The 144179-nt window shown below is 45.1% G+C and overlaps 2 protein-coding genes across 7 annotated transcripts in view; one reads left to right on the top strand and one right to left on the bottom strand.

Annotated features, from left to right (window-relative positions):
• Positions 1-29877, bottom strand: part of GRM5 (glutamate metabotropic receptor 5) — a 229363-nt gene extending 199486 nt beyond the window's left edge. For all 4 annotated transcript variants that reach the window (XM_044442027.1, XM_044442023.1, XM_044442025.1 and 1 more), the window contains exon 1: positions 29205-29877. In XM_044442027.1, coding sequence (XP_044297962.1) covers positions 29205-29877 — 673 coding nt within the window. The remainder of the gene's footprint in view (positions 1-29204) is intronic.
• A 52025-nt stretch (positions 29878-81902) lies between these two features.
• Positions 81903-138934, top strand: TYR (tyrosinase). Of its 3 annotated transcripts, XM_044442368.1 has the most exons (6): positions 81903-82721; positions 90990-91206; positions 115614-115761; positions 129528-129709; positions 134226-134228; positions 138720-138934. In XM_044442368.1, the coding sequence occupies exons 1-6, from the start codon at positions 81903-81905 to the stop codon at positions 138932-138934; spliced, it is 1584 nt and encodes a 527-aa protein (XP_044298303.1). The 3 variants fall into 3 exon arrangements, with proteins under 3 accessions (XP_044298303.1, XP_044298304.1, XP_044298305.1); XM_044442369.1 differs by lacking the exon at positions 134226-134228; XM_044442370.1 differs by lacking the exon at positions 134226-134228 and having other exon boundaries at positions 129528-129723; positions 138734-138934.
• The last annotated feature ends 5245 nt before the right edge of the window (positions 138935-144179 follow it).

Raw genomic sequence — 144179 nt, 5'->3', positions numbered from 1 at the left:
CCCTGATTTTATGGGAACTGAGAATCCTTTGGGCTTTCCATGTAAAGGATGGGAGCTTCCCATGCAAATGATTGGGATTTTCAAAAGAGATAGTGATCTGTAATCCTTTGCATTCCTAAGAGCTGGAACTAGAAACCTGGAACCCTCAACCTCTGCTGTTTTGATTGCATTTTGCATGAAATAGTAAAATTTCACATGGTGCACATTAAAAATCTAACACCAATATTTATTTATTTGCTTTCTTGCTTATTTTCTATACCATCCAACAACTGAAGCTCTCTGGGCAGTTCACAACAGCACATTTAAAATACAAAATAAAACATACAGTATTAAACTTATTCAAATATTATAACAAATGTACAATGTGTAAATGAAAAACAAATTTACACCATCATAAAAATATCTTGAAGAAAAACTTAAGACTTGTTTCATGACTAGCAGGCCCCAGACAAATTAATAAATGGGCAAGAAAACATAAGTAGCAAAGTCTTCCAGGAAGAAGAGGCTATTTTGCATTGTCCCTCCTGTTTCATCTGAATGGAGCATCTTCACTCTTCTGCTGCTGCCCCTCCCAGCCACCATGAAATGATTTGTGATGGAGGCTTTTGGAAGCCACAAGTGTGGCCTCGGATGACCACACAGAAGTCACAGAGGGGAGATTCTAGCAGGCAAGGAGGGGAGAGAAGAGGATCCTTCATAAGTGTAGAATAACTCTCTAGAAATGTTACTATGGTGTATCAAGAAAGCAGTGCCATGACATCACCCTTACAAGCCAAGGGAAACGTGTGTGAAGAGGTATTTTCAAGAGCCGTTCAAAGTGGGAGAGCATTCTAAAGGGCAGGTGGCACCTCTGAGAAAGCCAACCTTTGCACCATCACCTGAAAGCATTCCACTGGTTGCAGAATGGCTGCTCAGGTCCCCTGAGACGAGGACATGGTTTGACTGCATATACTCTGGGGAAGGTAGTCAGCGATTTATCCTGCCTCTGAGCTGTTAGGGCTCTGTAAGTCAGCAACACATTTTGGATACAGCTTGGTAGGTGATAATATTTCTTTAAAGTATTGCTATTTTGCTCTTCTGTCAAAATGTCTCTTTCAATGCACTCAGTAAAGTGAGACTGTCCTGTCTGAAAGTTTACAAAGACAGGGAAGGGAAGGGATGGGAGGGACGGGATGGGGAAAATAAGTAGACTTTCAGCAGGGTGGGCAGAATGTCTGTCCTTCCTGTCATCTCTCTTTCTGTATAGCTTGCAGAATGGGGTTCTGGTTCTTTAATGCATTTAATTTTTAAAAAATCTGACTGCTTACTTATGAGGATGGTAAACCCTTCCCCAGCTCACATGTCCCAAGAAATTGGGCAAGAGTGTCCTCTGAGCACCAACAAATGCCTAACAGCATTCATAGGAAGGATGGGTGAGAAACTGCTTTGGTAAGCACTTTAATGTGAGCATACCTAATTTTGAATCTTTGGAACAATATGTTTCTCCTTCAAAATGTGCATTTCTCTGAAGTATGTGATGCTTGCCAATTGTTTACCATTATATATTAATCAAAAATGCATGCAAAAATGCATGCACAAGAGAGAACCAGTGTGGCATGGTGGTTAGAGTGTTGGACTGGGATGCAGGAGTCTGGGGTTCTAGTCCCCATTTGGCCATGAATCTCTCCTGCTGATTTTGGACCAGTCCCTGACTCTTAGCCTAAACTACCTGACAGGGTTGTTGTGGAAATAATATGGAGATAATCTCCATAATAATATGGGGAGGAGGGGAGATGAGGAAAACTGCTCTGACGTTTTTGCTGGCTGGAAAAAAGTGGGATAGAAATATAATAAAATAATGGATGGATGGATGGATGGATGGATGGATGGATAGATAGATAGATAGATAGGGAGAAACATTGAGGAAAAATGTGTTCATATTTTCATGCAAAATTTTAAGATCCCAAGATAAAATCTCTACTGGGGACTAATATTGCAAAAATTATTTGTTTGCTTGGGAGTTAGAGTTGCATTTTATATTTATTTATATAATAGATATTTTATATTTATTCATATTCTCTTTCACAGGGCTAATCATGGATGAAAGTATTCTAAGTTCCCATTTCCTGCATATGAACTACACACATCGCCCAGGCCTCCTTCTGGGCCTGGCTGCCAGCCATCCACCCCAGTCGGTAGCTTACTCCTCTCAGCATCCTCTTCATTGGAATGCCCTGTGCAAGCACTCCCAGGAAGCGCCCTTGACTGCATGGATGGCCCTTCAGCCAGAAAGCACTTGCTGGAATGCTTCTGCAGATGAAACACTGCCTGTGAAGACAGGCTGTGCTCACTTTGAGCATGCAACCAGGTTTTGCAAAGTAGTGAGAGCCTTAGAACGGCTCATGGTATGATTATAGCAGTGTGGCTGTCATGAGAGAGAGAACTACAGCCCAGCAGATACAGAATTGTAATGTGACTGTGCGAAGCATGACACATAGTCCTTGCAGGACGTTTATGGAGTGGTAATTAATCTTGATTGGAATTGCATCATTTGTTGGATAGTCATGCTAGCTTGGTAAATGCTGTGAGCATAGCAGATTCAACTTAGGAACTGCCAGCATCAGTATATTGTGATGTCAAACACTGAGAGCCCATGTGGCATACTGGTTAGGACTGCTGGACTGGGACACAGGAGATCTGAGCTCTAGTCCCCACTCAGCCATGGAGCCAACTGGATGAATTTGGGCCACTGACAGACTCTCAGCCCAACCTACCTCACAGGGTTGTTGTGAGGATAAGACTGAGAGGAGGAGGAGGAGAGTTATGTTAGCTGCCTTGAGTTCCCTGAAATGAAAAAGTGGGATATAAATATCACACACTCACAGTTTGTGAGTCTTCTGCCTAGGATTGCAACATAAACCAGCAGTCTGCAGTCATCAACTTTTCAGGCAAAGGTGGTAGGGGGGTTTTTTCCTTTTGTTTTGCTTTTGCTTTTTACCATACTATGTGGGGACTAATTTATAGCTCAGTTCCAAGACATATTGCAGCTTTAATTTGGTCCTTGTAAATTTCACCCTGACTCCTTAGTGGAAAGGGTCGGAAGATGGCTGTGCATCCATGTCTCAAGAAAGGACACATAAATCTTTGCTTTTATGTGCCACTGCAGATCGCTTTGTAGTCATCCACCATGGGTTTGAATTGTAAAGAAGTAATTTACATAATAGACTTCTAATTCTCTAGAGATTAAGCCAGTGAGGCTTAAAAATGACAAGCGTTCCTGCAGAGAGGCAGCAAAGAGTGGGCAGCGATCAGCAACCAGATTTCCATCTGGTTCCTCCTCTTTGCTCCCAAGGCTGTGTCCTCATTCCCTGCAGCATTTCTAACAGAATAAATTAGTGCATTGTGGCAACTCCTCTCTCAGAAGACTAAACCAAGAGTCATCCGAAGAATTGGATTGGCAGGAGATGCAGGACAACACGCGCCATTAATTTCTTGAATCAAGTATTCCATGTGGAATTGACTTCTTGATTTCCCTGCCATGAGATGTGACAATGGGGACTAGTTAGCCATGGCATCTCCGCTCTCCAGGTGCTGGTAGATGGGCGCTGCTGGCAGAAAGTGACAGCTCGGAGGGAGAGTGTCAGGCCCGGGACGTGGGCAGTGGTGGAAACGCCGGGACCAGGGTGCAGGTGCAGGCTAGAGGCTTTGCATGTGGTTCAGAGGAACAGAGGCAAAAGGTGAGTCTACCAGCAGTCTGATGTCAGAAACCAGCAAGGTAGCAGAGTCCAGACAGAGGCACAGGCCTAGAACAGGCCGAGCGTCAGATACTGGGAAGACAGGCATGTCATGGGCAGGGCAAGATCAGGACAGATAGGGTGCAGGTCCCCGGCAGGGGTTGGTTAGGCTGGAGGCAAGGGTGAAGGGAGGAATGAGCTGGAGCTGGGCAGGGGCAGGCAGGCAGGCAGGAGCAGAGGCTCACTTCAAGGCACGGCATGGCACGGCATGGCCTGGCCTGGCACGGCATGGCCTGGCACGGCACAGCATGGCGAGCCGAGCTGCGCCGCACCTGAAAGCAACAGCACAGAGTGGCCACCATGACAGTTTGTGTTGCTGTGGTGAAAAGGAGCAACTCTGGGTGCTGTTATGGTGCTTTCTGTTGAGAATGGAGGAGACAGTTACTCCTGGTGAACTTTCCAAGGAAAGGGTGTCATTGACTCATCAGATGAGGAGGGTGAAGATTGACACATGCGGCTGTGGGAATCAAGGGGGCAAAGGAGGCTGAACCTGTCTCAAGGCTGCCACTCTCAAACAGACCATGGGAACACACAGGGCTTGGAAGAGGAAGGGTGGGGAAAAGGAGAGATGGAAGGCAAGCCCATGTCCTGCCCGTTCCCTGACCCCATGATGCAGCATCAGGATAGAAGAGTTAGGGGGCCTGCATTGATCTTGATGGCTGGCCCTTCTAAAGACGGACCCGCCCAGAGGGGTGGAGCACAGCATGAATGAAAAGCAGGTGTTTGTAAATAGCTTCTACTTTGGGGTCAATCAGCCACTGGCAGGAAAAGTTTGTGGCTAAAGCTTGCTGGCATTTGGGATATTTGCAGCTCCATATGTCCCATGGGCATATGGCCTTCCAGTGCAGCTCTGAAGTGGAATTTGGCCATCCCACTGGAAGAGGTTCCACCCTCCTGTCTTAAACCATCTTCCCCTGGAATGTCCACTGGAAGCTTCAGCTTGATCCTATCTGATTCCATGTTGATGATTTTTTTAATGGAGATGGGTAGATTGCCTCGATTCTGGAGAAGACTACAGGATCCAGTGAACACTCCCACAGGGCCAGACCAGGGTTCTGCCCTTGACTCTAACATGATGGCTCCTACCTGTGAGGGTCTCCACTCAGACTCTCCCCCCCCCATAATATTTAGTGATCAATACAGAAACAATTAGCAGTCATTTTTAGGCAGATGCAGATTCAATTTTTCAGAAGGCAAATTGCTCTGAGAGGATCTGAAATTCTATAATTCTTCTATTATTCTTCACACAGAAGAGAATGCCATTTTGCAACATTTTCTCCACCATTTCTTAGTGGTGGTTTCTATTTCCCCCCAGAATTTCCTGTACTGATGCTCAGGCAGGAGCATTGTGGAAGATACAAAATGGCTCCCAGCTTGCTCACATAGCTACTATTGCTGGCGTCACTTTGTTGTTGTTAGTTGAGAAGTCATGTCCGACCCATTGCGACCGCATGAACAATACTCCTCCAGGCCTTCCTGTCCTCCACCATCCCCCAGAGTTCACCTAAGCTCACGCCAACTGCTTCAGTGACCCCATCTAGCCATCTCATCCTCTGCCGTCCCCTTCTTCTTTTGCCATCTATTGTTCCCAGCATCAGACTCTTCTCCAGGGAGTCCTTCCTCCTCATTAGGTGGCCAAAGTATTTGAGTTTCATCTTCAGCATCTGGCCTTCTAAAGAGCAGTCAGGGTTGATCTTCTCTAGGACTGACCGGTTTGATCGCCTTGCGGTCCAAGGGACTCGCTGGAGTCTCCTCCAGCTCCACTATTCAAAGGCCTCAATCCTTCAGTGCTCAGCCTTCCTTATGGTCCAGCTTTCACTTACTGGGACAGTAAAACATACATCCATGCATGCACGCACATTCGTGCATACACACAAACATTTCTTTAAAAAGAAACCTTTTGAGTGGTCACTAATCAAACAGTTTATAAAAGCCTTAAATAAATGCTTGCATGGCTCCTGTTAGGTTTTAACTTTAGAAACGGCTGAATCTGAGCTTTAGAAACTATTGGCGAATTTGGCTTCACTCTGAAGGAATTTGTTGAAACAGTTTTCCCAATATCTTTTCCTACAAATAGGGTGGAGAATTTCAACCAGCCATTTATGCACAGTTGTGTTATAAGCTGCCTGAAGGACATTTTGCTTGTTACCATCTGTCCATTAAGGGGTAAGGTTTTAACACATTTCCAAGCAAAATAATGCTTGTGAAATAGAAACCTTCTTTATGCAAACTTCTCAGTGCAATATTGTGGTCAGCACATTGGACTACGCTTCAGAGACCAGAATTCACATTCCAGTAGAGCCATGTAACTCAGACCATTCCCTTCCTCTCAGCTTAACATGAACAACAAATAACAACCTTCAGAAGACTTCTAGTTTTGATGGACAGTTAGTATTTTATCAGGGTTGGCCATGCAGAACCCATAAAAACATACATTTTTAGAACCCCAAGCATTCTCCTTCCTCAAGGTACTTTCAAATGTATCCCGGCTTAATACAAAGCCCCCCAAATAAGCACCTGTCTGTGGTAAGAAAAGAAATATGCCTGAAACCCAAAATGTTAGCAAAGTATCACCAACTACCATGGAGAAACTTCACTAAAAGCTAAGGTATTTTGGGTTGTTTTTCTAATTATATAGCAAATCTGTCCTGGGTAACTGCTGTCTAGTGATACCCTACTGTTGGGAATACAAGGCTGGACTAAATGGTCGCTGGAGAAGATCCAGCACAGCTCCTCTTGTATTCGTATCTTCTTACAACAGTTTCATTAGAACAGAAGACATCTTAGACACCAACTTATGTCATGAGGACTGGGTACATAAAGAGCCCCAAGTGGCAAAATCAACAGATATTTAGGACACTTGTGTTTCAAGTGCATTTCGGTTTCCAGAAAGGAAACAGTAAGTGGTAGGAGGTTGGAAACGTTGCATCTGTAGCCATTCATTGTATTCCTGATAGTGGAGCAGAGCCTTGGGGAGAGATGGGTTTGCATGAGAGAGAATAACTAGATCCTCACAAATTGTTGTGCATGCAACATGTTGCAGAAATAAACCAAATGGCCCAATAATAATTCAAAATAGAATTTGCTCGTGTTCCTGAATGGATTACAATGCCAAATTGCTCAATCTGTGCTTTTGAGCAGAGGATAACAGAACAGGGCATACCAGCCTGTTTCTGTTAGGGAAGAGGTCAAGTTCAGCAGAAGCTCAGCACAATATCCAATCTGTATTGCTAACTGGGAACAATTGGCTCTTCTGAATGCATTGTGCACCAATGGAATGAAATACCAATTTAAGAACCATGAAGAGCCTTATCAGGGTCAAAATTGCATGTTTGCTTGTATCTGTAAGTGTACCAAATATCCAGTGTCAGCATTCAAGAAGGTTGGCATCTAGATGAGAAGATTTGCTTGTACCAATGTGAATGTTCGCATTTGCAGTGTGAAAAAGTAGTTCTTGGAGTGCAGACTTGAGCAACTTCAAAAGTTATGGAACGGCCTTCCTTAGCCAATGGCTATGCTTTTTGCTTTCATGTACAGAAGGGGAAACGCAGCCACTAAAATAGGCTGGGCAATATGAGTCCAAATCCTTCTTCAAGTAAGCAGTTCAGGTTTCTGGAGGGGGCAATCTGTCCCATCCCTGGAGAAGAAGATGAGAAGAGAGAGAGAGAGAGAGAGAGAAATGGACAGGGAGATGAGAGAAGAGAAAGAGGAAATGTGGTGACAAATGGGGAATCAAAAAAGGCTAGGAAAAAAAAAAAGAGAAGAGACAAGGAGGGATAGAGAAAGGGGGCAAGAAAAATGGAATAAAGGTAATGGAGGACTCTACTCATTTCTGCCCAACTCTGAGTTTGGATGTAGCCCTGACATATTATCCCTAAAGGAAGGCAGCTCTTGATGGGCAATCCAAGCCAAGCCAAGCCAAACCAAGCCAGGCCAAAGGTTCTTGAGCTCTGTGCTAAAAGGAAGAACTCATATTGGTGAATGTTCTAGAACATTAACATGAGGCAATGGCTGAGTTGTAATGCAATATAGGGGCCTTCATTTGGCAGGTTGAATGGTTCAGAGTGAAATAAATCAAGGTAATTAATTTACTGTTAGTCCTTGGAAGCATCGAAGGAATCCAAATCACTGAGGGCAATCAACATGGCCATAAAACACAGCGAGTTGGCAAGGCAGCCTTACAAAAATAGGAAACTAACATTGATTGGAGGAATTGCACAGGTTAGAGAGATCTTTCAGCCTGAGAGAGTAAAGATAATGCATTCCAGAAGGAGGTCAGTCTGGAAATAAAATTAGCACAATGCCATATGATTTCCTTGTTTGTGTCCTTCATACTTCCATGTATTTATGAGCATATTTAAAACAAATGCATCACTTAAAAATGACACTACAGAAAAGCTAGTGGCTCTGCCTCTCTTCTAAGTAGATCTAGGTAAGAGATACAATCATATTGATCTTTGATGAAGTTCCATATTTCTCTGGGGGTCGCCCAAATAACCTACAACAAGGAATTTCTTTTCAGCACATGAAAATGAATTTCCAAGGGAACATCAAAAGATATGAAAAAGCCCCTGCCTGATGTCTGCACTGAAGTCAATCTGTTTATCAGATGATTCTCTCTATTTCTGATGTCAATGCTGTGGGCACCATTACTTAGGTAGCCATCTGGCATGACCCACAAGAGAGATGTCACCAGGCCTGAGGGAATTCCAAGGTTTGCAAACGTACACTAACATTTAGGGAATATATGCTAAGACGTGAGCACCTCCACAGCAGTTAATGAGGATTGGGGGTGCTCAGCTGATGCGAAACCAGGAAGGGCAGAGATTGGAATGGTGTTTCTTGAAAAGTCTGTGTCCCCTCCCAGCCATTCCTCTGCATCACACGGAAGATGGACTCTGTTGTTCATGTTCTACCAACCTCCAGGTTGGAGTATTATAATGCACTATTTGTGGGCCTGCCCTGAAGACCATTCAAAAACTGGGGCTCCTACAGAATGTAGTTGCTAGATAACTGACTGAGATGGGACATTATGAGTATATGATGCTTGTTTTGTGACAACTACAGTGGCCCCCAGTGCATTTCTGGTCCAGTTCAAATGGCTGGTTTGGACCGTTAAAACCCTTTACAGCTGATGACATGTGGGGTCACCAGCTCTCATATCCCATACACAAGCATCTTCAGGAAAGGGCATCCTGTGGCGTCCCTCTAACCATCTGAGGTCAAGTATGCGGCTGTCAGACAGAGGTCCTTCCAGTTCCTGCTAGCCCAGCTATGGGATGTCCTGCCAGAGTTGCTCACTTGGCAGCTACCAAATCATCCTTTCAGCATCAAGCCAAGAACTTTATGGTTTCCCAGGCTCTAGAGCATGGCTCCTCAAACTAAGGTCCATGGGCCAGATCCAGCCCACCATGCCCTTTTAACCAGCCTGCCCCACAGGTTTTGCACTCACTGGGTGTGTGCACAGCTTGCTCGCGAGGAGGTCATTTTGGAAACGCTTGCAGAAAATGATCTCCACATGAGCGAGTTGGTGCCTCACCGTGCGCGTGCCCGGAGGCAGCTGGCTCATGGGGAGGTTGTTTTGGACTCACTCGGAGAAAACGATCTCCTCGCAAGCAAGCCGGCACCTTGCCCCCCCACACCCCCCTGCCCCCACACCAGCCTGCTCCCCCCCACCGGCACCGCCTTGGCGGCCCGTGGCCACCACTGGCACCTGTCAACTGGCCCCCCATTCAAAAAGTTTGAGGACCCCTGCTCTAGAGCTACAATTTTAATCCTGCCCGTTATTTTATGCTGCTTTTATTCTTCCTCCTCCTCTTCACTTCCTCTGCCTCTTTCATCTTCATCCTCCTGCTGGAGGTGACATTTGATTTCTCTGCCAGAGCTCAGTGGTTCTGCTTTGCAAACCAATCCAGAATATTCTGGCGAGAGGCTGAGCCTTGGGAAAGCATCACCCTTTCAGGTAAATAATCAGAAAGTGCATCAGCTTGACATTGTAGCAAGCCGTTCACCCCGCTGAGAAACAAGAGCTGCAACTCATCATGTCTCCCCCGTCCTTTGAACTGCACAAGAGGAAGATAATGAAGTACCAATGAATAATTCAACAGCCTGGCCTGTGAGAACATGGTGGTTTTTACGTTCAGACACCAACAGCGGAAAGGGACATCAAGCAGTCTGTATGCCGGAAAGAGCATTTCTGGAATGCCAATTGGAAGAGCCTTGCGCAAATTCTGCAACACAATTCTGGTGTGGTGGTGGAGATGGCGAGGCTCCAGAAGAGACATGACGGCAAGTTATGGGCTATCCTTGGCAAAGAAAAATCTTCATTCGGTTTAGGAGACGGTTCATCAAATCTTTCTTGATCTCAAATGCTACACAACTGTAGGGAGAAAAGCCCAGGTGACACTCTAGAAGTAGCTTTGACAGGCTTTCTGCCTGCCTCAGTAAACAGAGTACAACCTTTAATAGGACATCACAGTGAACAAGAAGCAGAAATAAAACTCTACAAGAGGATCTTTCCTTGGAATAAAAACATGTTTGCAACTTTTTGGTACTCTCTGGCCACAGTATTACAATTCTTTAACAAAACAAAGACCTAAGAACAGAAGAAAAGCCCTGCTGGATCAGACCCAAGCTCCATCTAGTCTAGCATTCTGCAGACACAGTGGCCACCCAGCTGCCCACAGGATCCCTCCAGCAGGATGGGCGCAAGACTTTCTCCTGCCCAGCTCCTCAGCAACTGGTGCATGCAGACATGCCACTTCTGGTAAAGGAGGTTGAGAACTTCTTTAATAACTTTTCACTCTATCACCCCTCTGATCTTACAAAAGCCTATTTTATTAAATATAGAAGATGACTCATAAATGAACTTCCAGCCTCATTTTTAAATTTTCTTACATATCATCATGGATGGTAGCCCTTGACCTGCAGCATCACAGCCAGGTGGTTAACTAGGATTTACTGAAATGATGAACAGGCAACATCAGTGCTCAGAGATCTTTACTGGCTCCCAGCTTGCTCAGCTCCACCACAGTCCTGCCATTTCTCAGATGTCACAGGATAACAGTCAGACGTATCCTCCATCTCAGCGTTTTTGCTGGTAGACAAAGTATCTGTGCTTTGGATCCAGGTATAGGACAACATCTCAGGCCCTGGCACCAAATTTGCCCTCCACCCCAAGATTCTGCTGAGAACCAATCCCCTTTTTCCTTTGGCCCCATCTCCAACTGTGTGTGGGCATGAAAGCTGGACAGTGTTGAAAACTGAGAGGAAGAAAATGGATGCCTTCAAACAACGGTTGTTAAGGGTTAGGGCTTTGCAAATACCCTGACCAACAGAAAGATGTGCAAGGGTCCGAGATCAAATCAAGACAAAACTTTCCCCAGAGACAAATATGATGAAACTGAAGCTGCCTTACTTGGGCACATCATAAGATGTCAGGGCTCCCTGGAGAAGACAACCATGTGACTGAAAGTCAGAGGAGGGGGGGAGGGGGGAGGAGGAAGAAGAAGGAGAAGGAAGAAGAAAAAGGAGAAGGAAGAAGAAAAAGGAGAAGGAAGAAGAAGAAGGGAGGAGGAGGAGGAAAGAAGAGGAGGAGAAGGAGCAAATATTTATCTGGCCAGGGTGACTTCTTTTATATTGTTATTTATTTTATATTGTTAGTTTTATATTGTTATTTTTGTATTATATTGTATGTTGTGAGCCGCCCTGAGGCTTCGGCGAAGGGGGCGGCATAGACATGTTTTAATAAATAAATAAATAAATATGAGATGGACTGACTCCATAAAGGAAGCCACTGTGTGGAGTTTGCAGCTGCTGAGCTGGGCTGTGGAGGAGAGGCCTTTTTGTAGCACTTCCATTCATAGGGTCACCATATGGTGGAAATGACTTGATGACACATAACATCAACACCCATTTCCTTTTCCTGGATGACCAGAAAATGCCAGAATTTGTGCAAGTTCTCCCACTGAAAAAGGCTGAAATCCCTCCTGAAAATGCTTGAAAAGGCAGTAAGATAAAAATGTGCTATTAGGTTTAGCATTCTGGCCTCATGCCATTGTCTGTTGGTCCCCACCCCAACTGGAATTCAGCCCTCAGGATGAAAGGGCAAAGGAAGGAGATTAACATCTCTCCTGTTTGGATGCTGAGTGAAGGATTCTCATGGATTTTGGGATGGACTGGCAAACTAGAGTTGAACATCAGCTTGCTACATGGCATCATTTTTTTTTTTTTTTTTGCATGCATCAGGTCTACCTGGCTGTTGACACTCTGCCAAATGGAAAATCTGAAAATCTGCTGGGGATACCGGAGACGCTTTGGAGTGCAAAGTCCTTAGTGTTTCCTTAATTAGGTAGCTTCTGCAGCAAATCTTGTTAAGAGACAAACTTCTCTTCCCAGGGAGAGTTGACAGTAAACACCTAAGTGGCTAATTCTGGTATCAAGAAAAGAGAGAGAGAGGAAAACTCACAAGCAGTGGATTCTCTCATTCATTATGAAGATTTTGTAAAACCTGTGGCTTTGCCTTCATCGCTACACCAAACCCTTAGGGGGCCGTTAAGTGGCCTCCATACTTAACCCATTGCAAAGAAGTGTTCTGTGATTGGCAAGCAAGATGTCTTTTTGTCCAAATTCATAGATATCAATCTGTTTGAAGGGTTCCCAGAGGGTTCCAGTCTATCTGAAGGCAACCTGGGCTCAAATATTGTCTGGTCCATAACTAATTTAGTGGAAAAGGCCACGAAAAGCTAAGGCAGGGGTCTTGAAGTGGTCCATTAATAGTCTCCAAAGGCCACTGGGCCAGGTACATCTGTCACCTGGCTGCACTCTCCAGGTGCATGTTGAGATATGATGCATTTCTATTTGAATGGCTATGACGGTTTCTAAATTGCCATCTTGCATATAAAATGGTATATGCCAAGATCATTCAACATTCGTGTCTCCTTTGGTGTTTTTGTGTATGTGCATGTGTGTGTGTGTTGCCACCCCATTGTCAAAATACCTCTTGTTTGGGCATTATTGTGAAACCAAGCAAACAGCTTCCAGTTGAAAAGGTCATTTTAATGCTTTCCAGAAAAGAGTAAAATGTAATAATGATCAGGGATATTGTTATTACTTTGCATGAATACTTACTTTTCCTCTTCTTATGAGGAACTCAAGGCATCTTACACATCTTTTCCATTCCAGTTTATTCTCACAACAGCCCTGTGAGGTAGGTTAGGCAGAGACTGAGTGCATGGCCTCAAGTCACCCAGAGAGCTTCCAATGGGTAAACTGAACCTGGATTCCCAGAGTCCCAGTCCAACACTCTAACCACCAAACCACATTGGCGCTGGTTGTGCAACAAGGGAAAACTCAAACTGTTCAGCCTGAAACAGTTCCAGCCCAATAGCCACAGGCAGGCTGGGTTGTGGGAGGCAGGTAGTCAGCTTACACAAAATACAGTAGACTCCCAACTATCCGGCCCAATGTGGCGGAAGGACAGGCTGGATAGGCCGGAGTTCTGTAACTGCTCACTTCCTACCCCACCCATACCATTAAAAACACCCCTTTTACACCAAAACCCGCTCTTATTCATATTTTCTGACAGTACAGGCCAGTACTTCATAAATGTTTGTTATGTACTGCACTGTATGTTTTAAAAATTTATTACAGAAAAAGGAAGTTCAAGGAAAAAATATTGTACACATTTTAAGATAAATTTTATAATGTCTAACTTAATTGCAGGAAACATAAAATCATGTACACTGTACAGTATGAATACATACACTTTTAAAATAAATGAAACATTAATGTAAAACGTAGGCTTAATCCTCACAAAAATTATTTAAACTTATTTTACTGTTCATTGATAGCTATTCTTTAACTAGGCCGGATAGTACAGAGTCCAGATAGTCGTGAGCCGGATAGTCAAGAGTCTACTGTGGTCTGAAATATTTTCATAAATCTAGAGCTCAGCCCAACAATTGGAATAAATAGCATCAATTTGCATCTTGAATTTTCTGGAAGTTAATTTCTCAGTTGGTGCAGAATTCAAATCTCTGTTCTGCAAATTGTGTGAATTTACTCTGTTTGCACAAATATATGTGAATTCTGAATAGCTGCACAAATTGCTGAGTGGAAGTCTGAATTTTGCCTAGATTTCCACAGCTTAAGAAGCTTGTGACCATTAGGCACTATTCTACAAGTTAAAGGCTCAGCTCACAGGAAAGCGAGTCCACACCAGTGCAATGTTGACAGGACAGAATCCATGGGCCGGAGTCAAGGAAAAATAGTCAGATTTCAGCCCTCTGTTGGATTCCTCACACATCCCTAACAATAGTGGCTGTGAAATAACACTGACATTCCTGTGCCTTGCCCATGAAGCAAATATTGAAGTAATATCTACAGTCCCATTAAGACCTTTTTATTTCTACAATATTTTAATAACTTTTAATATCGGCTTATAGGTTTTAATTTGCAGCCAGCATGAATCTGAATTTTATTTGTATTATGTTTTGTTTTATTTTATTTTATGTAAGCCGTCCCGAGGCTATGCGATGGGACAGCATACAAATACTCTAAATAAAAATAAATAAATAAATAAATAAATTATGGATCGGGTCTCTCTTCCTCTCATATAATATGGAATCTGGTAAAAGGAAAATGCCAGTTACATGCAGCAACACACAATGTTTCCAGCATATTTTAAGGGCTTCATTCTCAACAAGTTTCAAAAGAAATAAGTACCAAGGTTCCAGGCCTGCAAGCTGGGCAGGGAAAACTGTGAGATGTAAGACTTTTTTTCCATTACTTAGGAGCACTATATTTTTAACCACATTTTAAAAACACTGATTTGAATTCTGGTTTCATTTTTGTAGGGACTGGGCAATTGCTTAAAATGGAGGTGCTAAAAATGTATGCACACAGTCTGCACATGTTTAATTTTGTGTGTTGAGATTCTTTTAATCCCTTTCTGCTTATTCATATGGTAACAGGCTTATTATCTTTGTATCTGGTATCTGCAGGAAAAGATTAATCCAGCCCTGCATTATTTGACGCTGGAGGAGAGATGTGGTACCCCTTTGCTTTCCCTGTGGTAATGAGTTTTGTCCTGGAGAAGAGAAAGTGGCAGGGAAGGGGGCAAATTTTCTTTCTGCTGCCATCAATCCCCTCCCTCATTACTTGAAATGTGGAGGGACTTGCAAACCTGGACAAACCCAGCAGTGTTTTGATATCATTTCTTCTGAGTAGTTACAATCCCCTCCCGCAATTCTTTTCTTTGCAAAACACGCGAACAAAAACAGCAAAGCCCAGGACTGTCTCATACCAAGAAGTACAGTCAAGGTGGAGCTAGTAAACTTATTCCAAGTGAATTCACTATTTCCTCAGAAAATAACATATTCATCCATGTGCTCTCAGAGGAGAGCTCTCCTTGGTGTGAGCTTTTGCTCCGTGGGTGTGGCTCCTTGCACATCCGGAATATCAAGTCGTGAGTTTTACCTGGGCACCTGATGTCACACATCACCCCCTGGTGGCATGCCCCTTCCTGAGAAGCTGCTTTCTCACGGCCCGCTGGCGTGATGACACTCCATGGTGCCTCGTCACCACTGTCATCCTTTCATCCTTTAAGTAGGGCATTGCAGACTACTTTACTCCACCACACTCCAAATTTCACAATCATTAGCAAATTCATAAAGCATCAATCCAGGGCTGCTACAAAGCTGAGCATTGCACACTAACAAACTTTAATTGAGCCAACTAATTACAAAATTTTGGCAACAGCACCAGGTTATCGTTCTTCTTTTTAAACCTAATCCTTGGGAAAGAATAGCTATTGTATTCTGTTGCTCATAACAATAGTTCTGCAGTGTTTGCAGCTGATGAGGTGCAGATTGGGGATGTGTGAAGAAACTGAGAGAGGTTGGAAATCCATTGGATTTTCATAATTCATGCCCCTTCCCTGGCTGTTTTGTACAGGAAATTCACACCAAACTAGATATTTACACTTTTTGAACCAAAGCAAAAAGTGCAGTTTGCACAAAAGGTGCTAGAACTATGCAGTTTTCCTCTACCAGTTTTCACAAAAAGCATGACTAAGACATATTTGTTGCAAAGGCTTGTTGCAAAGGGGGCGGCATAAAAATGCTTTAAATAAAATAAATAAAATAAAATATTTCCTTGGTATTTTTAACTATGTGACAACTGTTGACTATCTGAGAAATGAGAGTCCACAGAAAAAGCTCCCACTAGCCCTGTTTCCACTTCTCAGAGTCAAAGAAGGCAAGAGGGCTGTAGAACTCAAATTAGCCAGACATCCCCTGCATATCTGTACATGTGGTGGGGATTATGGCGTATCGCCTTTCCAAAATTCCATATCTTGTGCTGTGAATCTAGAATTATATGCATAAGTTTGTTGCAATAATAAATTATATAATGACAATGGAAAGTAAATACATGAAAGATTCAGGTAAATTAGAAAGGGTGCAGAGGAGAGCAACAACAATGATCCAGGGTTTGGAAGCACTGCCCTGAGAAGACAGACTTGGAGAATTGGGCATGTTTAGCCTTGAGAAGAGAAGACTGAGAGGAGACATGAAGGAAACTCAAGATCTCTTTTTTGCTGATGCCAGAGCATAGGACAAAGAATACTCAAGTCAAGTTGCGACAACCCAGATTCAGGCTAGATATCAGGAAAATTTTCTTCACTGTCAGAGCAATATGACAGTGGAACCAGCTGCCTGGAGAGGTGGTGGGCTCTCCCACACTGGAGACATTCAAGAAGAAATTGGGCAGCCACCTGAGTGGGATGGTGTAACTTGGTGTCCTGCTGCAGAAGTCGGTTGGACCCGATGGCCTTCATGGCCTCTTTCAACTCTGCTATTCTTTCTATGATTAAGTGGGATGGGAGATGACTTTCCTCAATCTGAGGCCCCTTGGATAGTTTCAGCCAGAACCCCCATCATCTTCAGTTAATGTGGTCATTGGCTGAGGATGATGGAAACTGCAATTTCACCTCTGGGAGGGCACCATAACATGGAAACTTGGCCAGTGCTTTTGCTTCTGTTGTTTCTCCCTTCCTTTTTGTTGCAAACCTTTCGGAGAACTTCTGCTATGGGGCAACATAGAAAATAATGACAATAATAACAAGAACAGCAACAACAATATCAATAACAATTATCCTCTAGTCTCTCTCTTTCTCCATTTATTTCCCCCATATTCAAGTTTAGATAGCAAGCTCCTTGTGGTAAGGACTTTCTCTGCCTCTCTCTCTCTCCCCCCACCACACCCCATCCTTCCCTGCTTTCTTTCTCTCTCACACATTATTCCTTTCTTATGCTCATAAGCACATTGCTGTGGCTTTTGAACTATCATGGCACGAATCCAGCAGTGTCCTGGGTGAGCAGAAATGTTCCGATTCCTGCCCCCTGTCCATCTCAGCTACAACCACCTTGCCAGACAAGAGCACTGCTCAATACGGTCCCCACAACCATTAAGAGTGGATTTTAGCCAGGCTCAAGGAACTCTGGCAGGCGGAAAGAGGCAAGAAAGCCAGTTTCATGAGTGGTCATCCAAGATGAAGAAGCCCGATGTTGCTCCTGTCTCCAGTGAAGTGATTCTAAATGCTTATGTCAAGCGCTCTTTTAAAAAAAATTGCCAATGAGTATTTTTGGCAACTCCACAGCAATCTTGAATGCCGAACTTGATATAAATAGCCCCAAAGGGTCTAAGGTACAGTAGGAACTGGAGTCCTGCAATCTTCATTATGCATCTTACATTGTTTTTATTCTTTTCCAATCTGTCTTTTAACCCTAAAAGGGAAGAATACCCAAATATTTCCTTTATAAATCTTTATGGATTATCTATATCCACATCTATATCTATGGAAGTGCTTAGGAAAAAGAAAACCTTCCACTGCCAAGATTCATTTCCACTTTCTTTCTTTTCCCTTCTTTGTCTTTCTGGGCTTGTATATGGTCCAGAGATCTATTTTTCAATCAATAGTTCTGAAATATTTGTTCTAATTGTATTCAGCATCTTATAGTTTTTAACTCCCTTCCCCCTAGAGAACTCTTCATTAATGAGAAATATAGTATGGTATGAATGCATACACAAATAAAGAGGACATCATGTGCATAAACCTGAAGCATAAACCCAGTGACCACCTTCTGGATTTCCTCTTCTTGGACTTTCATTCATGAAATAGGCTTTCCTGCCTCTTTTCTCCTGCTGTAGCCCTCTGAGCCTCATGCAAATTCTCTCTCAAAGTCTGGAGGACCCCCACTAGAACAGCTAGCACCTGGGATGGAGAGTCTGCAAACATCAGGGGTATTTCTGCTCACATGGCACCACTGGATCCCTGCCATGGTAGTTCAAGGGCATGTGGAGATCAGGATAAGGAAGAAGGCAGGCATCTTTCACTGATGTTGGGGACATAGGAATCTACTATATATGGAGTCGGACTCATGTCTATCCCAAGGGAGAGGCCTTGGAGCCAACCAATAGCACATCAGATCCCTCTAGCAGGATTGGAGCACAATGGTGCCCTCCTGCCCATGTTCCCCAGCAATTGGCATACTGTGGCATAGCCATGGAGAGTCCACATTGCATGAATGTGTCTAATCCCCTTTTGAAGTCAGCCAGGTTGATGGTCATCTTGTGCAGAGTGAAAAAGTCCTTCCTTTTCCACTCTCTTGATTCTTCCACCATTCAGCTTCCGTAAAGGCCCCATTGGGATGTGGGTTTGTAGGAGAGGTAGAAAAAAAATCTCCTTATGCACTTTCTTTACACCATGCGACACTCTATACATCTCTATCATGAGCAATGCCCATTAAGCACTGCAATATTTTTGGATGAAGTCCACTTCAGTCCTATCAAGTGCTCTTTTTCTCTCCCTGTTCTTCTTTCAGTTTCATCCCTTACTGAAAAGCTTTGCTGTGGTAAACAAGCAGTTTATGAAGAAGGAGACTTCCAACTGAACAAATGCCAGGCTGCACATTTGTCACCTGCACAATTTCCTGCCTGAACCAAGGTCAGCAAAGGCCAATGGAGGGATAATTGCTCTGGCGCCCTCCCAAGTAGAGATCCTGGACATCTCCCTCCCTCCCTCCCTCCCCCCCCCCCCCCCACTTGCTGCTTTCCTTCTGCCACTAAAGTTTCTGTAAGAACTGAGCAAATGGAAGTAGCTAGGAACAATGCCTTTAATCAGGTAGTCACTGGGATCTGCATCAGGAGGGAGAGAAAGGCATAGCTCCAGGCAAGGCAAGGCAAGGCAAGGCAAGGCAAGGCAAGGCAAGGCAAGGCAAGGCAAGGCAAGGCAAGGCAAGGCAAGGCAAGGCAAGGCAGAGAGAGGGGCTGAGAAAGGAAGGTGGTCTCTCCATTAGACTGTACGAACAGAGAAGTATTGGACTATCTACAGGATCAGACTCAAGGTCCATCTTGTCCAGCATCCTCCTTCACACAGTAGGCAACCAGATTTTTCAGGCAAGCCCACATCCATGGGCTTGCAGATGTGTAGAGATGGGAAGGATTCAGCTCCTTGCTCCTCCTCTAGAAGACCCACACCTTGTTCAGATGTAGGTATCCTCGGCTAATGTGAGCTTCTCTGAAGAGTGTTGACTGTGGGGTGATAAATACATAAATAAATAATATCTGGGAAATATGTGCTACAGCTGCTGATGCTGCTACCGTGTTGGAGACGCATGACAAGATTGGCCTAATTTCCTCTTTCTCCCTCCCTCCCTCCCTCCCTTCTACTGGCTGGTTCCTCAGTAGGGATATATGAGCATTTCAGTTCACTTTGGACCAGAAGTAACTCACTGGACACCTTCTGGAATTTAATATAAACCTGAGTGCAAACCACAGGCCAGGTCAATTCTGTGAAACTTTGTGAAATGCCATTTACCATACCAAAATAATAAAAAAAGAAAAAAAAAGAAAAAAGGCCTCCATGTGAACACCGTCCATGGAAGAGTGTACTTACAACCCATGAGTACATTCCAACACTATGTATGGAAATGGGTGCACATTTTCATGCAAAAAAGAAAAATAAAACTAAAAAACCCAGATCACAATTTGAAATGGACAAAATGAGTGGCAAGATGGAATTTGGAGAACTTTGCTGAACTCGGGTTTTGCGGATTCACACATCTGTCCCTCCACAGGATCCAAAGAGCTATTGAACCGTCTAGTTGCCCACTGCCCTCATTGTACTCAAGGCCCCTGGTGGAGGTGAGGGTACATCTCAAGGGGATGCCAATGGGTGGGAAAGTGGAATGGGATCCATCAAAAGGCTGATCATGGCATGACTCCAAACAATGAGCGATGCTTTCTGCTCTCTCAGTTTTAACTTGGATTCCCCAAGGACACATGCAAAGAAGATATCAGTTTGAAGGATTATTGATTAAACAGATGAACTCCAATCTTCTGTAATATCAGTATTTGTTTGGAAAGAAGCATATCCACTACTGCCAAGCATCTTGCTGAAAGATGTACCCTGTCAAGCATTCACTTTGACTCACTGCTGTTCAGCACGGTTTTCTCTGAAACTGCATTTGCATTGTCCATGATTCCTTTTTTTCCAGGGTCTTCCTTTTCTCCTTTTTCTTTTGTGCCCTCACATTCCTTGCCTTCAATAGCCCACACTGTTCAATTAATCTAATTGGCTGTGATGGCCCACACTATTTGGAGTTTTAAGTTTCTGTGAAATTCTCACATTGGTGGTCGCATTGCAGGATCATTGTTAGAACCACGTGGCTCAGCCATTCAACCTCAGGAAAGGGAAGAAGAAATAATAGAAAATGGAAGGAAGAAAAATAATACTGGGCAAAACTGGGAATGTATTCGTAATAGGTGCCCAAAATGTCTAAAAATAGTTTCAATACAGTATTGAAACAAGAAAATTAATATTATTGGCAATGTAATAATATTCTATCACCATCAGTACTGGTGCAGGATTGCTTGTCTTTCTTTCTGGTGAATCAAACACTCTGGAAGGACCAATACTGAGGGTAGGTGTTATTTATTGCCTTTGGTACATTGATACCTGTTTTGTTTTGGAGAGATGTCTTTGAAGAAATGGCTTGCTCTTTCAGAAGGTATTTGGTGTGGTTCTTAGCAACTACCTTCAAGGATGCTTGAGGAAATCAGTATTTGTGAACAGTGATATGAGCTTAGCTCATCCTAAAGTGCATTGGAACATACTGCTCAAAATCCATACATCTCTGAACATTGCTAGCAGTGTAGTTCTTGGCAGTTTCAGTTTGTAAGTACAAAGACGCATGTTTTGCAAGGACATACATTTTGGTGGCCATCCTATGGTCCTTGATGATATCTGCCCCCATAAGGCATCCCATCACATGCACCTAAGCCAGCCCCACCATTGGAGCTCTAAGGCCTGTAACAACAAGAGGTGGGCATGCAGATTGCAGATTGGTAACCAGCTTTGGATCATGTACCCCCAGTGGACCAGTGCATGAAAATCCATCCTCTCTGGAGCTGGCCCAAGTTTTTCCTTCCAGCTGCCCCCCTGTGCTTTCTGCCTTGGCAGGTGGAACCTAACAAACCCTTGGCTTTGGTACTTCCTGCACCTTGGCTTTTCTTTCCCCTGTCTCAATAACTAATTAATTAACTACTAATTAATTAATTGACGGCATTTCAGAAAAGCACCAGTGGCGAGCAGGACTAAAACAATGGGGCTACAGGCAAATAGGGCAAAGCTTGGAAATGAGTGGATTTGCAAAACCGGAGCTTGGCAAAGTTTCCAGATTCCATCTAAAAGCTCAGCTGTCAACCATATGAGACAGCAAGCTTGCTTTTTGTCTTGCTTTCAATGAAAATCCATGTCCACATCAAATATAGGCATCAAGTGGGCACTTCTTTGAAAGTATGCATTCTTCTTCCATTGCTTAAAGCATTTTTGTATTTATTTTTCAAAAGCACATTGACTAATGTGCATTTTTCAAAGATGCATCTGCTGTTGGATGCATTTCTTTGTTCCACAAATCACATTTCCAGCTCTGAAATACACCATCTTCAGCCACAGATGGTGTGCAAGCCCATGTATGGTCGGGAATGTATGAACCAGACAAATGCTTGTTCTAAATGAACTGGAACACATTTCTTATAATCCTCAGGCCAAAGAATGTCAAATATTGCAAATTTTAGCTTCAGGTTCTAGCTAGCAGCAGCTAAACCTTGGGAGGGGCATTCCCATCATTAAAATTGCAAGTAAAATGCACAACTTCCAAAACGACTAGTGGTTGAGGGGAAACAGCTGGGATAAAGGAGTAGGAAACCCACCTAGGGAATTCTGAAGTGGTGGATGGGAAAGCTAAGATGGTGACATTTGCCCTTGGGACCTGCGGCTCAGAACCTACACCCGATAGAATTGTCCTGCTTAAAATGTGTAAGCTGAGAGCAAATATGTGAAGGTAAAGAGGGCAGACCAACTGAGAAGCATCAGATGCTCCAGACGACTGGCTGTTAAGTAGGCAGATCTGCCTCGAACAGTTTGGGCATTTCTTCCTTTTATGAAGGAGGACAGATATTCAGCTTGGAATCAGCTTTGGGTCACTGGGCCAGTGATCCCTAGTGGCCAGGGTTCTGACTTTGTTTGTTCCTTCTATTATTGATCTCTGCAATACATCTGTTGTTCAAAGCCAGCCTGGTTGTTCAGCATTTGCATAGTCAAGGCTTTTGGTTACAACGGCATTGCCTGGGTCTGCTAAGAGGGCATGGAGCAGTCTCATCCATACAATTAAAATATATTTTTTAATGTTGGTTATGACCTATATGGCTTGGGACCTGGATATCTAAAGGAACACTTGCATCCATATATGCCCTCCTGCCCCTTGAGATCAGCAACAGATGCCCTTCTCCGGGAACCCTCTGTGAATGATATTAGGAGGGTGAGTACCCAGAGGAGGGCTTTCTCTGTGGTGGCGCCCCATCTATGGAATGCGCTCCCCAGAGAGGTCCGCCTGGTGCCGTTGTTATTTGTTTTTCGGCGTCAGGCTAAGACCTTTTTATTTAAAACTTATTTTAATTGTTAAATTATTTGTATTTATAGGATTTTACATTTTTAGCTGAGATGCACCGGGGGGTTTTAAATATTTTTTATTGTTATATTGTTATTATTTATGTATTTATGTATTTATGTATTTATGTATTTTGTTTCTGTTGTGAGCCGCACCGAGGCTTTGTTGTGATGGGGGCGGCATAAAAATGTTTTAAATAAATAAAAAAAATAATTTTAAGAAGTACTTCTTTGGCATTCTAGCCTTTCTGCTTTAGTTGCTTTTAATCTGTTTCTGTATTTTAAACCTTTACATTGCTGCTAGGATTTATTTGGTGCTTTTATACGACACCATAGTTTTAATTAAAAAAAACTTTTATTATTATATATAAAAGAAACTGGGCAGCCATCTGAGTGGGACGGTGTAACATGGTGTCCTGCAACAGCAGGGAGTTGGACTTGATGGCCTCATGGCCTCTTCCAACTCTACTATTCTGTGATTCTATATATGTTATATATCTGTTGACAAAGTGAGTATGTGTTGGATTTTCTCTCACGCTGTCCCTCCCTCCTCCCTATTTTAATCTACACAAACATACAATGCTACTTGCCATTCCAAGAATGATCTCTCTCTCTCTCTCTCTCTCTCTCTCTCTCTCTCTCTCTCTCTCTCTCTCTCTCTCTCTCTCTCTTACTTTCTTTCTGTACAAGGTATAAACCACTTTTCAGCTATTGTTTCCCAAGTATTGGACAATACAGTTAAACCAAAATAACACACACACACACACACACACACAGTGTGTAAAAGTACTAGGCTGGATCCAGAGAAAGTGACTCATGCTTTAATTCATGGAAAGCAATGATGGGCAGTCATGGCTTGGGTCCAGTACAGAGATCTCAAACATTCCATGGAGTCCAACCACCTTTGACCTGGACTTATGACAATACAGAATAAGGAGATCCTGAGATGGCTGAATGAACTGCATTGTTCCAGACTGTACTGAGAAATCATACCTTTGACTGCTTCCCACTCACCTATGCAAAACTGAAAATAAACATTCTGCACAATCAGAAATCTAACACAGTAAGCAATGGATTGAGGTAAATTTAAAGTCAGCATCCCTAGTTCTTGTTAGATTTTATTTCCTTCTAGGAGGTTTTGAACTTGGGAAACTAGCTCTCTCTCTCTCTCTTTCTTTCTCCCTCGCACCTACCATGACACTGTCCAATTTACCATCACAGCACGATACATTCCAGCTGACCATCACACATTCCACCATCTCCTTCTGTTGCACGTACCCAGAGCTTCACTGGCTTGGAAATCAGCAACAGCAAGCAAACTGTGGTTGTTCTGCAGCCATGCTGGGAGATGGGGATGGGGAATTGACAGAGAAAGCTATGCTACATGTGGGACCATATTTGCACGAGGAGTCGTGAGAGGATCTTGACTCTCTGGGAAGCAGAAAGCATTCTCTGAGATGTTCAAATGCTGGATTTGGTCTAACTTGTGTAGATCGCAAACAGCAAAAGTCTGCTCTGCACACATCATTGTTCTTCAGCGAGTCCATTAGAAACTTAATTTTCTTTGATGAGAGAGAAGGCAATCAGAGCATGTCACCCAGGATAAGGGAGTGAGCTGATTAAACATTTTATTGCTAGAAGGCATGGGGCTGATCAGGCTGCTGCAACACCACCAGTTTCTTTCATTGCTGGTTGCTTTTGTGATTTTTAATGTCTACTTTTTGTATCGATTTTAGATGCTTTAGCGAGGGAATGAACCAGTTTAAGCGTTCTTTGGCTGAGAATGAATGTGTGAGGATAAACGAAGGAACACTGAATAAAACCAAAAAGCAGAAAACACTACGAGGTTCTGATACCTTTAACATTTGGGTACTTATCCAGGATTAACTTGTCCCATTCATTTCCATGGACTGTAAGCACAACTCATTTTAATTGATTGGATTTGGGCCAACGAGGAAAAGAGCTTCACTGCACAAGGCTTTTATTGTGCGCTTCTGTTCCGTCAATCACAGAAGTTTGCATGGGAATGTATTTATTATATTTATACCCCACCATGTTTCTTTTAAGAAGCTCAAAGCAGCTTTCATAATTCTCCTCCTCCTCTCAATCTTATCCTCACAATGACAGGAAGGGGCCATGAAGCCCATCAGGTCCAACCCCCTGCTGTTGCAGGACACCACATTACACCATCCCACTCAGGTGGCTGTCCAGTTTCTCCTTGAATGTCTCCAGTGTGGGAGAGCCCACCACCTCTCTGGGCAGCTGGTTCCACTGTCATATTGCTCTGACAGTTAGGAAGCTTTTCCTGATGTCCAGCATGAATCTGGCTTGCCACAACTTGAACTGATTATTCCATGTTCTACACTCTGGCATCAGCAAGAAGAGACCTTGCCCTTCCCCTTTGTGACAGCCTTTGAGGTACTTCTAGAGGGACACCATGTCCCCCCTCACTCTCCTCTTTTCAAGGCTCAAGGCTCTTGACCTGGTACAACTGATTAAATGGGGAGGATGCTATCAATAGCTACTAGCCTTGCAGACTAAGTGTGATTTCCCTTAGCAGAGGTGGCCTGCCTGCGTGCACCAGCTGCCAAGGAGCTTGGGCAGATGGAGGTCTTGCACCCATCCTGTGTGAAGGATCCTATGGGCAGCTGGTCTACCACCAGGTGTACTAAATGGACCATTGGTCTGATCCAGCATGGCTCTTCTTATATTCTTATGTTCCTTACCAGAAGAAGGAAACAAGGGTGTAAATGTAATCTTAGCAGAAGAAGCAGAAGAATGCCAGGCATCTCCAAATAAAGCTAGGAAAGATGATGACCTGAGAGGCTGGGAATTACTGCCTTCAGGAAAGATATTCCAACCAAGAGGCAAAATGGTTGCCAGATTCAGGAAAAGGCAGCTTTATATTTATTTACAATGTTTTTACTCATTCCCACCATTGTTGAGTCTAAAAAGATCGAAAAGGTGTCTAAGAAGCTTTAAAAATCCATACTAACAGAGCTGAGCCAGGAGGTCTCAGGACACTTTTTCCCAAGAAAATGTTTGAGGGGTTTCTTTCTCTTGTCCTAAGAAAACCAGGGCACCTGGCAGAATTTTCTGCAAAGAGTCTCCAACTTCCCTTGGTGATAGCTGGCAGTCCTACGCTCCACACACACACACACACACACATCCTGGGATGGCACACAGCCCCAGGCATTGTGGACTGTGCTAAAGAGATGCCAGGATGCCCCTTTCAGGAGCAGCAGTAGCACCCCTGAACTCCCTCAAAAGGAAACTTTGGAATAAGCAAGTTCCGGTGAGCCCTGCCTGGAGAAAGTACCAGGAAATATTTTTCCCCTGCAGAGAAATAATCCAGTGTTGGGGCAGGAAGGACAAATGCATTTCTCTGCCAACATAACACAGTGAAGAATCCTCTGAAGTCATTTCCACATGACTCTACATGACCATGTAAACATAAATATAACATTTATGGAAGGGGGCATTTAAAATACAACATTGTTCTTAAAATACCCTACACAGGCAAGCCATATAACCATCCCTTTATTTTATGGTTTAGAGTTTTACTTTAAATTGTTGATTTGTTTTGGTGCTTGCCTTCTTCCCTCTCACTTTTCCCTTCCCAGTGAGATCAACCCTGCTTTTCTGTTTTCTGAGTTGCTCTGCGGTTTTTCCCTTAACTGTTTTCAGGGAACAAGGGTCCTAAAGTGGGACCAGGGCTGGGCAACCTGGATTGGGTCAGCATCTTGCTCACTGCAGGAACCAGTTCCCATGATCCCGCATTCCTATATGAACCCAAGTCCCCTGGTTTCTGCCCTTAGAGGAGTGCTGCTAGCGAAAGTGGACTTTTGACCCTTCATGAAGGGACACCATTTCAAACACATGAAACAAAGAGTAAAGCACAAGAGGAAGTGATCAATTATTGCATTCGGTGGAAGGAAATAACCAATGGGTGAGCAACCCAGGAAAGCTCTTCTCTGGGAAATGTTCTTGGAAAAAGCACTGCCATTGTCTAGCATCTCAAGAGCAATAGTGTGGACTTAGGCTGGGCTTAGAAGATAGGTCTACAAGCTTGGGGCTAAGTCTAAAAGTTTTTGTTCCAGTTTCCTGTGGGACCTGGACTGGGTCCTCCAAGAAAATCCTAGGCTATGAGTTCATTCATGCATCCGACAAAAAGATTTATCCCATTCCATATTCTATTACCTATTGATGGGATCTGGACCCATGAACCCCATCTGGAGCAGAAGTCAAGCCTCCCAGAAGGAAACCCATCACTCTTGTTGTGCTCAAAGTTCTCATATCACACATTGGCAGTCTTCTTTCATCCTACTTTGTGCTTCTGAGCCCTCCCTGTTACTGCCCCAATGTTTTTTCCTATATTCTGTAAACTGCCAGTGATGTAATATATATTCCAGTTGCCCTGAGCATTAGATACATTTAGCTAATTAGCTAGACATTTTCAAAATGTCATCTAAAGGACTTCTGGGTTAAGCACTTTATTTAAGAGGGAAGTGATGTGGAAAACATTCTTCATAACAGCACAAAGCCAGACACGTGTCCTGCTTCCAAGAGGGAGGACGCCAATGGCAGCAGCGAGTCATGGCAACTCCCACTCCCCAAGGGAATGTCTTACCGTGAAAGGCATGGGTCCACGGGGGCAAATGGCTCGCACTGGATGACTGGTGCAGGCATGGAGAGATGCCAGGTTTCTAGTGATCCATGCGATCAGATGAAAGGGAAGGAAGCCATTAATGCAGAAGATTTCCTTTCCTGTCCTGGAAATGCTTTGTTTGCATTCATGCATGCATTGAATAAAACAAATCATCTTGGGGTCCCTGATTTGTGCAAATGGGACACACACACAAAGAGATCATTTGGAGGGGGGGTCTTTAAATGTGCACAGAGGGGATTGTAGGGGGATCATGTTTTATTGTGGTCTTGTGCAAGTTGCATTTGTAGACATTTGTTGTTTCGTTGAGCCCAGCAGATCCAAATTCCTTCCGTGTCAAAGAACTGGTCAATTTTATCATCCAGTAGGGTAGTTCCCAAGCAAAAAGAGTCCCAAATGAACAGGCAAGCTGGTGAACAGCCACTATATTAGTATACCAAATAATTCTGAAGAGTAAGAATAGCTCCTCGATCCTGTTTGAACACATTGCGATGCCATTTGTGCAACTTGCCAACAACATTTTAAAAAATCTGTTTCCTGGATCAAGTCACTACAGATCTACCTGATGTTGGTGCAGAAAATCACACCTGCCTAGTCAAACTGGTAAAATCCATCACGATTTCACCTTGGAATGAAATTCTCATGCTTTTCTACCTGAGTGGGGATTCAGGCTGAATTAAGACTGGCTCCAGAATTATTGGAGCTATTTTTGGAGTCCACTTGCAGGAACTCTGGGAAGAACTACAATTCCCATAGTCCCTGGCCTAGTTTTAGCCAGGCTGATACATCTCTGCCTGGGGTAAAATTACTGGAATGTGGATTCCTAAGAGAATATGATAATACAATGGGAAAATAGGTAATAGAATGCCACCACATGCCAATAAAAGAAGAAACTGATTTGTATTCTCATGCAAAGTTCACTTGACCACCTAGAATCATAAGAACAGTTGCTAAACAGAGGAAATGGGGAATGGAAAAATATGCCCATGGAGGGTGGTCATAAAACATTGTTACACCCTTGTTATTGTTACATAAAACACACCCTCAAGTAAACAGTGTCAAAGGCAAGACATATAGATTGCAGTGGTAATGGTCCCTATAGGATCCATAAGTCATTAAGCTATGTAAAATTGAAACACAAAGGACTATATTGATTTTTAAATCAGCAATCATAGAAAGAACCCTAGTGACAAAGAGTTAGAAGGCTTCCCTGCAACCCAATATATATGATCAACACGTCTTAACTGATCATTGGTCTCATCAAATAAATATATTGCATGAAATACCAGAAGCAAAGATCACAATCAATTAATGATTTGGTGACCTCAACCCTAACATATGGAATATTGTGAAAATTATGATGGATTGGTTCAACTTAATTGTATAAACATGATTTGAATTCCAATTCCATATGTCTTTCCTGAAAAATAGATCCCATCAATTTAATTTACTCCTGAGTAAATTCTACTCCTGCCTAGATATGAAGCCTTTTTTAAGCAATTACTCTAAGCAGAATATTATCTTCTGTGTTACATTTCTTGCAATGATATGCACTATTCTGATATGTTCGTATAAGTTCTTGTTGCTCCTAAGAATAATAACAATATTGCTGCTACTACTATTATTATAGTACGTAGACAAAAAAATCAGTGCTACATAATATTAAGTAAACTTAGTAAATATGCATACAGTAACCTGGACCATCCCTTTACCACATGAGAATGTCATAGTTCGATAAAACAAAGCTCCTTACCTTCTGTATGTACTGCAGACACATAGGTCCAGTTGTACCTCTTCACAATGTCCACCATCGCTCGAGCCTGCTGAGCATCAGAGGGTACCACTCTCATGAAGTATTTGAACAGGGTTTTGTCACTTAAGTCCATGCTTGTGGCTGAGTAGGCTATCTGAGGTATGTTGAAAAGTTGCAACAAGTTTTGGACCTGGATTGCCACAGAGCTGGACCCAGGCCCAATGACTCCAACAATGGGCTTCTTGCCATGGAAGGAAGAAGAAGATCCATCCACACACTTCATCAATCCTTCTTCCTCTTCTGCTGAGATGAGAGAATCCCTTATGAACTCGATGCTTTGCTCGAGAGCTACCGCCGAATGCCAACACGAGTCCCTTATCTCACAGCCCAGTGTTATGTTGGGCAACAGCGTTTGGTTCTGGTTAATCCTGTCTAGTGTATGGAGCATGGCCTCCACTCTCTGGATCCCATATTGCTCTCTCACCTCTCCACATTTCCTCTCATGGACCTTGTCGACCGTTGGCTGATGATGGACCGAGAACAAAGCCCCAATGATAATGTCGCCGGGCATATGGGCCACCACCCTCCTCTCGTTGGACTGTGCAGAAACCAAAAGACCAAAGTTCCCACAGACATCTTCCTTCAATAACAAGATAACAATCAGAAGGAGCATTTTAGGAAACAGTTTAAGCCAGTGTGGGAAACATGATGGGACGACCAGATGAGAGGGGTGTTAAAAAGCAGCAGGCAGGTCTTTCAGAGGAATTGAAGCATGGGTGTTTGGGAACATTTTCTACAGAATTTCCGACTTCCTTTCTCCATTCAGAAAGAAGGATTTCATTGTAGTCTTCACAGCTTTCAAGAGAAAGATGATAAAAATGTTGTTGGTTTCTTTTTAGATATACGTATTTAGTATATTTATATGCCTAAGAACCTAAAGCAGCCATCATCCTCATCTTCATCATCAATTATTGCATTGCATTTATCTTTCACCCCTTTCCCCTTTTGTGAGGAACACAAGCTTCCCCAGCTTTGTTTTATCCTCACAATAACAGTGAGGCAGGTTAGGCTGAGAGTGAGTGACTGACCAGAAGTCACCATTGAACTGCATGGCTGAATGGGGCCTGGAACCCAGGTGTCTCAGGTCTCCGGACCATCACTCTAACCACACTCCTACAGTTTCAAGAATGGCAGGGATGAGCAGATCCGTCTTATCAGATCTGTTTTGTTGCTTACTAGAACTTCAACTGGATCCGCCAACCAAAACCAGGTATTAAAGGCAGTCACTGTGCCTCTGAGCACATTCTGAGCTTAGAGATTTGTTATCTGTATTGGAACAGAATTTTCACACAAAAGTGCACTATTAACTATCCCATGCTCTCCTAATTTCAGCAGCCTAATTTAGATAGAAGAGCTCATTTTGAGGTTGCTATCATTAAACAAATGACAGTCAAGAATCCTTGCTGATATACTTCAAATTACCCAGAAATCTACCAGAAAGTCCCAGTTTTGGCTTATCCCAAATTTACAGTCACCACCAATATTTTGGCAAAAACAATTAGAAGTGAATGTGGAAAACATCTGGAGAATGTTGAAATAGCCCCCAAAATGTCAAGAGGACTAGTGATTTATTAGTTTATTTTTTAGAAGAGCTCTGTACATCCTAGAATCTGTTAATAGATTTCAATCAGGGTGGACTTCTTTGACTTTATATAAAAAATTCACAAATAAAAGGGATCTATGTTAAATGACGTTCCTAAAAGTGCAAACAACCCCCCTGCCCCCCAAAAAACACCTCCGAGTAAAATATAAAACACAATAAAACCACCTGCAAGACAAAACAGCCTCAGGAAATTGTCTCCATCACTTGATGGTCTTGAAAAACTTTGAAGACTTCTTGAAAAGCTGGCTTGGGCAGACCCTTTCTGAAATGTAAAGCCATTGCTGAAAAAGACTGACTTTTGGCCAACAACCTTCTGAGACTTCCACATGGAAGGGACATACAGCCTTTCACAGCTTGGGTCCCTTCATAGATTTCTCCATGCTGTCTGGGGCTGATGGGAGTTGTAGTCCCCATACAGAAGGCTGACCTTGAACAGCATGGATTATTATGAGATCTTTACAGGGATGCATAAGAGATGCTAAGTTTCCTTTTCTGTACAGTTCTGCTATTACAGATTTTCAAAGTTGCACCTGCTAATGGGGTGGCCACATGCCATGCTTTACAAGCATAGTTCTCTATTTAAAGGTTGGCAGAGGACAGTTTTCTATGTGAAAGACCAAGTTTCAAAGGGAGAGTGACAGCCTTACAGTTGTCCATCCACAGCTTGGACTGTCAAGTGCATGTGGATGGTCAGAACTTTCCTCACTATGGCCTTCATTACTCTGTTGATTGAAGAGGAGTAATGAATTGTGGTGCTGGAGAAGATCCAGCGAGTCCCTTGGCCAGCAAGGAGATCAGACCAGTCAGTCCTAGAGGAGATCAGCCCTGACTGCTCTTTAGAAGGCCAGATCCTGAAGATGAAGCTCAAATACTTTGGCCACCTAATGAGGAGGAAGGACTCCCTGGAGGAGAGCCTGATGCTGGGAACAATAGATGGCAAAAGAAGAAGGGGACGGCAGAGAATGAGGTGGCTAGATGGAGTCACTGAAGCAGTCGGCGTGAGCTTAGGGGAACTCTGGGGGATGGTGGAGGACAGGAAGTCCTGGAGAAATGTTGTCCATGGGACATGGGACATGTTGTCCATGTCTCGATGGGTCGGATGGGACTTCGTGACTAACAACAACAACAACCACGATGACGATTTCTAACTTTGCATCTCTACACATGCATACTAGATGGACCTCTTCTTTGGCAATGCTTAAGTAGTCACCCTAATCATTACAGGATGACTTCAGTGATCCGTTCAAGGTCCTAAGATCGCTACTCACACAAGTACAGCTACTTTAAATTGGCAAGGCTGTGCCTATTACAAAAGCTCCTTGCAGATCGCAGTTCTTTGGAAGATTCAATCCTTCTAGCCATGCCTTGCAAAGAAGCCCTGCCATTCAGGTTAGTGAAGCTTTGTTTAATTACAAGGCAGTCTGTTTTCTTCTATTGTGGTGCTTAACTGCTTTTTGTATGCCTCTAAAGCCGATGCAATATCCCCTGCAAAATTCCTATGCATTTAAAGTGTTTTCCCTAAATTAATATGCTTCAGTACTGCCGTATAACTGAACAACATTTTCTCTTCCTACACGTTTTCCAAGGGGATGCCTCCTCCTTTTGTTTCAGTTGAGAATCTCATTACCATGATTATCCTAGAAGTGAACCTAGTAGGACTGTCACTGCATTTTTAAAGCTGAGAGCACGGGAGGCTGGTGCCACCGATGCTCCAGGTTTCAGGCCGAACGGTAGAGCAGTGTTCCATGTTTCTGACATCCACCCCCTCTTGCAAAACAGATTCAGTAGCATGGATGGTGCCTGTAAAATCCAGTGTCAAAAGGAATCTCTAGGAAGAAGAAGAAGGGAAAGACCAAATGTAAGATAGATGGATTGCATAAAGGAAGCCACAGTGCCGCGATTATAAGCGCTGAGCAGGGCTGTCAAGAAGAGGACATCTTGCAGAGCATTCATTCACGGGGTCACCATCACTCGGAGATGACAGCACATAGCAACAAAAAACCACCCTGCTCAGATTGGATCCCTCAGCCTCTGCCGACCAAGATCATATCCCTGAAATCATGATAGCTAGTTAATCCATGTGCACCAGCCATGGACTGCAACAAAAGATGGCAACCCACTTGCATTAAACCAAGAACAGTTTGTGGGTGGGGGCAGAGACCTAGACACATTTGGGTGAGCTGGGACCAACACGGGATGAGCTTGGTTTTTGCCAGCCTTCTTGAAGGACTTATACTTGAGGAGCTGCTATCACCCCACTAATAATGAGCCCAGTGAATTTATGGCTGTAGCCATCGTCCCTGTTGCATCTGTATTCATGTTTCTCTGGGCATTGCTTTTCTTTAAGGAGATCCTTGTGCTGTGTTGGCCGTCCTGCACTCTGGGGCAGACTTCCCCAGCCCGCCAAGGGGCAGTTTTATTTGCAGTTGTTTTCCTAATGGCCTTTGCTCTGGAAGTTGCCCCTTTTCCTCCTCTTCCTCCTGTCAGGGTCCAAAATCCCCTAAAGCTGTAAAGTCCATAGATATTCCAACCGAAGGGAATGGAGAAAAGTCTTGGAAGAGGAGGAGGACATTTTAAGGTTGGTTGGCTTTGTTCTATCTGTCTAGTGAACTGAGGTCCGTTCCTAGTGGAATCCTCCCTACTTTCCAAAAAAATGTTGAGGGTCCTCAGTTCTTCCCATGAAGTGATTGATGGGTGGCTTAATTTAGTGGGGTGAGGGAGACCACCCAAGGGAGATCCTCCAAAGGGTTACAGTAAGGTGCATTAGCCTTGCTTTGTCCTGTGCTGTAGACATGTCCTCATATACTGTTCATGCATAGCAGAAAACACTCAGTGCCTCTGAGTAGCTGGGGAAACCTGTATTCCAAGTTGACACTATTTTTATAGAGTGACACACACACACACACACACACCTCAAAGAGAGTCCCTCGCTGGTGGTGGCAAGGCTGCTGCAGCCCCTGCCGAGGCTTTACGAGGAAGCTGTCCAGATAGACGCAGTTTCCCTTCTGGCACCATGTGGTCTGCCAATTCCCCACGCAAGCGGCTTCCTTGATGCGAGAGGCTGCATCACGGACTGATCCTCAGAAGGAAGTCTGTATAAATGTCTGGGGCATTTTGTGGGGGCAATTCCAGAACTGTTCTGCCCTCTCTGTGCACAATAACATTTGCAGTTCTGTTTCCGTGGGGGAGGAATGGTGATGGGATCCTCCATTTAAACGTATCAGGCCCAAGCACTGGCAGCACCAAGAAGGACTTTCAAAGCACCTTCATTTAATTGTTTTGCAAGTCAGAAGGGGCCTCCCGGGCCATCTAGTCTGACCTCCACCTCCAGCCAGCTCTGCTCACGACATGCCCACCATGTGCATGTCCAGCCTATCCTTGAACACCCTCATTGATGGGGCCTCAACCACCTCCCGTAGAAGCCCATTCCATTCCTTTGGGGTCCTAACTGTCAGGAGCCAGCTGTGCTAGGGCACATTTCAAGGTCAGGGAGATCCAGATTCTCCCACTGGGAGGCCGGAACCTGGAAAATGGGACCTCCTGATATCAAGAAGGGAAAAGGCTGAACATGTGGGGAGAAGCTTATCTCAAGGCTGCCTTCCCCACACGTTCAGGTAGGCTCTGTGAATAGCCAGAACCTACAACTGCTGGGAGGGGGCATGGGATAGGAGGGCCAGGAGTATAGAAACATAGAAACAGAGTGAGTCAGAAGGGGTCTCCCAGGCCATCTAGTCTGACCTCCAGCACCAGCTGGCTCCGCTCACGACATGCCCACCATGTGGACGTCCAGCCTATCCTTGAACACCTGCACCGATGGGGCCTCAACGACCTCTCGTGGAAGCCCATTCCACACCCTTGGGGTCCTGACTGTCAGGAAGTGCTTCCTGGCATCCAAATGGAACCTTGGTTCCCTGAGCTTTGTTCCATTGGAGCGTGTCCTGCCTTCCTCTGGATGGGAGAACAGGTCTCTACCCACCTCCATGTGACATCCCCTCACATACCTGTATGTCTCCAAAATATCCCCTCTGAGTCTCCTCTTCTCCAGGCTGAAGAGACCCAGTTCCCTCAGTCTCGCCTCATACGGCATCCCCTGCAAACCGGCCACCAACCTTGTGGCCCTACGCTGCACTGACACCAACCTGGCTATATCCTTACTGTAATGAGGGGCCCAAAACTGAACACAATACTCCAGTTGCGGGCACACCAGAGTTGTGTAGAGTGGTAGTAATACCTCTTTTGATCTAGAAGCCACACTTCTGGTTATGCAACCAAGGGTGGCATTTGCCCTCTTGACCACCGCATCACACTGCTGACTCGTGTTTAGCCTGCAGTCAACCAGCACCCCGAGGTCCCTTTCACAAGTGCTGCTCTCCAGCCACTTGTCACCTAACCTGTACTTATGACAGCTATTCCTATGCCCCAAGTGCAAGACCTTGCACTTATCCACATTGAACGCCATCCTCTTGTCTCCTGCCCACTTCCATAGTCTGTTCAGATCCTTTTGGATCTGGAGTACCTGCTCCTCAGTTGTGGCCACTGCTCCAGTTTTAGTGTCATCTGCGAATTTGATCAGCAGACTGTTCACCCCTTCTTCCATGTCATTAATGAAAAGATTAAACAGGATCGGCCCCAGGACAGAGCCCTGGGGGACCCCGCTTGTCACTGGCCACCATCCTGATGATTCTCCGCTAATGGTTACCTTCTGCTTTCCATCAGTCAAACATGCCTTAATCCACCGGACAGTGCTCTGGTGTATCCCAAAACTCCTCAGTTTCTCCACCAGGATATCATGGGGCACTTCGTCAAAGGCCTTGCTGAAATCCAGGTATACCACGTCCACTGCATCCCCTCCATCTAGCCATCGCGAAACCTTGTCATAGAATTCCACAAGGTTTGTCTGGCAGGACCTGTTTTTGCGGAAGCCGTGTTGTGTGGCTGTCAGCCTCCCTTCCCTATCTAGCATCACTAGATCTCTCTCTATTATGAGCCTTTCCATTGTTTTTCCTACAAAGGATGTAAGGCTAACCGGTCTATAATTCCCCATGTCCTTTCTACTACCCTTTTTGAAAATTGGGACCACTGATGCCACCCTCCAGTCCTCTGAAACTTCACCCTTCTCCACTTGGTCTCAAAAATGGAGGCCAGCGGGTGTGAGAGAACTCCTGCCAACTCTCTAAGTACTCTCGAGTGTAACCCGTCAGGGCCTGGCCTGTTATGTCCAATGCCCTGAGGAGCTCCTCAACTTCAAGGGGGGTGACTCTAATATGTGCCCCTAAGTCCCCAGCCTCATCTAATCTCCTATACGGATATCCCCCGTCCTGCTTTGGGGAGAACACAGAGGCAAAATAGTCATTTAGCCTCTGTGCCTGTTCCCTCATATCAGTCACTGGATCTCCTTCCTCCTTATTTAGTGGTCCACCACTTGTCTCCCCTTCCTTTTCCTATTTACATGCAGAAAGAAGCCCTTTTTGTTGCTCTTGATATTCTTGGCAAGTCTCAGCTCGTAATCAGCCTTAGCCCTGCGAAGAATCCTTCTGCAATGGGCCTCCTCCTCCCAGTATACCCTTTTGTCTATTTCCCCCAGTACCCATTTCCTACGGAGGTTCCTCTTTTGTCTAATCCCTCTAACCACCTCCTTTCGCATCCATGGCAGCACTCTCCTCCGCCTCCCCACCTTACTGACTAGAGGTATCGTCAAGGCTTGCACCTCCAAAACCTCCCTTTTGAGTACTATCCACCCCTCCTCAACTCGCTTACCTTCCAGTAACCTGTCCCAGGAGACTTTCCCCAGTCTGGCCTTCAGCTGGCCAAAGTTGGCCCTCTTGAAGTCCCAGCTTCTAGTGCTTGACCTGCTGCACGTCCCCAGTCCCCTGATCTCAAAGCAAAGGATGGAGTGATCACTTGCATCCAGAGCTCCCCTAATCTGTACTTCATCTATCAGCTCCTCCCTATTGGTCAAGACCAAGTCAAGGATGTTTCCCCCCCTCATCGCCTGTCGGACCTTCTGTGTGAAAAACCCTCCCTCTATAGCTTCTAGGAAGCGACGTGACCTATGCCAAGCTTGATTCCCAGATGTGGAATTGGGAAGAAGGGCAAGCATACTAGAGAGGTGGTGGGCAGAGAAGAAGCTTTCCCACCTCTGAAAGGGCCATCCAAGGAGGAAGGGGCCCAGGAGTACACAAAAGGAGGATTCTCAGGAATATTTGCTAAATTGGGTTCAAGCCACTCTGTGCATGCTCAGAGACTCATTCTGTGGTGATTATGCTTACTGGATGTACTTTAGAGAACACAGAGTTTTGCAAAGGAATGGTCTGTTGCTTTGAACATATGAAGGGGGGAACGTTGCTCCCAACAGCAATGGCAGTGTCTTACTGCATTTTGTCAAGGAATATAACTCTAGGTCCCCATATTCTGGGCTCAAACTAACACAGTTAATGACAAGAACCAAGAACTTTATGGCATTTAAAGAACAAAGGCATTTATTATGACATAAACTTAAATAATCCCTTCAAATAGCATATATTATTGTAAGAGCGCCCACTAGTGACACCACCCTATTAAAGCCTTTCTACCTTTCCATCCACCTTTATAACCCTCAAAGCTGGACATTACTCATACCTAAATTCATTAAGGTAACCTTTTCTTTTTTTAAGGTGAGAGATATATTTTCACATAAGGCAAAGATTCATTTTGGAAGTCTAATAACTTCTCAATGACAAGGAAAGGCAGCAGTGTTGGCTAGAAGAAAACCTCCAAAATCCATACAGTGTAAACACTTTATTAAGCCAATTCAAAGATCACAAGAAAATGTGCCAGTTTGTGAGATCACCAGAGATCAGAGGGAAATGGGTGCTGGCAGCTAATTGTATCTTATAGGCAGGATGAGGTATCTGCAAAAATATAAGGGGGGTTTCTAGGTGCCCTATGCCAGGTGATCGGATTGCTTTAGGTCTCAGTGCTCCTGGGGCCACTGGGAACCAGAAAGTAGCAGACCATTGCTGATCCTATCATTTTGAAATGAGGCTGTCGACGTGAAAATTTCTCCATCCTAAGTGAACCAAATGGATCCTATTAACCATCCTCTTAACTATTGCGTGAATAGCTGGATTGTAAATTTTCATAACTGGAGGTTTAACAGCTGACGGCTACTTGCTTGTTCCCAGTCATCTTAGCAGAAGAAATCTGGAGAATTTTGAACTTGCACACCTCTTTGTGATCTTTGAGACGGCCTTACAAGTGTATTACTCTTATGGATTTTAGAACTGCAAACTGAAACACTTGTAGAATAGCTCTGGTGTCTGAGGTCTGCAGTACGCTTCTCACAGATTCATGCAGCCTTGATATAAGGGACATAAGAACAAAATCCATATGATATGCTCTGTGCGCATGTTTGTTGGGGGACAGAGTACATTTATTTATATAATTATTTAACATCATTTTAGGCCGCCTTTAAGGATGGATCCCTCCTGGACATTAGTACAAAACAATCAAACAAGGCTTTGGGCAGCTCTGAATGCAACGTCGCATCTTAATTTAAAAACACATCACACCCGAATGATCTAACAGCAAAAGCTGACAAGTGAAGTCCTGAACCTCTACAAGTGGTGTGTAGAGGAAGAGCAGGAGGAGGAGGAGGAGGAGGAAGGAGGAGGGGATCACCACCATCACCTCCCACATGCAGCAGGAGGGACACAATACCAGATAGAAGGGAGACAGAGATGTATGTAGGTTTGAAAGGAAATTCTGAACACATCGCACTCGCGCTGCTCCACTTTCCTGGCTGTCTCTTCATTTCCAAACCTAACTTAAGGTGCTGGCATTAAATCTTAAAGCCCTGAATGAACGGGGAAGGACCATGCAGTTCATGGCCTTTTGCAGTCTGGGCCGGGGAGAGATAGTAGGAGCCTCAGCAGCACGTGGGGATGCATGACTCTCTGAAGATGCACTCTTGCACATCTGCCATCAAGACACCACAGTGAATGCAGTTCCACTAGCAGAGCTGTCCAGAACACCATCTGGTTCAGCTTTGTAGCTTTGCTTCAGTGATTGACACCTGAGGATGCGGGGGGAGATGTCTGACTGGGCGCAGGAGGTGCTTGGCTCCTCTTCAGAGAGGAAGTAGTGTCAGGCATTTCGCAAGAGGCAGTCATTGGCTAACCTCCTGGAAAAGCCTTACTTAGACCCAAAGATGTTGACAATATAGGCTGCTTGCTAATAACGCTTTCCTGGGCAAAGTGATTGAACGAGAGGTGGCTGGCCAGCTATGGGCACTCAGAACAGATTATCTAAATCCATTGCAATTGGACTTCATTCTTGGTTTTGGAATGGAAACTCTATTGGTCACCTTGCGGGATGGACTCTGCCAGGGGAGAGATGGGGAAGCGTACCTTTTTGATGCTTTCAACCAAGGCTTCCTTCTGAATGGGCCCTCTGGGCCAGAAGTTGTAGGCATTGCACTGCAATGGATTCATTCCTACTTGGAAAGCTGGTTCCAACAGGGGAATCAGTGCTCTGTCTCTTGGCAGCTATACTGTGGAGTGCTACTGGGCTCTGTTTCATCAGAAAGCCCCTAATGGAGGAAATGGAGTAGCTCCTAGGAACAGGGTGTTTTGTGCTAGTGGAATATGCTTCTGGAGAGACTTCCCTGTCAACTCCATTGTGCTCATTTGGACACAGGTGAAGATCCTTACATTTTCTCAGGCATATTAATTTTTCAGTTTTTCCTTGAACTAGCAGTCTATATTATAGCCTTGCACTATGTCTTACTCCTATTTGTTTAATATTCTTATGTTTATTCTAAAGTTGTATACTTTATGCTTTTATAAGCATACCAGTTGTATACTGATATGCTTTATGCATTATCATCTTGTGTTTTATGGTTTAATTTATTGAGGTCTGTAAATGTTCTGATATAGGTGGCTGACACATGCCGCTAACTATGCTTATTTTCCATGGTAGGTAGTAACTATTCTGGCACATTGCTATTTGTGTCTTCTGCCATGTCCACTTGGGTAGAAGAATATCCTAGTATTCTAGTATAACAGCTCAAGATAAATGATTACTGCTCCCAGTTAAGAATTAAAAGGAAAATATACCAATGAGGTTTCCCCATTCTTGTCCGAAATGCATCCTCAGTACCTAAATCCCAATTCATCCTCAATATGAAATCCCAAGTCAAAGACATAAAAGAAGAAAGGAAGAAACTATTTTGGAACTGCCATCTCAAACGAGTGAGAAAAAATGAATGAGTGTTAGATTGTTTAGGGTGTCGCCATTTCACTGCATAAGCAAAACTACAAATGAAAACCTGTGATGGGAATGTTATCGAGTTTGCCAAGTGCAATAATGTTTCTATCAGGCTGGAAAGCTCTAATGGTTAGTGTTGCTTCTGCAGTGGCCACCAGTGGCCAGGAAGTGCTTTTTTCTAGTGACAGTTTCCAAGGACGAGGTTCTCTTCCACCACATTGTGTGGATGCAGGAGACAAACAACCTAAGCTGGTGGAACGTGACCGGTGAAGAAGATGGTTGACACTTTGTGGTTGGTTAGCAAAGATCATCCTTGGAAGGGATGTGCTAATAACTGAGAGTCAGTCTTAGAGTGCTGGATGATCTGGGAGAGTCGGATCCTGGTCCCCACTCAGCCGTGCAGCTCCCTGGGTGGCTTTGGGCCAGCTGCAGACTCCCTGCCCCACAGGCTCTTGCAGTGAAGATAAAATGGGGCTGTGCAGGCCACCTCGGATTCCTCGCAAGAGGTAAGTGGAATATAAATGCAATGCGCTGAAATAAAACCACACTGGCTGTTCATTGAGAGGGAGAAGCTTCTGCTGCTTAAAGGACTAGAACTATCTGGACACTTGCCATGATGCCAAGGATGGGCAGTTTATTGTTCTCCAGCAGTATTGGCCTACATTTCTCAGCAGCACTAGGCAACACAGCTAGTGGTGTGGGATTAAGGGCATGAAGGACCAGATACTGTATATCAGAAGGGATACACGTTGCTCAGCCCTGCTTACACAGTGTGCGTATATCTAGGTATACCAGCGTGATTTATTTTTAAAAACGCCATCTGCATTCAATGTATCTAATCCTCCCTTAAATCCATCAACACTGACGCCCATCACCACACCAAGTAGAAGCAGAATCTTCAGTTCAGCCACACACTGTATGAAGAAGCACACTGTCAGTTCTGAATCTTGCTAACCCTTGTTTCTGGGCAAAACAACCCCAAATACTGTATCCCTTCCCTAAGCTAAAGGCCTCCCCAAAAGGAAAGGTGAGAAGACGGAAAGAAATGCACACATCTAACTAAACAAATGTGAATTACACAAGAAAGTGCTCACCTGCATTGATCTCCAAGCAACACTTCACACTTTTAGAGTTAAAATCCTTAAATTCCTGTGCAGGAATGCTGATGCAGTCTTCCAATAATATCCGGGTTTGTCAAGAGGCATTACCTCACCTATTTGCCCGGGGATATCTATTGCTTGAAGGACTGCTATTTGAGAATGGCTTCAGGTAGGATGAATGACTGTTCTGTTAGGAAGAAGAGGTAGACTGGCCCGTGACTCTCAAGGGGGACCAGCAGCAAGTGCATGGACCTTAAACTTGGGGCTGCTCAGTTCAAAGTCTCAGGCTGCATGTGCCCAGGACGTGGTAACTCAGTGCCGTGTATCTTAAATGTAAAATAGGTTCCTAGCCGATTCTGCTTGCTTGGTGACTTGGTGTCTAATACAGATGTGAAGCAACAGCGATCTCAGGGGCAAGTGACTGTGTGAGGTTGAGTATTCACCTTCTCCAGCGTGGATGTGTGGTGAGAAAGAATTAGGTATCTTCTCATACGGGGGTATGAGACAACACGGAATTCAATGGTGAAGGTGTCTTCTCTGATTTGGACCTTGAGCAGCAATGATTTCCTGAAACTGGTGTTGTGCAGCAGCAATATAACTGTCCAAGAGGGATTAAGTCAACAACTGTTTAGGATGCCTGTGAGGCAGCAGCCTTCTTGGCGAAGGGAATTCTTAAGAAAATGTAACAGCTACGGCTGAGCACTCTGTTACAAGGCTGGAGCAGGCCGTTCTCGATGGTCCACTTGCTAGGGTAACCCAGGTTTCTCTCACATATGATTTTTTCAGTCATGTTAAGGATAATTACCACAAGCCAAGAATTACAGTGTTAATGTTCTCTGGTGTATATTATCTCAATGTTAGAAGGTATTCTTCAGTGACAACGAATGCAGATACAGAATAAAAGAGAGCAGGTCAGTTCATAAATGCGAAAGGCACCTGTGTTAACCTGACAACCTCTCCTTGTTGGCTTCTTTTGTGGTTTTGGTTCTTTGTCTCTTAACTCACCTATATAGAAGCTCAGTTTTTGAGCGCTGTGGCATAATAGTTTCATAAACAGGGCACACTCTGAGAGCTGCAGCCCATTGCCAGTAGCATGAAGTCCCCAAAACTCGATACTAGGCTAATGGGATCCACTCAAGGGCTAGAAGAATGTGGGGAGTGCAAGCTATTGACTTCAGCAACAGTATTCCAATGCGGTGGATCCATACATAGAAAAAGAGGCATCTGTGCATGGTCACCATGGGAGGTGCTGCTACTTAGAAAAGACAAGTAACTTTCCTACATATTAAGCACAAGGCAGAGGTGGGTCTAAGTGTCGATATGCTAAAGAACTATTCTAAGCCCACCTTTTTTGTGCCAACTGAAACCTGTTTCATAGAAGGCAATTTCTTGCTCTTTTCCCACCTCCCTCTCTTCCGGTCAATTCATACCCTCCAACTCATTTCCTCTCTCACTTTGGATTCTCCCACACACACACAGACACACATTATGTGGTTGAAGGAGTGAAAATACTCACTGTTTGTTTCGAAACAACCCTAGATGATGGCTAAGAATGGAAAAATAGGAACTAAAATCAGCTGGGGTAGGGCACCTCATTGGGTTCCAAGGAAGGTGTCCAAAAGCACACTGGTGCCCATGAAGAACACTCTACCTACTGTTTCTCTAGGGATGGGAAGGATTGAGTACATCTCATACTAGAAGTTACCACTGGAAAAGTAAACAGATAGTATGAATCACCTGTTGGGTACATGGAAAAACTCGGTGCAGACTTCGCTTCTCTCTTGAGAACTAATAGTGCAGACGGTTACTTTGTAAGGACAACAGCCTATCTTGAGCTGCCTTTAAAGTGGCCTGCTGTTCTCTGGGTTCTGTGGATTGGCAATGATGTCTTGCAGCATTTACCCAGTGTCCCTTATTCCACCCCGTGCAAGGATGCTTGCAATGTTCTTACCCATGCTGACACTGGCTGCAGGTAGGTTATTTCCTGTAAGTTGCTACTGCTTGGAGAGAGGTTTGCAACCAGCGGAGGACAGTGCAGGGGCAAACCAGGCACAGGAGCTGGAACTTGCCGTGGAAAGTGTAGTGTGCACAGTGGACAAGCTTAATTTGCTGAATTTTGTTGATAAAATCTGAATGAATACTGACTTCCCCCCAGGGTGCTTAGATTATCATCCCTTACTAAATGCATAATGCAAAGCTATGCAATAGCGGACACAGCAATCAGGAGGAGGAGGAGGAGGAAACTCTCAATTTAGGAAACTGAATCTAGAAAACTCCAGAAAAATACCTTTGAAAGCAAGGGGGTGTTCACATCTGAAAGACCTGTGCTAAGCAATCTTGCCGATCTTGAATATTAGATTTGGATTTAGAATGTGGATCACATTCATAAACATGCAATGGAAAGCTAGGAAGCGCCCATCCCAATTCTTTTCTTGAGTCACCAGATTGCATATGCCACCAGGTGCATGTTCACCAGCACTTAATGAGGGTCAGGTACCCATTCATTCCTTTTAATTAGCCTTCCATAATAAGAAAGATATTGCTTGGGAAATAATAAATAAATCATCGGAGTATGATGGTTATGCATGTTTGCGGGGGAGGATGTTAAGTAGCATTTTCAATTGAAAAAAATGGAAATGTGTGTTTGTGGGTGTGCTCATTCCAATGCAGTTAAAATGGTGTACATAGATGTGACCCGAAGAATAAGGCAAGATGATAGTTAAAGACTTCGAGGGGCCACAAGACCGTCCTGAAGACTCCCTGAAACCGGTTTGGGGCGATCGGTTTGGCTCGATACAGTCTCGATGCGATCTCCTCACACGCCAGCAGAAGATCTGCCACAGGTTCAGTCAGGCTCCCCAACAGGCTGTCGGCTAGCCCTGTAAACTCTCCACTGCAAGTGCAAACCTCGCGAAAAGCGCTCACACAACCAAGCGACACTCCTAAACAACAGCGCCTTTCCTCGCTCCCTCTTGCAGGACCTGTCCGCGGTGCTGAACGGCCGGCTGCTGGTTCGAAGACGACCGTGGCCAGCCAGCTCTCTGCTCAGTAGGCGACAAGCAACGGTGGAAAAGGGTTATTCCTGGGATAATCTACGGAAGTGTGGGAGACAAGACATCCATGACAACTCCTGAATTGGGATATAGGAAGAGAGGGAGAAGGAATATTGCTATGCTTGGGATATGGCGGTGGCGGGGGAGGAGGGTGGTGACTGTCGTTCTGGTGGTGGTATACCTTGAACAGGTTCATAGAGCACCTGGGCTTATCACACAGCACTTGTGATCCTTTGGATGATCCTGAAATGTAGGGGGAAATAGCCCCATTCCACAGAACGAACCATGAAGCACTCGATGCATTGCCCACCAAGGTCATGGGGAAAGATCTGTGCGGCTCATGGCAGGACGAACCATTCCGTTATGCCCCCCCTGCCCCCACCCCCCTCCCTTTCCCAAAGATCACTTCATCTCCATCCCCACCCTCCACCACTACTTGCTCAAGAAGGATCCCTCGAAAGACGCGTCCCCCCCTCCCACTGAATTCAAAGTAGGATCGGATGCCTGGCTCTACTAGTGAACCACCTCCTAGGCACCAAAGGTAACTTCAGATGGCTCCGTTTACCTTTCCGGTCCCTTAAAAATGCAATCACTGTCTCCCCTCCAGCATCACCCTTATAACAGCCTTGAAGGAGCCAAACATGCAAAGTAAGCATCCCCCACCGCACAGACGGCCGCATCCCTCCTTCTCCTCCTCTGACCCATTCAGCATTCATGCTTAGCGTTAGGTTGCCTTGGGAAAGATTCCCCCCTCCAGCACTACACACACACACACACACACACACACACAGGGCAAGCTTTTCTCCCCATGCCCCCGTACCCTACCTTATCCCATTCCAGAATCCAGACACAGCCTCTGCCTTGATAGACAGGTCCAGACAAACCAGGCTGGAGCTAGGCGAGAGACCCAGTGTTCCAGCCTGGATGCAGGATTCTTCCAGAGCTAGGCAGAGAGCAGATACTCTCCAGCTCCGGGCAGGCTTGCCTTGTCCCCGGGTGAGCTTCTTTCCAGCGATTTTGTTTTCCCAGTAGCAAGAGATGAAAGCCAGAAGGCAGGCAGCAAGGCACCTCCTCCTCCCTGGCCACCTCCACCCCTTCCCTTCCTGGGCTACGTAGATCTCTCCCTCTCTTTCCCATCTCCCTAACACTGGCAGTTCCCTCCGCTCTTCGTCTCCTCTTGCAGCATCCACCTCCTCCTCCTCCTCGCCAGGTGATCGAGGGAGATGGCAGAGATGCTGCTTTGCCGCCTCCACTCGGTCCCTTCCTGGCACTCAGCGAAGGAGCCTCCAATCCAAGGAACCGTGTTTGCCTTCTCCTCCTCCTCCTCCTATTCCTGGCCCACCCCTCCTTCCAGCATGCCACATGCATGGCTCTCACCACCCAGTCCCAGCAGTGCCCCTGCTTCCAGTTACAGGCATGAACAAGGTGCAGTGCAGAGCAGAGGGCAGAAATCCTGGGCTGAAGCCCCTGTCCCTTGGAGGATGAAGTCCAAGCGTTGGCTTAGTGAAGAAAACTGCTGCACCAGCCTCAGTTTTGGGAAACAGGAACAAAGGATCTCTAGTCATGTACCATGTGGGACACCTTTCTGGGCCTCATATCATCATGGGGGATAACATTAAAAATCCTTCCCCCTTTTCTCTTGAGGGTGCCATGAAGCAGACCTTAACCATACATAGAATGACTGTTTCTAAGCAAGCAGGCGAGCATCTGAACTGCATACAGAAAGTCCCAGGTCAGTCCCTGGCATCACTAACAAAAGGGGTGAATTAGGAGATGGAAAGGAGAGATCTGTTCAAAGCTTTGGAGACCACGACCAGTAACCGTTGGGAAAGAAGACCTAGATGGACAGAGATTCTACACTAGTGGGTGCTTGGACATGGTAAGGGAGAAGAATCTGGTGGTCTTTGGTGAGTGTATGGTAAACAGTACTGCCACTTAGCATGCACCTTCTTAAACCTTCATATTATTTCAGCAACTACAACCCTATAAGGTAGGTCAGGACCCCCACCCCTCTCCTGCAGAGTAGGGCTAAGAGAGGAAGGGCCCCTTCTAGGTGATGCTGAGCCAATGCTGTGGTGAACTTTGAAGGAGGTGCTTGGCATTCACACTCATTTCTTTTTTCTTCCCCCTCTGATATTCCCCCCCACCCCTGTTGGAAAGCTTTTCAATTAGTATCAAATAGCCAGTGATATCAGGCCTTTGGAAAAAGGCATGTTTAAGACCCAAGAGTGTGATGCCAGGGTGGAGTGGTGGTGCCAATGTTGCAATGAGGGCCTGGGAGATCTGGGTTCTAGTCCCCGCTCAGCCATGGAGCTGCCTGGGTGACTTTGGGCCAGACACTCACTCTCAGCCTAGCCTACCTCACAGGGTCATTGTGGGGATAGCATGGATGTATTCAATCTGCCTTGGGTTCCTCTCAGGTGAGAAAAGGTGGGATATTAATGCAAAGTAATAATAACCCTAACTTTAGGGAGGGAAAGAAGTCTCTCGTAGAAAGTTTCTGGATCTTTCTGCTGCGAAGGTGGAAAGGTGTAACAGAATAAGGCCCGGACAAAAGTACCCAGAACAATCTAAGAAGAGAGCTTATTACATCTGGGACTGTGTCAAATGAGGGGAGGCAAAAGAGAGGTGTGCAAAATCAGGCATAGTGTGTAGAAATTGGGCAGAGACACATTTTTTTTCACCTTTCCCATGACTGGGGTCATTCCATGAGACTGAATGGTCAGAACTTAAGGATAGATCACAGGAAGTACCTCTTCATAGAGTGCAATCTAACAATAGAATTTGCTTTCACGAGAGGCATGATGGCCACCCCTCTGGATGGGTTTCTAATGGATTGGACCAATTCATGAAGGAGAAGGCTACCCAAGACTACTGCTCCTTAAGGCTCTCAGCTACCTCCCCTATCAGAGATGGAGTGCCAGTTTCTGAGGAACACGAGTGGGATTGTGTTCTTGCATTCATGTGCTACTTCTGGGCTTCCCACAAGCAGCTGGTTAGCCACCGGGTGAACAGCATGATGGTCTAAAGCAGTGCAACAATGGAACCTTCCCACAAGCTTCTGGTTAGCCGGGTAAACAGCATGATGGTCTAAAGCAGTGCAACAATGGAACCTTATTACCTGGGGAAATTGTGGGCTTTCCCTCATTGGAGGCATTCAAAAAGTGTCTGGACAGACATCTGAATGGATGGTTTACCCTGGTGTCCTGCATTCAGCAAGGGGTTGGACCAAATGGCCTTCTGGACTTTTTCAACTATACTATTCTGTGATTCGATGATCCTATGACCCTTGGGGATCTTATAGCCACATATAGGTATGTGAAGGAGTATCTCACACACAGTAGAGGGTCATGACCTGTTCTATCCTGTAGTGGAGGAGAGAATACAAACCAACAGGGCAACGCTCAAGGAACCAGGTTTCTGGTTGGATGTCAGGAAATAATCCCTGATGGTTAGGACCTCTAGGATACAGAAAGGGCTTCCAAGGGAGGTATCCCATCAGTGAGGGCATTCAAGGAAACACTGGACAAGCACATGTGGGGTATCACATGAGTGGAGCCAGCTGAAGCTGGGAGCCAGATTAGATGGCCCGGGAAGCCCCTTCTAACTCGCTATGTTTCTAAGTTTGGTCTGATTCAGCAGAGCTCTTATGCTCTCATGTTCTGAAGATAGTGAATTGACTTAGTATACATGAATTTGGCAGTGTGACACATGAAAACTCCCCTGCTTCCCCACACTGCTGTAGTGAAAGCTTGCTTACCTCCAAAGTGGTTGGGATAATGGGTAAGATTGTGGAGCTGGAAAGGGACCCCCAAATAGATATCATCCAATCTGATTCCCACAAAGCAAGATTAACATCCCCAGAAGCAAAGTAGATCACCAGAAGAGGGTTAGGTGCTCCCTGCATGCAAACTTAATTAATTTCTGTTCCCCCTCAACAGCAACAGAACAAAATGGTCTGACTGCCATGTGGTTAAGTATTGGAGATGTGCAATATAGAGAAAATAGGGACAGAAATAAATAAATACATCAATAAAACATTTGTTATTGTGATTAAATTGACTCATATTCCAATCTTCTGTCCAAAAGAGCAAATCACAATAAAACCATGTCAGTTAAGATAAAAGCAACAGCTAAAACATTCAAGATAATACCGAAAGGACTCAGCTTATGCATCATCTCCTTCAGCCTTCGATCCGAGAACCAGAAAGGACTTTAAGCTTTTGTTTGTGCATGCCCCCCATCCCTTCTTGCAGGACCAGGAAAAGAAAAGGCTTGATTTCCAACCTTCCATGTTTTCCCCTGTTGCATCACCCACATACAGACACGCAGGGAAAGCTTTCTAAACAGGAGTTCCATTTCCTTGGAGCACCACCTTATGTATGTCCACACAGAAGGAACTCCCAAAGAGTTCAATGGGCCTTACTCTCAAGCAAGGATTTCAACCTTAACCTCATTCACTGCAAAAAATTTACAGAGGGCTCCAAGTCAAGCATTACATTTAAAAGCCTCTTTTTTCCTTTTCTGTGGTTTACCTTTCACCAAACTTGGAATATAAGTAAAAGCAGATTATAATGCTAGTCTGTGCCAGCTTGCTTAGTTCAGGAGGCAGTTTCACCATTGTTCCTGGTCCCCCTCCACTGGGCTGCATTCTGATGGGGAGGGATAATGGAGAAATCGCTTCAAAGGGGTTCAGTTTTCTATGAATTCCAGTCTCTTGCTGCCATCAGAGCAAAGTCTGGCTCAAAGAAGCAGTGGTGCAGGCCAGGCAGGAACACGGAAATACAACAACAGCTCCTCCTGATTGCATTTTCCAAGTTCTGCAGATTCTATGAACTTGCAGACCAGGGTTTTGTTTTGTTTTGCTTTTTAAGTTCTATAATTGTATGCAAATCTAGCCACACAAAAATATGAACAATACAGGGAATAACAATGACTGGAAGTGTACATATTCCCCCATAGGTAAACGTGTGAAAACACAGGCTGGAGGTAGGAGCAATGTACAGATGTTCAGCTGTTGTGCCTTTGCACAAGTGCACATCTGGATCAAGTGCTCACTTTCCCATATTCTGGAAATAGAAGGAAAAATGGATTCTGCCATTGAGGACAGAGCAGAATGAAAGATGCCTCCATGAAGCAGATGGAACACAAGCTGAATAAACCTACTGCCAGTCAACCTGAAAACAGTGCATGTATTTCAGTCAGTCCATCCACCTAACTGGATATAGAAAAGGGCATTTGGAGCATCATTGACCGCACTCAAAAAGTCCAATAAAACTTGTTTGCAAGCTTGGGTGAGTGAAAACCAGTGTAGCAAAGAGTGTGTGACTGGAACTCGGAAAATCTGGGTTCTCAGCACTGAAACCCACTTGGTGACTTTGGGCTACTCAACTCAAACAACCTCACAGGGCTGTTGTTGTGAGGGCAACATGAAGAAGAGCAGAAACTTGTAAGCTGCTTAGAGTTCCTTGCAAGAAGAGAGCCAAAATATAAATGTTATGTAATGATGACGACAACCTATTAGGAGCCCTGAAAGGTTCGAATCTGCTTTGCAAGTAAGCTAGATTTGATATTATTAGTGCTCAGTAGTGCCTTTTCCCCTTTCATTAAAAAAAAAAAAAAATGGGGGGGCACAGGGGTTATAGAAGGTGGTGGAGCTACACTGGGGGACAGGGGATGGGGATAGAACTGAATGAGCATGCAAGTTGCATGCTTCTCAGACCTGCCATACAGGGTTAGCCAAAACATGAGAAGTACATGCGTGTTTTTGAGCAGATATGCAATCACGGCTATATTGTCTATGATCCAGACCTATCGTTGCATTGGCAGTATCTGGCTTTTATTGGCCAAGTGCTCCTTTTTCCTCATCCTTTATATAAGAGGCAGCTGAGACATCCAGAGCTCACTCCTTCATGTCCAACCATGTTGTTCTTCCTTGCAGAGTTAATATTCCATAAAATGAATGCTTGTGGCTGGAAACTAGCTAGTTTCCAGTTAGCTCCTGCAACTTTCAGGTCACAGATGGGGTAGGGTAGAATTTCACTCAGTTTGACAGGGAGTTATGAGAAGTAGCCAACAAATGCACATTTATTCACAGATGGGCTGGAAAGAACCTGAAAGGCTCAGAAAATACATGTGGGAGAGACACAGCACTGTTCGAATTTCTCCATCCAGGCTTAGGACTTAAGCTGTCAAAAATCTGGTTTGAATCTCTGTATATATTCAGCCATGCCTGCAGTGCTGAATGGGGATTGCCCCCTTTTTTCTGACAGCTTCCTCCTCCTTAAGGAGCACATAGCAGGCTGCTGCACGACATGCAAAAGCTCCTCTAGCATTGCCTCTTGCATGAGGCTACTGCCGTAGCCAGTTTCTTTTTATGCGCTTTTCTATAAGAACTTGCCCAAAATCTTCACATCCCTTCTAAATGGGGCAGAAAGAACTTGGCATTTATTTCTTTATTTCTTTATTTCTTTAACCGTGGATGTGGAAGAAAGTGAAACTGACAGATTTGTCCTACTTACAGATATTCAGGGCTAGGTGTGGGTGGCTGCGCATAGATAAACCTGGTATGCATGGTAACCCTTTAGGGCTATTGCTTTCCAGGGAAGCACTTGGCCTTTAAATAGTGGGGGAGAGCACAGTGGAGGGAAGAACAGGTGCTGCGTCTGCGGGAACCCCAGGCTGATTCCTGCCATAGGTAGTTGCCAAGATTGTCAGTCTCATGGCTGGGAAAGGTATCGAACTGATGAAAGTCTGACTCCATAGAAACAGTGGTGTTGTGTGACCCTGGGCTGCACAAATACAGCAGTTCTTGCATATTCCTGATGCCCTGTACCACCTTCCCCACCCGGTAATTTCTGGTCCATTTGACCCTAGCTGTAATTTTCCCAGTAGTAAGGAAGGGGGCAGATGCATGTTCCCAGCAGCACTATATTTTTTCTTGTGATAAGTTCCTCTACACCAAGCTGTTAATATATTGTATATATTTTCTATTTCATCAGAAGGATTAAAACATCTTGCGCTTTAAAAAGAAAGATTCCTTTCTTGCTGTTGCAGCTACATAACCTCTAGGTGGCACTGTGGCATAGCAGAATAGCACAAATACACAAGAGGGAAAGGGCATTTTCTTCTCTTTCCAGAAAAATTTACTCATCTCCAAAATAACGCTGAAGCAGTGCTGTTTAGATGCAGGAATGAAACTAGAGGGTCATACTGTCAACTAAAGAACCAATAAGCAATCATGGCTAGGGAATGACCAGTGCCCAATATATTTCTCAGGTTGAAAAGCTCCCCATTCACTTTTCCTAGTGCAAAGAAAACCAGCAGAACTGGTTTGCCAGTATGGGTCAACACAGGTGCCTGCATGTTTGTCCCCTCCTTGGGAGCATGGTGATGGGTGGCTGTCATGATGAGCACCTGCACTTTGAACGCTGTACATTACACCAGCATATAGCACTGACCCAAAGGCAGGTTCAGTATATTCATGCACTCTGTTCTAGTGGCACAGATTTCCTTGTAAGAAGTGAGCAATTGACTCTTGAATGGGCTAGCAATATGGAAAAGAATTGATGATGATGTGGTGATGATGATAATGATGATGATTTCCTTTTTGGTCTCTTATGCCATTTTTGTGTTCCATGAATTTTTAAGTCCGCTATGGAGGGCAAAACCAAAAGCACCCGGCTCCTAGAAGCGATGCCTATGTCAAGGCAGTTCATGTCTTTTGTAACAGCAGAGGTCATAAATGTTCACTCTGCAACAGGACCCTTAATCTGGTTTCACCTACCAGACTTTCTGACCCCACCTCTCCCGTGCTGCACTTGCAAAAGCTTTTAGTGGGAGTCGAGGTTTCAGTTTGCATTTTGGGCATGGAACACTGGCCAGGAAGCACACAAAAGAAAGAGACCTCTGTTGAGATTGCAACCCACACCACAGCAAGGAGGAAGCAAAGAAGTGCCTTGGGGGAATCAACGACCGTTTAGCTGTTTAATCCTGAGATGGTGTCATTGGTGGTCATTCCACCGAGTCATTACGCAATGCTTTTGTAATGGTTGGCACTGGCATTTTCTTGTTTTCTGTTCCCTTCTGCCTTTGCATCATGCCTGCTGGATTGGAAGTCACTATGGCAGGGGCCGTGTCCATTCTGCTCTTTATACTGCGCTGGGGGTATTTTAAATGATTAAGTCAGCCTTACGGGAGAAAAATGAAACAAGCTGTTGTAAACCTAAATATATACAAAGATCACTCTTAAAATAAATGGAGGAATAGAACTTTTCTCCTCGCTTTGTATGTCTTGATCTAACATCAGTACCTACACAAGGGAAATATTTTGTGGGAGCAGGAGTGTAGGAGAGGAATCCCAACCTCAGTGCTTTAAAAACAGGAAGTAGAAAAAATCAGTGTGCATAAGGAGGGAGTTCTCATCCTCTTAAAAAATGCCCCCCCACACACACCCTCTGGCACCCTCCCCCCCCCCATTTTAACAAGTAAACGGCCTGCAAAAGCACAGGCCATCCCTGTGGAAAAGAGGAGCAAATTTGTGGAAGTTTGTGATAGGAAGGGGCTACATGGGTGCTTCTACTGGAGCTACAGTTCAGAGGTGAAGCAGTCGTCCTATGAATGGAAAAGGAGTACACACAGAAACACACAAGTGCATGCACACACATGCACAGAGAGAGATTGAGAGAGAGAGCACTCAATTGTGTGGTCCCATTGCCTCATAGGGAGATTCCGTAGCAAAGCGGGGGCTTTCCATGTCCCCTTTGTAGCACTCACCTGTTGAAAGTATCAGTTTTGGGGAGCAGGCAAGGTTGCATGAAGACCACATCTTGACATCTGGATCACCACTGCCAGCTCTACCAGAGCCAAGCATTCAGCTTACAAGGATGACATTCTAAGGTTAGGGTGGCGGGGGGACAGCTAGCAATGCGTCTTCATACCTGACCCTTAGCCAGGGTCTGATCCTGTGCTGGACTAAACCCCAACCTGGAGGGGCTAAACTCTGCAGCTCTTTCCCAGGAAGTGCTGTGGAAGCTGTTGACTCCAACGTACCCCCTCCAGGTTGCAGCCTTAACTCTGAAGGAGCTGTCCCTGGTGCTGAATCTATTTTGGAGATACAGCTCTGCACCAAATCAATTCCTCCCAAGGTCAGAGTAATTCTCAGAGTGGATGCACCGTCCTCTGGATTCAGCAGCCTGGACTGAGTAGGTGCTGTACCCCTGAACGGAATGCACTAGTTGGATCCAGACCTAGGCAAGCTTACAGCAGGGCCACTGAGATCGTAGGGACGTCAGATGGCCATGACTAAATCCTCCTTTATTTCCATGGATCTCCTCTAAGCATGACTAAGCCTTGGCCAATGAGAGGGATGAGGAAGCCAGCAAGCTGGCTTACACTGACTCAGTCCACTGGTCCACCGAGCCCAGGGCTGCCTTTATTAAGGGCGAGGAACTGCACCTCGCCAGATATTATTGGACTCTGGCTCCAGACAGCCTTGATTACCAGCCATGCTGGCTGGGGCTGAAGGAAGGAGAGCTGAGCAACAGTTGTGGGGTCACAGGTGCTCTACCATCACAATGCAAGCACCTAGGGCTTCTAAGAGACAGCCTTATATGACGTCAGCTCACTCGCTCCATACAGTCTGCAGCAGTCCTCCAGGGTTTTGGGAAGGCGTCTTTAGCAGCCCTATCTGGGGATGCTGGGATGTAAACCGAGTCCTTCTGCAAGCAAAGCACATGTGCCTTAGCAGCACTAGACAGCTTTTCCACTGGTGTTTTCTGAATGGGTTGCTTGTTATAGCTGCAGCTCACCATTTTTCCTACTGGGAACCCGGGGGGGGGGGGGGGTGTTACACAATCTTCTTGATTTTATCCTCACTACAAAGCTGTGAGGTAGGTTAGGGTGAGAGTCACCAAGTGAGCTTCAGCACCTAAGGGCGGTCGCCAGGAGCTAGAGTTTAGCTCTCCCAAGTACCAGCCCGACACTCCAAGCCCTGCACTGCACTGGCCTTTGTTCAAAGGATTTATGAGAGTATCTCAGCAGCATTTAGAATACTCCTGCCCCATCTCGCTCCTTCAGTCCAGACATTAATGACACTTAGAATTTGGGCATTGTGCAATGTTTAGAGGGCATCTCATGTCCATGATCTCCTCATCCGTTGATTCATTTATTGAGCATTTTATGCTGCCTTTTAGGAACAATGACAGTTCCCCCTTGCAGTGCTTCAGAACATCAAATGATCTCACTGTAGTTTAAAAGTCAAACGCAAGGTTCTTGCTCACCACCACCTGAGGAACAATAGACCCAAAAGTCAGCAGGAAAACAGTCACCACTTTTTCAACAAACCTGCAGAGGCTGGTGGTTCCCAGATCCGTGGGGTACTGCATCCACTCTCAGCTTCAGTCTTGACTTTTAAGGAGCTCTGTGTGATGCTGAGCCCTCTACGCAAAGTAGGTTCAGCATCCCGGATAGTCCCTTTAAAGTTCAGACTAAAACCCAGAATGGATACACTGCCATATTGCAAGGCAGAGATTATTATCAGCACATGGTTACTAACACTCCTGACATGCCAATGGGAAGGAAATGGATAGGGATGGAAACAGGAAAGCATTTGCTGCAGATCCACAGTGAGAGAGATGTGAAATGCAACACAGGGCTTGCCACACAACCGTACTACACAGCTACAAGTTACAAAACCTTACCCCAGCAAGGCACATGATGGGGAGAGAGAGGACAATTCCTTCCTTTTGCAAAAGATGGCACACTCATTCCCTGGAAACACCTTCGGCAACTTTACCTGCACACAAGCTATTTCCTAAATTGTATGTCATTTCTATTATTTCCTGGCTTTCCCCTCTTCTCTCGCAAGGAGTCTAAGGCAGCCTACATGGCCCTTGTCCTCTCCAATTGATCCTCACAACAACCCTGTGAGGTTGGCTAGGCTGAGACTCAGTGACTGCCCACGCCATGTGCTATGCGGCTGAGTAAGGATGAGAACCCGGAATCCCGGTCCACCCCTCTAGCCGCTAAGCCACCCTGCATGATCCATGGCACACGGATGGGCTTGCTTTATTCGCATGCAACTGGAGGTTGCAGGGAGTTTCTGGGCAGCCTTGCCAGCAAACAGAAACAGCCGGGGAAAAATCTCCAGCGGATTGGAAGCCATGGCATTTCAAACGAACAAACAGAATCAGCCCTCCTCTTAAGTAATAGCTGATCTGGCATTTAGCAGGCAATTGGGGCTATGCCCGCATTTCTCCCCCCACCCCCACCCCCCTCCCCGCCCATGCAGCCGCGATGCATTTGCGAAGCGAGCGGATTAAGGCGAGGGAGCATCCATTTTAGAGCATTAGCCGACTTGAGCGAAGCGGCGGCGGGCCCTCGATTTAGGGTTTATTCCGCTTAATATCTTAACTTTCCCCGTTATCCACCGCCTCCTACACCGCTGCCGCACCTTCCCTGCTGGGAACAGGAGGTGACCCACATCCGCTGAAGTCCAGAGCCGGGGTAGGGGGCGGGCGACTCCAAAAGCCCGTGCGGATGCGCTTCTGGATACCTAGTGGTCCCTCCGGCGCCTCCTCATCCAGAAACGCACCTGTCTTGCCAGCCCCAAGGTGACTTTCTCAAACTTGCGGGGCGGAGGGGATGGGGGGGGGTCGGGTCTGCCATCTAGCGCGCGCGCACGTGCGCGGGCACGGACGAGGTCATCTTCACCCTTTCATCTTTCTCCATCGCAAATGCAGGAGACAGGTGCAGAATCTTACCTGGCCGGCGATGGAGGAGGTGGAAGGGACAAGCTAGGGTCCCTCCAGTGCCTGGACACTAGTCTCTAAGGTCCGAGCTTTACTCCCGAGCAAGCGGATCGCGGTCCCCAAAGCAGCCGCCCACCCCTTTCGCCGCACATGTTTGCAACCTCTTCCCCGTCTCCTGCAGCAGAGGAAAAAACCCACCAGGCGGGCGGGCGGGCGGGCGGCGAGCGAGCGACAGCCCCCGCCTCCCAGCCCAATGCAGGAGCCGCGCGAAGCACGCGGGAGCGGGCGCGCGCCTCTCGCACGTGTTCGCTCCAGCCGGCGGCGGGGGAGCGCAGGCGGGAGCCGAGGCGGGTGCCTCGCAGCCGGCGCTGGCGTCCGCCGTCGCCGGCGGGGCTTCTCCGGATGCGGGAGCCTCGGGCGCCGGGGACGGGTGGCCGCCGCGGCGCCCCCTGGCGGCCGGCGCGGCGCCTCCCTTGCCCGGGGATGCCCCGTGCTCCGAGCTGCCGCGCCGGGAGGCGTTCCTAGAAGGGGCCGGAAGATGACCCAGAAACAGGTTAGCCCGGACGAGAGGTGAGAAGGGGCAGCACGGATCAAGGAGAGGACAGAGAGCGCCCGGAGAGGAGAGCAGAGGAGGTATCGCCTTTCCAGGAAGGTTTCCTGGAAGCCAGCCAGGGCAGACCGGTCTGCTGAGGACAGCTGGACCGCTCTCTCTCCGCCTTTGTGGTGGAGAAGATGAGCAGAGGTAGCCACACGCAGAATGGCCATGTGGGTGCAGTGCTGCCCCAAGGGGCACCGTTGCAAAGCACAGAGAGGGCGGGAGTTCCCCTGTGTCTCAGAGCACCCAGCCAGGCCATCTGCTGGCCCATGTCGCACCAGCACCTTCTGGAAGCACCATACTGGGGGGCTGTGGGATTTCTCGGAGGATCTGGTGTCACCAAGCAGACCTCTGAGGCTGGAGTCCCGAATCTTTCATTCAGAGCCCAGTCTGGCCCACCACACACTGCCCATGGGTACCACCCGGGATCCAGAGCATCTCCGATCCTCCCGGATGAACTGGCTTTTAGCCCAAAGGCACCCAACCTCCTGCTGCCCTTCCCAAATGTTGCTGCCTGAGGGATTTTTCTGAAATCCCGTGGCCTCCTCTCCCTTATCATGCATCCTTTTTTCAACACACACAGAGAGAAAACCATAAAGTCGCATGTACACATTTGTGTGTGAGTTTTGGTCCTGGATCTTTTTGGTGCCCTTGGATCTTTCTGGCACCCCTGCAAGACTCACCAGAGAACCAAATACCTTTGCAAGGCTTGCAGGTGTATTTAAGTCATATGGACCTTCCGCTACCTCCACCAGCAGCTCATTTGAGCTGTATGCTCCAGAATCCTTTTGCAATATTACTTTAGGAGGCTGGGGGTATTTCTCAGATGCTTCAGCACAGCCTCTTGAGATAGGGCAAGATCTCTTGAATTTTGGACAACTTCTCCTGAATTAAAGACATGCTATCTCCGCTTTCTCTTCTTTTTTAAGAGTAGAAGTCCATACGAGAGAAGCACCACTGCCTTTGGCACACCTGTGTTTGCCCCACTGGTTGAAGCAGGTTTTGTGGACTTTTCAAGCAAGCCCAAATTTGCAAAGCCCCCTTCATCTCCTGCGATCTGGGTGGCCTAGAATACACACGCAGAGACACTCTTCACCGCTATTGCAGTTTATTTATTTTTATTTATTTTTTGATTTATATCCTGCCTTTTCCTACAAAGGGCTCAAGGCAGCTTACATCCTTCTCCTCCTCCATTGTATCCCCACAACAACAACCCTGTGAGGTAGGTTGGGCTGAGAGTCTGTGACTGGCCCAAAATCACCCAGTTGGCTCCATGGTCGAGTGGGGACTAGAACCCAGATTGCCTGAGTCCCAGTCCCATGCTCTTAACCACTACACCACACTGGCTCCCAGTTGGCTGGTTAATGGGGCTATGTGGGGACTACTGTAAACCAATCCTGGCCTGGCACAACCTTTTTCATCACAGCTTAGAGATCTCCTGTCCTGCATTGGCTATTACTCACAGGCCAGAGGGAGCTGCCATTTTGCCCCAAGCTCCTGAATTGTCTTGTGCAATGGGCACTCTTTCTCTGGGATTTGGCAGGTGATGAGACCCGAACATGGATAGGCAACTCCATCACGTCCACTTTCTCCTGCATTCCAACTCCAGATGCCAAGCTCTTTCCATCTGCTATATGCAGAATGCTGCAAATTTTGGTAAATATATCGAAAACAATTTTTTCACCCATCTGAAGCAGCAAAATCATACAGTGAGACACTGCATAGGGCAAGATTAAAAATAAATAAATAAAATCCAAGAGGCACAGCTCTTCTTTTCATAGAGAGGACTGCAATTTTCTGCTTGACATAAAGCTGTTAGAGAAGCCTACTAGAAAAAAGAGGTGGCATGTTTGCATATAGAAGGATTCTTATCCAGATTTCAAAGCACTGACTCCTTAAAGCCCTGGGCTTGGATGGGCAAATGTCTTAGTTTTGGGTGCTCGGTATTTGTGCATGTGTGTCCTTTAATTTCAGGTTCCTTTTGTCATAGCTATGGAGAACTTTAGGTGCCTTGGTCAATTCTTAGCAAAACTGAAATGAAATAAAAATTGTCAGCCATCTGCACCTTGGATCTTTCTCCAGCTGGTGTTCTACATCTTTTAATAATGGTATCACAGAATAAACAATTTGATGTCCTGGTTAACAGCATAATTCTATACATGTCTAGACAGAAAAGGGGCTGACAACTCCCTGCATTCCCTAGGGAAGATTAATTAGATAAATTATTAATTTAATAATTAATCAACTAAAGCACTAGTCGATTGATTTGGAAAGGCAATCTTAGAGCTGAGTATTAAATGCAGACATCTCTGTTTTCAGGAGCAAATACTGGGGTAGTGCTGCCAATCCCATTCAACTGACATGTGCAAAGAATAAACAGAATGGTTCCAAAACTCTTCTTATAAAGAACTCCACTGTGGAAAGCTTGTGTCTTGTAGTAATTAGAGTGTTGGACCAGGGAACTGGAAGGTCCAGTTTCTAATCCCTACTCAGCCAGGAAGCTCACTAGGTGACTTTGGGCCAGTCACTGAGTCTCAGCTTAACCAACCTTGCAAGGTTGTTTTGGGGAGGAGAACCCAGCAAGCCACCTCGGTTTCCACTGAAGAGGAAGAAAAGAGGGATACTAATGGAAAGTAATAATAGAATGACAATAACCACTTGATTACCTTCTTGTGCTCTGACTATTTGGCCAGGCTTAAGTGGCACATGGTGACATAACTGTGCTTGCAACTATTATCTCAGGATGCCTCCAAATTCAGGCCCAGAGATGGGCTTGGTTTATCAGACTGAATGATCTCAGTTGCCTTCCAACAGGGACTTTTACAAAAAGAGTTTGGTGACACTGTTCAGTTGATTGGTCTGGATCTCCCTTGAGTTGTTAATGGGTTTGAGTTGACAAAGGGCAGGTTTTGAGCTACCTCGTCTTAATCTTCATGTTTTAACCTCCTCTAGGGATACTTTGATTATCTGGATCCTACCTGGAGTCCTGTCTTATTTGAAGACTTTCTTAGGTGGCAACTTTAGGTAACCTTTGATATTTTTTGCCTTGAGAGTTGGTTCCAAAGTTTGCAGTAGTGCTAGTATGACTTTCATTCCTTTTTTGCTCCTTCTGCATTGTAGATTAACTTAATGCCTACCCAAGAATTGTGTGTGCTGCCTTCCAAGTAGGACTGTACCAACTCCAGAGCCTTCTCCTTGGTTAATCTCTATCATCCAATGTTTCCAGATTGGCTTGGAGAAAGAATGCTGTGGACTGAACCATTCTTCCCTTAGCCTCAGAAATGCCCTAGCAGCTCTGAAGGTCCTCTCGGTTAACTGAAGCTGGTCTACAGTTTGGTAGACTAACCTAGGTTGACTAGGTCGCAACCTAGTCTGGCCATTGTTTGCATTTCCTGAACCTTTGGAAGTCAGGGCAGCTTCCTCCCTTCTCAGCATCCAATTTCTTCATGTCATATTCTTTGCGGTTGCCACTTAAGGGGTTCTTTGTTGTTTTTATGGGGTGGTGATATTTCAGTGGGTCATAGTTTTAGGCATTTTAAGTGTTCTGATTTAATGTTCTCATAAGTTGCCTTGATTCTTTTTGAGAAAAGTAGCTAAGAAATTGAAGAAATGCCATCAACTTTGGTGCAGGAGGGATATTAATGCACTGATATTGGGACATGGTCAGCCATCCTGATACTGGCATTTATGTACACATAAATGTACACAATTTTATTCCTCTGTGTGCACGCTGAAGTTGTGCATAGATTTGGTGGGTCAGCCATGTATGAGTTATCTGGCTTTCTCAACAAACACAACCTGAACCCTAAACAACATTCAGCACCAAGAACAGCCACAGATGGGACCATGGCTACTGAGAATGTGTCATCCTCTTTAGAGATTCCCCTCTGAGTGCCCCTGCCAGATGTTCAGAACAGCTGGATCAAAGATTAAAACATAGTGGAATCAAACAGACGAACAAAGCTTTGGCACTTACCAACCTAATGTGGGTTATTAACCTTCTCATTAAATGCCTTGCAAAAAGAAGGCCTTTGACATTTGCAGATACATGTGGAATAAGAAGATGGAGTGAATTTAGAATTTGCTTCTTTGTGTGAAGGGCTTAATCCTTTGCAGGTGGAACCATTTCCACTTTAGAAAACTGGCAACAAACTATTGTGGTGTGAAGTGCTCAGGATTCCAGCTAGCAACCCAAGCCCTTGTCTAGAAAATTCCATTGCATTTCCTTCCCTCCTCGTGTTCTATTGCCCCCCTCCCAATGATCATTCAAGCATTCCAGAGGATACATTCCATGAGGATACTCAATCCATATTGACCCCACGTCCCATTCCTATTCATACTCAGGGTCTGTCCAAGGTTGCTGATGGCTTTCTGTTATGTGGATATTGTCGTATTTTTGCTACAGAAATCCATGCCTTGAGAATGGCTTCAGGGTTGAAGTATGCAATACCAAACAACTTTGGTTAAAGTCCATGGAAGGCTGCATCTTGAATATCCATGGGTACATTATCCACCTGTAACTTTTTCTAGATTTGGTATTATGAATCAAGTTTGGCCATCAACTTCAGTGAAGATAGATGGTGTCCTGAGTGAAAGAGGAAACGAGTGAAACTGGGGTCATGTTTTCAAATAACAGTGGGCGAATCACATTGACCATTTTGCAAGTGGCAATTTGCCACATAATGATCAATTTAATGTAAAACAAAGGTAAGCATGGACATGAGATCAGATTTAAATCTTTGTTTTCATTTTTCCATATTTGTTACATCCAATTTGTTTGAAATTCGGACAATGGCCTTAGTAGGACAATGTCAGTGAATGTCATGCCATTTGGTTGGAAAATGCCATGTAGAGGCAGCAGAAGGCAGAAAGTAATCAGAGATATACAAGGTGTCAGGCCCTTTCTCAAATTGCTTCTAGGAAGGGGTCTTTGTCCAGTCCCCTACGTCAGTGGGGCTGCTTAGCCTTACCTTTTCTTTGTACTCAATGGGAACTATCCATGGTGCTGAACTCCATCCCAAATAGGTTCACCAACATGGCACACCATGGATAGCTTCTCTAAAGCTCAGAAGGCAATGGTTAAGGAGCCCCAGTGATACAGGAACTTATATGGCTCCCCTACATGTGACTGGAATAGGAGACACTGATGTTCCAGACAGGTGACTCCTCCTGCTTCTCCACTGGCAAGGTAAAGGTAAAGTGAAAGCAAATGGCAGCACTCAAAAGTAAAACCTGGAAAGTGCAATTAAAACAAACACAAAATGCAGAATGCTGGGTCGCTGTGACTGAGAGGTAGGCATTGCACAATCCAAGAATCGGGCACCATGAATTTGGTTGCTGGTCAGCCTGGGTGGGCAGGATCCCTGCAGAGCCTAAGAACACTTCATCGCCCAGAAATCTCGCCACCATCTGTGGCTGCAACAGCACATGGAGTAGCAGCTGCTACATCACTGGCATGTCCTGCCGTGATGGCAACCAAAACCACAGAGTGCATCTATCAGAGGCTGGGAGGCTCAAGCTTAGGTGGCAAATCTCCTCCTCCTGTCGTCTTTGTTCAGCCCTTGGGGTTCCCCTGATCCTATCCCATAAACCACCAATTATTGACCGGTTTTTGGCTTTTGTGCAGCTTTCCTCAATTCTAAAAGGTGGAAGGACCTCCTGAGGTTCTTGCCCCTGCTGCAGGATGCCTCCATGATGTGGAACCAATGCTCCCAGAGAAAAAATAAAACTGCAGCACACCCATTTCTTTCTGGCCCATCTAGAAATAAATTTGTATTGGGAGATGCTGGGAAAACCCAGAAACCTCATGACACAGACACAAGCTGCCTGCAGACTCCCCTGTGACCTCTGGCTGAGGGAGGTGGTCCCCTGTGCTGACCCTGAATGCTACTCTCATTTTTCACAGTGCTCCTCCTCACAATGTAACCTCCAGGAACTGGATTGGGTGCAACAAACCGCTCTGTGCATGCTCAGAGATTCATTCTGGGTGCTTTGTGCTTTCTGGCTTGCAAAGAACATTTTGCTAGGGAAAAGGTCTGTGGCCTTTGAATGCATGAAGGAGGAACCCCAGCTCTTGACAGCTGGAGCTCAATTTAGTATTCACTGTAGGGAACTGTCTTTATCTGCATGCCTGAGTCTCATCTCTTTGCAAAGGGCCTTCTGAGAAAGAGCACACCCCTCTGCACACTGGTTCTCTAATTGGGCCACCCTCCTCTGCTAATGCCACATCATGGGGTCAAGAGCCAGGGCTGCCTGGTTTGTGTCTGAGAAACTCCCCAGCTCTGGGTCTCCTCTCACCAGCTGTACATCTTGGTTATTCCCAGAGACTGCCTGCCTACCTTGAGACAGGCATCTCCTCTTCTCTCATTCCAGTATCTCTGCAAGGCCCCTGCCTGTTTTTCACCCCATTCTTCTGATTTTCATCCTTCTGAAGGCTACCCATCAGTCCTTGAGAATGAGCACCCAAAGCACCCATCTTTCTCACTCCCAACATCACCCCTACTTCTTACCCCAGGCAGTGGCCTGCCCAGTCTATCCATCCATTGAGCCACCCAATGGCCTGGCAGCTTTCTCAGTCAATTGACTAGATAGTTCAGCTCCAGGGTCTATCAGTGGCTTTTAGGTCTGTTGACTAATGAATGCCACCATATGGCAGTTTTGAGGGGACCACAGCAGGAGATTCCTATTTTGCCACCATGCCTTGTTGATGGACTTCCCAGAATCATCTCAATGCTTATGGGATCCCAGAAGCACCTGTAGAGAGCAAGATGCTGAAGCAAATGGACCACTGGACTCATCCTGCAGGACTCTTCTTGTGTTTGCTGCTTGTATACTCTATATAGATGCCTGGGAAAGGGCAAGAGTATTCAAAGGTACAAGCAAAGCTATGTTGACCTTCATCTCACTCCACTTGCAGCCCTATTTGCAAGGCCCTGTTTGACCCCACGGCTTTTACAGTAGAGGCATTCTCTTACTTTATAATAACCCTTTGAGGCTGGTGTCATACAAACCTTGCCCAGTGAAGTTGAGACAAACCGAGAGGTCATTCTGGAATTATTAAGCCTTAGATTTGATATCAACTCAGTCTGGGGGCAACCCACTTGCAGAAGCTTTCAATGACTGTGGCTGATCAAGTGAAACTACAGTTCTCAAGGAAAGAGAAAGCCTTTGAAAAACAAGATTTCGAGTGGTAGAAATGTGATTAGTAGTGACATGGACCACCATTTGAACTCTGCTGACGGGCAAAGAAGTTTCTCTAGGATCAATGAGAAGCTTATGGTGGTGGGCATGAGAAAGCCCCTTGGTTGAGTAGCGATATGCAAGAAAACCTTGACTGGACATCCTTGGCAGATTTTTGTTTTCCCCTCAGCAATATATCAACAGCAGCAGTGCAATTATACATGACTGCAGATCTTTATCTCTAGGTGGACCTCTTCTCCTTCCCTTCGTGCTTCTCTTCATCAACGTCTTTCTCAAGTCCTTCAAGGCACAGCAGTGGAAAGTAACAGAAGTTGTGCAGGATCAGGATGTCTCTACCGCAGGTCTGCATTGAATCCATGGTCATTGTCATTGTCATTCTGCAGGAAATGTGCTTGCTGTGTTTGATGAGTTTGTTGACCTGATCCATGGTGCTTACAACTAGAGAGGGGTGCATCGGCTAGTTCTGCTGTCCCCCGCATCTCCATTTTCTGAATCTCAAAGGCACAGCTATTCCCAGTATAGAGAGAACCAGTGTGCACCTTCCTACTGTTGAGTGGTCAATGCTGAGGAATCCATCAGAAATCAGGAGGAGAAACTCTAATGCAACACTGCCATGATTCAGTATACAGGCATTCAAACACAGACTTCTAAGAGGAAAGCTCTCTAAGCCCTAGGCTTGGTTGGATGGATCTGCCACTTTTGCTTTCTCTCATATATAAATATATAATATTTAAGTTCAGCATGTGGGTGTGTTTCACATAACAGTAGGTTAAAATAATGAATTAGAATAGTATCTAATGCAATCCAAAGCATCAGGGAAAAAAAACCTCTTTTTAATGGTTATGTCTTAGAAATGTTGTGAATTCAGGGTGTATTTCAGTACAATATTTGTAGTAATTTCTGGACATGTTTACAGAATTTGAGGAATCTTTTCAACCATTAATAATATTTTGCAATGATGTGTTAGATTTATCTCAGCTGATGTTACAAGGAGTCTTACTAATGGGAAGCTCTTCTCTTAATGTTTTGATATGTTTTGCATGCCAGTAGGTGGATACACAAACATTAGAATTTAGATGGAATGGTAGTTTTGAGATTACAATTTCTTTCCATGGTCATGTTTCATAAATTGTAGAAGTTGTGGGTTCAATGGAAATCAATGATACACGTTTTCGTATATGCTTAGTTTCTCAGTATTATTAAATGCTAGCTTTGATTTCTCCTTCATGGATCACTGCCTTGTCGTGGTGAAGGGGCTTGCGTAGCTCAATGAAGCTATGAGCTATGCCGTGCAGGGTCACCCAAGACAGACAGGTCATAGCAGAGAGCTCTGACAAAACGTGATCCACTGGAGAAGGAAATGGCAACCCACTCCAGTATCTTTGCCATGAAAATCCCATGGACAGTGCCAAAAGGCAAAAAGATATGTCGCCGGAAGATGAGCCCCTCAGATCGGAAGGTGTCCAATATGCTACTGGGGAAGAGCAGAGGGCTAATACTAGTAGTGCCAGAAAGAATGAAGCAACTGGGTCAAAGCCGAAAGGACACTTGGTTGCTGCTGTATCTGGTGGTGAAAGGAGAGTCTGATGCTGCAAAGATCTATACTCCATAGAAACCTGGAATGTAAGATCCATGAATCAAGGCAAGCTGGATGTGGTCAAACAAGAGATGACAAGACTGAACATCGACATCTTAGGAATCAGTGAACTAAAATGGACAGGAATTTAATTCAGATGACCATCAGGTAAGAATCTGATGGCAAGAATCCCTCAGAAGAAATGGAATAGCCTTCATAGTCAATAAAAGAGTAGGAAAAGCAGTACTGGGATACAATCTCCAAAATGACAGAATGATCTCAGTTCGAATCCAAGGCAAACCATTCAACATTACAATAGTCCAAGTCTATGCCCCAACCACTGGTGCTGAAGAGACTGAAGTTGACCAGTTCTATGAAGGCCTACAACACCTTCTAGAATTAACTCCAAAAAATGATGTCCTTATCATCATGGGGGATTAGAATGCTAAAGTAGGAAGCCAAAAGATAACTGGAATAACAGGCAAGTTTGGCCTTGGAGTACAAAATGAAGAAGGGCACAGGCTGGTAGAATTTTGTCAAGAGAATACGATGATCATAGCAAACACTCTTTTCCAACAACCCAAGAGATGACTCTACACATGGACATCACCAGATGAACAACACAGAAATCAGACTGACTATGTGCTCTGCAGCCGAAGATGGAGAAGCTCTGTACAGTCAGTAAAAACTAGACAAGGAGCTGACTGTGGCTCAGATCATGAGCTTCTGGTTGCAAAATTTAGGCTTAAGTTGAAGAAAGTAGGGAAAAGCACTAGGTCACTCAGGTATGACCTAAATCATATCTCTGATGAATATACAGTAGAGGTGACAAATAGATTTAAGGAATTAGATCTGATAGACAGACTGCCTGAAGAACTACGGACAGAGGTTCGCAACATTGTACAAGAGGCAGCAACTAAAACCATCCCAAAGAAAAAGAAATTCAAGAAAGCAAAATGGCTGTCTGAGGAAGCTTTAAACATAGCTGAGGAAAGAAGGGAAGTGAAAGGCAAAGGAGAAAGAGAAAGATACAAACAATTGAATGCAGAATTCCAGAGAACAGCTAGAAGAGATAAGAGTACCTTCTTAAATGAACAGTGCAAAGAAATAGAAGAAAACAATAGAATAGGGAGGACCAGAGATCTCTTTAAGAAAACTGGAGATATGAAGGGAATGTTTCATGCAAAGATGGGCATGACCAAAGACCAAAATGGCAGGGACCTAACAGAGGAAGAAGAGATTAAGAAGAGGTGGCAAGATTACACAGAAGAACTATACAAGAAATAGCTTAACATCCCTGATAACCATGATGGGTGGTCACTGACCTCGAGCCAGACATCCTGAAATGTGAAGTCAAATGGGCCTTAGGAAGTCTGAGCAACAACAAAGCTAGTGGAGGCGACAGTATTCCAGTTGAGCTATTCAAAATCCTAAAAGAAGATGCAGTAAAAGCACTACATTCAATATGCCAGCAAATTTGGAAAACTCAACAGTGGCCACAGGATTGGAAAAGGTCAGTTTACATTCCCATCCCAAAGAAGGGCAATGCCAAAGAATGTTCAAACTACCACACCATTGCACTCATTTCACATGCTAGCAAAGTTATGCTCAAAATTCTACAAGCTAGGCTCCAGCAGTATGTGAACCGAGAACTACCAGAAGTACAGGCAGAATTTCGAAGAGGGAGAGGAACTAGAGATTAAATTGCTAACATACACTGGATCATGGAGAAAGCTAGGGAGTTCCTGAAAAACATCTACTTCTGCTTCATTGACTATGCTAAAGCCTTTGATTGTGTGGATCACAACTAATTGTGGCAAGTTCTTAAAGAGATGGGAGTACCAGACCATGTTATTTGTCTCTTGAGAAACCTGTATACTGGTCAATAAGCAACAGTGAGAACTGGACATGGAACCACTGATTGGTTCAAAATTGAGAAAGGAGTTCAACAAGGCTGTATACTGTCGTCCTGCCTATTTAACTAGGTGGCTAGATGGAGTCACTGAAGCAGTTGGTGTGAGCCTGGGTGGACTCTGGGAGATGGTGGAAGACAGGAGGGCCTGGAGGAATGTTTTCCATGGGGTCGCGATGGGTTGGACACAACTTCACAACTAACAACAAGAAGCTTTGATTTATGGTAGAATGCTAACTGCAACCCTTGAAGAAATAAATTTCTATCTGAAATATGTTGGGCAGAATACTTTTCTTTCCAAGCTTTCAAAAGGTCTTGAAGACTTGTCTCTTCCCTGTAGCCTTTGCTTAACCATGTGTCTTGCAGGTGCAATTCACAGTGGTTTTCTCTTTAGTAATTATACTTCTATTTTAAAGATGTCCCAAAACAGGAAAATCCAGTGTGTATATTTTATGCTCACTGGATTTTATGCCCTGCTTCTGACTGACTTATCAGATTTTCAGATATAGGCCAATAATTCTTTTCCCACCCCACAAATTTCTGCCAGTATGATGGACTGTGATTTGTGCACTCTATCAAGCCATCAAAGAAATTTTTGCAAACTGATGCTGTGAAAAAAACATAACTTTAACATGACCAGTGCTATTCGCACAGCACTAAGCCATGGGGAGGGGAAGGTTAATGCTATTTTGCACTAAAAAAGCACTATTGTGCAAAATTGTACCCCAAAATGTATGACTTGGTGCTATTTGAGCTAGTAGAACTGCACAGGTTAAAGTCACATGTTTTCCTGATGCTGATTTGCAAAATGGTATTTTCCTTTTAAGTACACAAACTGTGGGCCTTATTACTGAAGGAACTCAAAATGCTGTCTCAACATATGCCAAGCTGAACAGGCTTCCATGTGTGGGCAGCAAAGCAGAACCTCAGAGGCCAAACCGAGGAAATCTGATGGATTTCTACCCACCAAAAGATTCCTCAAATAGCCCTATCCTATCTTATATGCTTAATTATGTCCAATAAATTCCTTTCTATGTGGTTCTTTCTGAGGGTTTAATGTTAAAAAGGCTGGCCAGATGTCCAACACTACAGAGAAAAGTCTCCTACTTTGAAGACCTACCAAAAGTCAGTCTTCTTCATCAAGGTGCCCTTTATATTATAGGCTGTCCAGTCTAAGTCTGGTCTGAAATCAAAAAGATGCTGAAAAGATGCGGCAGCAGCCTTGATGTTGCTCCTCAATGGTTAGCACACGAACTGTTGTCTAAGCAGGAACACACAAGTTACCCAGGCAGTCTTGTCCACTACACTGCGGTATCTCATATTTATATGTGTAGTCATTATTGCTAAATTTGCTCCTATTTTCACAAATGCTGCATTCAAAACATGGTGTGGAGGAGAGCTTTGTGAATACCCTGGACCAAGGGAAAGACAAAGAAGTAGGTTCCAGATCAATCAAGACAGAACTTGCACTATAAGCCAGAATGATTATACTGAGGTTGCTCTACTTTGGAGACATCATGGGAAGGCAAGATGCTCTGCAAAAGACAATCCTACTACAGAAAGCTGAAGGTAGATAAAGAAGGAGAAAACCAAATATGAGGTGGAATGACTCCATAAAGGAAGTCACAGCCTTGAGTTTACAGAACTGAGCAGAGCTGTCTGGAATAGGACATTTTGGATGGTATTCATTCAAAGGGTGGAGACAACGTGATAGCATATAGTAACAGAAACAACAACACATACAAATTTACACATGCAAATTGGTGTCCTCCTGCCCTTTTCCTTGGGATGCATTCTTCTCCTCTTTTGGTGAGGAGCAAATTGACTGCTTTCATTACAAACATTTTGAATGAACGAATGATAAACAGATTAGTTGAAGTAAAGGCTGTGCTGCTGCTATTATTCCACATTTCCAAAGACATCCAAAATCCTTGGAAATTGTCTGCCCCAGACAACTGCCTGGACAATCTATCGGGCAGGGCTAGGTCTAATTCAGCCAATTTTCTAGCAAGAGTCCCATCATGGGACTTCCGGGGAAATAAGAGCAAGTTTAGTCATAAATCCTACAACTCCCAGCATTTCTCAATAAAAAACTTTTTGTATGGAAAAACGTACATATGGTTGCACCTCATCTCCTCCATGCAACTTGTAAACTGGGAATCACTTGAAAGGCTTTTGCAAGGATGGATACAAGTGAGAAACCAAAATGGGCTCTATAGCATGTCGTGGGCTGAGCACTGAGATTCACTCGGGCGAGTGTGGTTCACCTTTAGACATATACAAAGGAAATCATTTCACCAAGCTACTGCGTGAGGTTATGAGCTGCTGAAATATTATAGAGATGCCCATCCGATACATTTCATAATGAAACTGTGAGTGATAATAAAGATTTGAAGAGATGAGAGGAAACTTGCACATCAAGTATATTAACTCTTTTGATTTTCTAGACCTAAAAGAGAGTTTGAGACTCTTGTCCATTACTGAGGGGTGAGCTTTCCTGCCCTTCTTGGTCTGAATCAGATTGGCTTGGTGGATTTTTTTTCTCCCAACATCAGAAAAACATGTTTCCTTAGCCAATCTGACTTCAGAAGCCAATACTTATTTATTCTGTTAGGATGAAATCCTGTATCTGAATGGATCACCATAAGAAAAGTTGAGTCCCGACTGCATCCTTGGAAAAGCCCTCTGAGGTCATGGCAGGTACTCCCTCTTCAGAGGGCTTCTTTCTTTGCAGCCTGCACAGTTCTTTCCATGCTAGCTGCAGCTCTGAAGATTGAAAACTATTTTTTGCGGGAGTCCTAGGAATGGAGAGGTGGGAAAAGGCACTGCTGCTCTTTGAGGAATCCAGTCAGTGCTCCAGTCTCTCCTCCTTGCTTTGGTTTTTAGTGTGCTCTTGTGGTCTTTAGCAGTTTAGTGCACCTTATCATCCCTCATGGTAGCTTGCTGGTGCTTCTGATCTTTCCTCCAGGGCCTTGCCTGTACTTTCCAAGCACCTCTGCTTCTGAGTTTGTTTGTTTGTTTGTTTAGGATCAGGGAAAGCACAACATTTCCTGGAATGGCAGAAGGGACCAGAATGGGATGCTTGTGTACTTGCACCATTCCACTATGTTGCAGCACCACATTGTGGCTCTGTGATGGAATATATGGAAAAGCGAAGGAAGGAAGGAAGGAAGGAAGGAAGGAAGGAAGGAAGGAAGGGAGAGAGCGAGCGAGCAAGCGAGCTGGGAGACTGTGGAAAGGACACATATAGTGGATCTAAATATCATCCTGCAATGAATCTGGAGATGGAAGCAAAGTGGTGGATTAAAAGCCTCATGGAGAGAAGTTTTTATATGTCAAGTTGCAAATTTAGAAACAATCAGTAGCATTTCATGATTGTAAATGGGTATCATTTAAATAGAAACACACAGATGCATCACACCATAGTGGGAATGTTTGCAACCATGTGACTTGTGGGCCTTGCTTGGTCTGGTGTCCAGACTGTTGGTTAACTTCAAGATCCAACAATTCCTTCTGATGGTTCTTGATCTTTAAACTGAACTTGGATTGGACAGACCCTCAAACAGAGGATGCCTTCAGTTAGAGGGATGGTGGGAGTTGTGACTTTTCAGACATTTCAGCACACAAGTTGCCCATCCTCGATTTAACTGCAGCTACCCAAACCCAGCTGAAGCAAGATGTTTTCCAGTGCTCCTGAACAGTGCTCAAGGCTGGTCTTGGAAGTATCTCCAGGGAATGGGAGTAAGAAGGCTTCAGCACTTGTTAGTCAAATGCCAAGCACTAGGCAAGGGCCTTGCATTGAAGGTTAAATCAGCCCAGACAAAGAGTTCAGATGCTATGGCCAAGCACGAAATTGCTACCTTGGGTTAGCAGCAGCATGCATGCACAACATTGAGGTCACCAAGGCAACAGGCTTTCGCATCTTTATTTTGACAAAATCTCGTAGGTTTCTGGAAAGTTCAAAGGCATGGTCCCACACAGAGAGGGAGACGATCTCCAGAGGGATTAAAATTAGTGGGTGCACACCTCCTGACCAAAGGAGGGCGGCATAAAAACTAGTTCATACATCCAGAACTTCTACACAAAAAGCAGTAGCTACCCATGAATCTCCTCCTTGTTTGAAGAAATTAAGAATGAGAAAGAAAATTCAAGCCATAATTTCCTTTCCTTTCCCTTTTTTGTCCCCTCCCCTCTTCCTTTCTCCACTTGTCCTCAGTGTCCACAAGGCACATGGCTTTGGAATGGAGGCAGGATTAACACCCAAGAGCTGCAATTTCTAGAAAATGTCATGCCTTGGATAGAAAGTGGCTGGATTCTTATGCTGGCTGAGTGGAAGGATGGAGCAGAACAAGGTGCACAAGAGAATGATCAATGGATCGGTGCAACTCCCCTACAAGAAAGGTTACAACAGCTGGGATTGTTTAGACTTGAAAATGGTGAATATGAGGGGACATGAGATAGGTTACAAATATATCCAACATGTGGAGACAGTGGAAAGCAAAAGAAATCTCTCCGCCGCCCTGCACCCTCCGCCCACACACACAATGGATTCACTCATATATTATACTAGTACTTGGAATCTGATTACTGAGAGATTCAAGACCAGTAAAAACACTTCTCTGTACAGTTCATAATTAAGTTATAGAATTTACTAACACGTGATGTGTTGAGGGCTACCAGCTTGGATGGCTTTAAAAGGGGATTGGGCAAATTCCTGGAGAACAGAGCTACCAATAACTTCCAACTGCAATGGTTATGTATTCCGCCCTGTACACAGGCAGTATAACTTTCTAGGCCATTTGCTGGGGAATATGGGCAGGAAGGTTCCATTGCCCTCATGCCCTACTCATGGGATTCTACTTGGGGCAGCTGCTTGGCCATCGTGTGTCCAAAATGCTGGACTAGATAGGCGTTTGGTCTGATGCATCATAATTTTCCTTACATTTTTACTATGAACAAAGCAGTGCTGCATCATAGTGATAACATGAGTTCATCTAGTTCAGTATTTAGTCTGTCAGAGATCTTTAGGTACACAGGGACAGAGGTAGCAACCTTGTTCTGTGTGTGCCCCCATATATGGTGATTAGATGTAGGTACCGGGCTCCTGAACATAGACAGTCAATGCTCAGGCCCAGTGCTCTTCAACATTTTCATTAAATACTTGGATAAGAAAGTGCAGGGATCAGTTATCAAATCTGGAGATGGCACTGGGTGGGAGAGTTAATACCCTGAAAGACAGAAAGAAGATTCAAGGGGATCTTGATAGGTTGGAGTGCTGGGATGAGAACAGAATGAAATTCAGTAGGGACAAATGCCATGCTCTGCACCTAGGAAAAAGAACCCAAGATGGGCTCAACGATTTCACAACAGAGAAGGATCTTGGATCGTTGTAGAACTTAAGGAGCCGGATAGGAGTCAACAATGTGATGAGGCTGCAAAAAAGGTAAACGCTGTTTTAGGCTGCATTAGTGGAAGCATCACTTTCAAAACATGGGCAGTACTAGTTCCCCTTTACTCAGCAGTGGTTAGTCCTCATCTGAAATATTGCATCTAGTAATGGAAACCATGATTTTAAAAATATGCAGATGAGCTGGAAAGGGTTCAGAGGAGGGCTACAAGGATGATCCAAGGACTGGAAGCAAAGCCCTAGGAGGAGAGACTGAAAGAATCGGGCATGTTTAGCCTCAGGAAGAGAATACTGCAGGGAGATAGGACAGCACTCTTCAAGTCCTTGAAAGGTTGTCACAAAGGAAGGACAGGATTCCTTCTCAATGGTCCCAGAGTGCAAGGCATGGAATAATGGGGTCAAGTGATGGGAAACCAGATTCCAGCTAGATATCAGGAAAGATTTCCTGTGGAACCAATGCCCTAGGGAGGTGGTGGGCTCTCCCACACTGGCGGCACTCAAGATGCAACTGGACAGCCCTCTGAGAGGGGTGGTTTAACTTGGAGTCCTGCACTGAGAAGCAGTTGGACACACTGGCCCTCTGGTGCCTCTTGTCCATGATGTTTGACCTTCCATGGCTTATGAGTGGCCACATACAGCTATTGTGGCTTGTAATCACTGGTAGATTTCTCATCCATGAATTTGCTTAAGCCCAGTTAGAAAGCATCAAAACCAGCAACCAGACTAATTTATCGAATGGCAGTAAGTTCTGTAACGCACTGTATGATGCAGTTTTGCCCCTACTGAAACTGTTGCCAATCAGTGTAATTGGATGTGTTACAAAAAAAGAGCAGCACAACACTCTCACTCCCCTTCCGTCTGTCTTTGGCTCTTTTGACAAATCTCCGTTGTACATGCCCCTTCCTTTAGCTGTTGGTTTTTTTGCACTTGCTGAATACTGCAGTTTTCTTCTAAGTAAATATACATAGGATCAGGCTGTTAAAATCAATATATGAATGAAATGAAAAAGGAATGAAAGTAAGGCCAGGGCTATTGTCATCTGCAGCATGTCTGGCTTCTGAGATGTCAGCAGGCATTATCTGCACATTTAGAAGCATAACTTTAGACCAATATGGACTAGGCACTTGATTTCTGTAAATATATGAATGCAGAGACAGAAAATAGACTCAAGCTGGCCATTTATGCATCTCTAAAAAATGAGGGCACAAATTTGCACATGCAGTTATAATTATAGATTCCAATTCAGAAAAAAATGCAGTCATTTAAATGGAAATATAGTACATCTTACCAAAATAGGGGGAAATCTGACCAGATGTGCTTTAGCCCTGCTTCCTCTGGTGCTCTGGTGGGCAACTTCAAGGCCCCTGCTCTTCCTTCCAATGATTATTTATGTGCAAACCAGACATGAGCTATAACAGTACTTCAAACCAAGGACTGTCATCTCTAAAGTAGACAGCTGGTCACCCTAAGTGGGATTCTCTGTGAATTTCTTGGAGGTTCTGCACTTTTGCAGAATCATGGCATATGAACAGCTGTTATCATATTAATGCACAAATGGGAGCAGATTATTTTAGGATGGGGACATTTCCTCTCTGTTCCTTAAATTTCACCACTGGGAAGCCAGATCCTTTGGCATTTCTTGCAAAGGCAGCATTTGATTGGCAAAAAGGAACTCACCATGCAAGCAGTGTGCTTGCTGGAAGCATAAAACTCACAAATATCTCTCTGTTATTTCCCCCCCAGTGTGTCCTATATTTTCCATTCCCTAATCTAAAGGCGCATGAAGGATAACAGAAGTCTGCATTGCTCTGAGTAGCTTATTAATTCTGGATCACCCTTTCCATTGTAAAAACACAGCACTGTTACTGAGTGTTATGATAATCAAGTCTTTAGATAAGATCATTTTGATCAGCTTTTGAAACAGGCAACCTTAAGACAAGCTACACCCGCTCATGATAGCATCTCTCAGACTCCAAATGAGTCAGTGCCAGGACATGAAATATAACCCAAGATAGCTTAGGAAAAAGCATTGCAAAAGTGGAGCGAGTGAGAATTTAAAGGAGGGCAAGCTGAGCTTGTAGCTGTTTGGGGTGCATGTGAGAGAGATGGAGGAACTGCAGAATAGTCCAGCAATGGATACATGAAAGGACAGAGAATATTCCTAAAGAGGATATTAATTATCTACAATAGGCGCAGAATCCAAATGACATTGGAGGATGAAATGTTATCCGAAGAATTGCTAGCACACATCAGTCTTGATCAGGCTCCTTCTGAAAGTGTGTTGACCTGTTGCCAACTCAACGGGTAGAGCCTTCCATTTTCCTTTGCTCAGCCTAACCTAAACTTTTGTTGTGAGGATAAAATGAAGCTTTGTAAACCCCCTTGGGCTCCTCACAGGTGGAAAGAAGATGGAATATAAATGCAATGCGGGGGGTGTCCCATTCATAGAGGTCTACTTTCAGTAGGACTAATATTGAATGTGACCTGATGTTCGCACTTAAAGCAGCTATCAAAGGAAACTGGATTTCCAGCATCAAGCAGAGCTTTGAATTCAATGAGCTACAAGCCCCCTCTGATTCAATGATCAAACAAGAGCACAGGAAAAATGTTGCAATCCCAGACATGTTTCATGATCCAGTGGCAGATATTACAATAATGGACTGCAAAAATTGCAGCTTTGTGTGTGAACCCTGGAAGACAGAACCAGACCAGAAAATGAAATTCACCCGCTTTTCCAATCTCGTTTCTGGAGAGATTTATTATTCCATCAAAGGCATCAGGATGGCAGCGCTAAAGAAATTGCCATTAGGGGCTCACTTGGAACGTGAGTCTGCAGAACAAGAGATTATAAAAACATTTGATTCTGTTCATCAAGGACTCAGTTGGGATTATCATTCCTATGCACATTATAAGGACAGTTAATGTATCTTGTAGATCCAACACATAATGGAATGATTGCTACAGATCTACCTGTTCAACTGTTTTTTCAGACACAAAAATTCCAGTACCACTTACAGCATCTGGTGTAACCCAGTAAAGCTTGCGCTCATTTATGAAGCCTTACCATGCAAGGATTTGTAGCCTTACTGCTCTCAAAACATGCACACGATTGTACCTAATTCTATCTGCATGACTAAAACATTTGGTCTATATTTGTGTTCCTTGCAGTCCTTAACTTGGTAAACAGAAGACTAGCACAGTCATAACACACAATCCCATTTTAATAGTTAATGGTTAAGTGTTAGCAATAACGTTCATGTGCAGATTTAAAGGTACAATAAAATCTCATTTAATCTAGCAATCCTGGCTGGGATAGCTCTCTAGAAGAGGGAACAAATAGGACTGGCCATTCCTCCCAATCGTCTGTCCCTGTCTCCATCTGGACACACTCACAACTCTACACCCACTAAGTTGTTCAGGGTAAGTCTCACTGGGTTGTTCAGGGGTTAATGCTAACACTGTTATAATAGTGTTATGTGTACTGAATTAGTAATGTTATAGTGTTATAAGAGAAGAAACCAGGCCCTCCACCATGTTCCAGTGGCATCTGTCATAATGCTTCAGCAATCTGAACTACGGTGTTGGAATTCCTCTCCCCAGCCACCTTTCAATCATGCTCTTGATAGAAAAGGTTATCCCTACCCCAGCAGATCTCTAAACAGGCCAGAAAGTAGACCATATGATTTTGGAGTTCAAGGTAACTGTGAAGGTCATTTCAGTGCCCCTGTGCTCTCCCATTATCTTCTGGGAAGCCATAGGATTTTTTGGATTCTGAGCACTCAGGTCCCCAGTCTCAGTGTTCAGACTCTGGAAGCTAATGCAACGGGGCCTCAGAGGGGGAGAAAGGGGGCGTGTTGGGGTGGAGGGGGTCAGGAGAAGAGATCCTGGGGCTGCAGTGTTGTGCTGATTCAATGGGGTGGCCCAGTTCCTTCCTTCTTCCTTCCAGGTGCAAATCTAGCTGGCTGCAGCGGGCTATCCAGGTGAAATGAAGGGCATGAAGTGCAGCCCTGCAGCCTGGTGCCACTCCACCTTGTGCCTCCACTGAATGCTTCTAAGCCTCGGAGTCTGGAGGCTTACAAGCCTGTGTCACGGGGCTGATAGGATTATACCCATATGGCGCACATTTATGCATGAAAAAAGTCCTTCAGTGCTGAGGGGGCCACAGCCAGACAGATGTTCTCTCTGCACATGCATAGGATCACGCCCTTGGTCCAGCCTCAGTATCCCTGACATTTCCTGGCATGAGCCCTGTTTTTGGTGCAGAGGTGGGGTAGAAATGGAGCAAGCAAACAGGTAAATAGCATGCCTTCTCATGGTGTTTGGTTGCCAGTGTATAGAATTGCACCCATAAGATTGAGAAAGAACATTGTCAGTGCAATTCTGTGCATGTACATTTAGAAGTAGGTCACATGGTGCTCCTTACCCTTATGGAAGTATGCATAGGATTGTAGCTTTTCTGTCTTCTGTGAGGTAGGGCACATGCAAAAATTTATCTGCATGGTGCACTGCTTCTCTGGTCTTTGTCAAATCCTCTTTACTGTGAGTCTCAAGGAAGACGATCAGGAGCCTCTTCACAATTCAGTGAAGTGGCAGCAACAATCACGAAGATGTCAGCTCTGTCTTGGACAACTTGAGCCATTCTGGTCTTGTGCGACTGGTGGATTGTTCAGGACACAAGGGTGGATGTTGCGGTTCTTTCCAACATTCAAGCAAAAGCACTAAGCTCCAGTTGCCACTGCCTTTGCCTCCTCTTCAAAACAGCAAGAGGTGCTCAAACTTTTCTTGAGGTTAAGATAATTGAGGAGCTCAGTCTTCCCAAATAAACCAATCAAAACTGCAAATTTTTCCACTCCAAAAAGCCAACAATTACATATGTGTTGGGGGTGTATGCATTTTCTGGCCACTTGACCTTCTGTTTTCTTTGCAAGTGGAAGCTTAGCACCCAGATTCTAATTATAATAATCCAGTCTAACTATAACAACTCATACTAATATAATTTGTGATGCCTACAAATTAAAGTTGTTGTTGTTTTTAACTTGATTAGTCAAGCTGCTTGAACTGATTAAGTGATCAATCAATTAATCAATCTTATGAACTCCAGCAGAATCTGAGTGTACTTCTCTCCCCTCCCCTCCCCCTCCCCCACACATACACCCTTTTTGGTGCAAAGGAGTGGAAAAGGAAGTGAATATGAACATCAAACAGGCCGCTCTGAGGACACACTTAGCCTTTTCTCCACTATGTTTTTAACAGCTGTGCAGCAGGCTGAAATCCAACTTGTGATGCTTTTCCTTCTATAGAGATCAACATGAGGCAGCATCACCAGCTGGACTGTTTGCAGTCTGAGCTGACTTTTGAAATGGGGGAACAAAGCAGAGAGAGGTTCAAAGAAGGAAGCAAGCACAAAATGGCTTTGGGAGCTGAAAGCAGGCACAGAGAGGCCCTGTGATAATCTGTCTGCATTTCCTGAAGCCAAGAGGATTAAAGATCCTCGTGCTTCTCAGCGGGATCATATGACAGCCCCCTGATTCCTGCAGAAAGGCAACATTTCCCAGGCAAAGTGTTCACTTCCTGCAGGATGCTCTGGCTTCAGGCTTTCCAGAGTCCACAGGGCCGCAAAGGGTTTGCTGTTTCTCAGAGGGTCATGTGTACTTTGCCACGAAGGGAGAGCAAGCAACAGCCAGCAAGATGGAGAATGCAGATTTGTGCCTAAAATGTGTATTGCATGATGCAAGTTTAGGGAAATCAATTGCTATAATTTAAGTAGCAAAGTGATATGTTGACTATAAGTCAAGTGGGAATGCAATACCTGGGGAAAAGTCTACTCAAGTGATCACCTGGATGCATGCTCATTCTGCTGTCCAGGTACCAACTGAGGGATGGCTTTTAGAATCCTGTTCTTCCTTCTTTAGGTTCTTGACTTGGACTTGGACGAGGCAGCTGTTTAGATAGATGATGCTGGTCATCTACAGGTCGAGGACTGTCCTCTGTGGACTCAGGGCTAGCCCAGCTGTGTGCCTACCCTAAACTAGTTAGGGGTATTCTTGGCAACCTCAGGAGGCAATGAGGACAGGCCTACGTAGCCGGCTTTGTAAAGGCAGCTGTTGGAATTCTGTGCATCTTCCTCCTGCAGATCTGCCAAACTGAAGAGGATGCTTCAACTGGATTTGTATTTATTGTGAGGACACAAATAGAGCTTTCCCAGGTACCAGTAGAATGCCTGTCTTATAAGCAGTGCCAGCTCCAGGTTGCTGAGGGTCCTTGGCAAAGAGAGTCTCCATGGGTCTCTCTCTCTTACTGAGTCCACTTTCTCATTTCCATCGTCATCAACCGCTCTTTGTCCCCATCTCTTTCCCATTGTGCCTACTACTTATTCTCTTGACTTGCAGAGCCTTCCTAACCTCATGCCCTCCAGTTGTGTTGGACTGCATTTCCCATGGTCCCCCAGCCAGCAGTGCTCACCGCAATGAGAAAACGGAGAAAATGTTATTAACTGCCCAGCCTTCTTTCAATCACTGTGGAGTGGCCCAGGGCAAGAGGCAGGTGAGCAGGTAGCTTGCAATGGCTGGGTGGAAGAACTCCAGGAGCTCTTGACAGTCAGTCCCTGATGGGGGGTGGGCCCTCTGTTGGTTATACCAATGATTGTGCACACCCATGACGCCAGCCCTGGTTGTTGCGTCTCTCCACCCAGCCCAGTGTGAAGCTGCTGTGAGAAAGGCAGACTCCACGCTAGCCGTAATTAGAAATGGGATAGAAAACAGAACTGCCAAGGTCTCACTCCTCTTATACAAGCATTGGTATGACCACACTTAGAATATCGTGTCCAGTTCTGGTCACCTTACCAGAAGAAGGACATGACTGAACTGGAAAAAATACAGAGGGGCAGCAAAAATGATCAGGGCACTGGAGCGATGTCCCTGTGAGAAGAGCTACAACAACTGAGACTGTTTAGCTTAGAAAAAAGGCAAGTAAGGGAGAGATGACAGATGTGTCCAAAATGATGCACGGTGTGGAGAAGGTGGAGAAGGCATTTTTTTTTCTCCTTCTCCCATAACACTTGAACTGAGGTTATCTCATGAAACTGATTATTGGAAGGTTTAGGACAGATAAAGGGAAGTACTTCTTCATACAAATTATGGTTAATCTATGGAATTTGCTGCCATGGGAAGTAGTGATGGCCACCAGTCTGGATGGGGTTTGGACAGATTCATAGAACAGGAGGTTATTGGTGGCCGCTAGCCTTACTGGCTACATGCGACCTCCTTTACAGAGGTGGCATGCATGCCTACCTCAGTTGCTGAATAGATTGAGCAAGAAGAAGTCTTGCACCCACCCTGATGGATCCTGCGGGCAGCTGTTTTGTCATGGTATGTATGGAGTACTGGGCTAGATGGACCTTTGGTCTGATCCAGAATGGCTTTTCTAATGTTCTTCAAAAGGCAGTTCTACTCAGAGTTACATTTTGGACCTCCAGCTGAATGTCCAGGAAGCGGAGGAACTGCATGCCATGCCACTCTGCTCTTCAGGAGAGGGATTTTGAGTAGTTGTCCACTCACAGGATGGTCAGATATCCCACTTTACAGAGGACAAGCTAATACTTTGGAGAGCTAGCAGAAGACAGCGCTTTAAGGTACTCTGTATTTGATGGGCCACCCCATGCAAGATTCCTTCGAAGTCGAAGATCTATGAGGAGGGAAGCAGGAGCTCTGAGGTTTGCCCATTCACAGTTGACATTTCGACAGCAGAATGAGCAGGGTCATGGGTTGCCTGGTCGGATTTCTCCAGTATGGCAAGAGAAACTGCATTGAGAGCCAGTTTAGTGAATAAGAGTGTTAGACCGGAACTGGGATTTTAATAAAATTGAAAAGTTTACTAAATTGCATCTTTGTGACACACACCTTTTGCATTTTTCGTATTTTTAGTCTTCTTGATTTGGTTCCTGCACTTCTAGCTTAACATGTTCTTGTGAGCCTTACCATTCATCATCTATGCCTATCTGGATTCAGTTCTGATGTAAGATTTTTGCATTCCTTCACTGCATCTTCACCTCCATATGCTGTGGCCACTGTCTTGAAAAGGCTTTGAGAAGGCATGTCAAAAGATCATTACATACAGAGAGAAAAGATTTCATATGAGCCAAATCCTGTGATAAAAGGAAAAGCTAGCCTTCAAGTGGGAGAGTACATTCCTTCATTACAGGGATCTTGGCTATATAGTTATTTGTTTTTCCTCCATCAGCTTCTAACTTGGCTCTCTGTTTTAGCATCAAGCCTTTCAGATCCATTGACCTGCAAGTGCAGCTCTCCCTTTAAAGGTTCAGTTCCATCCAAAGCCTACTCTGCAGCCAGGTTTAGGGAGTGTGCATCATCCACCCAATTTTCATGGGCTTTCCCTTTAAGATCCAAATACCAGCCTAAGACAGTCTCCAAAGGAGCAGAGATGCTTTCAGCCACTGCTCCCTCTTCAATTTTCTCTTCCTCTATCATGGTACAGAATTGCATAATTTTGATTGACCTCTTTTAGTGCTCCAAAATTCTCATGGGTTGAACTCAGAATTAAATACCTTTATCTTTATATGCTTTATAAATATCTACATTTACAGATTCCCACTTTGGCCCCATTCTTAGATATATGCATCCCTCTTTCTGCCTCTGAACCTTAGTAAAATCTTCCCTTTCTCTGAAGGAAACAACTGAGGAACTTCAGACCGTTTTTTTCACTCCATTGAATGTTTCGCTGAGCTTATGCTAATTAATGAGCTTGACTAGATGTGTGAGATTTCCTTCCATACCCCCATCTCACCCTTCCTTCTTCCTTTATCCACACACAGCCCCAAAAAGGCATTATGTCAGCTGTTCAAATTCTTGTGTGTGATCAAGAATTACACACTCCACAGCGGGGACCACGACAGTGATCATGTGAGAGACAGAAGATGCGGATTTTATAGTAAGTCTCTGTACAACTGAAGCCAAAGGGGGAGGAGGGGTTAAAAGTTACTTGGATGTAACCCAAAACATGTGATAATCAGATTACAGAAAACTGTGTGTATGGCAAGGATGGGGAGTGAAACTGAATGATGTGCAGGAATGAAGTCTGGAGGGAAAACTTCTCAGGGCTGCAACAGGGATAATAACTTGCTTTTCGCCAGTGAACCACTTGGTTAACCACTTGGTTGTACATCTCCTGCCACTGAAAGATGTCTCTTTTGTCCATTGGTATCCTCCTAGGCAGTCTTCCTGTCGGGTCCAGCCAATTTCCTCGGGCATGTGCCAATTCAGACAGTCTGCTGCGAAAGGAGTGCTGTCCTCCTTGGCCAGGTGATGGTTCCCCTTGTGGAGAGCTCTCAGGTAGGGGGTCCTGCAAGGACATCATTCTCTCTGATGCCCCTCTTGGTCCTCAGTTCCCCTTCTCTGGGGTGGATGACAGGGAGGACTGGCCTGTGGTGTTCTATAACAGGACGTGCCAGTGCTCCGGCAACTTCATGGGGTTCAACTGCGGTGGTTGTAAGTTCAATTTTGTGGGTCCCAACTGCACTGAAAAGAGGCTGCAAGTGAGAAGAGACATCTTCCGGCTGAGCGCCAGAGAAAAGTATCAATTCCTTGCCTACCTCAACCTGGCAAAGCACACCACCAGCCGGGATTTTGTCATCGCCACTGGAACATATGCCCAGATGAACAATGGATCCAATCCCATGTTCCAAAGCATCAACATGTATGACCTCTTCGTCTGGATGCATTATTACGTGTCTCGGGACACGTTGCTTGGAGGCACAGATGTCTGGCGGGACATTGATTTTGCTCATGAGGCTCCAGGTTTCCTTCCTTGGCATCGTGTTTTCTTACTCATGTGGGAACATGAGATCCAGAAGATCACCGGGAATGAGAATTTCACCATACCTTACTGGGACTGGCGTGATGCCCAGGACTGTGACATATGCACAGATGAGTACATGGGTGGAAGGCACCCCAGCAACCCCAATCTTCTGAGCCCTGCTTCTTTCTTCGCTTCATGGCAGGTTGGTGCACAGTGGGTCAGAAGGTGGGGGACAAAGAGAAAGCAGGAATTTGTGACTTCCAAAGATGTAGAGTTGTATTGTCTTTCAGCCCTTCTTTAAAGTTGTGATGCCACAAATATCTAGGAGGTTCTACATATTTATATGATCATATAAACTTAATTTATGCTAGCCCTGGGCAGTGAATTTTAACTCTCAGGGAGTTTCTGACATTTGAGGTGTGGGTGGGGGGCGGGGGGGGGGCTTGTCTTCCGTAACTTTGTTGTTTAGAATAGTTTCACCTGCAGGAGCCAGGGAGAACTTGTTTTCTATTGCTGGTTGTAAAGGTGGCTTGCAGGATATTTAAAATGCAGTGCAATTGAGGGAAGCCATTGGAACTAAAATAAATCAAAACACAAGCCACCAGAAAATTAACACATGCAAACAAAATAATCTCTCCCTAAAAATAAAGATTAAACCACAAAGGCATCCAGGTTGGTCCTATGGAAAAGGGCCAAATCCATCTTCTGGTATCAGGCCAATTCAAAAATCACACTCACTGAGTTCTCCAGCAGCTGGCGTATGTAGGTGTACTGCCTCTGATACCAGAGGTAGCATATAGCCATCAAGACTAGTTGCTATGATGGGAGTTGTAGTGCAACAAATCTGTAGCGTACCAGGGTAGAGAAGGCTATGTTGCCAGGGTGATTGTGTCCATGCATGTATCTGCCTGCCATGTCTGGAAAGGCTCGGCTGAATTGGGTTGCTAGCCATTCGTGAGAAGTTCCACTTACCTGAAGGGAAGGATCCAGACCTGATCCTACATCAGCATGCAGCTTGTGCCAAACATGTTCCTTTGCCGGTGCTTCCCTCCACACTGCTGATACATGCTCCTATTGGCCTCCTGCATTGGTCGGAGGGTTTCTGAGATCTGGTGGCCATGGAGCCCGCCATTTACATTTCGCATGATGTCAGCAACAACAGCATCAGCATCATCTAATGCCCAATGGCCAAAACTCTTTGGGCCATTTACAAAGGACTGAAACCTTTAAAATAGAATATATTAAAAATGCATTAAAAACAATTGAAAACAACCAACAGTAGAAGTTCCAGGCCTGGTGAGAACCTCATCCTAAAGACTCAAAATGCAAATGGGTAGAGGAAAGTCTTGACCTGATACTGAAAAGATGGCTATGTTGGTGTTAGGTGGACCCCACCCAGGCAAGTGTTTTAAAACCTGAGGAGGGACCATGGAACCTGGAACACATCCTCAGATGACAATCAGACTGAATGGGGACGTTCATGCCAGGAATGTGTTTCAATCAGGTATTTTGGTCCCAAGCCCTGTAAAGCTTTATAGGAGAAAACCAGCACCTTGCTTTGGGCTCAGAGACATGTTCTATGTCCAAAACTTCTAGTCGCAGCCCTTAGTATGGCCACCGTATGTGGCACAAGTTTCAGGTTTAAAACATCTTCAAGGGCAGCCCCATTATAGTACATTATAGTAAACTAGCTGAGAGGTTGTTGGAGCATTGATTACTGAACCTAGGCAGAAGTCACTCCATGGGCTGAACCTCCAAAGACAACGAAGAAAGCCCCTGCTAGATGATGCTACATCAGAGACATTGTGGAATGTTAAAATGGTGGTTGCCAAGTCACCAGATGCTGAGACCTCATGGTGGTGATGGGGGTTAAAAAAAGAACGAGAATGGTATAAAAGCATAGAATAGTAGGAGCCATAAAGGCCATCAGGTCCAACCACCTGCTGTTGCAGGACACCAAGTTACAGCATCCCTGTGGGCCTTGTCAAGGCATGCAGGTCCCAGCAGTGGTCTCAGAATGCCGTACGGAAGGAGTAGTGAACCCCTTTCAGCCCATGTGCCAAATTCCATTTTAGAGCATCTGTCGAGTGTGATGTTCCAGCCGTAGGAGGACCCACAAGGCAAAAGGAGGTGGGGGCCAAGTATCAGCACGTTCTTGCTGAAACCACTTCTTGCCAGTAATTCAGTCTTAAGTTTGATAATCCCCTAATAGGGGAATAACCACATTCAGAAATGATAAATGGTCCAGGGAAGGGTATGTGACCATTAAGGAAACCCTCCATGGTAGAGCAGAAAGGCGGTATCTTGTGCCAAGCCTTAGTAGTACTGCAGAGTAATAAGAATTTTTTTTTAAGATGGAAGTTTTCATTTTATCCATTGAAACAACTTTTGCTCCCTCTCCCACTGGAATAGCTCTCAATTACAGTGAAGTTTCTCTGATGCACACCAGTGCATTCAAGACGAGGATCTCACCCTTTATGAACTGGAGAAAGGAAGAAAAGCAGGAGGCCAGGGGGAGAAGGGAAGGGAAGGGAAGGGAAGGGAAGGGAAGGGAAGAGAAGAGAAGAGAAGAGAAGAGAAGAGAAGAGAAGAGAAGAGAAGAGAGAAACTACTTCATGGTCAAAGCTGCCATGATGCCACCACTCTGCACTCCAGGACTGTGTCAGGCCCAAAGCAACATGTAGAAAGCACGAGCAAGGAGGAAAAGGGGCCTTTTAGAGGGTTATGGACAATCCAGTCACCAAATAAGAAAACATATTTTTTAAAGGGCTTTGTTCTGCAACCCAGGAAGAAATGAGGAGATGGGAAACCCTTGGAGAGAAGTCTTAGAAAACAGCTTTTGAGAAAATAATGACAATATCTCAAGAGGAACACATGATGCACTCAAGAGTTGTGATGAATTGGCTGGCCAGGTCAGGGGGGCAACATACATGAAGCAACTATTTCTAACTCGGCTTCCCCTCTTGAAAAGAAAGGAAAACAGACTTTATTCTGTGGAGACGTTGCCATGGAAACAGTGATAACTGTGACTGAATGGTGAAATGCTGACTTCTTTCTCCCCGACACCCCGTTTCAACCTTTTCCTTTTCCTCAGTCAACTGGTGTTACTCTTAACTGAATGAATTTGCAAGCCCAGTTTCCCCCCTGTTAAGACTGGGAGAGCTGCTTTTGCCTTCAAAGCTGCCAAAAATAGTTTATATTTTCCGACACCACTTCCTTTCTAAAAACTAGTCTTTTATAGTGTGTGCGTGTGTGTATGTGTGTGTAAACTGAAGTAATGTGTTCACTTTCTGGTAATGACTGAATGATGTAACAGCGGAAATTTGAGCACATGTTGGGAAAAGATTCTAGTAGTTCCTTTCCATGGTATGTATATATGTATGTAGCTCTCCATCCATCCAATCATTTATAGCCTGCCCTTCTTCCTCTTGCAAGGAACCCATGGCACTGTACAAGGTTTATCCTCACAACAACAGCCCTGCAAGGTAGGTCAGGCTGAGAAGCAGTGACTGGCCCAAAGTCACCCAGTGAACTCCATGGCTGAGTGCAGATGGAAACCAGATCTCCCAGGTCCACAGTTAATCACAATGCTACAGTGCACACACAAGTGTGTGAACACACACAATAATCCTACATACTAAAAGCAAACCCATTCTTGGAGTGCTGATCCTTTTGCAACCCAAATGACACTACAGGACAAACCAGAAAGAGGTATTAGCACAAGCCGGGGAGCCTCTGACTTTATAGAAGTATAAAATCTCTTCAGAAAACAATTCCGGGAAGACCCTCTCTGTGCACAAAATGAGCCAATAAAGGCTTGAGTGGGAGACACGCGAGTTCAGCAGAATTCTTTCCTTCGCATCTCACTCCCAGCCTCCTGCCTGATTCTTATTTGTGAACTGGAATTTCCTGCAAATTAAACAGCAGTCACCAAAGGGAGATTTGTACATATCTCCTCAATGCACAGATTTTCTAACTTGCTCCACTTCTCTCACTTTACAGAGGAAATGCATGCAAATAGAACAGGGGATCTGGAAAGAGTCAAGTACAAGCGTGTATTCAACAATGTAGAAATATTTTTGGTGGACCTCAAGAGCTTCAGAGGGGGTCTGCTCATATGTCTTGCCAGCACGAAACAAGTTCTCTTAACATCCCAAGGACTGGATATACATTGTGGCCTCAGAATGCTGGATGAATATTGAGAGGGAAAATTGAAGAATGGAGTAGGGAAGGGAAACAATGGAGTATTCCGGAAGGGGGCCAGCCTGGCTGACTAGAACCCTAAACAGCAGCATTCCATGCCACAACATCTTCTAGTGGATCCCATTTATAAACTGGGTCTCAGGCAGGTTTCACAGGGCTTCAGTTACTGTCATCTGCTCAAACATAATGTATTCCCTTTATTTTTGAAAATACAGGGCAGCAGAGAATTAATTCACACAGAAGTGCTTATTCTTTGTATTCTTTTGAATTGGCAGCTTCAGGGATAATAGTTAGCCAGATGTTCTTTTCCTGACTGCTTTCTGACTTCCTGACTTTAGAGCAGTATGACAATGGGACCAATCATCCTGGGAGGTTGTAGGCTCCCCTGCACTAGAGGCATTCAAGGATGGAGTTGAGCAGGGGGCTGCACCCAATGCCCCCTTCCAACTCTACTATTCTGTGGTTCTAATCTGAATGAATCCAGGTCTTGAACACTGACTGATCACTGGCAGCCATAAAATTATAACCAACTGGTTGTGCACTGCAGACGCTGTGTGTGAAATGTTTCATATTCAGAATTCTACCTGCACAGTTGGAAGAAGGTTAAAAGAGATCTAGAGCTGGGTGTTCCTTTGCAGATATCAAGATGCATCAAGGAGAAATATTGTTGTCATACCAACATGAATTAAAGACGAGATTTTTAAACTTACTTTTCTACCATAATTTTGACAGCAACACTGGAATGAATCTGAAGCTACGCAACGTGTGGCAGAAAAGAGAGACAATGGGTCTTGTGAGAGCCATTTTTTCTCCTTTAGCGGAAAGTGATAAGCAAATCAAGGTAATAGATGTAGAAAGCTCCAATGCTGTGGTGGGACTGTGCCACAAGATGTGATGTTAGGGTTGGGTCTGGTCTTTTCCAAATACGAGTCCTACGTGGAATGCCATCTGATCCACTGCTAGACTGTTGCAAGCTTCATGATGCAATTAGCAATCATGTCATGGCTTGTTTTAATTTTTTTTTTAATTAAAAGCATGAGGGGTGGGCTTGTTAACAGAACTGTGACATGCAGTGAGGAGGAGTTTAAGCTCTCCCTCCCCTGCTGCATTCATGGTAAAACACCTTCTGTCTACACAGACGCACCTTCCATCTTCACTGCAATTAAGCATTGGGAAAAACGGGAAAAAGAGGCAACACTTCCATTGCTGAAATTGATAGGGTGTGTGTGTGCGCAGCATAGCCTTACAGTATGATTTCTAACTGTATTTATTGGTATGCGTAGTTAAGTCCTGAGCACTTTGTGGGATAAGGCCGAATAAAAGTACATTTAGAAGCCTAGAAGTACGAAATTCATCAAAACATGATGACAATACATGAAGAAGCCTGCACGGTGAATCACAGATGTAGTTGTAAAAAAATAAAAAAGAAAGAAAAGGTTAGATCCACAATATTCACATGTTCAAGAGGCAAGAAATGCAGGTAAGTGCCTCTTATTGAAACTACAAGGACATGGATTTCCATCCTGAGAAAAGAAACTGTCCTTTCTGTTTGTATGCAGTGAAAGAGCTGAATGGGTCACCATGAGAAGCAAAGGCTAACAATTCAGTCAAAATCCAGCAAGGACTGAATATCTGTATGTGTTTTTCTATGAAGTGGGGGAAGCACAGACCTAAGCTGTGTAAAATGATAGCCTTTGAGAAGGAATTAAGAATTCACCTGTTTCAGAGCTAAACCTCCTACTAGGTCATGTTTTTTATGAGAGCAGATTCTTTCATGACTGCCTGTCCTTGGGTTCTTGTTCTTCTAGTGAAACATCTGGTGGTGGCCATCAAGAGAGACGGAATATTGACTTAGCGTGGTCATGGTTCCCATCCAGCATGTTGTTTCCTTTTCTTTCAGTCACCTCCAATCTTTTTTTGTAAATGATGGTGAGGATTATATGGAGATAGGCAGATATTTGGTAACCTTGAAGAAAGATCTTCTCCCATATGTACCTCCATGTTTATTAGGATTAGGCTGTGTGGTGGTCCTATGAGAGCTGTGGAATCCCTTATCTCCTAAAGCTGGAGTGGACAACACATGACCCAGCCCTAAAGCTGCATCTGGCCTTCAGTTGAATTATATGGCCTAACCCTTGGTCTAATGTCATGTGGAGGAGGGCCATGACCTGTTCTTCCCTGCAGTGGAGGGCTGGATGTGATCCAATGGGGCAAAGCTCAAGAAACCAGGTTGGATGTCAAGAAGTACTTCCTGACAGTTAGGACCCGTAGGATATGGAATGGACTTTCAAGGGAGGTGGTGGAGGCCCCATCAGTGGGAGTGTTCAAGGAAAGATTGGGCAACCACATGTTGGAAATTACATGAGTGGAGCTAGCTGGGGCTGGAGATCAGACTAGATGGCCCAGGAGGCCCCTTCTGACTCGCTTCTTTTCTATGTTTCTATGCTTCTCATTGCCAAGGTCCTGTGCAAGTGATCTGCTCAGACATCTGACTGATGGGATCTGTGTCTCCCCAGGCAGTCAGCTGGGTGTGAAGAGCAGCATTGCAATAAAGTGCCACAGAATCCATTCCTTTGAGGTTCATCAACTTGTGCTCATCTTAGAAAGTGAGCCAAGCTGAGCCAAGTCTGCAAATTTGCACTGAACAAAGGTTGTGTGACTGGATTCCCAGCATGTTTCAGCCAGCCATGCAATACATGCCAGGATGGCATTCTTGGTGTTATCTTCTTTGCCTGGCTGCTACTTCCTATTCTGGGTTTTACTTTGCAATGTGGAGCAAAGTGGCAACATGCATTTGGTGGAAACACAAATTTGGCAGGACCCCATTTGGCTGAATGCAAAATTTTATAAATAACATAAACATGCAAATGCATTCTTGGATTCACTCCTGATTTATGTCCGGTGTTCCAGATCTAATAAGTGATGCTCATGTCGCTTGCTTGCTTTCTCTCTCTTAGAATGTGTATTGTGAATTTAAAAAATAAACAAAAACAAAAGTTATTAAACAGGGGGAAATCATTTACATAGCATAACAATTAGGCATATCAATTGCAATGGATTCATTTGAAATAGGCATGTGGAATTCTGACTGAAAATTAGGCAAGGCAAGATCAAATCTGCAAGCACTCAGGAAGGCTAGTGGGCCTCTTCTTTGCCGAAAGTACACAAAGTCTGCAATTCTTTGCATGGAGTATTCAGGGGACACAAAGCCTGGAATCATATTCATGAAAGCCATGAATGGCCTTTGCACTTCAGGTACACAAACAGCCTGTGCACAAATGGGTCTAACGGACTTATTTGGAATCACATCCTGCCCGACCCTCATGTGACCCCTTGGTGCAAGGCAAACTTCGGCAGAGAAAAGTGCCCGGGAGAGCTGAGCCAAGGAAATACAACAGATTTCCACCCTCGGACCAATTCCTCACGCATTATTTATTTGAAGCTACATATTATTTATTATTTATTTATTTAAAACATTTCTATGCTGCCCCCATCACAACAAAGCCTCGGGGCGGCTCACAAAGAATATATAAAAACATACATAAATAATAATAATATAAGAATTTTTAAAAACATTAAAAAAACCCCGGTGCATTCTCGGCTAAAAGTTTTAAAATCCTAATTAATTCAATAATTTAACAATTAAAATAAGTTTTAAATAAAAAGGTCTTAGCCTGGTGCTGAAAAACAAATAATGATGGCAAATAACAAATATTACACCCACACACACACACACGGAAATATTCTAAGGTTAATAGAAGTAGTTATGCATACTTTTTCAACAAAGGTAAGCAAATATCTATATTCATCCTGGCCAGGGTAGTGTCTAAATACAACCAGTTCAAAGGTCAAATAGTCAATAGGGACTCATTTCATTGCATGAGCAGCACTGGCCATGTAATGCCATTCCTTTACCTGTGATACAGGCATGGGAAAACCACCTTTGTTAACCTTGTGTTAGATTCCAAGGAGCAGGTAGATAATTAAGTTGAACATGTCCATATTTAAATATTTTGCAATACAAGGTTTATCCCTATAATAACCTTTTCCCAAAAGAAAACAGCTGTTGAGCATTGCCCAGAGATATGGCTAAAGAAAGCATTATCTGTATCACATCTCCAACACTTTGGCAACTAAGCCAAGTCTTTATTGAAAAGGAGTTGTAGTGTCTGATATGCGCACAGTAGTCTTTTTAACTAGATCTGAACGGCAGACTACTCAAAACTGTCCTAGTTCTGAACCCGCTGGTGTTTTGTGTCTCACGCAGGTCATCTGCAGCAAATCAGAAGAGTACAACAGCCGCCAAGAACTTTGCAATGGCACAAGCGAAGGGCCTATTCTTCGAAATCCTGGGAACCATGATAAGGGGAGGACTCCCAGGTTGCCATCCTCTGCTGATGTTGAATTCTGCTTAAGTCTGACCCAGTACGAAGCTGGAACCATGGACAAAATGGCCAACTTCAGCTTCAGGAACACTTTGGAAGGTAAGCCCTCTCCCCACAATATATATTAATGGTTTGTATCATAGTATTTGTGCGCACCCATGTTACTTCGTTACCACAAACAGGAACAATTTTCCTAATACAGAAGTCCCCTGTGTCTCCCAGAAGGGTTTCCCTCTCACCCCTGACTTCATGCAAGCTCCTTGTATGAGAAAAGAAAACTGGAAATCCAGAGCTGTGTGTCTGATAATACAAGTTGTAGTGAGATATCATGGACAACTGCATTTGTCCGGCTTTGTTTAACAAGCTAAGTTATGGACAAACATTTGCCTGTGGGATAGCCCCTTTGCAGCTCCCTCTATATCAAGCCAAAGTGAGTCAGAAAGTCTCAAATGGGCCAAGCTTTGTCATTCCATCCAACCAGGAAACTACCATCACCAGCTTTAGAACAAGCAAGGAACTTAAACCATGCTTTGAAGACAGTTCAAACCCTTTTATGAACCATGCGAAGAGCTTTGGTTATCATGCACTACAAAATATAACAAATAAATATTAAATAGTAAATTATTTCATTTATATCCCAGCTTTTTTTCTGCAAGGAACCCAAGGCTTCACATAATTCTCCTCCTCATAACTATATTTTACCCTGTGAGTTTGGTCAGAATGAAAGGCAGTGACTGGCCCAAAGTCAGCCAGGGAGCTTCATGGCCATGTGGGGGTTTGAATCCAGGTCTCCTGAGTCCTGCTCCAATACTCTAGTCACCTACTAAGTAAGTACATAGGAATTCAGACCCAGGCACTCAAAAGGAAGGCACCTAAAGCTTTGGGCCTTGATGGACGGTTGAGGGTCTGGATATCCGAAGGAGCATCTCCTTCTACATGCACCTGCCTATGCCTTAAGAGCTTCCTCTGAGGCCCTTCTCTGGGAACCCTCTTTGAAGGAGGTCAGAAGAATGGCCACCCAAATGGCCTTTTCTCTGGTTGTGCCCCGGTTCTGCAACCTGCTCCCCAGAGAGGTGTGCCTGGTGCTGATGCATTATTCATTTCAGCACAAGGCCAAAACATTTGTTTACCCAATATTTTAAGGTTTAATGGCATTTTAATGTTAGGATTTTATTGTAAGTTTTCATATTGTGTTTTAATTGTCTTCATAATGTGTTTTAATTGTGCTGCTTTGTTGTAAGCTATCTAGACACCTGCTGGTATAGATGGGTTATAAATGTTTTAAATAAATAAAGAAACTCTCCGGAGGTCTCAGGCTGAGAGTCAGCAACTAGCTTAAAGTCACCCAGTGAGCTTCATGGCCAAGTGGTGACTAGAACCTGGATCTTCCAAGTTCTAGTCCAACACTCAAGCAATTATATCACATGGTCTCCTTGCAAAGCAGATAACCCTAGGGCAGTATCCTACACTGTCCCTGGGCTAGAAGAAGTTTCGATGAGTACAATGGGAAGCCAGTGGGAGTGAACAGCAATGCTCTTTTCTGGAACAAAGATGGTCAGAGGGGCTTGTTGAAGAGAGGAGAGAGCATTTCCAGTGTTTCTCCTAGATTCCAAGGTTGCTTCAGGAAACACTTGCTTCTTTTTGTGCTCATGATGGGATCTGCTAGTTGCCATAGGCCAAGCAGGAAATGAGTGTCTGTATCAGATGCTATGCAACATTTCCCATGGGGACAAAATGGGAAACCATGGTTCGTTAGAGGTGCCCTAACTTAACTGCAGCATTCTACAAAGGGGCTTCATGCAGAATAAGTGCTAGGAACCCGGAAGATCTGGGGCTCAAGAGCAGAGAGTCATGTTCCTATGCTAATTTGCATTTGTCTTTGTGCGGCTTTAATGGGATGTATGGACAGGGTATAGATGGGCATTGGATTTCAGGAAAAAAGCTCAGGCAGAAAGATTCAAGGGGGTAAAGTGGGAGGTGAAGCACCCGTGGGCAAAAAGTCAGCTCATTAGGGGGGATCCAGCACAACAGAGGCCATCAGTGCCCCCCAGAGCATTATTTCAGCAAGTGCCCCAGGGCAGCAGAGTGTGGGTAACATGGCCTTGCAGAGATTCAGGGTTCCAACCCCAACAGGTCACTGCCTGGCACAGCCTCTGGCTGTTTATATGGGCAAAGCACACATGCATGTCTTTGTTTATTAAGCCAGCATGTGCTCACATGAACCAGGCCAATGCCACAAGAGGCATACCTGTGCTGTGGTGCACAATGCCTTTTGTTAGGCCCTGGGCTAGACTTTCGAGATTTTTCAACTGCCCGAATGTCTTCCATGTGCATATCTCTGGATACACTCCCCCGTGTGTCTTCATACATAATTGTACAGGAAAGCTTGTCAACTTGATTTCGTATAGTCTAATTGTCCAAAGAACTGATGTCACGCTTCCTCCTGCATGAATAGAAACATCGCACTGTAGATGCAGAAGCAGCAAACGACCAAGATCAAACATTATGTGTGTCACTGTTTCAACAAGTGTCCCAGTGTGTTCCCCCGGTGGGGTTCAGCTTCTAATATCTGCATGCCCATGGCTTTGGCATCACCACTAAGAATTCTTTAACACCTTTCCACCCACAGTTCTTTTTAGCAACAGCTCTTTATGCCTTAAGAAACCTTCCATAATTTCAAAAGTGATTTAATGTGTGGCTTGGGGTGGATTGTATGTATGTGGGGGCAGCCTTTCAGAAACTTAAACTTGACACCCACTCCTGATCCTGCTCTTAGAGGGCTGGGAGCAACTGCATTCAATACATTGTTCACATCTATTTAACTGCAGCATAGAAGTTAATAGACAAATAAATATTCCCAGTGCTGAAGCTGCTACCAAAGCCTAATGGCTTTATATTGCATTACATTGCCAATTATTTATTAATAAGTATATAATGATTATGCAATAGTCATTACATTGGAGTAATGCATTATACTGTCCCAATATGGCTCAGCCCTGGCACCAACTAGGGGAAAATCCAAAAGCAAGCCACCAAGGAGATTTCCAAGAGAAAGGTCTGAGATATGGCCAAGGTCCAAACAGCAGAAAGCAGTCAAACCCATCTGCAGTCCAAAGAGCAGAGTCTAGCTGGAATCTAAAGGTCAAAGCACAGAGGATTTGTCACAAAATAAGGTCAATTATGTGCAATTCCAAAGCACCCACAGCTCAGGGAAGGTGATATTCTAGGAGGCAAAGGCCTAAACTGAACTCTGAAATGTGGGTGTCCCAGAAACCCATGTCAGCATCATATCAGAGGCTTGTGTTAGGAAGCCCCTTCATGAGAAAAATCCTGATCATGAAGAAGAACCCAATGGATGAGTTTATGAGGTTCATGCTTTTTTTCCAGGCTGCGGGGCATGCCTGACCCTTCTGGTCATGAGGGTGTGGAGAAGGAGAGAAGGATGATCAGTGATTTGTGTATTTTTGAGCGACTTGCTCCACCAAACTTACTAGTGGTGGTGATGGTGTTTCCAGTTGTTGGTGGCTGAAACATTATTTACTCTGAATGCTTTAATTAATTAATCAGTTTCTCTGCTGCCCAATAACTGAAGCTCTCTGGGCAGTTTACAAGCATGCGTTGGTGGGCAACAAAATTAATCCAGAGTTTGGAAACACTGCCCTATTTTTTATTATTATTATTATTATTATTATTATTATTATTATTATTATTATTATTATAACATTTCTATGCCACCCCTTGCCGAAACCTCGGGGCGGCTTACAACATGATAAAATACATTGAAACACAATAGTACATAATATGAGGTGACACTGAGAGAACTAGGTATGTTCAGCCTTGGTATCACTCTATAAGTACCTGAAAGGCTTTCACAAAGGGGAAGGTCAAAATCTCTTCTGTTCATACCAGAGTGTAGGGCACAGAATAATCAAGTCAAGCTGTGACGACCCAGATTCAGGCTGGACATCAGGAAGAGCTTCCTTGCTGTCAGAGAAATACGACAGTGGAACCAGCTGCCTAGAGAGGTGGGGGGCTCTCCCACACTAGAGGCATTCAAAGAGAAATTGAGTGGGATGGTGTAATTGATGACCTTCCACAGCAAGGGGTTGGACCCCATGGTCTTCTTGATGCATTCCAACTCTACTATTCTATGATTCTGTGCCATCTGGTGATAGGATGTCCTCATGAAGTTGAATCAGACCAATCTGAAAATGGAATACAAGTCTTCCTGTCCCATCTCTGTAGCCTTGTGGTGGGGAAAGGCAATGATTACAAAGACAGGAAGCACTGTCACCATAAGGAATGAGTGAGGAATCCATGGTGGTGGGAGGGGGGATCCACTGGCTTCCCACGGTTCAGATCTTTAAACTACAGTCCACTTTGTTGCTGCCTTGGGTCTAAATTCCTGGCCAGCACACAGCATCTATAGGGCACTCACCAAGTACTGAGCCCCACACGTTGAGCCCGCAGCATCCCTCTCCCATGCCTGTGTTTGCGCTGTCAGATGTGATATGGAAGAAGGTTGCCGGTTGTGCAATTCTCATTCCGTGAGCCTTTGCAGACTTCCTCCCAGCTTGGCGTGCTTTCCAAGACCAGGCTGAGCATAAGAGGAAAAGCATTAATGCAAGAGCTTCCGATGCTCATCCCAACCCTAATTACCACTGCTGGGAAGTTGTCCTCTCCTTCCAGGTATAGGCCCTACATTTGGTAGACCGTGTGCTACCAAAATGCATCCCAGCAACCAAGACTCCAGGGAACATGATTGCCAGTGTTAGCCAGCCCATGAACGTGCTGGTAGAATTGACAAATAAGGACAGAGAGAACAATTTCATTAAAACTTTTGTGTTTGTACCAGGTATGCAAAGTTTATGAATATTTAGGCCTGGGCAAAGCCAATTTACCAAACCAGACTATGACTCAGTCTGTTTTAGGCAGCCTCCTCTCTGTGAGACACCCATTGAGAGACGTGCATACAAAGAACCTGCATTTGTCCAAGTTCCCCGAATGCCATCTCGAAGCTTGCTCCAACTTCTGCCCACCTCAGATTGCAATTGTTGTTTTGTTTCTGTTCCCCCTCTTTCCCTGTGTTAAAAAGTGCCTGCTTTCATGCCTATTTTTCCAAAGGTGTGCATCAGTCACATACAACTTTTCCCCCAGGAATTAGAGAGTTTTGGCACATTTTTCAAAAGAGGATTTTTGCTTGCTTGTTTCTCAGATGTATGCAAACTACCAAACACATTTTCTTTGGTCTGTGAGTCCCATGATCAGGCACCTGGTAGATCATTACTTGGCTAGTGGAGTGCATTCCATGTTGTGGGTCACAAGACAGATACTCCTGATTTACGTTTTCTGGATCCGTGCTAACTACCTAAAACTATTTATTTATTGTACAACCAACAGCAGAGGCCCTCCAGATGTGCTGGACCATAATTCCAACACATCTGGAGGGTAATGGATAGGGGAGGGCTAGGCTACAACAACCTAAAACAGAGCAGTTATTGTGCAATCTCATCTCTTCAGGATGTTTTGCTTTGCTCACTAAATAGGGATCATGCAGAACAGCTTTGCCAATGTGACATCCCTACCCAAGGAACATCTTAAAGTATGGATTTAACTGCCATCCACCCCTTTACACTTAACTGGAGTGCACCACGGACACCTTTCATTTCCTATTTATATAGTATGATTTAAAGTTTTTTAATATACATTTTATGCAGCTTGTAGTAAATCTATACTTTCTGGACCTGTCATAATTTGTTATACAAGTTTAAAATTTCATGGGAAATTCATATCCCATGAAGAATTGTAGGCCTTGTAGATATAAAATCAAAATATCTTGTTTCTACCTTCATGGATTATAGCACTGCCTTCCAATCTAGGTTTTACCTAACTATTTAATTTACCTGCTAGGGGAATCTAGCTGAAGTCAGATAAGCTCAAGGTGGGTGTGCACCCACTGGTGACATTGGCAAAGGAGGGTTTTTCAACAGAAGGTGCCTTATTGAAGAGACTTTCCAGATCAGGAGGGGTAGATGAAACCACATCAGCCAAAATGACAAGGAAATCCTTCAGAAAGGCCTAGAACCTGCTTTAGTAGGAGATCCTGTTACACTTTATACCATAGGTGTCTTGGAAATGTCTTCCACTTCTTTTCATCCATCCTCATGCAATTTGATAGAAAAGAAATTCAGAGGGAAATGGCATTCTGAATGACCTAATTCTTATGGGTTGTGCCTGTCACTCTTGCCTTTATCTTACATGGAAGACAGCTGAGCAGCAATGAGTGAGCGCCTGTCTTTTGTTGCCTGGTCATCTATCGGTTCCAGGAGAAGCCACTCTTCTGTAAGGCTGTTTTCATATCAGGACATTCAGGGAGCCCTGGAGAGACAGCTTGCAAACCCAGATTCACCATGATGAATGCACCCTCAGTCGCTTCACACTCACTAGGTGATCGCCAGACTAGTGCCCAAGCAAAGTAGAAAATACCCTGAAGAAGATGCGGAAAAATGGAAGCCTTTTTAATGGGGAAGGAAAGTTCCAGGATATTTCATTTTCCCTTAGCATGATCTCCAATCCTTTCCTGAAGCTGGACGCATAACAGGGAGCCTCCAACAATGCATTCACCTGACCACACACATACGCGCTCACAGCATGGAGGATGCATAGAGGGGACTGTAAGGGCCAGGGTGTGGGCAAGGGGTGAGAGCGGCAAAGTGCTGGGACCCTGGTGCTGATGTGAAGTGAGGGCTTACTGCTTAGTAGGGCTGGAAGCAGGTGGTGTGGTCAATGGTCCAGGGTCAGGGCAGCGGGCAATCCAATATTGTACACAGGGCCGCCTTCACGCATGGGCCTGATGGGCACTTGCCCACGGGCCCCATACTAATCTGTGCATGGTAACCCTTGGAAAATTGGAAAGCTTCCAAAATGAACAGTGGTTGTAGTTGTCGTAGGGGCCCCAGTACCCTGCTTTGCCTGGGGCCCATAATGCTGTTAAGATGGCCCTGAGAGGGAGAGGGAAAGCACAGTCCAGAAACAGTCCATTGGCCTGATGCCAAGAAGACAGTCATGTAAGGGTGGTCCCAACACAAGTCGGCTGGAGCAGGGCAGGAACAACTGGAGCAAGCAAAAACACGCAGGGGCAGAGCAAGGGCAGGCTGGGGTGCACAGGATCAAAGAGGAGCAGGGCAGAAACAACTGGAGCAAGCAGGAGCAGGCTGGAGCCTGCTGGAGTAAGGCAGGAACTGTTGGAGCAGGTCACAAGGCATGGTGAAGTAGAGGCCAGAACACAAAAGACTCCCTGCATTGCTGCGGCCATGAGCAGCGGTGCCAGGAAGCCTTTTCTGCTGGTCTCCAGGGCCTCCAGCTGCACCGCACAGCTGCTCCTCCGGTGCTCCTGCAAGGGCCTGCGGAGGTGCTGCTGGTTCTGAAGGCACGTGCAAGGTCACTCTGGCCCTGACCCTGACACAGACCATGCCGGCTACATGCCGGCATGCTGAAGCTGTTGCTGCTTGGTAAGACAGCCCCAAGAAGCACAGGAAGGACGGAAGAAATTGTGCTACCATCCCTGCTTATGATGAACTATCTGTTGTAAACTGCCCAGGGTGCTTCCACTATTGGGTGGTATAGAAATGAAATTAATTATATTAATTATCATGCCTGTGAGAAACCATTGAAGAACTTCCTTTCCCCCGGCGAAATTGGGTGACATTGTTCAACCCCACTGTTCAGAATTTCTTTGCCCATAAGTACAGTGGAGCATTCTGAGAACCTAGGCATATGCAGCTCTGCTTCAGACAAAGACTCTCTTCTTCATGGTTTATGAAACAAACTTCATACGACATGAAAAATGTACGTAAGAGTGCATACCCGAGTATTTGCACCATTGGGCATTTGGGAGAGCACGCATTCATAGGGGCACCATGTGCCAGAGATGACTTGACAGCTCATAACAGGAACAGCAGTTATTTAGGATAAAAAGCATAAACCAGGAAATGCATAAGGATGCAATCTTATATCCCTTGCATAGGAGCAACTCAGTGTATAGGTTAGGGTATAGCTGTAGATTTGTGCTGTAAATTCTTGCCACAAGGTGATAGATCCAAGCACACTTGATACATACTTTCTGAGGGTTAGAATCTAAACTTTAGATCTACTAAGGGTGCAGTCCTACCTCCCCCAAACCTGTTGGGAGATGTAGGCCTTTTTTCTGCCTAGGATTGCACCCTAAGAGTTCCATGGCTGCATGTCTGTTAGTGTTCCCACTGGTCTTAGCACAGTAATAGTAACCAGGAGGTTGTCCCTTGGAACATGGTTAATAGGTGATTAATACACTGATATAAATTGGCAACATGCAGGTATGTGAGGGGATGTCACACGGAGATGGGTTGAGACCTGTTCTCCCCTGCAGAGGAAGGCAGGATGCGCTCCAACAGAGCAAAGCTCAGGGAATCAAGGTTCCATTTAGATGCTAGGAAGCACTTCCTGACAGTTAGGACCCCGAGGGCGTGGAATGGGCTTCCATGGGAGGTGATTGAGGCCCCATCGGTGAGGGTGTTTGAGGATAGGCTGGACATGCACATGGTGGGCATGTCGTGAGCAGAGCTGGCTGGAGCCAGGGGTCGGACTAGATGGCCCAGGAGACCCCTTCTGGCTTGCTCTGTTTCTATGTTTCTATAAATTGCTGTTACCAATCCACAACAGTTTAGTGTGGAAGTACATCATCAATCCCATTCACTTCAATGGGAATCTCACTAAAATCCATGTAGCTTCAACATAGCTTAGCTGGTCCGGATTTTATCTGTATTCATCATCTTTTTCCTTTGGTTTTGGTGCAAGTTATAACATATCCTTTATACAAATTTTAACTCTGTGCCAGAGCCAAATTAGTTCAACTGAGGAAACCAGCCCTGTGGTTTTTAGAAGTGTTAGTCGTAAAAGGAATTCATGGGAGGACTATTCCGTTTTGCCCATTAAAATCCTTCCAGATTGCACTGCAGGCATCACATGAATGGTATACCTGTACTGATGAAGCATCCATTGGAAACATCATAAATGCAATCCCCATATTCTTTTTTGCCATGAAAAAAATCGCAATCTCTCCCTTTCCCAGGTTCCCTTTAATATGCTCTGTTTTCTAAATGCACTGCCCTGTGACTGACCACTTTCTAGGGATCCATCAAAACCTAAAGCTTTCCAGATCATGGGGGAAGCAGTTAAAAGAAACGATTGCCGTGTAAACACAACAGGCAGATGCAACCGCACCGTGAGGAAAACAAAACTACACATCTGGTGATGCTTGTGCTTAAATAATAGGGCTTATGCCATCAATGTGTATAGAGGATAATGCAAAACAGATTTAACTGAGTGGCTTGGAGTCAGGGATTTTGACTGTGGCAAAGCAATAATTGTATTTAGGAGTCTGTTTTAGCAGGGAAAGAGACACATTTTTGTGCCAACTTTCCATTACCTCCTAAGTTGCCATTTGCTGATCCTCTTAAGAGATTTATCTTTCTGGGATTGAAACCCAACTTTAACCACAAAGCACACAGAAAGGTGCACACGCCACTGCAGCTTTCTGTTTTGCAAACAAAAGGATACCCATCATTACGTTTTATATTCAGCTAGCAGGGTGCCTGTCAAGTATTGAAGATGCGCACAGAAATGTAACTATAACAAGGTGCTGTCTGTAGCTAAATCAGGGTTTCAGCACTGTTTTCTCTTTGCAGATGCATGTTCCACCCATTTTTCTTTCCTTCAGCCCCTGCTTGTTTCCCTTTGTCATCCCTTTGGACCTACAGGTTTGTTAGTGGCCTCATCAGCATCCTTAGCTCAGGTCCAGGGGCTGTGTCAGATACCAAAATGAGCTGGGGCTCAAGCACACAGGATGAAAATTTGCACAAGTCTGCATATAATTTGCATTTGCCAGTTTACGTTTGCTCTAAAGTCTGTGAGTGTGTGATTTTCATTTATATTAGATTTTTTAGCTTGCTCCAATAGCCACAAGGCTCCCTGGGCAGGCTACTGACAGTCACACACAATCACTAAAATCACATAAAACATCATATAAAACAGTAAAATACAATATCAGACTCATAATCATAAAGAATAAAAGAGCACCAATGTCACATCTTGACAAACCCTATGGTTACATAAAAGGTATAACCACTCTTTTTTAAAATATACAACCGTTAAAACCTATTTAACAATTTAAATACTTGCAAAATGAAAAGTTATTTGTCTGTTGCTGGAAAGAGTATGAGGAGGGTGCCAGGCAAACCGCTCTGGGGACCTGGTTCCAAAGTTGGGGCGCCACTCCCAAAAAGGCCCTTCTTCTTGAGGCCACCCGCCTTATTTCCTGAGGAAAGGGCTCCTTCAGAAGGGCCTCTGATGATGACCTAAAGGGCCAGGTAGATTCACCTGGGAAGAGGCACTCCTTTAGGTACCCTGGTCCCAGACTGTTTAGATCTTTAAACACCAGTGTTAACACCTTGAATTGGGCCCAGACCTCAACTAGAAACCAATGGAGCTGGTAGAGGACTAGCTTTATATGGCCACCTCTGAAGGACTCAACCTTTTAAGGACACCCCTATCTGTGAAAAGGGACGTGTGGAGGAGTATTTGACTTCAGGCAAAGCCTCCAGTGGGCAGATTAAAGGGCAAGGGAAGGCAGCAGCAGATGAAATACAGGTGGGCAAAAAGCCCACTCATCCAGGGGGATCGGAAGCATCTGAGATCTTCAGGACCTAGGGACCTTCATTTCAGCAAATGCCCATGAACAGTATGCAGTTGGTGAAGGTGCCCTTCCAGAGATCTGGGGCTCCCCATGAAAGTTTCAGGGCCAGGTGACACCACCTCCTCTGCTTCGTCTTGTACCTCCTCCCTTTCTCCATCAGTCTTCCTCGCTCGGTTACATTTGATTCGCTTGCTTGCTTTTTAGCTTATTGTAACTTCTGCTGCTTTGTTTGGTTGCTAAGGCTCTGTGATTTTCCACATGCAACTATGTGTGTGGGCCAAGGGAACAGATCGGTGTAGTAGTTGCTGATCACACAGCTGCCTTTCGCTCTGCTCTGACAGCAGTTTTCTAATTTGAATCCCTAGGGGAATTGTTTCTGTCAGGTGTAGGCAGGACTGGGAAAGGCGCTCAGGTTGATTTTGGTTTGGGGACAAAAAGAAAAGTTTAAAAACATTGAATGTGAGAGAAAGCAAAACTAACAAAATCATCTATCTGGACTTCAAGTGCTTAGCTCTTAAAATTCTAGGTTCGATCCCCATGTTCAACTATGCTAGTCCCTGATGAGACTTGTGGCCTCTGTTTTCCTAACAAAATCCTTTATAACAGCTCCATGGCAGGCAGAAAAAAAATGTACTTTTCCATCCTGGGAATAAATGTACTTACTGAATTGTCTGGGTGTGTATGGATGAGAATTTTGTTTCCATTTGATTTGGGTAAGAGTTTACATGGATTTGCAAAATTCTCCATCTTTGGGACCCAAAGGACTTGGGATTAGGGAAAAGCAGACCATGGCATAAGCAAACTCTGGCAGATAGGGATGTGCCCAAACAGAAAATCATAGAATAGTAGAGTTGAAAGGGGCCAAGAAGGTCATCAGTGCAGGACTCCAAAGTCAAAACAGCCCTCTCAGATGGCAGTCAAGCTGCATCTGCAAGAGAACCTTCAGGCTATTGGGTGGTATAAAAATGTTATAAATACATAAATCTTGAATTACTCTATTATAGGAGAGCCTGCAACCTCCCTGGGTCACTGTTTCCATTGTCACCCTGTTCTAATAGTCAGGAAGTTCTTCCTGATGTTCAGACATAATTTGGCTTCCTATAATCCATTCCATTATTCAATCCCTGCACTCTGGAATGATTGAGAAGAGATCCTGTCCTCCCTCTGGGATGGAATTTGTCTCTTTAGAATTTCCTTCTGTTGTTTTCAGCTCAGAGCTCCAGCCTATCAAGATCATTTTGAATTTTGTTTCTGTCTTCCCAGGTATTAGTTATCCCACCCAGTTTTGTGTCATCTACACATCTGATAAGCGTTTCCTGCCCTTCCTCATCCAAATCATTAAAACTAATATTAAAGAAACCGGGCCCAGACCTGAACCCAGCAGTATTCCACTCATTCCCTCTCCCAAGTCTGGGAACTTGCCAGTGATGAGCACTCTTTGACTCCAATCCAGCTGATCATTTTTCAACCCAGCTCACTTTTACCTAGTTTGCTCATCAAGATATCATGGGGCACTTTGTCAAAAGCTTTGCTGGGGTCAAGACAGATGATGTCCACGGTATTCCCACAGTCCATCAGGGAAGTTATCCAATCAAAACATGAAATCGGATTAGTCTGGCAAGATTTGCTTTTGACAAATCCATGTTGGCTTCTAGTAACCTCCCAGAAAGCTTCAGCTGTGGGGCAAAAAAGAAATGAAATACCTATTAAATCATCATTACCATCACTGTTTTCAAGGTGTTTTTAGATTTACTGTTATATAATCTGCTCCAGAATTTTCCCAGGGAATGCTGTCAGACTGACTGGTCTGTAGTTCCCAGGTTCTTCTGTCTTTCCTGTCTTGAAGCTGGGGACAACATTAGCCCCTCTCCAGTCATCTGGCATGTCTCCTGTCCTCCATGATTGCTCCAGATAATAGATGGTGAATCTGAGACTTCTTCTGTCAGATCCTTTATTACTCTAGGATGGAGGAAGCTAGGTAGTTTGAGTTTGATGAACTACGAATCCCAAGATCAGAAGCAGACAAAGTTAGTGGGATGGACTACAGCTTTCTTTCTCTAAGATGAACCACAATGTGTGCATTTTTTTGCATAACATCAGCCAATACTGCATAAGGGTATTTTATTATGTTGTGAGCCGCCCCGAGGCTACGGCAAGGGGCGGCATAGAAATGTTTTAATAAATAGATAGATAGATAAATAAATAAATAAGTCATTCCAGGGCCATGTGCTTTGTGGTGTCCAATTTGAATAAATCAGCTGATTTTATGCAAATTTCCTTAGGGTTTGCTTGTTTGTTTAATGCACACATTGTGGTCCATCTTAGAGACCGGACCACAAGCTGGCTCAGCTTGTGCCATGGAGAGTTAGTATCAGCACAGTGTTGGTGAATGAAACTCCAAGGCTTAGTTCAAGAAAACCCATCAGATTTTCACACATGCACCATCAGATTCCTTACACACCCCTCCATTTAGGTCCAGGCTTTATGTGTGTTGCTCTTAAAAGCCTGGATTTGAATCCCTATGTAGTCAGCCATTGGACAGAGAGTTGGAGCAAGTCTCTGGCAACCCCAGTTCTAGTCCCCACTTGGTCATAAAGCTCACTGAGTGACTTTGGACCCATCATTGGCTCTCAGCCTAAGCTACTTCACAGAGTTGTTGTTGTGAGGATAAAATGAAAAAAGAACTTTTTCATTGAGTAGAGACTGAGGGAGCTGGGCCTTTTCAGCCATGAGAGGAGGAGACTTAGAGGGGACCTGTTAGTGACATACAGGTACATGAGGGGGTGCCATACAAAGGTGGGACATGACCTTTTCTCCCCTGCAGTGTAGGGCAGGACACGTTCCAATGGAGCAAAACTCAGGGAACAAAGATTTAGGGTGGATGCCAGGAAGGACTTCCTGATGGTTAGGACCCTGAGGGTATGGAATGGGCTTCCATGGGAGGTGGTTGAAGCCCCAACAGTGAGGTTGTTTAAGGATAGGCTGGACATGCACATGGTGGGCATGTCATGAGCAGAACTGGCTGGAGCTGGGGGTCAGACTGGATGGCCCACCATGACTCTAGAAGGCCCCTTCTGATTCACACTGTTTCTCTGTTTCTATGTTTCTAACTTGATCATAGATGCTTCCTTGGTTGTCTTGCAAGAAAAGTGAGATATAAATATAACCAGTACATAACTATTGGAGTTGAACTATTGGAACTATTATAAGCTGCTTCTTTTTTGTTGACAAGCTCTGTAACAGCTGCATGGCCAGCAGATACATCTGCAATATGGGGGAGAGCTGTAGCTGCTGTGTCCAGATGGGTGAGAATTTCAGCTCCATTCATTTTTGACAAGAAATGACCCAGTTCAGCATATCTGGGAAGGAAAGAACTTGCGATTTCCCCATTCTGTATGCAGGAGAAAGTGAACCTGACAGATCCACCCACCCAGGGGGACCAACCCACAAATTCCCCCAATCCCGTTCCTGCTTTTCTGTCTTTCTTTTCTTTGGTTTTCTTACTGTACCTTCCCTGACTAAACCACTTTATTGGTTCACAACTTATAAGGTGAACAGGCAGGTCTGTGCACAGACATCTGGGAAAGTTATGATAAAAGACTGTATTTTAAGGCATTTGTGTGAAATAGCTATATTCTCCTTTTCACATTATCAGAAATGTCTACCAGCTGCCAACAGTGTCCTTTTAATGTCTATAGAACTCTGCAGGATTTCATTTGGTGGGCTTCGTGGGCTATAATGGAACTCCATTCTCTTGATGCAAGTGAAATCAGGATGCCTCCATGTACTAATTCACTGAGGTACACCAATCCCTGCAATTAATGCATCACCATGTCCCTTACTCATTGTTCCCCCTGTATTCTTTGTGTATTTCCCACAGTGGCATGGTTCCTTTTGCCTGGGAACATGAGTGAGTCTCTAGATTGTTTTAATTTGGGAAAAAACCCCACAATGATGTGCCTGCAGAGAACCTAGCACCCGTCATGCTCATGAAACCAAGAGAAAAGGAAGAGACTGAACGGCACAGGAAAGGTTGTGGCACAGGTGGATCTGTAGAGATGTGGCTATTGAATGGTGTGTCTTCCCAGGCAAATGAAGGGACCAGGTGGCCTTTTGGATCTCTTCCAGTTTAAACTTCATAGGAAAATATGGTTTCCTCTTCCAATAATAGTTCAGAGAGATCCCAGAGCTTGTGTACTTCCCACTTGCCTCAACTCCTCCTCTCCAGAAAAGGAGATTTAATACATCTATCAGGTTTGGGAGGAACTATTGTTTCTATTCCATTTGAATGCCAGGAATAGTGGTTTAAACAAATCACAAATGATGATAACAAACCAGGATAAAACCATGCATTCTAGTCTTGGTTTGTTGACTCTGGCAAGTTTCTTGCACACTGCAAGCAGAAGTGCTAAACTTCCTTCCCTCAAGTGCAAGGAAGAAAGAGCAGAGCAGGAAAGCCACATCCGTGCATCACTTCTGAACTGAGCCACTTTCTATGGTGGTGTTTGTGATTACGATTATCCATCACCATCAGCCTCCTTACCATCAGAGGCATAAACACTGAAGTAGACAGACTTGTAGTCCATTCCCACAGGACCAAAGGGAAACAATGCGTGTGCATGTGTAAACACACACAAAACACAACGAAGCAACCAACCAACCAAACAAAAACCAACCGTTGCAACCATACATATAGCAATTTAGGAGTTCTGCAGTGCTAAGCAGAAACTCTCTCTTTGTTGCACCCGCCAGGCCCCTGTATGTCTCCCCCCGCCACCCCTTTTAATCAAGCTTTGAGCAACAAATACTACAATCAATGCATTGTGCCTCCAGCTATTCAGAGTTTAAGTGCTCTTTACCACTTTCTTCCACTGATTCAGGGAAGTGGAGTGCTCAGCAGTTGCTGGGTCAGATGCCTTCGAGAGGGGAAGAGAGTGCGAGAGGCTGCATTGATGTGCTCTGTATTTGCGAAGATCAGTCGAAATGACAGTATTTTGACCAGCACAATGCTGCTCACAGAACTGACTGGCACCTATTTCTGCTTTGATGGTAGCAGTGGGTGGCAGCCGTGGGGTCGGGAGCATCTCCAAGAGGGCACGAGGCTTGCATATTTAATATAAATGGTTTTTCAGGAGCAGTTGCTCTGGGACACATAAATGCCTTAATGCAACCTGATTTTTTGGAAGAACCTTATTTTTTGGTCTCCTTATTTATTAGGTTGCCATTCCAGACTTTGCCCAATTTTCAACCTTGTCTTTTTGGTTCTGATTTGTTCATCTGATGGATGAACAAAATGTTATGTAAAGATGCATGTAACAGAGTCCAGAAGGCTGCATTGGTAGGAAGAAGCTACTTTGCAGAGAAGAAGGAGCACCTTTTTTCCCCCCAGCTGCAATCCGTGTTCCTCTGCCAGCCACTGCATTCCCACCTGCCAGTGGAATATCAGGTGCATGACTATAAGGGTAAATCTGCATAGGGTTGGGATGAACCTGGTCAGCACCTGCCCCTCCAAGCATCTGGGGGCCTCCTCAACCTTGGGCAAGTTGCTCTTAATAAGCTGCCTCCGTCAGTGGAGCTACCTTCTGGCCACCAGCTGCTTCTGGCCCTCATCTTCTTTCTCCTCATTGCTACCACTCACTTGTTTGACCAGCAGAGCAGCAGTGAACAAGTTGGCAGAAACATCTCTGGTTCTCGCTCCCCCTGCTTCTATTATGAGGGCCAGAGTGAGAGGGAAGTGAGGGAGCAGGTTGTGAGGCCAGGGAGGCTGTTAACGCTGTGGAGATCCTTGTCCCGTGCAGCTTTTCTCTTGAGCTTTATGGGAGCGATCCATGATGTTGAGCTCCCTGCCCAAAATCATTGCCATCCCAGGTATCACCTATGAAACACAAAAGCAAGGTCGCAATGGAAAAGAAGGGCCACTGACAACACTCTCTAATGGAGAAGCAGAGGAGCAATTCAGAGAGGTCATGTCAACGGGCCCCTGCTGGGGTGTGGGCCCTTGCTAAGGGCCCCGTGGTGCTAACCCTTGGCACCAGTCCTGCTCCATCATGACTAGTGATGACCAATAGAAATGTCCCCTGTGCATGCTGGTCTTGCTGCTTCTAACCAAGATATCCTTAAATTGCAGGCAGCATAGTTAGCTGTGCAGCTTGCTGTCTTAGCTCTGTTTGGCTGGATGCTATTAAAACATCAACAGCTTGAGGCACTTCGGCATTCAACAAGGTGTCTACCTTCTGCACGTCATTGCTCAGCACAAAGATACCTCCAAAGGTTGTCGGAGACTTTCCTCCCTCCCAGCTTTCGCAGCTAGCTAAAAATCCCAACTTTTTTGTTAGATCCTGTTCTGAGCTGTAAATTCCTGTTCCTTCTTTGCCACAATAAGAGCTGTGTCCATCTTTCGATTCTGTGCAGGCACAGAAACTATGCACTGGAGCTGGAGGTAGTTCTCTGAGAATTTCAGCCTTTATCATTAGTGTTACTTTTTCAAAGCGAGCTCCTAGCCTTTAGCATTGCAAAGATTAGTTTGAGGACAGGATGGGCCATAATGAGATTTCAGTGGTAAGTCTCAGAACAAACTGGAAGCTGTTAGGATAGGAGGCTGTGCTTTTAAAAGCTTGCCCAGGGTACATTTCAGCTCTGTCCAAACAAAGCAGGATTAATAGGTGGAGTGGGACAGATTTCAGCCAATTATCTTCCTCTCCTAACAAGCAGGAGAGGCAGAGACTAAGTCCACCTGGATTCAACAGACAGAAGTGGTATCTTGTACCTCCCTGTCTTATCACCTCCCTGAACCTTCAGTTCCTGTTCCAAAGATAGTCTCCTATCTTCAGGGTCTCAGCCACCATGAAAAGACTTACCTTGGCTGAGATCATGGAGAGGGACCTGGGGAGACCTCAGAAGGCTTTCCCAAGACTTCAGCAGAGGATCCTGCTTTTCCTACAGCTAACCAGACATCTGCAGACTATAGAATTGTGCTCTTGTTCTGTATACTTGGTACAAATTCCATAATTTAGCTTTACTTTTTGTGAATGTTGCAGAATACCTCTTTTCTATAACAGTGGTTGCAAATCTTGCCCCTTTTTGGGCAATACCACATTAGACCAGGAATAAAGCCCCTTGAGGGTGGACACTGTCCTGGTGACCTAATATTTTTGTCTGGTCATCGCAGCTGCAGAGTTCAAGTTTTTCTTTGTTACTTTTTATTTTTTAGCAAAGAATATGCACAGCTGGGGTTCTTTTCTGCCTTCTGCTATTTCCCATGCCCCCTGCATGTGATCATATGAATAATAATTAATTGACACCTAGTGAAAAGACTCCAAACTGTACTTAAAAGTCACATGGACTTATGGCTGCTGCCAACATTATATTCGTTTTGATGCCAGTTCCAAACCTATTTGCTCTCCCTACGAGGACTTTTAAATAGCTTTACTAAAACTGCTGGAGGTGAGCCATCTAATGTAGTTCCTGCTCTTGATTACTGTGCTCAGTGTTGTTGTATCATTTAAAACAATGATATATCGTATTATATTTTACTATATTTGATACTTAAATTGTATTGTATTTTATATTAAATTGTAGGTTATTATGCAGGCTTTAACAGGTGATGTGCTTGGCCTTTGGGCTGCTTAGATTCCCACCAATTTCTGCATCAAAAGCTGCTATTAAAAGTACCAGAGCAGACAATGTTCCCTTTCACACACATTTGCTTCCTTGCCTGCTGGCACTCACATCCTGAGATGCACCAAGCACATCTTTCAGAAACCTCTTGCTCTTTGGCGCTTGTTGCCCACAACTATTGGAAGAATGATCTTGGCAAACAGCACATGATGGAAGAATCAGGCCACAAGTTTCGTCATGTGCTTCTTTTGAGGTAGCAATATGACGTGGGGTATAAAAGTCCAAGGCCTTGTAGTCTGCATCAAGAGGATCATTGTTTCCAAGTCTTGGAAAATGCTTGGACCGGAAACTGTCCACCCATGTTGGCCTTCCAGGCTCCTCTACTCAAGGTAGCCTTGTGTCCTTTTTTACAGAGGACTGCCTTCTGTTTCAAGGACTCTCCTTTCCTGGCAACATGTTTAAAGACAAAGAGCCAGAAGAAATTGCACCTGTCCATGCTTAGCACCTGAGTGCAATTTCCAGCAGTGTCATTCTCCAAAGCCCAGTATCACTAGCAGAGCTTTGCTGAATCTTTCTATTGTGCATCAGTTGTCTAGTACACTGGCACAGCCAGTTGCACAAGGGGTTGCACGACTATTATGCACAATCAGTTGCACACTGGGTCATGCATGCATAATGCACAACTGCTAGCTCCAATGCACTTGCGCAGATGCAGCCTTTGTTGAGTTCTCCTCCTGGGCACAGTCTGGTTGTCTTTCCAGCAATGTAACATCATTTTCACTAACTGAATAACTCATTAGGGTTCTGCACAGAACTGGTGGACCCAAAGGAAATTCCCATCACATGCTTCCATATCCCCACAATAACAACCCTGTGGGGGAGGTAGGGCTGAGAGTCAGTGAGTGGCCCAAGGTCACCCAGTTTGCTGACTGGGACTAGAACCCGGATCATTCAAGTCCCAGTCCAACAGTCTTACCACCACAGCACTCTGGCTCTCAAGATGTACTGGATTTCTGTTTAAATTCTAATACAGTACTTCTAAATTTGCACTTCTATCTGCAAATCAGCATGTGTGCATTTGTACAAACCACTGTTCCCTTGTTTCTGTGATCTGTTGCCTCTTCTTTGGAGATTTCCTGCCTCCTGAAATACAGATGCTTTTAGGAGGTGCTGGAAACAAAACAGCGTTGGGGTCTGCCTGCCCTCCAGAGAGAGGGGATTCCATAGAAAGTATGCCAGCACACCGAAGACTGCTCACCAGGTGGAGCCCGGCTGGGCCAGAGGTCCAGCAGAACCACCCAAACTGTGCCACCTCAGTCACCAGCCAAGTTAGTAATGGAAAAGGTGCCCCTTCATGGACCCAAGTCCTAAGTTGTCCAGAGCTGTTTGCACTAGTCCTAGTGCACCGGATGGGGGTTGGTCAGTGGTAAGGGAGGGCCCGTGGCTGTGTGCATGCAAGAGCTCTTAGGTTCAATCTCCTATGTCTGAGGAAGAGCTAGAAAAATTCCTGCCAGCAACTCTGACGGGTCACTCCCAACCAGTACCCATTTCACACACAGTGGCAAGCCAGAGTGTGGGTTAAGTATGGGTTGTTGATTCCTGGGTTGGGCTTGCTTGCAAATTTATTTATTTATTCATTTATTATTTAAAACTTTTATATACCATCCCACCAACGATGTCTCAGGACGGTTTACAACAGCACCAATCAAATAAGATAAAGAGATAAAAGTAGCACAGCATCCAATAATAAGTATAAAAACCACAAATTGAGACAATTAACAATTAAAATACTGGGGAAATAAAAAGGTTTTCACCTGGCACCAAAAGGGAAAAAGCAGTGGCACCAGGCTCTCTGGGGAGCATATAAACCCATTTTACTGTGGGTCGTTAGCCACGAACTACCCAGAGTTCACAACCCAACAACAACCCCACTACAAACCATAGGTTCTCTTCCCTGGGTTGTTTGTGGTTAGCAACTCAAAATTAAACCGTGGTGCATTCCAGTTAGGTGAGGAGTCTGTGCCCATCGGTCTGTGCGGCTGCTTCGGCAATGGCCCACCACAAACGCCAAGATTGCAGCACATGGCAGCGGTCAAGCGATGAGCCCTGCCTGTCTGCACTGTTCTGAAAGAGAGCCAGCTTCAGGAGAAGCTGCGTTGCCAAAGTGTCGCAGAAGTTTAGCCAGCCAGCAGAAGGAAGACAGAAAAAGAATGATGCAGTCGGCCTTTTCCGTGAGCCCATGCATAACCCTGACTAATTGATACCCAGAGCGCTCCTTCTGAAATCAGATGCCCCTTACTGTCTGTTCAATAACATATGAGCATCCTTGAAGAGGAAGGGGAGGGGAAACATGCTCAATTTGCTGAGACCTTGCCTTTTGCATGTATCAGTCCATGGACCTGCGGTGGATGGTGCAGTGGTACCCAGAGGTTTCTGCTGGAAATGAAAAAGACTAAATACAAGGGTAATAAAGTCAGTATGAAATGCTAGAAGATCCAAGCACAATGCAAGGATTACATCAAGGATGTCACCTTCTTTTCGCAGGCCAGTCATGGTGGGGAGGGACATACTGGCAATCTGGCACCATCTTTATTGCACTTAGGTACCTGTCTCATGCTTTGCTAACAAGTAGCTCTCCTTGAGGGAGAATTCTCAGAAAAATTTAAGGGAGGGCAGGGCAGTTGCCTCCTATGCCCGATCCACAAGGGATGCTGTGGCAAGTCCTATTCCTTCTGAGCCTTTCTGGACTGATGGAGAACTTCCAGTGCGCAGGGCAGAGTTGGTCCACTAGACCAGTTTGCCTGGTCCACAGAGCCTCAGCTGAACTCTCCACTCCCGAAACCCTTCCCCAAGCACTTGAATCCAAGTGGGGGAGAGGGAATCCTCACTGTTGGCACCAGTGCAGAGCTCCGTCCAGCTGGTGGACTGGATGATGGCGTGGGGGGTAGCTTCACCCCTTTATATCGTCCAGCCCATGGAGGGCTCAGTACAGGGTCATGCAGATCCCACCAGGGCCAGACTGTAGCCTTCCAGTCATGATTTGCCACAAAGCTGTCTGGCCAGTGACACTTGAGAGATGCACCATATAAAGTGCATTCATTTTGATCAAGCTCAGAATTGCTCGTGTGCCATTCCCAGCTGTGTTCCGTAATGCACATGAGTACCTCATGAGCAACTGGAATGGGCATGATGACAAAAAGCACTCCTGTTCTAAAGCAAATCATGCCTCATTAGTGGTTAATACTGGGAGTATGCAAAGCTGTTCTCTTATAAAAGAATATGAAATGGTCAATTACAGCAGATTTGAGCTTCGTGCCAAGTTCCAGTGGATGACTGAAAGATCATTTTCTGGCATTCTAGGGTGGCTCTTAGACACTGTTCAGCTGCATCAACGGGTCCAGAATGTGGTTGCACAGCTGTTAACTATTGCTAATCACAGGGCTTGATCCAGTCGCTGAGGCAGTGCTTAGCATCCTCAGGACATGATCCAGCCAGGAGCTATCCACCACCACCAGCATTACCTCTTCCTCCCCTTCTCTCTGTCCCCACAGAGGCTCTCCAGTCCCTGCTGTAGCGAGGTCAGTTTTGTTCTGCCTCAGAACAGAACACAATCACATGTGGAATTTGCTGTCGGAAAAGCATAGAATCTAGGAATCATAGAATACTGGAGTTGGAATGGGCCAGGAAGGCCATCTGGTACATCCCCTTATTTGGTGCAGGGCTCCGGGTTAAACCATCCCTCTAAGATGGCTGTCCAGCTGCATCTTGACTGACTCTAGTGTAGAAGAGTCCACGACCTCTCCAGATCACTGGTTCCATTGTGCCAGAATTCCCAGCTCCTTTCTTCCAGCCATCAATCAGTGGTGTTTTCCCAGATTTTGGGCCTCCCTGTTGGCTCTCCCAAGGCTTAGTTACTGGTAGTACAAGCTCTAAACTGGCATTTGGGGAACCATGGGCCTACCCACCACTGGAAGCCATCTTCTGAGAGCTTCTCCGTTTCATTTGGCTCACAGATTGAAAGTTTAATGTAGGAATTGGATCTACTTCTTCCAAAATACAGCATTCCAAGGTGGGGAGCTCAGGCTCTGAACCTCAACTGGAAGATGAGGATGGGTTAGGGATGTTTAGCAGAAATGTCGGGTCCAGTGAGCTTTGAGAGACACCAAGTGGATGGTGAGAACCTGATTGCCTTTGCTTTGGAGATGGGAAAGACACTGTGGAGCAGGGAGAGCCAGAGGGGGAGGAGTGTGACTTTCTCAGCCCATGGTCCACAGCAAGCCAAATGAGCAGATCAATTAAGTAATAACTGGCATTCCCACCATCCTGTCTGCAAGCAGCATGATCCTCCCTGAGGGTGGAGCTAAATCCACTTGGCATAGAAAGGAGAAGAGGAATTCAGTTTGGAATGACCTCCTGGTAAGGGTAGCAACTAACTGCACAGTCAGAGGGTCTTAACTTGATGAAAGCCACTTAGTAATGACCTTTAAATTACTCTCTCTATATCACAAAGCCAGTCCTGTCTGACCAGCTTTAAGATAATAATGACTGCAATTAGAAGCCTCTTGTCATCACCATCTGCTGGCAAGAGAAAATGAAAGAGGCTGTGAGAGAGAGGTGCTGGCCCACGATGTTCAACATCCCTGTCCCCTGGGATTGGGCATAACAGGGCACTGGATGGTTTCTTGCTCTGATATATTTGCCAGCTTTGTTTAGACAAAGAAAATCTAGAGTAGTTCAGTGGTGGACCCCTGCATTGCATGCTGAAGGTCCGCAGCATCTCTAGGTAGGGCCACGGGAAAAAAACTTGAAGCTCTGGAGAGCCACGTCAAATCAATCCAGGCTAAGCTTGATGGATGATCTAACATGACAGCCAGCTGGTGTTCGGGTGTTGGATTGTTGGACTGCACTGAAGAGATGCAGACTTTAGTTCTTACTTGGCCACCAAGCTCACTGGGAAACAAGGAACAGTCTAGCCAAGCCTCGGTGTCATTGGCTATTTAAAAAGATAGCTGCATATTCTGTTTTTGTGCTGTCTGTTTATATGCTTGCTTTTGTATTATGCAACACACTGTATTTTAAGGTTTCTGATCTTGTACACTGCCCAGGGAGCATTGGCTACTGGTAGTACACAACTGTAATAAGTGAAATGAATGAAGAGATGACCAAGGGGTTCAAGGTCGCATTTTTCAGATTTCTGATGGCAGATTTTAGTTGAAATGAGTGATGAAGTTAGCTTCTTTAAGCTACCAAGATACACAAACATCCAGGCATAAAACGACCAATCTAGCTCTGGATTAAATGCATTATGCAGGGAATTGGGCGAGATAGCCTGCATCGCTGCCATGGTACAGGCACTAGCAACCTCAAGACTGGATCACTGCAATGCATTGTACATGGGGCTGCCCTTAAGGCTGCTCCAGAAGCTGGAGCTAGCACAGAATGCAGCAACTCACCTCTTTTGGAGGCTGTGCTTTTCCAGCATGCAACTCCTTTGCAGAAGGAACGGCAATGGCTGCTTCTTCACTACCAGACCGGGTTTAAGGTTATGGTCCTAGTTTGTAAGCCCTAGCAACCCAGGTTCAAGACACCCAAGAGAGGGCCTTCTCCCTTATTAACCTGGCTGATTGTCAAGGTCATTGGAGAACATTCTCTTGGTGGTCCCATCTGAACCTTTGCCTGATGGAATCCACCAGGAGAAGCGTCTTCCATGTGGTGGCTCTGCTTTTATGGACTCCCCTGCCACTGGAGGCCAGTTGTGCTCTCCAAATGAAGACAGCTTTGTTCTGCGAAGTCCATCATGCTGATCAGCCACAGCTGTAGTCCAGTTTTAATGCATCATTGTTATTATTTTATCTGTTTTACCTTTTTATTGTCCACTGCTTCAGAACGTATCTAGACATGGAGAAGTATACAAATGCTGAAAAATAAGCTGATTGAATTAAATTAGCAAATTAAAGTATCTTCTCCAACTCCATGAGATCTGTGGAGACACTACTGCATAGCAAGGGTGCTGTAAGATATACCAACCACGAAAAGAACCTGGAGCAAGTACTGGTATGGGACTGATGGCATGGGAAAGTTCAGATGTAGAAAGGTGGCTCTTAGGTATCTTGCACCCTCAGTGCTTTTCACTGCTTGATTTCCTCTTCCCTGGCAGGCTTTGCAAACCCAAGTACTGCAATATCAAACTTATCTCAAAGCAGTTTGCATAATGCACTGCACATCTACATGAACGGCTCGATGTCCCAGGTACAAGGATCGGCTAATGATCCCATCTTCATACTGCACCATGCTTTCGTTGACAGGTAAGTCTGATGCTTCCCACTGAAACTGATGCCTTTCATGTGCTTTTTGGGACAAGTAGCTCAGGTACTGGAAGTTTTAAAGATTAATCAAACTAGACTCGATTCTGGCATACAAAACAGATATCTGTCACTGCATTTTCAGCTAACTGACATCAATGCTTTGGTTCTGCTATATTATCCTGAGCACTCCTGCATGAGCAATAGATTCCTCAAAGCTCCATGAATTGAATCTTATGTCCCAATTCACAGAGAGTATTGAGGAATATTATTATTAATAACAACAACAAGAAGAAGAATATTTCCAGCTCCTACACTCCTGTGAAGCTCTCTTCTGCCAGCATCTGAGGCCAAACTTTATGTGGCTTGAAATTCACTTCTTTATGCTGGGTGAATCATTGCAGAAATGACAACAGATGTGGAAAGAATGTCAGTCAGGCTCTGCAGAAGATGAAGAGGGATCTGAATCCATTTCCTCTGCTACGGACCTGATCAAGAATCTTTCTAATGAGCTGCAGGGCTTTTCCTCTGGATGCCAACTGCAGTGCAGGGAGGAAAGATTTAGAGTCACTTGTTGCTTGACCAATGTGCAGTGGTCGTTCTGTAGCTGGTGGCCTATATTGAAATGAATGGACAATTTAAAATATAGGCCATTTTGTAACCTTTGCAATGCATGCAATTTGCCATTAGGTGTCATGATAGAGAACAGTGGGATTATGTAACAGCAGCTTTTCATTCACTTTCTGTCTTGGAAGGTTAGCTCTCTGCAGTTTTATGGAACTTTGCTGCATTTATTTATTGATTATTTATTTATTACAAACATTTATATCCCATCCTTCCATGCAAGCGCTCAGGACCACTTACATAGTATAAAATAGTATATTAGTTTAAAATACAATAATAAAACCACAATTGTTAAAAACATATAGAACTGGACATTATAAACTAAAAGAAAAGGAAGGGAAAAATAGAAAATGCGACTGTGAGAACAGAAAAAAAAATCTTAAAACATCTTAAACCCTTGATTATTAAAATGATGGTTGGATAAAAAGGTCTTTACCTGGCACAGGAAGGAGTATAAAGTGGCCCCAGGCAGACCTCTGGGCACCACTGCAGATAAGGCCCTCCTCTTGAAGGATACCCCCCCGTACCGCCTTCAAAGAGGGTTCCCAGAGTGAGGACTCCCCCGCCGATCTTAAGGGGCATGAGGGCATATGGGGAGGAGGCAATCATTCAGGTTTTCTGGACCTAAGCCATTTAGGGCTTTATAGGTTAATACCAGCACCTTGAATTGGGCCTGGACTTCAATTGGGAGCCAGTGTAACTGACAGAGGACCAGCGTTATATGACAATAATGACCGCCCCTGACAGCAACCTGGCAGCTCTATTTTGTACCAATTGAAGTACCCAGACCATTTTCAAGGGCAGCCCCATGTAGAGAGAGACATGCTTAGAGAGTGGAGAAACAAAAAACAGAGATTGCCTTGCTTCTGCACGAAGGCGCTGACTCCTGTTTGGGACATGGGAATTCCTGTACCATCATAGACTAAGTTTGTATGCTAGCTGTTAGCAACATTCAAAATGAAAGTCCAGTTAGCACGCCATTGCTTTCTAGGCCTTATTCTTTGCTTGTCCATCTGCAGAAAGTTTGTTGCTCTTGTTTAAAAATTAGCTTGCTTAAATACCCTTGACTTTTTTGCCTGAGGGCACTACTACAGCTGGTCTTCAAACTGCTGTGTGACTTTATAGAAATTAAAAGGTGACTGGGAGAAATTGGATGGCCACAGGGCTCCAATAGCATAAGATGCTCAGGTCTGGTTCAAATACTTACTGGGTGCATTCCAAATCTGGTGACGGAAGAACTCCCTTTCACTCAATTTGGAATCAGTTTGGTATTTACGAGTTTCTCAATGAGCCCCTAGAAAAAAGCTCATCAGTTTCCTGAGAGATCCCTCTCAGCTCATAATGTTTTCAGCTGCTCCTCATTTTTTTTTTCTTTTGGTTCAAATCCTGGTCACTAATTGGAGTTTGGTCAGAGATGTGCAAAAGTCTCCAAAGTTTAATGTTTAAAACTTTATGGACCTCTGCATTTTAAAAAAATATTGGTACAGAGCACCACTGGGGTAGCATGGCAATTTAAGTTCACAACTTGGTCAAAAGTATACACAACCCTGGGCTGGAATAAGAATGCATTTTCTTCTAAAATGCCTGCAAATCCCTAATTTGTGCTCACATTCATAAAACATTGCCTGGAAAATACATAGCTTGCTCAAACCACACACATCTTAAGTCAGCCACACTTTAGTCTATGAAGAGGCTCCGTGCAATTTTGGAATCATGCAGTTATTTGCACAACTTTCATGGCTGAAAGCTGCTCATTTTAGGCCCTTTCCCCTTTTGTGCAAAACAAAGAGTGAACACAAATGCAACTGCAAACAGAGGAGAGACGAGCAGTGAGCCAATGTGCAAAGTTGGGAAGCTCCAGCACCTTTCCTTTGTGGCTCCCTAGGCTCTGGAAAGCTCTGGGAAGCAGGGGGCAGCCCTGGCATTACACTGAAGGCGGCACTGGCTTCAGAGGGTAGATGCTGGGGGAGGCAGTGGCAGCTCTTTCCTCCCCACCCATTCCTTCTGAGTCTGTCAGTCTGCTGCATGAAAAAGCATTCCCTTGCATCTACCCAGAATCTCCCACTTCCAAAACAGCCCATTCAATGGCAAAATCTCTTTATTCTCCAATGCACTATGTTAGCAACATACAGGTACGTGAGGGGGTGCCACGCAGAGGTGGATCATGACCTTTTTTTCCCTGCAGTGGAGGGCAGGATGCGTTCCAATGGAGCAAAGCTCAGGGAACCAAGATTTAGGGTGGATGCCAGGAAGTACTTGCTGATGGTTGGGACCGCTAGGGCTTCCTCGGGAGGTGGTTGAAGCCCCATCAGTAAGCGTGTTCAAGGAAAGGCTGAACATGCACATGGTAGGCATGTCATGAGCGGAGCCGGCTGGAGCCGGGGATCAGACTAGATCACCCAGGAGACCCCTTCTGACTTGCTCTGTTTCTATGTTTCTGGTACTACCAATAAGCACAAAGATGAAAGAATGTGTCTCTGAGCATGCACAGAGTGGTTGTTGAGCTATTACCTCCAAGCAACCTTCTTCTGAGTACCTCTGGGCCCATTCCTTCTGGGATGTCCTTTTTGGAGGTGGACATGCCTCTTCTCTGTCCATCACCCCTCTCATTGGTTGGCCCACCTCTCCAGACATTGCACTGTGGGCTCAAAAGTGGTGCCAGGCTTGGCTGGCTGCAGGCGTTCTCTCACACCTCCTCCCTGCCGCTGTAAGTCCAGAGTATTCTCAGCATGCACCTGAACACCTGGGAAGGCTGCCTTTGAGGTAAGACCCCTGCTTCCTCCGTTTCAGTGTCTGAGAATTCTGGTTCTCGGGGCTCCTCCTCATCTGAAGAGGCCGAAGCTGCCTGACCCTGGAATGTGCACCCAGAATAACAGCCCCTTCCATTCCGGGCTGACCAGCGCTGCCCCTCTGGGGCTCAACACCTGCTCTTGCTGCAGCCCCGGAGCTGTGCAGCCTCATGAGCCAGTCACCGGTCTGCCAGGCAATCTGCTTTTAGCATAAAGATGGATTGATTAATATTCAGGCTGCAATTTAGGTTTTTAAAAAGGCCCTGCATGCATGCCAAGTATCACACTGATTATTACCTTTCTAATTCGGCATTCACACAGCAGACCTCAAGCTGCGCGCAGCCCCTGCCTCCCCCTCCAGTAACAGACGTTGCTCCAAATGATATGGCACAGAACAGCGTGAGCTCCAGCTCAAATCCTCAGTAGACCTGCGAGACAAGAGCAGGTCAAGGGGCAACCATTAACGGTGGCGTTATGCCCACATTTACAGTAAAAAGCCATCATGTTCTGCACTGTTTGAAAGATTCGTCAGCTCAGGCCCAGGTCAACTGACCCTTCGTGCCAAAGATGAGCTGGTTTCTAGTTCTTGAAAGGGGCCTTGAGGAAGTAAAACATCAGTAAGAACGCATGATCCATGCTCTCCAAGAAGGCCAGGCAGAAGGTACAATCATGCTTTCCAGGACCCAGAGTTTCTGCCACTTACATTATTCATTTCTAATTAAAATCATTTCCCCATTTCCATCCATCTTTCTTCTTGTGCAGAATTCAGGATACTACATAGGATTCTAGATGGCCTTCCTTGTAAGCTCTGGCCAGACCCAAACCTGCTTAGCTTCAGCAAGGTGTCTGCCCCATGTGACTCCAGACCATGTCATGAGGCCAGGATTTGACCATGCCCATGATCAGGACCATGACATGAGACCCACGATATGACCTCTTCTAAAAAGCTAATTCTTCTGAGTTTATAGGTGGGGTCTTTAACATGATTCCTAAGGGTACCACTGAGTCCATATGCACCTCTCTTGGTGCTCATGAGACTCCCTTCCCTTCATGATATGTATTTGATTTCTCATGGTTTATTTTACATTTGAAAAGTCCTGAGAGAACAGCTACTTAAAAAAAAAAAGTGAAGGGCTTCCTTCCTGTAGAGGGGAACAAAGGAAACCATGCCTTCACTTGGCGCTCATGAGGCTACGCAGCATCCTTTTGGGTATTAAAAGAGTGTGTTTATGGTTTAGAACTTAGATCTTGCATCTGCCTTGTACAGAGGCTCTTGACCAAGTCACTTCTCCTTTAACAACCTCCTCCTCCTCCTCCTCCTCTTCTTAGTGATGAATCATGGCTATTCGTTTTATGAATAGGCAAGTCCCCACACATTCTGGGACCCTTGGTATTCTCACAAAGCTCCAAATGTGACAACGATCCCCCAAAATTTGGGTATCCTTGGCTTCGGGAACCCATCTCCTAAGGTTCAATTGCTAAGAGTGAGAGTGTGGAGCTTCTTGTAGAAAAGGCAGACCCTGTAACACCTGATGAGAAAACGTATTTCCTAAATCTCCCTTCAGATGCTTCCCTCTCTCACCTTCAAAGAATGCATGGACAAGGAGGGGCTAGTCCTTCTCTGTGAGCCCCATCTTTGACCTTCATACGGTGAGGCCAAAAGTGTAATTGGGATTCCCAGGCACTGAACTGAACAAATGATTGAGAACCCTGATTGTATAGCTGATTTTCTTCAATATTTTGCCCCAGTGCCTTGCCATTGGAATGTTCCCCTTCAGAGCATCCCCACAAGGAATTTGGCCTCAGGCCAAAAGAGTTTTCACTCCCATGATATGAGAACACAGGCAACAAAAATCCTGACACTAACAGTGTATGCTTTAACAATGATTTAAGTAAGTGTTGTGTGGTGTGATGTTTCTGAGGAAACACACATGCACGGACAGTTCATTATTTTCCCTATTTTTATTGATTCATTTTGCTTATTGCAGTGTAGGGTATAGACAATCCGTAAAAAAATATAGCCTCTCGAAGCCATTAGTATTTTGCCACACACATCCACAAATCAGGTGGGTTGCCTTAAATCTTAAAATCTTTAAAAACCATTTAAAAAAATCTGAAGGAATACGTACACTCAGGGGATGTTCAAATGAGGCCCTTTTCTCTGTGTTTGCATCCAAAGTGCACCTACATATAGCACCAGGAGAGTAAAAGTGTTCTTTTTTAGGAGTCCCTGTCTAGCTTTGCCTAATGAAATTTCAGAAGTCAGCAGGTCTGAAGTGCCGTGACCATTAGCATGATAGATTCGTGGAGGCAGCACAGTCATTGCTTTGGATATCAGGTGAGGACAAGCCAAAGGTGCATGGATGGGGCTGCCAATGCGAATCCCTGTGTGTAAGCCTCTCAGAAACATTCAGGCTGACCACTGTTGGAAACAGTGAGCTAGGCTAGATGGATTAAGGCCTGGCCCTGCAAGGCTGTGCTTAGCAAGGCTTTCAGCTTCAGAGTGCCCCTTTGGTGTCCCAACAAGCACCTTGTATGCCCTGAAGCTAGCATGTATCTCCCCATGTGAACTGCTCAGGGATTTCGTACAAGAACCAGTGCGGTGTAGAGGCGAAGAGTGCAGGACTGGGACTCAGGCGACCTGGGTTCTAGTCCCTGCTCAGCCATGGAGCTCACTGGGTGGCTTTGGGGCAGTCCCAGGCTCTCAGCCCAACCAACCTCACAGGGGTGTTGCTGTGAGGATAAGATGGAGAGGAAAAGGGAAGTCATGCAAGCCTCCTTAAAAAAGGAAAAAGCAGGATAGAATCTAATAAATAAATATGCCTCATGGCAGCTATTATCAAAACAGCTCTTCTCTAAATAAGGAGAGAAGGGAGCTGCGGGGTTGAGAGGAATCAGTGGAAACCCTCTGCCCCAGCCGTCTGCCTGCCCTCTCCCAGGCTCTGCTGCAGCCCTCTGGGGGAAGCTAACACGGGTCTTTCTGTGTAAGCAGGGCAGGGTGGGCTCGCCCTTTGCAGTCTTGGTTCAAAATATTCTGGGACTCTAAATACTCCCGCAGCCTCCCATATGATGCGTATAGCAATGTGCACTAAAAATTATCCGCCAACCAGTAAATTAAATAAACGGCAAAATCAGAAAAGGGTTCGGATAAGCCACAAGAAGCTCAGTTTACATATTTGTCGTTGTATGATCCAGATGACATTCGTAGGTTGCCCGATACAGAGGCAGCTCCCTGAAGCACTGCAGCAGTAGCGAGAAAATACTGCTGCATTAGAAGGATCACAATCCTTTGGTCTTCAAATGTGGGAACAGGCATTCTTTGGCTCATGTGAATTTAGACAACGTAAGAACTTTGGCCCCAATTTCATTTAAGGTAATTACATAACACACAAATGATTGCCCTTCGGTCTCTGGATAAGCAACACATGATTTTATTTTGAAAAGGTTAATTGTGCCCCCTTTGTTCTCCTGACTGGAGAACTCTGGCCAGCCCTCCTTTTTGCTCAGTGTGCAGGAGGCAAATCTCCAGAAAACACCCGTCTAGATTCATTCTGCATCTGACAGTGTGTCAGGCAATAGTCTTCCACCCCACTCTGGCCATGATCCCCTGAAATAACAGGCAGGGCCATATCTGTAGGGGTTTGAGAATTGCATTCCTGTTTACAAGCCATGCAAACTTGTCCCTTTGGCAGCTGAGAACATGAGTGCAAGCAGAAATGGCAAGGATCCAATCTGGCACTCTGGAGTTCTCAGGAGGTTGGCCCCTTTCTCCCGGCCTCCTAAACCTCTCATGCTCCAACCTTCATAGTGTGCTTGATCGTACCACAGGGCATCTGCGGTCATGACCTGCAGTAGTACTTCTGTCCAGCTTGGCTCAAGTTCCTAGTGGACCCTTTCAGAGGAGGCTGCACATATTAAAAGAGCCAATGAAGGAGGAAGGTGTCCAGCTATGCAATGGCAAGATCAGGCCAAGCAAAGTCTGTCAGGACTGTGGACTGATCTATGCTGGCTGCAGCTCACCCAAGAAGAGCTGTTGTCTTAGCAATAGGCATCAGGGTTTGGGTTTGCTACCAGGACATGCAAACCGGCTGAATTGGGAACCAAACTGAAATTGATTTCTCATGCAGGCCAATGTTTGTGTAGCTGAAGGCCAGTTAGGGCGGAGTATACTAAAGGAAGGGAATCCCATTCAATCTGCCACTAGCGGATTGCTTTTTCTACCCTTGGCTATGTCCATGGAATGGGGGTGGGGGGTACGACCATTATTTGTTACCTTTCCTGTTGCCAACAATCTGGCTTATGCCATTGCGTATCTTCAAAGGTCGCCTTAAAAGCAATCTCTTAATCTACTCTTCTCTCCTCCCCTTTGCAATTAAAATATATATTTTTAAAGAATTGCAATAGGCAAGAGAGACCCACACTAAAATGTTGCAATCGGCAGCGTGTCCTCTTATAAAAAACTCCATTCCATTCCCTCTCCCACCTGGTTTTCTGTCTTCTTCTGCCCATCAGAGAGTCAACATTTTGTGGCTACTGAATATGCTAAGCCTTCAGTGGGCTGATTTGGGTCCCCTTCTGAAGTGGTAGCTTGCAGTGCTCTGTTCAAGTCCTTTACTCCAGGTCTCGAATTGACTCTCAAGTCTTTACTTTCAAGTTCAAGTCAAGTCTCATGCCATTGAAAGACATTTGCAATTCAAGTTTCAAGTCTCTTCTCAAGTCTCAAGAACCAATGTTAACAGAAAAAAGGGAGGTTCCGGTGGGGTGGGGTGGGGTGGGGTGGGGTGGGGTGGGGTGGGGTGTGTGTGGGGAGTGGGAGAGTTGTAAATTCCCCCAGATGTTCCCACCCTATCCTTTGCGTTCTCTTCCCCCTATTGCAACCCCTCCTCCATATTCTGTCCCCACCTCCTTGAGACTCCCTTCCTTTCACCATCTCCCTCATGCTAAAAAGAATTGAAGTCTTCCCTTCCCCCTGCCGCAACCCCCTCCTCCCTATCCTGCCCCTGCCCCATTGAAACCCCCTCCCTCCCTCCCACCACCTCTGCTGTGTTCACGCCTGCCTTCCAGGATGTTCTGTCACACGGTGAGCCCTGGAGAGCTTCAGTTGTAAAAAAGGTAGAAATCTGGAGCTGAGTCAAGTCACTTGCTCATAGCTCCCGAGCTGAGTCTGAGTCAAGTCACTGACATGACTCAAGGCAGATTTGAGAGCCACTCACCTTGACGCCCCAACACTAGAAGTGCATTTGTTTCCCCTAAAGAGTTATTACTATTTTCATCTGCAAAACTCAAGGTCTCCCAAGCCTACTCCTGCTAAGTGTGGTGATGCCATTCTGCCTATGAAATGGCACTTGCTCCTGAACATCCAAAACAGAGAGAAATGATTCTGCACATGTGAACTGGAGGGTCATCCAGCCACCACCAGGGCTGGATAATCTGCTCAGGCTTTAATCTCACTCTTCAGGGAAAATGGGGTATTCAACTTAGAAGCAGTTCTTGCCAGTTCCTGTCTTGTGTCACAGCAATTGTCACATGTGATTGCTTGCCTTGTGCAAATCCAGCCAGGCCTTTAGGTTGCTACTTCTTTGTCACAGGATGAAACTGTTCTATTGCATCCACAGACCTTCAGCTGTACCTGCTTAGCTGGCATTGTATCCTTCCCCCGTCACGGGCCTTTCTGGATGGGCACCCTCTCTGGATGAATGCACAAATGTTACTCAGCCATTGCAGCATCTTTCCTTAAAGCATCTCTTGTTTTGTCATGTCCTGAAATCAAACAGCAATGATTTGTTTGGAGGGTGGGGTATTAATCTTGTGCACCGAGAAGCATTATATTGCCTACCATCATTTGAACAGGACAGAAGGCTGGGTCCAGATTTAGTCCTGCTTAGAGGAGGCCCTTTAAATCAGGCTTAGAAAAGAGAAGCCATGCTTTGGAGTTACACTTACAGCAGAGTAAGCCTGAAATCAATGGGACTTACCAGAGTCAAGGTAAAATTAGATCTCCTTAATTTCTCTAAGCATGGCTGAGCCCAGAACCTTCCTGATGGCCTTGTAGGACATAAAACACTGGCCCAAATCCAGTGATTTTCCTGCTGGCCTCTGAAGGCTAATGCCACAATCTGCCAGGAAGAACTCCCTACGCATAGACGTGCTTTGCTAGCTGTTGGTGACTCTCCAGTTCCATCTTCTCCTAGTGTGATTTGGTTCCTACAAGCTAAGTTTGGTATGATTGGGGCTGCCATGCAGGGCACAAAGAAGTCTCTGCTTTGCACCAAAGAAACCATTGCAGAAATGGAAAGTTTGCATATCCAGTGCTGGAAGGAAAGCAGAACTGCCTTCCCTGCCTCCTTTCCCAGTCCTATTGCACTCCAGTGCATTAAGCTGGAGGTGATGAATCTCTTTCAGTCCAAGAACCAAATTCAATTTCAGAGGTACTCCCACGGTGAGTGGGGCCAAAGGCAAAAAAGGAGGGCTAAATTTACCAAAAGCACCCTCACATTTTGGTTTAAATTATAATAAACAGAGCAAGCTGAAATAGACAAAGTTGCCAAGGGAGTTCAATACACATTTAACCTGTACAAGCAGCCCCCAAAATCTATCCATCAATTCTCCATAAAAATGTAACACAAAAGAAATCCTTACTCCATACAGCAACTTCTTCTCCTCCTCCTCCTCCTCCCCCCCACCCACTTTTTACCTGTGTATATTTCAGTGCCTATTTCCCCCAATGTCTGTGTGCAAGGTTCTCCCATTGATTATAGCATATTGTCTGCATTTTTCAAAAGTATGTATTTTATGTCCATTTAAAAGTCTGCATGTCCTCAAACACATTTTTTGTTTTACATTGAAAGCTTAGAAATGTATGACTTTGACCTCATATTGCATCTAAGTTCATATCTGATCCAGAAGGTACAAACTGGGTAAATCTGATCAAAAACAAAGAGAGCTCATTCAGGAATGGGAGAATTTGTCTATTATTTATTTATTCACTCATTCATATTATTTGTAGGCCACCTATAACTGCCAGAAGGCCTCCCTAGGCACCTTACAACATATTAAAAACAACCCCCCAATGCATTAAAACCTATTAAAACAGTTAAAAATTAAAAACATCAATACAATAGCAATATAAAAAAGACCACATCATCCATAATGGCTCAGTACTTTTTTTTTTTTTTTTGGAAGGTATGTCTTTGCCTGGTGCCAACAAGAAAATAGAGACTGGGTCAATTTTGCAATTTTGTGTTCATCTATCAATCATTTCTGTTCCCTTTCTGCATTAATTTGTGGTTAAAAAACAGAAGTGATTCATACCAAAATCCACATATAATTATGCATTTTACATATGTTTGTTTAAATATGTTTTCCCTCCAAAGATGCATTTTAAAATATGTATTGAGCCAAGAACTGTCTGGGAACATTGGTGGAGAACAAACACCAGTAGTTAATTTAACTGTCATTAACACAGGGAGTGTGGAACATGTCAGTTCATACTGATAATATCCTTTAAGATCTAATAAATGTTCAACTATGACAGCTGAAAAGTCCAAAGGCCACTGAGACTTTCCTTGCCTCAGAATGATAATATTTCACCAGGAGAGAAAGGAAAAGAAGCACTTGTGTTTTAGCACCAACCCCAAACAGATAATTTTCAGTTATTGCATCCAGCTTTATTGAGTTAATAATCTATGAAATATAAAACATGTTTGTTTTGTTCTGCAGGCACATTAATTGTGCCCCTTTCCTCCAAAAGATCTTTAAGTCAGATTTGCAAATGCTTCACCATAATTGAAAAGTGCTGGCCCTGAAACTGTGGCATAATTTACTTCTTGATTTCTGTAATTGTTACCATGAGGAATTGAGTTGCCCTTTCAGAAGAGCGCAGGAATATTTTGAATGGAGATGGTGTAAATGAAATGCCCAAAACTTCTGAAAGCTGAAAACCATCCGAATCTGAAATGAAAGGCCAACAATACAATTGGTTTTGCCATTAATAGCCTCTTAGACATGTGAATTAAACGTAAAAAATCTTGACCATACTATTCTAATTCTGGCACTGTGTCATCAGACACTTTAGAGATTGCAAGGCGATGATGACTGTACCACAGCTGACAGAAGGTTTGATGCACATTTAGGGGCCATCCTAAATAGGTTTAGACAGAAAAATGTCCCAGAAGTCCCAGTATGTCCCAGCCAGCCATGACTAAACATGCATAGAATTGCCCCCTTGGGATCATACTTATATCAGACTAATTGAAATCATGGAGCTTACATTAATCTTGACTAACTTAACTCTCACTGGTTTCAATGAGCCCACTCTAGGGCTGTGTTCACACATTAAAATAAGCCATGGTGGTTTCCCTGCAGGCTGGTTTGTTGTGTTGTTGGAACCCTGTTGTGAGCTTACCGTGTGGTACGTTTGGTTTCTGTGGAATTACAGAGAAACAACTGTCTGTTGTATGGTTTCTGTGTGTCACCATGGCTTATTCAGCCATTTGAACCCAGAAATGCAGTTTCCATGCAACATTTGATGTTGTGAGCTGCCCCGAGGCTTCGGCAAGGGGCGGCATAGAAACGTTTTAATAAATAAATAAATAAATAAATAAATAAATACCATAGAGTCCAGTGGAAAAAGCAGCAATTGCAGGAGCCACTCTAGCCATCCAGCCTCTATTTGAAGACCAGTCAGAAAGATGAAGTTAATGTAGGCAAGGATAGAATACCCTGGGATTGAATTTCAGCTGCAGAGGGTAATGGGATATGTGCTGCCACCAGGAAGGTTGAAGCAGGAGGGTGGAAACCATGCAATCTTCTGACAGACTCAGCCAGGAAAGAGACCCTACCACATGGTTTAGCATTACATGTGAATGCATCCTAAATGTGGCTACGTTTAGATCCAGCTGATTGAGTTGCTGAGGTTAGAATAGCAGTCCAAGGTTGAGAAGATTCAGGCTCAGATCCCTGCCAAGCCGTGAAGCTGATTGAGCCAGTCTTTCTTTCAGACTAACCTGCCCCACAGGGTTGTTGTAAGAAACTGGTGAATTTGCCCTGCACTCCTTTCTGATGCCACCCTTTTTGCTTTTGGCCTCCCCCCTTTCGCCCTCTGCTCTGCCCAGCACTGAAAAACAGCTTCCAAGGGATTGTCCAAAATGCAGTGTGGCCCTTAGGCTAAAAGAGCTTCTATACCCTTGGTTTAAAGTCTCCTATAAGCTCAGTGCATATACCCAGTGCATCCCTGTATCCACAGCATCTCTCTCTTGTATCAGTTCAGCCTATTGTCCCCATCAGGAGGTTATTCTGATGCATTCATTCCTCGTGATGCTCAGTTGCAGCAGAATTATTTTCTTCTTCCAGACATAACCTGTGACACTGAAAATATGGAAGGGAAAGGGAAATAGAGACCGTGTTCCCTCCTCCAACATTACCTGGCACACAGCCACACAGCGCACACAGCCACACATGCGCAGGGTCCTCCAAGCCAGTGGGAACTCAAAGTTCTCGGCAAAAAGTAGCCTGTGCAGGTATCTCTGCAGGAACATGTGCTAGTTCCCTGTTTGAACCTCCCAGCAAAGGGAGGCCGCACTAAATAAAGGGGTATGGCTGATTTCTTGAGTTTATTTAATTTCATTTTTATACTGCACAATTGCTGAGCCTTTCTGGGTGGTTAACAAAAGTTAAAGTTAGACAAATGTTGAAAGGACATATACACACAAAATTAATTTTGAAAAACAAAACCGTAATAGTTATTTGCCACAGAAATAAGTTCTGTACTTATTCAGCAGTACAGAATAAAATGAAATATATAAATAAAGTTAATGAGGGAAATAAAAGGGGACCTATTCTCCCTGCAGAGGAAGGCAGGACGTGCTCCAACGGAGCAAAGCTCAGGGAGCCAAGGTTCAATTTGGATGCCAGGAAGCACTTCCTGACAGTCAGGACCCCGAGGGTGTGGAATGGGCTTCCACGGGAGGTGGTTGAGGCCCCATCGGTGAGGGTGTTCAAGGATAGGCTGGACGACCACATGGTGGGCATGTCGCGAACAGAGCCGGCTGGTGCCAGAGGTCAGACTAGATGGCCCAGGAGACCCCTTCTGACTGACTCTGTTTCTATGTTTCTAATGTTAGGGAATAAATCATCTGGCACCAAAAAGAATACATTGTTTTCAGAAGCTCTTTATTAACTTTCAGATGTTAGGTGAAGACCATTCACGGAGACTTTGCTTTACAAGGTTTCCATTCCGTTTGTTGTGGTACAGGCTGTTACTAGTGTCCATGTTGCACTGTTTCTTACTACTTTCCATTGGAAAAGTGAGGAAGTGAAGAACTATAGCAATACTAACGCAAATGTTCCCTTTCACAGCATTTTTGAACAGTGGCTGAGAAGACATCAACCGCTACGTGAAGTGTACCCTGCAGCCAATGCCCCGATTGGACACAACCGGGAATATTACATGGTTCCCTTCATTCCCCTCTACAGGAATGGGGAATTCTTCGTTCCATCAAGAGAACTAGGATATGACTATGAATATTTAATCAATCCAGGTAACTATATTTATGTTTGCACGCCAGTGCAAAAGATACCGTTCTCTGGGCAGCTTATAATAATCATAAAATTTCCAATAAAAATAGAATGTGACATAAAAGCAGCAGATCAAGAAGCAAAACTCACTGCAGATCCATAGTTAGGATTATGCAGTAGAGGCTATGGAGGAGACCCTATGACAATCCATGTTCTGAGGCACCACATTGTGGTGGCCCCATACAATAGGATTCTCAAAAATGATGGGCAATTGACTGTGGTGCTCAGGAATTCCAAGAGCAGTGGGCAAGGGCGTCTGAATCACCGTCCTTATTCATACCAAGCAAATCCACTTCCCCTGCTAGACCCTGTAGCAGGCTATCCAATCTTAACAATGAAACCGATTCGCCCTTACACTTCCTAGTTCTGCCTCTGCTGGTCAGTCCTTCTAAGGTTTTCTGAGCCATATGATGTTCACACTCATGCTGGAATGTGCAGAGGGAACCTGCAAATGGCAGTAATTCACTATGCCCCACACCTCCTCTATTAGCAGTGTTAAACCTGAGGGCTGTGGGGGAAAATCTGTCACTTCTGGGATCCCAGTTCAGCCCTTTGGGGTCCCCAGGGTAGCCGAAGACCCCCTTCCTTGGTCTCACCCCTTTTCCTTTGGCCACTGACCATTATGAAGTTCATTTTCCATGGTGAGAGCCCTGATCTTGGGAGGATTTTTCAACCCTCAGCTTCCCTGGGGTTAGTTCCTGACAATAACAGCTTGAAGCTACAACTTGCTGGTGTATTCCAAAACTGACCTTTACTTTTGGGCTGAGACAGGTTTTGTGCCCTTATTCTGTAGGGATAAGCTGGTTTCCTGCATCACAGACCATCCCCCACATGTGGAAGGGTGTAGGCCAAGCTGCAGGGAGTGTGGCGAGCTTGCATTCCACCCTTCACTGCAGAAAAAACCTGAGCAGGGCTGTTATCCCAATTGCAGAATGATGTCCAGAACAGGAGATGCGCTGACCTTTGGTCAGGGCCTTCTTACAGGGGAAAGGTGATGCTCAGCCTCCTCCTACACTGCGTTTCCAATCTGGCTGTGGCTGCTACTTCAAATAATGCATGCATTACCGAGAGGAATACGAATGTGCCTTATATAATGTGCAGTTTTGCCGTGAGCCACAGTTAATGTGAATGTGCAGAATTTGATCAGAAGAAGAACGGACTGGGGCATGCATCATCCCGTACCCTGTTCTTGGTCTCCTAACTACAGTTGAGACAGGCTCCCCTCTGGGCCATTCAAAGTCCTGTTATTGTTTGCTTGTTTACTTTTGAAAGGAAACAAGTAAGAGCTGGGAGCGACAGCTGAGTCCCTTTTCAGTTCCCACAGCAAAAACAAAAAAACCCACAAAGTTGTGTACGATTTCTACTCTGGCTGGAAATGCCGTTTGGAGCCAAGATGCCAGCAATCGTGCTATAAAGCCACATGCGTTTTAGACACATTAACACTTTGACGTCCCATCTCCCCCCCCCCCGCCCCGCCATGCCCATCCATCCTCCGCATGCTGTGCCGTTGCTGTCACAGCGATCATTTAGTACTCGGGGCAACGTTGCTCCATGGAAACATTTTGTTTTTTGGCCATGAGGGGCATGTTTGTGTGCTTGTGAGAGAGAGCGAGGGAGGGAGTTGCATTGTCCGCAGCCAATTGGCCCCATCCCATTCCCTTGAGAAAGACAGCCCAATGCTGTGACAATTTGGTGCTCTCCTGAAGGAATCTTTCTAGCTGGCTGTTCTGTGCAGCAAGGAAATGGGGCCACTGACCTCACCAGCATGTAAGGCTTTTAAAAGCCACAGGAAGGAATGGCAGGGTGGGCTTTGCGCACATGAAGTGGCCTTTTTGGAAATGTCATGCGCAAAGGGAAAACTGCTAGATTTTTTGAAAGTCCATTTCTTCTAAGGGCACAGTCCTGAAGGCTGCATCCCACTTCGGGGAATCTCTTCAGTTTGGAGCCTTCTGAGACTGAATGAATGTCAAGATCTGAGGCAGCTTCAGGGCTCCCTCTGCTGGCCAAGGACCAGCAAAGCAGCCCAGAGTTGCAGGATTATGACCCCAATCCACTGCAGCTGCCAGGGCTCTCATGAACGCCACCTGGGAGTCCTGGGGAAGAGCTATGTAAGAACTTACTCTTCTCTTCAGAAGCTGGCTTGGCAATGAAGGTTCTTTAACTGGCTGGAGTGCTTGTTTGTTGGGCTCGGGCTCGGGCCCTGGCTCTCCTGGTCCTGCCTGGCCTCCCAGTGCTTGCTAACTCCTTCTCCTGCTCCAGCCCTCAGGTGCTTGCTCTCCTCGGCATTGTCCCCTTAGCTTCCGGACCCCTGGATTGCTTGACCATGCTTGCCTCTTGGACTGGCTCTCCCTTGCTCTCCTATTCCTGGCACTGACCTTGTACTGCTTGACTATGATTTAGATTGAACCTTGAGCCTGAACCCTGCCAGTTAGTCTGCCACACACGCCCCAGATGCTGACAACTCAGCAAGGTGGGATCTTTCCTTTCATGCTCCAATCTGCTATATTTTTACTGGGTGGGTGGTCTGCTTGTCTAGCTTCGGAGAGGAAGCCGAGGAGGCTCTGAAGAGAAGCTGGCTTGCTGGCCATGGGGACAGCTTGGTGGTTCTCTCCATGCCAGATGCAAAAGGACAGTTCAGATCTCTGATACCTCTTTCAAGGTCAGAGCACTGTCTCCAACTTTGGGAAGGTTTTCTGGGTCATAATGAAGATCCTGAGATGCTAGCTTAGGGACCACAGCATTGCTCGTACCAGAGATACCCCACTGGAGCTTCTTCATGCTTTTAGGTATGAGACTCACAGCAAAGGGAACTAGGAAGAGAATGTTGGAAATTTAACCCCTTTTCATGGGAGCTCAGTGAAGCTCATTAGAGCATCTCTTCAGGCATTCCCAAAAGGTACTGTGTAGCATTTAAACCTGCGTCAAGGTTGTGCTTCCTTTATAGTTTAGATCAGTGGTGGCGAACCTATGGCATGCATGCCACAGCAGGCACACAGAGCCCTCTCTGTCGGCACGCAAGCCAAGACACCTCAGCAGCTGAGAATCAGATAACAGTGCACATAGGGGCCATGCGCATGCTTGGAAAGGAGGAGAGGAGCCAGGTGATGATGTCACAGGCCACGACACATTGGCCACGACTTGTCTGAGCTTTTGCATGGCTGGTCGGTACGCTGCCAAGGAGAGAGAGAGAGAGAGAGAGAGAGAGAGAGAGAGAGAGAGAGAGAGAGAGAGATATTTGTTGGGACTGGCTGTGGGTTGTTTTTTCTAAACTAAAACCTCAGTTTTCATGTTTTATTGTAGTGTTGGCACTTTGTGACGAATACGTAGGTTTTGGGTTGCAGTTTGGGAATTTGGGTTGGGGTTAGAAAAATGAGGTGTCCTGGCATGGCTTTGTTGTTCGGAATGTGTTTAGTAAGGGCAGGAATGTTGAGCTGTGCAGAAAAAGCTACTGAAGGAAGGCTTTTTCAGAATCACACTATTTTCAATGGAATTTTAGCCCTATACTAGGGTTGAGGGAATGCACCAGGGTAGGATTAGGGTTAGAAAAATGAGGTGTTGTGACATGGTTTTGATGGTTGGAATGTGTTTAGAATGGGCAGAAAAGATGAGCTGTGCAACAAAATCTACTCAATGGAACTTTATCCCTATACTAGGGTTGGGGGAGTGCACCAGGGTAGGGTCAGGGTAGTGGTGGCAAAACTATGGCACGCATATTACAGTTGGCACACCGATCCTTCTCTGTCGGCATGCAACACAAGTCACCCCAGCAGCCGAACATCAGATTGCAGCTCACACAGGGGCTATGCGCATGCTCGAGAAGGAGTAGCGGTGCCAGGCAATGCCATCACGTCTGAGACTCATCAGCCGCAACTCGTCTGAGCTTTTGTGTGGTGAGTCAGTGCGCTGCCAAGGAGAGAGAGAGAGAGAGAGAGAGAGAGAGAGAGAGATGCACTTGGACTGGCTGTGTGTTGTTTTTTCTAAACTTAAAGCTCAGTTTTCAGGTTTTATGGTAGTGTTGGCTCTTTGCGATAAATAAGTGGGTTATGGTTTGCAGTTTTGTCACTTGGTCTCTTGGTTCGCCATCACTGGTCTAGACCCATCTCATACTTGTTCTTCCTCTTCTTCTGCCTTTGACTTTCCTCAGCATGATTGTCTTCTCCAGGGCCTCTTGACTTCTGATAATGTGCCTGAAGTTCAGCTGTCTCCATTTTGTCATGTTTGCTCCCAGGAAAAGATTCATAATTGTCAAAGAACTTTCTGATTTCATCTTCCGTTTAGGGCATCCCTCCCCTACAATGGAAAGCTCTAAAGGAGAGGATGAAATTGAAAGATTTCAAGTCAAGAAGCAGACATACTTGTTGGATCCTCAAAAAGATCCAATTTGCACAAATTGCTTTCACAGCGCGCGCACACACATGCACAAAACAGTTCCAGGATTGAGGGAGGGGGGAACTGCTGGAATCCATTAGGCTTCGGCAGAACGCAATTCCTAGCATCTCAAATCCCTGTCAGGATTTTATGAAGAGAGCTTTATTTATTTATTCTATTTATATCCCACCTTTATTTCTTCCAAAGAACTCCAGGGGGCTTACACAATCTTCCTCCTCCTCTCCACCTTATCCTCACAACCGCAACCTGGGAGGGAGGTTGGCCTGAGTGTGTGTGACTGGCCCAGAGTCACCCACTGAGCTCCAAAGCCGAGCGGCGACTAGAACCCGGATCGCCTGCCTTCCAGTCCTGCACTCGTAACCACTGCACCTCACAGGCTCTCCTTAGTCTCATGTTGAGGTTCCAGAACTTCCTTCCATTCTTGCCTTGCTTTCCAGCCCTCCTGGAGTTCATCCCTCTAATGTGGCTCACTGGATATGAAAGCTTGTTGCCTTTAGCCTCCCCTCTTGTTTAGTTGCCTCATTTATGTCCTGAGCTTGCCCCTGCCAAAGGACACCGATTTGGCTAGTCCTGGGCACAGTACTTTGCACACATTCCAGGTGCTGGGGTGAACACTTCCCCTTGCAATTGGGACAGGCAAACTTCCGCCATATCACTTAGCCCCAGATTCGCCTCCCTTCCTTTTGGCTGTGCTGACATTACTAAAGCCATGTGCCTGGACGGGATGCGTTGTTTGCAGGGACACTCCTTGGGGTAGGGGAAGATGGCTGTCCTATTTATGGCCAATGGGGGGTGCCATCTCCACCCTACCAAGAAGCTCTGTGAGAACTATTCTGACCCAGGATCTGGATGAGAGCTGTTTGCTTGTGGCAACAAGGCAGAGAGCTCTCTCTTCTATGGAACAGGTTCTCCTCTGCAGCCTGCCTGGTACAGAAAGGATGTCAGATCTGTCATCAAGTTAAGTCAGCCCTCTTTTTGGAGGTCGTTGGTTTACATGGCCACCCAGGGGCTTGAGTGGGATTACCCATCTCAGGGGTTTTGCAAAGCCACACTTTGCAGTTGTCTGTTTCAGCTGGTTTAAAACCTTTATGTGATTTCTTCCTGATTTTATCGCATTTTATTGTCCAGAAATGAATATAGAAATAGAATGAACTATGGAAATGTAATAAAGAATAAAATGATCCTAATAATAATATTTGATGCCACTCCAAGATTTTTTGTTAAGGAAAGATAGAAAATTCCTTAGCCACTCTGTTATCAGTACTATTCATCATGAAATACAAATTGATTGTGTGTGTGTGTCTCAGGGGGGATATTTAGTCTACAAATTTAGGTCTGGCCTAACTATCTAGGAGAATGAGGTGGTAAAATCCTGACATTTTAAAGTGGGCTTTACCATGTTAGGTTACATGCTGGAGATGCCATTTTTAATTACTCTTCAAGCTGCATGGGAAAATATGTAATTGGAAAGAGATGTGAAGGGCAGGAGGAGGGAAATGTCCTCCTCGTGCAGAAAAATAATAATGATTTGGCTTATTGCAACCATTATCTGCATTGACTTAATTATTAGCACAAACAGCCAATCTTTTTGAAAAGTAATTACGATTTCCTTTCAAGCCTATTGGAGCAGGTAACTATCTTCCTGAGAGCTAAGACAAGACTGGGGAAGATCTGTTGGGAATACACCTGACAAGACTGCAGATGTAGCCATTCAGTGGAAGTTAGATATGGGAAAAGAAGCCAGGCCAAGGCAGGGACTGCTTGGGAAAAAGGCTTTCTGAGCTCATTCACTGGTGACTGCATGGCTTCTGCTCAGATCCATTCCTCATGGCGGGCTGGGCACTGCACCCCTGCCATGCCAAGCTGCAGCTGCAAGCAGGCACATCCAGCCCGAAGACATGCCCCCGATGCATCCCCAGGGCTCTGCTCGGAAACAAGACACACAAGGAGGGTGTGCTTGATCTCCAGGCAAAATCAGGCTTCCCCCACTGCCACCTGCCTGGCAAGCAACTGCAGAGAAGGGTGCTTCTGCAGAGAAACCATGGGGCGGAACCTCATGTGCCCCGGTGCCTTGCAGAACTGTCCTTTGTCATTTGCAGCACCGTTTTGGGGATTCCGGCAGCAGTGGAGGCAGGGACCCCTTGGGGGCCATAACCTATTCCCTGTATTCTGCCTACTTCTGCTTTACAGCCTCAACACTTTACATGTACGAGAAAGAAAGCCTCATGTTCCATCCCTGTGCAAAAGATCTCAAGCTAGCATTGGTTTCTACCTTGGAAAACCGCTTTAAGTCAGAGCACACATTGTAAGGTTGGATGGATCAGCCACCTAACTCAATATTAGCATCTTTCATTTGCTTTTCATATAGACACTGTCCCCGGAACGTTTGGCCTAAGCCAATTCACTGCAGCCCCATTTGCAGGCTGAAAAGGTGTGGTTGCTGTGGAAGGAGAGCTCTGCTGTTTGCGGGGGAATAAGGTGGATTCTGAGAGTCTGTGGCATGCAAAGGTTATTGGTGCTCCTTTCTGTTGCTTTTATGTGGCATTTTCACAGCCTAGAATGATGAACAGCTGTGGCAAATTAGAGTATGCATTTTATGAAGTATCATTCTAGGATATTCTGAGCAATTAAAAAATTCAAATGACAGTGGCAAGGGGCTGGGAGTGTTCCCTCATCCTTTAAATGGACCCAAATCCATCCTGAAAATGCAAAACAGAGAGAGGGGAGGGGAGGGGAGGGGAGGGGAGAGCGGCAGTCTGCATTCTGTTTTGCTGCCAACCCCCTTGCCCATCTGCAGTCAGGATAAACCCATTCCCCAGTGAAAGTTCAGCCAAGGACTACTGAGTCAAAATGACTGGAAAATTACATGGTGTGACTCTCAGCGAGTGGGTCCTCAGACAGTGGCAGCAAGAGCTGGCCCTGACATGAGGCAAAGTGAGGAAATGACCTCAGGTGGCAGATGCTGGATGAGCAGGGCTGTTCGGCTGCTCCCTCACCGACTGGGCCTGTTGCACTGGAGCATTTCTTTGAATGGGAAGTGAGCAGGCACCAGATGGGATGGTGAGGAAGGGCCGTGCAGCCTGCCCTCTAGCGCTCAGGTGGAGAATCCTGCCCCCGTGGGAGTGCTGGAGCCAGTCAACCGCCGTTCTTGATCTGAAAGTGGGAGTGAGCAATGAAGTCACCAATTTTGCTGCTGTGAGCCAGTGCGTTATAGTGGCTTAAAGTGCTGGACTGGCTAAGGAGATCTGGGTTCTAGTTCCCACTTGGCCATGATATGGGGCAAGTCACTAACCTAACCTACTTCACAGGGTTGTGAAGATCCATGTAAAGTGTCCAGGATTCCTGGCAAGAAGGAAACTGTGGGTTAGTGTTATCATTTTATCGTGTGCAATCTAGATAGTGCTAGATAAAGCCAAAAGGGTCTCTTCAAACTAGGAAAATGGCCATCAAAAAGGGAAATACAATTTAGCATAAGCAAGTCTAAAGTGATGCACAGTTGAGCAAAAACTCCCAATTTCAGGTATAAACTGATGGGATTTTGCTAGTGGAGACTGACCAAGAAAGACATCCTGGGGTAGTAGTGGACAAAATATATATACAGTTAATTTGGATTAGCTGGATTAAAATATATACAGCTAATTTGAAAAGGCAAGTTCATGTGGGTCATAATTAGGAAAATAATGGAACATAAAATAATGGAATTATTGAGAAAACCCATCTATCCATCCATCCATCCATCTGTTCCTATAAAAATCTATAGTGTGATCACACTTAGATACCATGTTCTGTTATGTTCACTGCACCTACAAGAGGACACTGTAGAGCTGGAAAAAGTGTAGAAAAGGTCAACTAAAAGGATCAAGGGCTCGGAGCAAGCCCTCTGTGGGAAAATTTACAGCTGTAGGGATTATTTAGCATAGAACAGAGCTGAATAAGGGGAGACATGATAGAAGTGTGCAAAAGAATGCATGTGGGAGGGAAGGGAATAGGGAGATGTTTTTCTCCCTTTCTCGTAACACTAGAATGGTTCATGGGGCGCCCCATGAAGTTGATTGGTAGGAAATCCAGAATAACATTTGAATTCTAAAAGGACTTCTTCACACAGTGCACACTTAAACTATGAAATTCAACTCCACAAAATGCAGTGATGACCACCAATTAGGGCAGCTTTACAGGGGAATTGGACAAATTTGTAGAGAAGAAGGCTATCAAAAGCTAATCATCCTGATGACTGTAGACTTTCTCCAACATCAGAGGCAATGCACTAGCTACTGGGGAACATGAACCGAAGGGTGCTGGTTCTTTCAGGTCCTGCTGGTGGATTTCCTGTGTGCAGCAGTTTGGCCATTGTGTGTACAGAGTGCTTGGCTCAATGGACTCTTGAGTCTGCAAGTTAAGGAGCTATCCATGGTGCTGAAGTTCATATTAGCACCTGCAGTGGATACAGTATGAGGCCCCCAGGCTCCACTGAATACAGGCATCATTGGAGAAAGTTCATTGTGGCAGCTGGCCCCTTTATAATGCTCTGGATAACTATGAATTTGGTCACTTATGGGCATCTTATTCCTCTCTTTTTCTTTGCAGCCAACCCCTTCCAGAATTTTTTTGTGCCTTACTTGGAACAAGCCCGTCAGATCTGGCCATGGCTGGTGGGGTCTGTTGTGGTCGGTGCTGCCATAACAGTGCTGGTTGGGTTCATCATCACTCTGGCCTGTCGGAAGAAGAAAAAAATCTCAGAGGAAACACAACCTTTGCTCATGGAGACTGAAGATTATCAGCATTACCAGTCACACGTATAACAACTACCAGTGCACATATTCCAGGTCAATCTCAATGCAGGTGCTCGGCAATCCAATATTGTAATGTCTTTTCCAAAGCTTCATGGAGAGGGGATCTAAAGAATCATGGATCATGGCCAAATGAATGTATACAGGGATGCTCGGGGAAGTGTATATCTGGTGCTATTCCATCCTTTTCCATGCAAGGTTTCCCCAATGAAAATGACCCCTGTGCAAACATATGCCATGTTTCTAAGCACCTCAGTGGTGAAAACTGGCAGCTACAACACTGACAACTATCTTGCTGCCATCAGGAGCTGGGGGACTGATCAGGAAAATGTGGAGAAGGGTAGATTCCCTTTCTCAAGTACCACAGCCCAACTATTCCCCCTTCCCACCCCGCACACACACCATTGATCTGAAACTCTGCAAGGTCATCAGAAAGCTAGTAGCCACATGAATTGTCCCATCAGTGGTTCTCAGGGGCTAAATGAAATTCAGGCCATTTAAGGCAGCCTGCTTGGTCATAAACACACTTCCACCATTCTTTTAGACCCACAATCAGCCCTCTGAAGAAAATCACCCCAAAGTTGGAGTTTTCTCCATGTCACTACTGCATCCTTCTCTTGCAGCCAGGCTTCCTTCACATTCATTGCATGCATATGGATACCTTTGCTAGACTGCAACCCATAAATTTGTCCTGTGGCTTGAACTCCAAACTGCGCAGAGGCAGTGGGGCAGCTTCCAGTTTTCCCAGTTGCTCCTGCCCTCAGCAGCATCTTTCCAATGCTGGTTTTCTTCAAAGTTTACCCACCCCCCACCCCACATACCCTCTTCCCTTGCCTGATGTGAGCACTGCCAACAACCCCAGTGAAGTGCAAAGGGATTTCTAACCTGCATTAGTGGCTCTGAGTGCAGAAAACAGGGCATGGGTCCAGATGCCAGGTTAATATGGTCTTGTTTGGAAGTGCTCACATCACTAATCATAAGGGAAGTTGGAACTTGGCTAGGCAACCCAGTGCCCTTCAGATATCCCTTTCCACTCCCATAAGCCCTGAGCATAGTCCATGCTGGCCAAAGCTTATGAGACTTGTAGAGCCAGTGTGGTGCAGATATTAAGAGTACTGGGCTGGGACTCAGGGGGTCCTCACTCACTCATGGAGTTTCTGGGGTGACTTTGGGCCACTCATTCCCTCTCAGCCTAACCTACCTCCCAGTGTTGTTGTTGTTGTGAGGTTGAAATGGAGAGAAGGAGAGCCTTGTAAGCTGCCTTGGGTTCCCTGTGAGAGGAAGAAAGGTGAGGCACAAATGTAAACCGGTAATAATGAAACTTTTCTGCATGATGCCAGTAGCAAGCTTGTATCTGCTTCTCGATCTGAAATCAGGGCACTGCACTAAGAGTGCTTCCTGGATTTCTAGTAAAAAATATCTAGGTGGCACTGGGTACAGCAAAATAGTGCAAATATGCCAAGAGGAAATTGTGCTTTCCTCCACTTTCAGGATGAAATGCCACCTTCCCCCTATTTTTTTAATGTACTAAAAACGCTGTTTTGACATAGGAGTGAAGCTGGAGGGTCACCAGCGTCTAAAGGACCCATAAAGATCCATGCGTAGGGACCGATGGACACATAAAAATGCTTCCTGTATAAAATCCCATAGCCTAAAATGTCAGGAGGGCATCTGATGGTGTTGTCCTTATTACCAAATCTCAGCATACGCAACCATGTTTTATGCTATACAATGAGTCCATCCCTCACTGCTTGAATAATACACAGATGCAAGCTTAAGTAGACTGGAACACATGATCAAAATCTCTTTGTGATGTACCATATGCCATTCATGTATCTTGAAATTGCCTTTGCATTCCTAAAAACAAATGTATTTTTGATATCTCTTGTTAAGGGCACGCATTGCATGACTTTCCAAGAACATATTGTATTCTGCCTAAAAAATAAAAGGAGACAGAACCAAAGGCTGCCTTGAATTTTGAAACTTTGAAGGTGTATCTCACTCCTACATTTCATTTTGCCCACAGAATAGGTACAGGACCCCATCTGGACCTTAACCTCTCATGCTCCCCATTTCTCTAGATTGCTATCCCTGCTTTTACTATAAAAATAAGATTAAAAAGACATTGCTCATCTGTCCAGCTCAAATTTGAATCCAAGACTAAGGAGAACCTCCATAAATGCCTTCTATCCATCCAATCCACCATCCACCAGTCCCCAGACTTGCTGCTGTGGTCATCACAGGGAAACCAGCAGCGAGGGAATTGGGAGAGCAGCACACCAGGCAATAAGATACTACTCCCTCTTCTTTATGTCTCTCTGCCCACTGGGTGGGAGGCAAAGGAGAGCTTGATGCTCACACATGACCGAGACATTGAGAGGAATGGGAGGTCAGCAGCCATTCCAGAAGCCTGTGCAGAGGGACCGGAAAGGACAAGCATGATCATTCCATCAGGCTGGCTGGAAATTATGTTTCCCCCTCTTCCCTCCCCATTCCTTTTTTCTTTTCTCTTTTGTCTATGTAGTTTTTTAAGCCTGCAGCAGCCTTCGGTTCTGGCAGTATTTCTGGCTGAGCAGCAGTATAAAAATACTTCAAATAAAGGAAAAAAGCTGCAGTCACACAGGTGGATGCAGAAAGGACTTTAAAAGAAGACTAAGAATGTCTCTACAAATGAATACTCACTGCCCCATCATGATAACTCAAGTCAGCAGCTTGATCACTGGAACAGGCACTATTTTAAATGAATGGACATTGCTGGGGGAACATTCGGGGTTGATCTGGAATAAGCCCAGTCAGCCACTGATATATTTACCTGGGACAAGAGAAATGGCTGAGCTTGCTGAACCTGAAACTGAACGAGAGGCACATGTGTATTTTCATAGCAGCTCTAAAATTATAGACTGTGTTCAAAAAGCTTCTGCAGTGACCTGAACCTTTGTGCATTCTCTACGGATGGAAAATCAGTTCACACAAGTATGTTCCCTGCCTTCTCTGAAGCTCCAGACCACAGTGTGGTGGCAGAATGAAGGTCACACTAATGGTCCCATAGTAATTCTGATTTATTTTCTGAAAGCCCATCTCCTTTTCCTACTTAAACATTCCAGCAGTGGCTCACTGCAAAGCTGCAAAAAGGTTTCTTGATCATCACAACCTGGGGAGGGGGGATATTCATTGCTTCATGAGTGCTTTATTGAAAGCTTCTCTTCATGGCCATCCATTTTCATAATGCTGCAGTTCTTTGCCAAGCGCACCTCTGGCAACTGCAGCAATCAATATGAATAAGAAGCAGCTGGATGCAGAACCGTTTAATCCAGGGGGCTGAGCCATATACCAACTTTTCCTTGACTTCATCAGCTGTTAATCAGATCTGCATGACCAGCCAGTGTATTTCTAGCAAGGGTTGACTGCAAAAGGCAAGAAGCTTCTACTCAAGGAGTCTCCAGAGAAGAGATTCAAGCACAGAAGGAAAGGGAGTCTACAGTCTGGAGCAGTACAAACCTGTCCAAAGAAAGGCTTGGGTTTTGCTGGATAGGGTTGATCCTACAGGATGCAGTCCTACTATGGCAGGGTGGGCAGACTTCAGGCTTGCCATATCTCCTTGTTCCCTCTGCTAGAAACCCATGATCAATCAACTGGGCCAAATGGAAAGCACTGGCGTATGGTCCAGGCATACCACAGCTTTTCCTAGCCTGGGACAATCCAGATTGCTTTATTTCTACTTCTGTCAGCTCCAGCCAGCATGGCCAAAGGTCAGAAAGGCTGGGTATGGTCATTCAAAGCATTCAGTGGCCATCGAGTTGGAGAAGTCAGTACTAGGATATCTCATTCCATCTGCCCACCCCTTGAACTCTAACTGAAGAGGGAAGCAGCTGTTTCCAGGGTTGAGTGCTGGCCATTCATGAATGGTCTTCTTGTCTGGTTACCTGAAGGAACATCTCCTTCCATATGTGCCTGCCTGCCCCTTAAGATCTGGGGCAGATGCCCTTCTCCAGGTGCCCTCCCTGAAGGAGATTAGGAGGGTGACTACCCAGAGAAGGGTCTTCTCTGTGGTGGTGCCCCAATTGTGGAATTCACTCCCCAGAGAGGTTTGCCTGGTGCCATCACCTGGGGCCATGAAGGCCATCAAGTCCAACCCCCTGCTGTTGCAGGACACCACGTTACACCATCCCACTCAGATGGCTGTCCAGTTTCTTTTTTAGTGTGGGCGAGCCCACCGCCACTCTAGGCAGCTGGTTCCACTGTCGTGTTGCTGTGACAGTGAGGAAGCTTTTCCTGATGTCCAGCCTGAATCTGGGATGCCGCAACCTGAATTGATTATTCCGTGTCCTACATTCTGGCATCAGCAAGAAGAGATCTTGACCTTCCTCTTTGTGACAGCCTTGGAGGTACTTCTAGAGGGATATCATGTCCCCCTCAGTCTTCTCAAGGCTGAACATGCCCAGTTCTCCCAGTCTCTCCTCATAGGGCAGTGTTGCCAAACCCTGGATAATTTTTGCTGATATCCGGCAATCAAATGCCATTGGATTAAGCCCCCTCTGCAGACCTCTCACCTTCTTCTGACTGTGTCCCCCTTATTTCCTCCTCAACTGCCCAATTTCTGGGCCTATGTGGCTCAACAGCTATAAAACACTCTGTGTATGTTCTAAAAGCTTGTAGCTGGCGGTGGAGACCACTACCTGATAGCATGCTGTCCTAAGTACCTGCAGGCGGCCTGGGTGATCTCACCAATAAAGATGCTGGGGTTCAAGGCGATTCAGTCTTGCCTGTCGGTCCTGGTAATTCATTCTCATCATTCTTAAGGAGACTCTGACAGATGCTACAGCGCTCAGAGGTTTTTGGTGGGTGAAAGGTGACTCCTGGAGTTCCTAGAGTTGCCTCCTCCTGTGTAAACCCACCCAACTGCTCTACAGGGCAGGTGACTGCCATGCCTAGTTTACAGCAAGCGTTTAGTGCTGACCAGTCAAGTTACTGGGTGGTAGTCGATGTTGTAGAAGACCATAAGAAGATGCCAAAGTGCTTGGTATCATGCAGCTCAAATATCTGATGTGGTGTCAGCAATCGAGAAGAAACATGATAGCTATTTGTGGTCAGTGACACAGGCTTCCCCAAAACTTTGCAGCATCTTCTTTTTTGCATTTTTTTCATGAACCCCTGCTTTGCGTTAACACAAGGCAATCAAAACAATTGCACAGTTGAAATAATTACTACTAATTGCATGAAATCATAAAATGCTGTGCAGCGGGGAAAACCACATGAA

Source organism: Varanus komodoensis, unplaced genomic scaffold, assembly GCF_004798865.1.
Source record: "Varanus komodoensis strain SLA01 unplaced genomic scaffold, ASM479886v1 scaffold4, whole genome shotgun sequence".
Classification (NCBI taxonomy): domain Eukaryota; kingdom Metazoa; phylum Chordata; class Lepidosauria; order Squamata; family Varanidae; genus Varanus; species Varanus komodoensis.
This window is presented reverse-complemented; position numbering and strand designations above follow the sequence as displayed.

Bases quoted from the DNA above. Each gene is read 5' to 3' on its own strand.
- TYR (XM_044442368.1), top strand. From the start codon at position 81,903: ATGTCTCTTTTGTCCATTGGTATCCTCCTAGGCAGTCTTCCTGTCGGG. The intron at 82,722-90,989 runs GTTGGTGCACAG...TGTCTCACGCAG, and splicing joins CTTTCTTCGCTTCATGGCAG to GTCATCTGCAGCAAATCAGA. The intron at 91,207-115,613 runs GTAAGCCCTCTC...CTTCCCTGGCAG, and splicing joins CTTCAGGAACACTTTGGAAG to GCTTTGCAAACCCAAGTACT.